The 118,006-nt window shown below is 48.2% G+C and overlaps 1 protein-coding gene and 3 long non-coding RNA genes across 6 annotated transcripts; 1 reads left to right on the top strand and 3 right to left on the bottom strand.

The window, feature by feature from the left end:
* Positions 1 to 16,020: 16,020 nt before the first annotated feature.
* Positions 16,021 to 20,997, bottom strand: Kcns2 (potassium voltage-gated channel modifier subfamily S member 2). The gene is made up of 2 exons (XM_040730558.1): positions 20,552 to 20,997; positions 16,021 to 19,932 (listed from the first exon to the last, which is right to left on the bottom strand). The coding sequence occupies exon 2, from the start codon at positions 19,887 to 19,889 to the stop codon at positions 18,453 to 18,455; it is 1,437 nt and encodes a 478-aa protein (XP_040586492.1). The 5' UTR covers positions 19,890 to 19,932; positions 20,552 to 20,997; the 3' UTR covers positions 16,021 to 18,452.
* Positions 20,998 to 38,862: 17,865 nt separating this feature from the next.
* Positions 38,863 to 40,485, bottom strand: LOC121133718. The gene is made up of 2 exons (XR_005870688.1): positions 39,887 to 40,485; positions 38,863 to 39,619 (listed from the first exon to the last, which is right to left on the bottom strand). It is a non-coding gene; the product is annotated as an uncharacterized LOC121133718 (long non-coding RNA).
* Positions 40,486 to 52,101: 11,616 nt separating this feature from the next.
* Positions 52,102 to 116,479, top strand: LOC110341368. Of its 2 annotated transcripts, XR_002383277.2 has the most exons (5): positions 52,102 to 52,335; positions 54,431 to 54,554; positions 68,332 to 68,499; positions 72,564 to 72,670; positions 116,275 to 116,479. It is a non-coding gene; the product is annotated as an uncharacterized LOC110341368 (long non-coding RNA). The 2 variants fall into 2 exon arrangements; XR_005870547.1 differs by lacking the exons at positions 52,102 to 52,335; positions 54,431 to 54,554; positions 68,332 to 68,499 and adding an exon at positions 68,907 to 68,995.
* LOC121133625 lies at positions 61,731 to 77,731 on the bottom strand. Of its 2 annotated transcripts, none has more exons than XR_005870549.1 (3): positions 77,438 to 77,731; positions 71,480 to 75,544; positions 61,731 to 61,766 (listed from the first exon to the last, which is right to left on the bottom strand). It is a non-coding gene; the product is annotated as an uncharacterized LOC121133625 (long non-coding RNA). The 2 variants fall into 2 exon arrangements; XR_005870548.1 differs by lacking the exon at positions 61,731 to 61,766 and adding an exon at positions 71,178 to 71,370.
* Positions 116,480 to 118,006: the final 1,527 nt, after the last annotated feature.

Genomic DNA, 118,006 nt, shown 5'->3' with positions numbered 1-118,006 from the left:
TGTGTAAAAGGGTGTCTTGGGTGTGTCTGTTGGGGACTGTGGTGTGTCTTTGTTGGGGACTCTGGTATGTGTAAGGGTGTCTTGGGTGTGTCTTTGTTGGGGACTCTGTTGTGTGTAAAAGGGTGTCTTGGGTGTGTCTTTGTTGGGGACTGTGGTGTGTCTAAATGTGTCTTGGATGTGTCTTGTTGGAGACTGGTGTGTGTAGGGGTGCCTTGGGTGTGTCTTTGTTGGGGACTGTGGTGTGTCTAAGTGTGTCTTGGATGTGTCTTTGTTGGAGATTGTGGTGTGTGTAAGGGTGCCTTGGGTGTGTCTTTGTTGGAGACTGTGGTGTGTCTAAGGGTGTCTTGGGTGTGTCTTTGTTGGGGACTGTGGTGTCTAAGTGTGTCTTGGGTGTGTCTTTGTTGGGGACTGTGGTGTGTGTAAGGATGCCTTGGGTGTGTCTTTGTTGGGGACTGTGGTGTGTGTAAGGGTGCCTTGGGTGTGTCTTTGTTGGAGAATGTGGTGTGTCTAAGGGTGTCTTGGGTGTGTCTTTGTCGGAGACTGTGGTGTGTGTAAGGGTGTTTGGGGTGTGTCTTAGTCGGGGACTCTGGTGTATCTAAGGGGTGTCTTGAGTATGTCTTTGTCGAGGAATCTGGTATGTGTAAGGGTGTCTTAGGTGTGTCTTTGTCCAGGACTCTGTTGTGTCTAAGGCGTATCTTGAGCACGTCTTTGTCGAGGAATCGGGTATGTGTAAGGGTGTCTTGGGTGTGTCTTTGTCAAGGACTTGGTGTGTCTAAGTGTGTCTTGGGTCCCAAGGAGTGAGTCCACTTCCCCGTTTCCACATCCGCAGGAACACTTGACTTCAGCCATCCCTTCCCTGATGCTTTCTTTATCACAAAGACTCTATAAAGAGAAACCACAAGGCCAACTCATTCTTTCCATCACAACGGACCCTGTCACACCCTTCTCCCCAACACTGCTCTCGCCACTTGGTTAAACTCCCCACGTCTCTGCCCAGGTTGAGTGAACTTGGTTTCCTGGCGTCCGGGCTCACAGCGTGGCTCAGCTGACATGGCCTCATCTTTCCTTATTGCTTTGTTTGTTACCATAATTATCTCCTTTACCTTCAGTTTGGGTTGTAAAGTTTTTGAAGCACAGGCGTGTTTATTGGCCCTGCTTCCCTGTGGTGCTTTTTCTGGTGGGCTGGTTAGGAAGCGCTGAGCATTGGATACAATGGGTTCCGTTGTATGCAGTGCTCAATCGTTTATAGGCTGACGTTTATAGGCAGACTCAGCCGTGTCTGAGCTCTGTGAAGGCCTGCCCTTTCAGTGTGTTAGTTCGGCACTTCACAACAAGATGTGTATTCTTCCTGTTTGAAAGGCAAGGGAAGACGTATGAGGAGATCAAGCGACATTACTGCTGATTAACACCAGTGTGGGCTCTAAGCTTCCATGGACCATCTCCAAGCTGTCTTCTCAGCGGACCACACCGTGTAATACATGCAGGCTGCCTGGCTCTACGGTGCTGATGGTGTCGCCGAGCCTTAAAACTTAGGATCTGTGTGAACTGGTTGCTACCTTGCTTGCCTTTCCTACATTTTCCTAAATGGCATCCCTTCTGTCTGGAGAGTGGGATTGTGGGTACCAAGCTGTGCTACAAAGATGTCTTCCAGTTTCTGGGATGCAGGTAGAGCCTGTTTGCCTTGGTTGCCATGCCGTTTTGTAAGTGGTGATGCGCCCCAGTCTCCTCTCCCGTACCAGCTTCCCTTTGACAGCACGTTGGAGAAGCCATTAAGATAGTAAAAGGAGCCTGATGTAAGATGTTAGATGCTCTGGGTTCAAATCCCAGTTCTTCCTTTGTTGTCCTAGGCAAAAATAACCACTCAGCAACACAGTGTTTTAATGCATTTGTAGCTGGTGAGACAGTGGTTAAGGGCATCTGCTGCTCCTCCAGAGGACCCAGGTTCAATTCCTAGCACCCACATGGTAGCTAACAATGGTCTAACTCCAATCATGAGGGATCCAAAACCTTCTGACCTCCATGAGCACTGAACACATGTGGTTCACAGACAGACACACGTGCAGGCCAAACACCTGAACACATAAAATAAAAATCTCAAAAAGAAATCAGTTTGTAATAATGCCGCAATTTCAATGAGCAAATGTTCCAATACCTATAAAATGTTTAGCAAAGTCCCTGGCATAATATAAATGGATATTAGCTTAGAACCGACTCCCAGCCCTTTCCAGTTTCATTTTCATGAGTTGTTTTGCAGAAATAAAAGAAGGGAGTCTGTTCATTGAAAATCAAATGTGTTGTTTTCCAAAATGAATTAGACTCTCCTAGAACCCAAGTAGGCTTTCCCTTAAGAGCTGGCTGTACTCTCGGGCAGGAATTTATGTGAAGAAAAACTATCATTCTTTTGTTAAAAACATTTTTCTTCTTTACACAAGAAGAAGTTGTCTTCAGCTAATCTTAAAGCTCGTACCCTCTAGGACTATCTTTCTATTGTAGGGATTATTGTTGAGACAGCTTCCGTAGCCTTATTTGTAAAGACCCATCTGGAAATTTCTCATTTATGCCCCTGAAAGTTTTTTCTTGGCATGTCTCAGCATCCTTGGGTTCTTGCAGATATGACACATGTAATTGATTTGCTCTCGATTACTCCAGTTCTAGGAAGCTGAAAATCAAGTTTGTTTCTTGAGGGCCTATGATCGGCATAGCTGCGTTTTCCTGATTGTGCTTATGGAAACGAAAAATACTTTTTAGGGGAAATATCTGGAAGTATGTGTCGCATTTTGTACTTAGAATGATTTGGCTCTACATTTTGCGTAATCTTCATATTTTTATAGGATTCCTGAGAGCATCCAAATTTGGTATTGGGTGGTTTGTTTAGGTCCTGGATCCAAAACACTGCCGGTCCTCCTCCTGGGGAAGGAGAATGCTAGGGTGTTAAGATACCAGAGACAGGTAAATCCCGGGCTTCCTCTCCTGGAAGGAGTGCCGTAGTGCCCTTGGCCTTCACACCTCTTGTCCTGGTGACCTACTCACATCACAGTCACACAAGAACTAACTCAGGCTGATGAGGCAGACACCTTGATCCCAGTCCAGCTAAGAGGTCAGACTCCCTAAAGCTTGTTTAGATAGATAGGTAGGTAGATAGGTAGATAGGTAGATAGGTAGGCAGGTAGATAGATAGATAGATAGATAGATAGATAGATAGATAGATAGGTGACAGGTGTGAGAGAGATGGATGACATATTAGTAAATAACTAGATAGTCAATAATAGGAGATAGATATTAGATGATAGATAGTAAATATATAATAGGTGATAGGCAGTCAGACAGACAGTATTTTTAGTACTAAGGGTTGAACCTAAGGCTTCCCATATCCTAGGCAAACACTCTTAACCCTTCTCTATATTTTAAGCCTCTGTTTCCCTGTTTATAATCTATTTCATATTATTAATGGAAATAGAAGGACTTAAGGAATAAGCAAGAGGACGGTGGAAGGAAATGCTCTCTCCAGGCTGGCAGGAATGACGGTGTGAGTCAAAAATTCTGAAGTGGCGCCATACCCCACGCCACCTTAACACTGGAAAACCCAACAACTTCTGAAATCCAATAGAAACCCTAGCATCTTCCCGTGTTCAAGTCTGCCAGTTGGTTTCTTACATTTTGATAGACTTTTCCAAATGTGGCGGTTTGAATGAGAACGGTCCCAGAAGCTCATATGCGTTTGCGTTTAGTCCCCGGCTGGTGAACTGTTTGGGAAGGATAAAGAGGTGAATATTGTCTTGTTGGAGTAGGCACGCCACTGGACGTGGGCTTTGAGGTTTCAGAAGCCATGCCAGACCTAGTCTCTGTCTGTCTGTCTGTCTCTCTCTGTTGATATCTGTTTGTCTGTCTGTCTGTCTCTGTCTCTCTCTGTCGATGTCTGTTTGTCTCTCTCTCTCTCTCTCTCTCTCTCTCTCTGTCTCTCTCTCTCTCTCTCTCTCTCTGCTGCCCACTGCCTGCAGATCAGAATGTAAAGCTCTCAGCTACTGCTCCACCACCACCAAGCCTGCCTGCATGCCGACGTACCCGCCATGATGACAATGGGTTAACCCTCAGAAGCTGTCACCCAGCACCCAATGAAACACTTTTCCTTATAAAAGTCGCCTGGGTCCCGGAGTCTCTTCACAGCAACAAAGCAATCACTGAGACGCCGGGCGAGACCTCAGGTTGGCACTCTCAGGTTTTCCATATCTCTGATATTTATCTGAGATGCTCCAACGTGCAGAGAACATTCCGGAGAGGAGAATCCCGCAGCCTCCCATTTCCAGCCTTTCCACTGATTCCGCAACAGCTCTCCTTCCTATTGAAAAAGAAGATATCCTTGGCAAGAGTATTCAGGTGAGAAGACATCTCGGAGCTTGTGATGGAGGAATTCTGTTACTCAAGAATCAAAGAGAGAGTTCATGGGCGCGTTCCCTGCTGACCTTTCAAGAAGTGTTTTTCAAAGTTTATTTTTAAAACGTTAGCTGATGACCGTAACCACTTTGCCTGCCTAGAACGTGATCTTCTGTAGTGGAGCTTGACATTAATGGGCTGTTGAGCCTGTGCCATTAAATGTTGTGAGGCTTTTCAATTTTGAGGGCAATTAATTGCTAAAGCAAGCACTGATTTGGACTGTTAAGGGGAAAAAAAGGTCATACTCTAAAACTATTTAAATTTCCCACAAATAGAAAAGGTTGCTATTTTTCTTTTTTAAAATATCTGTGTGTATATGTATGTGTGTGTATGTATGTATATGTGTTGTGTGTATGTGTCTTTGTCTGTGTATGTATGTGTATATGTCTATGTCTGTCTGTGCCTGTAATGTGTGTATATATATGTGTGTGTGTGTGTCTGTGTATGTCTGTCTGTGTATGTATGTGTGTATGTCTGTCTGTGTATGTATGTGTGTATGTATATATATATATGTGTTGTGTGTATGTGTCTGTGTGTGTCTGTGTCTGTGTGTATGTGTGTATGTGTATGTATGTGTATATATGTATATGTGTTGTGTGTGTGTGTGTGTGTGTGTGTGTGTGTGTGTGTGTGTGTGAGCCTGCTTGTCTGTATGTGCCCTGTATGTCAGAGCCCCCTGGAACTGAAGTTACAGGTGATTGTGAGCTGCAGGATGTAGATTCTGGGAACTGAACCCAGGTCCTCAGCAAAAGCAGCCAGCATTCTTCACCACTGAGCCCCTAGGTTTGTGTTTTTGTTTTACTCTTGCCTGGTAAATCTTTATGCTATGCCCTGTGCGTTGGTTTGGATGACAATGGCCCCCACAGGCTCATATGTCCGCTGCTTGGTCCTCAGCTGGGGAACCGTTTAAGGAGGGCTGGGGGAATGGCCTTGTTGGGGGAGATGTGTCACTTGGGGTGGGCTTTTAGGTTTCACAAGCCCATTCCAGGCCCACGTTTCTCTCTTTTTCACCCTGCTGCCTGGGGGTCAGGGCGTAAGTCCTCAACTACTGAGTCAGCCCCGAGCCCGCCTTTATGCTGCCCCACACCTTGCCCTGGTGGCCGTGGACTACCCCTCTGAAGCCGCAAACCAGCCCCCAGCCGGAAGCCGCAAACGAGCCCCCAGCCGGAAGCTTTCTTCCATGGTTGCCTAGGTCGTGATGTCTCTACAGCAAGTGAACCCTGACTGAGTCACAGGCCCTTGGCATGAAAACCAAAGCAGGGTATCGTATGCGCTCAGCGTATAGCCGTGTGCACCGCTTGTCCATAGCGCATGGTTCCACAATTGTTGAGCAGAAACAGTTTCCAGAGGCAGGAAAGGTTCACCCTAACCTGTCCATCTTGAAGAACATTCCTTTCTTCAACATCGGGGTTGTATTTAGCAGACGAGAAAGTGTCTCTGTCACAGACGGGGAGGTATCTTTGAAGCAAGCCATTAACGGGCAATGTCAATGGAGCTCTTAATTGGTCTAAATAATAAAAACCTGGAGTCAGACATAGAGGGAAATGCCGAGAGATCAGAGAGAAGAAGGAGCAAGCCAAAGCCACCTTTACCTCCTTAGCTTCCCAGAGGAAAAGAGCGAGGTCCTGTTTCTTCCCGTATATACCCTCTCTCTGCCCAGCCATCTCACTTCCTGTCTGTCTGTCCAGATCTCCATCCCTCTATGGTTAGCTAGTGGCAAGCTCCGTTCTCTGACCCCCAGACCGGCTTTATTTGTACAGGCAAGATATCAGCACAGGGCGGTTTACTCAATGACCCCCGTGTAAGACTTGCCGTCTTCATCAAGAGCAGAAAATGACCTCACTGGGTGATGAAAAGCTAATGAGACCACAGGGTATCACCTGGCATCCAATGTCCCCTTTCTGTTATCGGTCAACAGACATCATCAGTAGAGAATCAACTGGGTACCAGCTTTCACGGCTAACTGGCTCAGGGAGCAGGGCCGCCATGCTGCTCACAGCCTGGACTGTGGCCATGGTTGCAGCAAGAGAGACAGATGCTAAGGTATGTGGTATTAAGATGCGGCGCTGGCTTTTCGGAAGGGAGAGCGGCCCTGAGGGCGAGGGGGAGGTGGGAGGGAGATGGGGGGGAAGCGGAGGGAGGATAACCATTGGGCATGTATTATGTGAGAGAAGAAATCTACTTTCAATAAATAAAATACAAGGGAGGGAGGAAGGAAAGCGGGGCAGAGACAGCTTCAGTAATGACGTCATCACACTGGCCTCCGTGCCCGGGAGGGCAGGAAAAAGGGAAGGGGCTATTTGGGGAGGATGAAGTTCACAGAAATAAGAAAGACTAGCGGACCTCAGTCCGCTGAGTTCACGATACAATAAAAGCGCATAAAGAGAGTACGCTGTAGTTAATTCCGTCCGGCTGTCTCAGTTCTGTGATTGAGAGGAGGCCACAGGATCTGTTTTCGTTCGTCCATTAAATGTTTTCTAGATAAGATAAATCCAAATAACGTCTGGCTCGTCCTGTGGTGCCAAGATCCACCAGCCACATTCGGCTCTCTCAAGTCTGCCCTCTCTTACGTTTAGCATCTAGAAACAAAGGGTTGTCTCGAGGGACTTACCGCGGTTGGACACCAGGGGATGGGGGCCCAGAGTGGGGGGACACCCTGAGGAACAGGAAAGCGCCCCCGGCTTTCCCAGGGGTCTGCTCACTGTCCTGTGGGAACAACTCTCCCCCTCCTCGGCAACCGCCATTCAGGGCTATTCCACTCGGGGACGATCATCACCCCAAGCCGTCGAGCAAACCAGGCAAGCGCTCTGACACTGAGCACACGCGCTGCCGCCCTCCCTTTAACTCGGGCAATTGTCAAGGGATGAGTGATGTACAGCCAAGCAGCCGAGATGAGGGCAAATGAGAAACGGAGAAATGAAAACGAATGTAGAAATGCCACCTGGGTCGGAGTAAACGTAAAATGGTTGGCCGCAGGGAATTTGGCGTAGATAAAGCTTCCCAGACACCAACGTAAAGGACGCTGGGGGTGTGACTCCACCACCAACCAGTGTGGCAGCCCTTGGCATTTGAACTGCAGACGGTCCGAACTCAAATGTACTGCCCAGTGCAAAACACACATCGTACTCCAAACACTCTGGGCAGAAGCAGCCAATTTTTAAAGCGTTTCCTTTTGAGTATTTAGATGTGTTAGCTTAAAGTGTGTGTGGCTTTTTTTTAAATTATTTTGATCTTCTGTTACTACTTAAAATGTGGCTATTACCAAATTTGGAATCCATGCGGAGCGCACATTGGTGCTACATATTATATTTCCGTCGGACAGGGACAATCTAATCTGTCAGATAAAAACATCCATCAGCTGATGAATAGGTTGTCAACACCAGGGAATGTGTGACTCAACAATAAGAAGGAACTAACAGGTATAGGATTTTGGGGTGGTGATGAGCACCTCTAAAGTTGATTACGTTGAATGCTATACAACCACAAATGGATGAAAGGCCGTTAAATTATAAACTTGTAAAACATATTCAGATATTTCCCAACATAAAGATAAAACTTTCAAACTTCAGGAAATGAAAGAAAAGCATAAAGTCTAACCGAAAACACTGAGACACGGAGTGTGCCCCCGAGGGGCACCCCTTGGTTATAGCACGTGATTCAATGCAACGTCAGTATTTAATCAACATTCTCAGAGTAAACACAGGAGTTTTGTCTCTTGTGATGTGCCTGCTGTTTACCAACAGCGTCATACTTAACTCAGGAAACACCTGCACCCACTAATGACTCCCTAATTCCTCTGTCAACTGAGACTGCCCCTTAAAATTCCGTTAGCCAAGCTCTCCTCGTTCCCTAGATGTGCCCCAACTTCTGAATGTCCAATCCCTTTCCCGGACCACCGTCTCCCACCCACTGACCCGGAATTGAAACACAGGGTTCCTTCGTAAGCCTTCACTGCCTTTTTATTCCATAGCCTCTCACCAAACGCAGGCTTCCAAACGGGAGCTGAGTCGTCTTGATACACGGAAACAAGAAGGAAGGGAGGGAGGGAAGGAGAGAGGGAGGGAGGGAGGGAGGGAGGGAGGGAGGGAGGGAGGGAGGGAGGGGAGGGAGCTAATGGGGCAGAGGTGCATTTAAGGACCATCTACTAAGCTCCGAGCTGGATAAATTAAGCTTCAGATGAGCTTGGGATCCCAGTAGCTGAACTCCTCCTGGTACTCAGTAACAGGATAGCTGAAAAGGACCATGGGAACTATGCTATGGCTATGTGGGGAGAAAAACACCAAGGATAAAACCCAGGGACTTAACAGCAAGAGGTACATATGGCTGACACATGTGACAACAGGTCAGGAGGTCTGACGCAGACACAGGAGCCCAGAGTGGAGGAGACCACACACATGTGCACACACACACACACGCACACACACAGGCACACACACATGCACGCACACACACAGTCACACATACACACACGCACGCACTCCACCTATCCCTAAGAGACGCTCAGGAACCTGGCGAAGCAAAGCAAACCAACGTGGGGTGACCAGTGAGCCTCTACCTGTCTCGAAAGGCTGTCCCCCAGAGCTCAGCTAATCTGTACCACAATGACGACCCTGATCTGCCGTGTTCAGTGGGGTGGCCCTAGACAAGGCGCCCAGGCTCCAAATGAAGAAGCTGTTATCCGCCTTAATAACTGACCTTCACAGGAGGGTGGATGAGTGGGTTTGGGCTGTTTAAAATGAGGTTGGGCTGGAGGGATGCGGTGGCTTACAACCGTTTGCAAGTCCAGATCCAGGGGATCCACTACCCTCTTCCGGCCTCCGTGGGCACCAGGCACGCACATGCTGCACAGACAGACATACCATGCAGACAAACGCTCGCACACATTTATTTTTAGTGCTGATATTTATAAACAGTCACAGGAAAACACAAATGCCCAAGTGGCATTAAGGAGTTTGCAGCATGGAACCATCTACAAAACTTTTTCTCTCCCCAGGGATAAATTTTTAAACGTAAATTTGCAGAAATTGCACTTGGGGGAAGGGAAATGTGGGTTTTGGTTGTTTCGGGGTTTTTTTTGTTTTGTTTTGTTTTGTTTTTTGTTTTTGTGTTTTCTCTTAGGGTTAGGCTTTGTTTGTTTGCTTTAATTCAGTGCATTCATTTTGCGTGTGTTGTGTCACACCATGCATGCCACAGGACATGTGTGGAGCTCAGAGAACCCTATCGAGGAATTGGTTCTTGTCTTCCACCATGTGGACCCTGGGGATTGAACTCAGGTTTCAGGTTAGCAACAAGGGTCTTCACCCGTAGAACCATCTTGCCAGAGCATGGGTTTTGTTGTTGTTGTTGTTGTTGTTTTGTTTATCACAAATCTATTCAACTATTATTAGTGTGGTTACAATTCAACACACCTTAAAACTCTCTGGGGGGTGGTGGACCCATTAAAGCATTCACTCTGTCTACAGGCACGAGGACCAGAGTTCAAATGCCCAGTACCCACGTAAATGCTAAGTTGTCCTGGAGGCCTGCTTGCAATTCCGGCCTCGGAAGATGCAGTCAGGACTCCAAGAGCAAGCTGTGGCTGGGAGCCTAGGCAGAGCCGTGAGCTCTGAGTTTCGCTGAGAGACCATGCCGCAGAAAGAATAAGGTGGGAGATGAGGACTTCCCTCATCAGCCCTCACGAGCACGGGGCCCCGCGTGCACACCCGAAAAGGAAAATCGAATGTTCCTACTTTCTAGTGCTGCGACAAAGGCTTGAGTCACACAATTCCTATGCATTCCGTCACTCAGCAGGAGGAGTGGTCAGTGAACCCTAAACGCTGAACCTAGCAGAGGGCTCCCAACAAGGACACGCATAAGACGCACACCCAAAAGAAACAATGATAGAAAGAAAGAAGGAAAGACAGACAGACAGACAGACAGACAGACAGACAGCAAGCAAATAAGGACATCAAAACTGGTGTGCAGTGAATTTGCCTTAAGACCGCCAGCCCCGGAGCTAGAACTGAATGCACGTCCCACACCCGTGTCCCCACCTGCAGCTTCGGGCCCTGGCTGGGCGCTCCTCACCTTCACCGTCCTCGCTACTTCCCAGTCCCCACCATGGCGCCTCTAAGAGGCCTCCCGGTCTTCATCCCCAGCCGTCTAGGTCTGGTGGAGCGGATTCGAAGCTGGCAACAACTGTCCCTGCCACACACACCCCCCTGCACCCCAGGTACTTCTCCTTGAGTCCCAACTGGGCGTCGCCTCCTCTGGCATCCTACCTGGCCCAGCGCAGAGTGGCACTGGCCATGTTAATGGCCCCTGTCTGACAGCCGGGCAAGTGGGGGTGCTGCGTGCTCCGCCTTACCCTGAGGAGTTAGGGTTTTGTAACTCACCTGCCTGCTGGCTGGCTTGTCAGTCATTACCCGGTGGGGGCACCCATCAAGCCCCCCCCCCCCGGCCCCTGCCCTTGGTTCTGGAATCCCTTCCGAAGCACGCTGTCGCAGGGTTCCTCTCTTGCAATCTCCGTTTCATCAGCTTTGCCTGCGAAGCTCGTGCCAAGTGTCTGGCCTGGGGGGGGGGGGTAGCGAAGAGGTCAGCGCAGTCAGCGAGCCCGAGATTGAGGCCCCGAGTCCTCGATTCTGCCAAACCGACTTCCCGGAAACACATACGGTCGATGCCAGCAGCAGGGATTTCCAGGGGCCTCCTCTCCTGTCTGCTTATGACCTGTCAGCATCTAATTGTCCTCGTACTCTGTACTGGACGCTAGAGATAGACATGTCGGCCCTCAAAAGAGTTTCCTGATCATCCTGAGGAGATGTCACCCTGATGACGACATTACACCAGCTGGGAGGGATAACGGTCGGTGTTGTGAGACGTCACAAGGCAGAGACGTCAGGGGTGGGGGACGAAATTTCCACTGGAAGCCGTGCAGAGAAAGCCAGACTGTGAAACGCCATGTTTCCTACCTCCTTTCCCAAAGGGTTTGGATTCCCTGAGGCCCCCGGGGCCTGGGGACAAGGCTTTTCCTGGCCTCCAGAAATTGGCTAGGGCTCTGTAGCCCAACTAAAACCTGCCTGCTGTGCGTCTGCCTCTGTCACCCTCCTGGTATTATGTGAGGCAAGCACTCTCTAGTGTCACCAAACTGGTGACATCTGTACACTCTGGCCCCCAGTCAGCAAGTTTCCCTGACACATCAGGACAAACGCTTCCCTCCGACTCGGGAGGGTCACTGTGTGCTCTGTGCTTGGATGCACCGTTGCGTAACTCTTTTCAAGGTGAGGACCTCAGGTACAGCAGAATTCAGTAAACGTGAGGCTGGCCGGAATGTCTAATTTTAGTGTTGTCAGGAGATAGACACACACACACACACACACACACACACACACACACACACACAGAGGCTCTTTTAAAAAAAACAATACGGGGTGACTACTGAACAACCAGTTTTACTTCTGGGGCTCTCTGAGCTCCCACCGGCTCCTCTTCCCAAAAGTGGTTTTCAAACATGGAATCCAGGGAAAGCAGGAAAAAAGCTGCCTGGCTTCTCTCCAGCAGCCAGTGGGGAAGCCCAGGGACACCCTGGGCTCTGTGCATTGTGGTTTTCCCCCTCCTCTCCTCCCACACTTTCCAGAAAAAGAAAAGCAGAATACAACCCAGCGAGGGTGGCCTTTGTCATAAGCAAGTCTGAGCACAGCGCCGCGGGCCCGCGGGGCTGCCTTTCGGATGCTCCCTGACGGAGCCGAGCGGGGCATGGAGGGTTGAGAAGTTTGCCAGGAAAGTCGATAGGAGGCTGACGGATCAAGACACAGACAGCCAAGCCAGTGCTCCTCTTGGGAAGCGGTTAGCCTGGTGCCTGGCGGCAGACACCTCAGTTCTTTTTATAGTAGGTCTGAAAATGGCTCAGAGTTCTTTAAATGTCTGGGGATGTGGGCGATGAAGAGTTTAGTGCAAAAAAAAAATCCCACGCCTCCCAAGAACCCCAATTCTGTCCTTGTTATATCCCCTGCCACACTGGTTGCCTGAATGCCTGGCACGGTGAGGCACCCCACAGCTCTATGGAGGACAGTTTTTTTTAGAGTGCTAATCCTGGTCATCCAGCGTGCTGCTCACAGGGCCCTTTGGGTGTCCCTTGCTGCAAGGTCTCCCCAGTCCCTGCTGCCCGTCCTCGCCCCCACTGAAGGGCAACTCCTATCAAAAGGATGCTCTTCTCCTCGTAGAGCGTGAAGGACCCCGTGCTGCGGGTTTTCTCCCCCTCACGTGACCCCCTCACGTGTGTGGTTGGATTTAACACCAGCCGTGGCTAAGGAAGCCGCTAGTGGGTCTCAGACGCCGAGACAGGGAGAAGGGCTTGCAGAAAGGAAAGGTCTATCTGGCAAGCCTTGGTCTCCGGTCATTATCAACACAGGAGCCAGTGGGGTCTGAAGGGGGGGGGTGAGAGCCTTTAGTAAAAAGCTGTGATGTGCGGGCCCAGCGCGTGAACATGCCGTGGAGCAGGTGTTAGTGAAGCCTGGTGTACAGCTGAGTGCAGGAACGAGGTTGAGCATAAGGACGTCCCTGGATAGTGAAGATACATGAGCGGATTAAAAGCCACCAGCATCAAAGTCACCCGGAGGGCCGGGGCCAGAGCTCAGTAGCAGGTCCTGGACTAGATCTCTCTCTGTCTCTCTCTCTCTCTGTCTCTCTCTGTCTCTCTCTGTCTCTCTGTCTCTGTCTCTGTCTCTGTCTCTGTCTCTGTCTCTCTCTCTCTCTCTCTCTCTCTCTCTCTCTCTCTCTCTCCAGTTTTATCTGCAGGTGCCTGACCCTGGTGTTTTGCAGATGGATGGCTCACAGGGGTCTACTCTGCTCCCCGGCTAGTAGCCCCCCAGATGAACTTGGTTTGAAGTGGCTGTGCGGGGGTTTTCTCCCGCTTACTGGGAATGACACCCTCTCTGTGTGTTGCTCCTGAGTTGAACATGGTTCTCGACAATCACTCAGCTGCTGAAAGACGATCCGTTGTAGAGACTGAATAGACAAATAAGTCGGGCGGCGGGGAGTCGAGATGACTGGCAGTTCCCCCAATGGACCAGAAGCAGCACTGTGATTCCACCAGCGGAAATGAGGGAGACGGGAGGAAGTTGGAGCCAAGGTGGGAAATCCATATTAGACAGGATGGCTTCTGAATGTGGTGGCATAATGTGGCCTGGGCCGTGGATTTAAGCTGGAGGTGAGACTGTGGACCCGGGAGCCATGCGTGCTGGCTAAGGCTGCACGAGTGTCAACTTCTGAGGGACATGTACAATGGAGGGGGGGGGGGACTAAAGAACCTGCCCAGCCAACAACGTGTAGTATCCAATAACTGGATAAGAGTAGTACAAAGAAGTTGGAGGTTTCTCTATGAGGCCAAATAATCCCCCAGGGAGGAGAGGGGGGCTTGAGAACTTCAGAGAGGCCTCTGGGGTTAGGGGTTAGGAAAGGGTAGTTCCCCAAGAGCGACCAGAGCACAATAGGACCTTGAACACAGAGGAAGGAAATGGGGGAAGATGGCTGAGACACCCAGGTAGAGCCAGTTTCAAGGATCCTCCAACAGTATTCATACCCAACCACCCTGGGCATGCCGAGCTACTCCATACCTGGTTTGCTACCAGTAACCACACGAGTCGCCAAAAGATTGGCACTCTGGGACAGGTGGTCCTGTCAGAGCAGGCTGCGGAGGCTCCAAGCAGGCCACCAAGTGGGAAGGGAATCCTTCAGGAACTTCTGGCCCACTTGAGGTCCCAAGAAAATGTAACAAGCCCTCTACCAAGGACCCAGTAGCTCCGCTCCAGATCTTAGCAAAGATATCCTTCCCCTGCTGCCTCCTGCCAAGAAGAAATGTTAGCCTTGGGGCTAGGAAGACCATCATTTAGGTCTCCAAAAACCAATGGAAATGTGGGGAGGCAGGATGGTCTTCTTCATATAATCCTACCGTGTGAGAAGCAGAGACAAGTATTCCCAGAGCAAGCTGGCTAGCGAGACTAGCAAAACCGTTGTGCTCTAGGTTCAAGTGAGAGACCCTGCCTGAATATATGAGGTGCATAGTAATTGAGGAAAACAGCCAACTTTAACCTCTAGCCTCTACATGCATGTGAACATGAATACACACATGTGCACACACACACACACACACACACACGAGAAAAACAAAAGGCAGCTCATCCTTTTTCAGTCAATCCAGTCCCCTCCTTCCCAATGTCCTGGTCTCTGTCACTCCATGTGTAATTGAGGGGCCTTAAGGAGGTTTAATAATTGTTTTCTGTTTAATGTGCACATTTGCAAGGCTGCCATCCTGAACGTGTCAGTCACGTGCCTCGTTCCAGAGTGGAGGCGCAGGAGATTTGCAGACGGGACTCAGACGTCGTGGAGCAGTGGAGCCACCAGAATGCTTGCACGGTGGCATGCTAATGAGTGTTAAAAATGACTTTACAAATACAGCGTTCTCGGTGTTTAAAATTACAACCCTGGAACAAGCCATGCTGTTAAAACATACAAGAAACACCAGTTGAGTCTTCAAGTAGAGACCACACAACCCGTACAAGCCGCCGCTGTATCCCCAAGTGCAGAAAACAAACCGTTCTCCGTTGAAATGAGGCGATAATTAACAGGTAGCTCAGTGAGCTGAGTGCTATGATAAGTAGAAATAACAAATTCAAATATTAAACACCAATTACTACCTGATGAGCGAGGCATAAGCTCGGCATTCAAAACGCCCCTCCACTTGCAGCGAAGCCCGGGAAATGAGGACTGACGGGCAACGCAGCCTAAGCAAGACCTGTGCGTGCGTCTGTTCGGTGAACACGCGAGTCACTTCCAAAATGTCCATCTCACAAGCCGTGAGGAAAGCTCGGCCCGGGTGTTTTGTCCCAGTGACATCGAACAGATCAAATACCAGGCGTGACGCCGCTCTTCAGCCACCAGCAGGACACAAGTGAACCTGTGTCGTGTGTGTGTGTGTGTGTGTGTGTGTGTGTGTCTGTCTGTCTGTCTGTGTGTGTGTGTCTGTCTGTCTGTCTGTGTGTGTGTCTGTGTGTCTGTCTGTCTGTCTGTGTGTCTGTGTGTCTGTGTGTCTGTCTGTCTGTATGTGTGTGTGTCTGTGTGTGTGTCTGTCTGTCTGTGTGTGTCTGTCTGTCTGTGTATGTGTGTGTCTGTGTGTGTGTGTCTATGTGTGTGTGTGTCTATGTGTGTGTGTGTGTCTGTCTGTGTGTGTGTGTCTGTGTGTGTCTACTCATCCCCACCAAGAAAGGATTCATTATGGGTCACTTTGAAAGTTTGATGGGGGTCACTTAATCTTTGTAGCTTTTACTCCCAAGAGCAGGGCAGAAAGTTAATCTGCTCTTCCTGGGTTACCAAGAAAAACTGCTGCCGCGGGGGCATTATCTAAGGTGGCCAGCGCTTGTAAACTTCCTGCCTTGGCGGGTTTTGGTGGCAAGAGAAGGCTTCCCAGAGTCCCACGCCCCTCTTCACCTTCTCTGGGAATTCGCTGCAGCAGCATCCCAGCCATCCGCGATGTTCTCCCAGGAGGTCTGTGAAGCCACTACTTGGAGAACTCAATGCTGCGGGGACCCTTTCACGTCCAGAAGTGACTACACGGTCTTGGCGGGCAAAGAAATATTCTTTTACGAGTATACATGTATATGTACAAGAAATGTTTAAAAAGACAGTCTCTAAAGCACTTTGGGATTCCCCCAAAGAAAGGCACCGGGTAAAAGCAAGTCATTACCAAAAAAAAAAAGAGAAGTCAAGTTTCCCAGCTTCCGTACCCTTGTAGGTACCCACTAGAGGTACCGCTTTTTTTTTTTTTTTTTGGTGGTAAACCCGCGCATTTAGAAAAAGCCTTGTGAGAGTGGCTAAGTCATTCTGCCTCCTGTGTCCCTTCTCTTTTGCATCAGCTTCATGGTCACTGACCATGGCTATTATGCTGTTTGTCTTGCACCGCCAGCCCCGGCAGACCAAGCAGCCCTCACGGGGCTGATGCTCTCACCTGCCTTCAGTGCATCTTTCTCTGTCTTCTGGGGCTAAAGGTACTAGCCGACATCAAGAGTTCCCCGTGGAAACTCCCACTCCTCAGAAGGCAGGTTCCTGTACGTTACCCTACATCCCCTAGTGCTTTGGAATAATACACGTAAGGTGTGTCTGCATGGAGGCACTAGGCACCCTCCGCCCCTCTTGAGACTCCTGTCTGATGATAGATTCCAACTGGAGGCTCAAGGACATTAAGTGACCAGTGCTTTCATCCAACAAGTCGCCCACACTGTAGTAGCCATGACAACTACTATTGCACAAAGCCCTCTGAGAAGATCCACTCCACACACTCTGGCGAGGTGTGGATTATCCCTACCCGACTAAAACACAAAATGGACCGATTAAGACTAGGTCCAAACTTTGGATTAAAAAGCCTGCTTATCACCATATTTGCATCCCTAGATTCTATAGCCTTGCCAAAGACTTAACAGTAATGAAAGCCGCTGGAAAAACCATCAGATCATGTGGAGGATGACGGGAAAGGAGTATCTGAAAAGGGGGCCAGCTTCCCCTCCATACTGTATTATGCTAATTGCAGAAAAGGAGTTGGAAAAGGAAATAGTGGCGACCCTTCAACAAAGCTTAATGGTTGAAAGGATTTTTTTCCAGCTGTAATCTTCTAAAGAAACTCAGTTATTTATGTTTCATGAAGTAGTAGTTTTTGGCTTTATAACTCTTTCTTTTCTTCTGGCCTCTGCCCATGCCCCACCCCAAAAATATAGCCCTGCAATTGCAATGGAAATAAGGACAGTGTTTCCACCTTGGGTAAGTCACACTGCCTTCATGCATATCTATATTTTGAGTACACTTCTGGACTACTAGGTTTCCATGTCACCGCAGGAACCCCAGGCAATCAAAACATTGTACATACTATCCTGTATCCTAGAAGCAAGACTACTAAAGAGAATTCTGCTTGGAAGTAAAAAAGGGCTGTCATTTTATGGGCTTTCAGAGCAGGCAAGAGAGTGTTTAAGCTGTTGCCCTTGCTAGCAACCTAACAATGCTCACCTCACAACGACAATGTGACACTAACCTCTTCTAGTTGAGAAAGACACACAGCCTTATTCCTAAAACATCTTTAAAAAGAAATGCTTGAAAAAACATGCTAATACCAAGACACAGCAAACTTTGGTCAAAGGAAATCTCAGCCAGAAATAAATGTCTCTATGATTCCTCCAGGAAAAATAGAGGCCTGACTGTCAGTGAAAGGACTTAACCTACATGAGCTCTGCTTATAGCATCCTGGGGTTTGGTCCATGTTTAGCTAAAGCCCCTGTCCCTAATCTATCAGTTTAAGGAAAACATTCACTCTTTACTACATGTTGACTAAATAACATCTCTTACAATGACACTTGGGAGATATGAATCAATACACACCTTTCTAAAACGGGTGGGCTTACCCATGCACATCACAAGGACAGGACCAAGGAGAAATAAGACTTGCATTGGTCAGGTGTGCTTAGCTTTGCAATCTTCCTGTTTTGGTATTAAAAATTAAACTGAGATTCCGTTTTTCACAAGGTTGTGACCCGAATCTCATTATATCCTCGCTGACCTCACAGACGGCTGTGTTTCCAGGGAGCAGACTTATCGGGGCTTTTTGTATAGAGTTCACACAACCACCTCAGAAACAGGAGGACAGACAGCACTACTCACGGATAGTACTGGGGCATAAACACTAGGATAGCATACACAGTGGACAGAGAAGTTAGCATTCTAGACACTTATCTGACAGAAAGATGAACATTTTACGCCCGTGATGCAAAGACCAGCGAGTGCCATTTCCTTGGAAGCTGCAAAGGCACGGCGTCAGACACACCATTCCTCTTTTTTTAAAAATGGCTCTAAACATCGCATCAACAACCTAGGGCTCATATCCCATGCAGCTCTCCCTCTAGGGTAGGGATGACTTCTTATGCCATAACCCCTCCACTGCCTGGATTGTGCCATCGGCACAAGGGGCAGATCACCAATGTATGTCAGGGGACGGCAACCCCTCCCAGCTAACGTAGAGAATCGTCTAAACTCAGTTCGCTAGGCGAGCTCCTGCTCATGTTAGTCAGGCTTGCCATGAGGGATTTAACTTTATGGGCGTAGTAGTCCCTTAAATTGACCGAAGGGACCTCCTTCATCCCGTCTCCAAAGTCACAGCTGCGCATGGCACTCTCAAGTTGCTTTTGGCGCCGATAAAAGTGGGAGAACTTATTGAAGATCAAAGTGATGGGCAAGACCACCACCAGGATGCCTGCCAAGATGCAGGCAGAGGCTGTCAGTTTCCCCGCTGTGGTCCCTGGGACCACGTCTCCATACCCAACCGTGGTCATACTGACGGTAGCCCACCACCAGCATGCGGGGATGGTAGCCAGGCTCTCATTCTCCTCTTTTTCAATGGTGTAGGCCACCACTGAGAAGATGGAAATCCCCACCGAGAGGTAGAGCAAGAGCAACCCCACTTCCTTGTAGCTGTATTTCAGGGTGGCTCCCAAGGAGCGGAGGCCGGTGGAGTGCCTGGCCAGCTTGAGAATTCGGAAGATTCTCATCAGCCTGAGGACCTGAGCCACCCTGCCCAAGTTTGCCAAGGTGGGAGAGCTCTCCACCACCAGGTTCACCACTAGAGTTATGTAAAAGGGGACAATAGACATCAGATCGATAAGGTTGAGGGCATTCTTGAAGAACTTGAGGAAGTCAGGGGCCACCGCAAACCTGGCCACCAACTCAAACGTGAACCAGGCGATGCCAAAATGCTCCACGATTTCGAACCTGGGGTCTTCACCGGGGTTGCCCTGGCTGTCGGGGATTTGGAAATCGGGCAGGCTATTGAGGCACATGGTGATGATAGATCCCAACACCACCAAGATGGAAAGGACGCTGAAGACCCTGCTCAGGACCGAGTAGCCCGGGTTGTCCAGTGCCAGCCAGAGCTGCCTGCGGAAGTTTCCCAGGGGCTGCCCGTCGAATTTGGAAGCATCGTTATAGAAGGCCAAGATCTCGTCAAAGGAGGACGTGGTGCTCTCCTGGTCACTCTGTTCGTCCCACTTCTCCTGTTCAGGTTCCACTTTGCGGCCGTGATAACTGTAGCTGCAGCAGGAGTCAATGAAGAACTCGTTGATACCCCAGTACTCGATCTCCTGGCTGAAGGAGAAGACGCACAGCTCAGCCATGACGTGAAGCTTGCCCGTGTGGTAGAAATGCAAGACGTAGGGGAAGAGCTCGGGGTTGCGGTCGAAGTAGAACTCGTGCTGGACGTCGTCGTAGTCATCACAGAGTTCCAGGATCGCCTCTCGGGAGTGGCAGAGGAGCAGGCGGCCCAGGCGCGTCTCGGGGAAGCGCAGCAGCGTGTGGGAACGCAGCCTTCTCTTAAAGCCGCCCACATTGATGCGAATCTCTCCATCCTCCTCGACTTCAGCCTCGGACACGTCCCACAGGCTCTGGCGGGTCATGCTGGAGATGCCCAGGCGCCCGCGCCGCGCGGGGGCGCTACACCTGAAAGCAGAAGGAACCGCATCTGTGTGAGCTCCAGCAATCCACACCCCAGCCTCTTTTTCTTTCTCCCCACCCTCCTCTGGCTGGGCCCAGTTCTCTCCAGCAGGGTCTCTGTGTGTGTGAGTGCGCCTGTGATCAGGCACCGGGGTGCAGGAATGGCTCTATAGGGGTTACCCTTCCCAAGGCAAGGCAAGGGTGTATGTTTCTACGAGTACAGCCGGGCCTCCACCTCCTCCCGGGAGTAGCACCCAACGGCTCTGAGAGCCCATGGGGGCTGCGTGCTGACCTTGCCTGTGAGCAAACCAAGGAGACGCCCCTGCCCTCTCGCCGCAGACAGGCGGGACCCAAGCTGAGATGCGCACCGGCAGGGCTGGGCCAAGAAGGGGGCGCGGAGATTTGGGAGGGGGCGGGGAAATTCACCGCTCCGGTCCGCAAATCTGGGGCCCAGGGGGAAGGGGGTCAACTCGGCGTCCCAGGTCTCCAGCTACCAAGGACCGATCCCCTTCCCAGCCCCCTCCCAACCCTCCCACCCCCACCGGCGCCCTTCTGGCGCGGTGCCCCCCGGCCGCGTGCGCTGCGCCTTCCCCAGGCTCGCCTTGTGCCTTCTGGAAGCGCTTACCTGGGTGCACCGGCGCCCGCGGCCGAGGCCGGCGGGAAACTTCCCCGACCTGCTGGCGAGCATCGCCGCGGTGGCCGCCGCCGGCTGGCTGCGCGAGTGCGCGCGGTTGCGAGGATGTGGATGTATGCGCCTGTGTGTTTGCCCCGCCACCGGGCAGGCGGGGTCCTCCGTGCCGTGCGCCTCCTTCAGTCTCGGGCCCCACACGCCGCCGCCCGCAGTCGCGAGAGGCTCACAGGTGGCTGCGTGGCCCCGACGCTCGTGGAGCCCCCCTCTTCCGATCCGTGCGCCCCTCACCCGCCAAGAGAGACTCGAGCCCACGCCGCAGGCGCCCGCGGAGCGGGGGGTGGGAACCGAGCCCGTGCGCCTTGCGGAGGGCCCAGAGCTGGGAGTTCCGCGATGGTGCTGAACGGACAGCTCCGCGCGCTTCAGCCTGGGGCTCAGCCGAGGCTCCACACTCCAAAGATGTTCTGGGGCGTCATTCTGTCCCCCCCCGGGCGCCCCAGCTCTGCACGGAGCTGACACCTTTCCCCCCCTCCCTCCGCATCCTCCGGGGACAGCTGTTATTGCCAGCACCCCCAGGGCTCAGACAGACGGTTGCCTGCGGTGACTTTCTCCCTCTCTGGGTCTGTAAGAAACAGGGCAGGGAATGAGAGATGACTTGGGTGTGTAGGGCAGATAGGATCTATGGGCTTCCTCTTTTGGAGACCTGAGGGAAAGTTTCCCACACCTGGATGTTTCCGGGTGTTTGGAAAACAGGAGCTGTCGGGGAAGAGAGGTTGAGCTGTGACAGGCATGTGAGTAGAGCAAGAGTTTGGGGAGGTGTGCACAGGTCCTATTGGCTTGGGAAGGAGTCATGGAGTTCTGTGTGGGTACCATGTGTGTTCAGGCCAGTGTGGGCTACAAGGGGGTGGGGGGTGCTTGGAGTTCTGTGGCCTGAGGCTTTCCACTGTCTGTGAACAACACTGACAAGTAAGTCTTCTGATGGATAGAAAGATGCATGCAGTGTGTGTGTGTCTGTGTGTGTGTGTCGTGTGTGTGTCATGTGGGGGGGGACTAGACACGCATCAGTGTAGTACGTGCATGCGGCGCTGGGCTGTGTGCTATGCAATACAGTGTGGCCTCAGCACCCGTGTGCTCATTCACAAGACTTCAGGTCCTCCTTATTGATCCCCATCCTCTTCCACACCCCAGACTACATTGGAGCCCCTGGTCTGTATGTAACCTGCCTTTGATTAGCTTTCCCTGTGAGGCCAGGGTCAGGGACAAAAGCCACACCCACCTTTCCCTGAGTATCCGAATTTGGAGCCTGCAGGGAGAAGCTGGGATCAGGGCACATCAGCTATTTCCTGGAAAGGCCAAGCCGAAGCTCCTGGACCTGGCAGATGCCTCCGCAGAGGGTTAAGTGTGTGTGACAGGCAGTGGTACTCATTTATTTCCCAGTTGATGGAGCTATCCCCCCACCCCCTGCCGCTGCCGCTTCTGTAGCAGGGGAAGCTGGTTTTGTTTATGGTTTATTTAGAGGTCTGAGCCCTGATCTTAAAATATAGCTGCCTGCTTCGGTGGTGGTGGTGTATGTCTAGCTTGCCTGCAGGAGACAGTGAGGGAGTGGAGGAGCAGGGAAAGGCATTCTGGGAAGGGGGACGAGGGGATCCTGGGTGGTGACCCAGATCTTTGCACCTGGGTGACTGTCTCTCTGCCTCCCTTGCCGGTACAGATCTCAGCTGAACCCACACAGCAGGGCAGGCTCAGCTTTCCCCCTGACAGGCAAGGGGGATGCTTCAGCGGCCTGTTGAGCGAGCTGGGCTGCCTGACCTACATTCCCCACTCTGCAGAAGAGACAAGCTCCATATCCTTCCCTTGGGCTCTGGCCCCTGACCCTGGCGGAGGGAGCGGACCACTCTTCCCGACACCTATCCTGCCGCCCACCAGCTTGCCTCCTACTGCCCACCAAGGGTCCCATACAAACACAAGAGGGCCTTGCCTTACCCTCTGAAGACCTTCCAGAGGCTTCCCAATACCCAGGGAAGGAAAGTCACTTGGCTGTCACTGCTCCACGACTCTCCACGATATATCTCGGGCCACCGCTCAGACTTCATCTCTTTGCTGTCTGCTGTGCCCTGGCCATATGTCCCTTTTGTCCCTGTGGCCTTTATACCTATCATCATGACAGCTTCGCATGGCAGATTGTTTTTTTTCTTGTCATTTGGGGCCCGTTTAAATGTCAGCTCTTCCGAGGCATGACTCCCCTTACTCCCCCAGACTGCTCCTGCCTTCGCCACGCGTATATTAAACAGCTGTTGAATGCCAATTAAGGGAGAGTTGACCAGGGCTTCCGGCTGCGACATGAGATTGTTCCTTGACAAAAGGTCTTCAGCTCCTCTTGAAGGAAAAGGAGAGAGGCTGTGGCTGGAGACACTTCCAAGCTGTGGGGGTGTCGTCTCTTCAGCAACTGATTGGATCTAGCAGCTAGTCAAAGCTCCCATGATGCCTTGAGCCTTGGAACCACACCAGGTGACCCAGAATCCCCAGCTTTTCCCAAAAGCTCCCAATGTGACCCTAGAGTGGAGACAGCATTAGTGACGGTGTCCACAGAGCTGTGTGCCATGAGCCTGCACTCCGGGGTCAGCACCAAGAGCAGCAGTGCCTGTCTGTGATGGAAGCCTCGTTGTTCTTTGTTTTGTTTTCTTTTAATATTCTATTTATTTATTGTGTATACAATCTTCTGCCTGCATGCCAGCAGAGGGCACCAGATCTCACTCAAGGTGGTTGTGAACCACCATGTGGTTGCCGGGAATTGAACTCAGGACCTCTGGAAGAACAATCAGTGCTCTTAACCACTGACCCATCTCTCCAGCCCCCTGTTCTTTTTTGTTTTTGTTTTTCTGTCTTTGCTGAAGGGCTCCTGCCAATCTAGGTATCCTTTAACTAGGAAAGAATTCATTTGCAGTGAGAAGTAATTGTACTTTCTTTTTCTCCATAGACAAGGGCCAGCTCCTTAGGCCCTTATAATGCCGAGAATGATCAGGAGGACTGAGGGATCAGGTAGGAGATGGTTTGGTGGACAAGGTGCTTGCTGTAAAAACCATGAAGACCCGCATTGAGTCCCCAGAACCCTTGTGACAATCCAGGCATGGGTGTCCTGCACTTATAATCCCATCCCTGGGGAGGGCAGAAAGAAGCCGGGGTGTGTGTGTGTGTGTGTGTGTGTGTGTGTGTGTGTGTGCGTGTGTGTGTGTGTTGTGGGGGGTCCTCCGGGGCTTGCTGCCCAGCCAGTCTAGACTAATCAGCGAGTTCAAGCCAATAAAAGACCCGGGTCTCAAGAACCCGAGGAGCACCACCCAAGGTTGACTTCCGCTCTCTGCACACATGCCCGTGTATGTTCACATGCAGATGCACACGCCTCCCCCATGCACATGTGCAGACACATGCACACATATAAAAATAAAAATAAAATTAAGGACTGGGGGGGCGGGGAGCTGGAGACATGACTCAGCAGTTAAGAACACTGGCTGTCCTTGCAAAGGATTCAGATTCAGTTAGCCAGACATCTTCTTCTGGATTCTGTAGGCACCATATAAGCCCATGGTGCACATACATGCACACAGGCAAACCACTCAGACATATAAGATAATTCTTTTTTCAATTCCAGAAAGGACTAAGGAGAAGGCAGACAGGCAGCCTTTCGGGTGAATTCACCATGGAAGCTCCTGGGCTGGAGGCGGGTCTGGTCTGGGAGAGATGGAGGGGACAGGCAGTGGAGACCACGGGGAGCTGCTGCAAAACTCCCTGGCCTAGGGCCTTAAGAATACAAGTGCTGGGGAGGGAAGGGACCGCAAGTGTGTGGGAGATGGGTGTGAGTAGGAGAAAGTTGGGGAGAAATGGAGTCTGAAGTTTTGCTTCATATTATGAATGCAATTGCTCATTAAGTGTTTTCTCAGGAGACAGCAGCAAATCCTTATGCGGCTTTGGGGCTGCTTCTTCTCGACTCAGAACTGAGGGCTTCCTTGTGAGAGTCCTTGCCTAGCCATCTGGAATTATCCCCCAGGGAACCCCTTCTCCAATAACAGGCCCATCCAGACTAACCCATCTCTAGCAACAGCCCCTCCAGGCTGCCCCCTCCCCAATAACAGCCCCTCCAGGCAGCCCCCTTTCTAACAACAGCCCTTCCAGGTTACCCCCTCCCCAATAACAGCCCCTCCAGGCTGCCCCCTCTCCAACAACAGCCCCTCCAGGTTACCCCCTCTCTAGCAACATCCCCTCCAGGCTGCCCCCTCCCCAATAACAGCCCCTCCAGGCTGTCCCCTCCCCAGCAGCATTCCCTCCAGGCTGATAGGCAGAGGCTGTAGTCAAGGAACTCAACAAGAAGGTGCACTTAGCTCCACACTGAGCCTTGAGGGTCAGGGTCTTGTCCCTCCTGCTTCCTGTTCCAAGCCCCTTCTTCCTGGAACTCTCTCTATCAGCCACACTGCTTTGCTTCCCTGAGCACTTCACTGAATTTTCCAGAACACCCTCGGGCTAGAATAATTAAGAGAAGCTTGAGTTAAGCTCAGACTTAAGGTTACCACAAGGAAAACTTAACAACAAGGATGCTATTGCCCTCCCTTGCCTTGGGGTCTGACCCCTGGCCCACCCCAGAGGCCACAATAGTGCAGCTCCTCTCTGTCTGCTTCCTTCTCCTCCCCTGCCACCCTCCTTCAGGTAGTTAACAGATGACTGAAGCCACCAGCCCTTCCTCTGGCCCCATTCTATCAGGCCAGAGAGAAGCCTAAATCAGGACAACCTACCATTAGGCTCTCTTGTAAAGGCATGCGTAGGTGGCGGGTCCATACTGTCTTCTGTGGCTGGTGACTGGTGAATAAGAGAGTGGAGGAAATGAGCTGCTCATGGTGGTGGTGGTGATCATTGCCTTTGTCATGGTGGCTGTGGTGGTCGTGATTGATCATGGTCATGGTTGATCATGGTGATCATGGTCATGGTGGTCGTGGTAGTCATGGTTGATCATGGTCATGGTGGTTATAGTGGTTGTGGTGGTCTTGGTGGTCATGGTGGTCAGGTCATGATGGTTTCAGTGGTCATAGTTGATCATGGTGATCATGGTCATAGTGGTCATGGTGGTCATGGTGGTTGTGGTTGATCATGGCAATCATGGTCATGGTGGTCATGGTGATGGTAGTCATAGTGATCATGGTGGTCATGGTGATCATAGTGGTCGTGGTGGTCATGGTGAACATATAGCATCAGAGAGAATGTAGGCAGCTGGCTCAAATTCCTGCTCTAGTCCTTTCCAATCCAGCGCTTCCAGCCAGGGTGCCTGAACTCCCATTTTTCCCATGGCTATAGAGTCTCTCATCTTTACACCTATGCCGGCCCCCAATGCCTGGGTATCATGAAAACTAAAGGCACCAAGGCCTGGTGCGTTGCAGCACCGAGAGCTCCAGCCATAGCTAATGTTGACTGTGAGCCTTCCGGGTGTGCTCTGCCCCAGGAGGTCACTGCTTGCCTCCCGTCTTAGCCTGGGCTGTTTAGACCCAGACATGCCTTTGTGGGTCCAAAATCTGCCTCTTAACCATCCCAAGGATGGTGAACTGGCTGCTACAGCAAGGCCTCCTGGACCCAGAGGTTTAAGAGAAGAAGTGGGTTGTCTCTCGCTCCTATCACAGGTGCTGGGGCATAGCCTTCCACAGGCGATCCCGGGACCCAACTCCAAATGCCTGCAAATCCTTCCCAAGGACCATCTGAGAAACAGTAGAGGCGAGTGGTGAAAGATGTTTAGATGCTTCTGAGGCTGGGTCTAGAAGTGGCAGACTTTCTGTGCCTGTCACTTGGCCACGTATAACCATGGGTGGGCGGTGATGATATAAGAGACAAAGAAATTGGGGGCATCGGCATGCTAACAGACGGATAGACACCCTGTACCCTTTTCTTCCTGGATAGGGAGGGGGAAGTTACAGAGCCCCTGTTCACCAGCCTTACCTGGAAGGACATCATGGCCCAGGGTGCTCTCCCCCTGGGGTCCCTGAGCTATCTCCGAGGAATGGTCTCAGCCTTGGGCTAGAACCTTGTTTTCCTTCCTTTGTTGTATTTCCCGTCCTGACCATTTCCACGGTATACACGTGAAGGGACTGGCGTGGGTTCTGGATTAAACAAGCAGTAGGGAGTCAGGACAGAAGAACATGGAAGATATCATGGAGGCCACCGTCTGGCAGCCAGACTTTGAAGCTACAAAACCAGGACACAAACACACACAGTTGGTGCAAGATGCCCAGGTTCACCACAGCCCCATGCTGACTCCGAGGGTAGCATCAACAGTGTGTGTGTGTGTGTGGGTGCTTGACTGGACTAGTTCTTAACTGCACTGGCCGCATTTCTGTGTCTTTAAGTGACAGCTGAAGAGGGCCCTGAAAAGTCTGGGGAGACCCCAGCAATGTCCGTGCTTTCGTGAGGCTCACGTGCAGGAATCTGTGTCAGGGTAGAAACACAAGAGCTCAGTTTAAGATTTCTCCCCTCCTCTTGCCTTGACCCGGACCCCATCCCCGCTAGGAACTTGGGATAAATTTCAGGGAGGAGTCACTTTCTGCTCCAACCCATTTGTCCTTTACGGTGCCCAGCTGTCTTCTTAGGACACCCTCCCAGTTCCCCAAACCTCAGCTCCAAGGCGCTTGCAGCTGCTGCCCCCAAGCCCTTACCCTTCCGCTGTGAAAGCAACTTCCACCTCCCCTTCTACCCATCCATCGCCCATCGATCCATCCGCCCACCTACCCATCCCACACCCTGGATGCCTCTGTGGGCTCCTGTTTCCATGGTTACTTTCAGGGCCTGAGTCTGCTCTGGGTTTGCTAAACGATTCCCTAGCTCCAAGCTGTTCCTCGGTGTCAGCCTCCCTGCTGGACCCAAACCCCAGCTCGATTTCGAGGTCCCACCCCGCTTGGAGACCCCCACCCCCATCAACATTGCTCATGCATCTCTCAAGGTGAACAGTTTCTCGGATTGAAAAATAAAGCCCAAAGTTCTCCAGTGTTTGCCAGTGAGCCCCGTCTGGAAGCCAAGTGGGGTTCTCAGAGGCAGAGAGAAACTTGAAAGGGGGGGTACCCTGCAATAATTATGAAAGCTAGCATGCATTGGACACTTGTAAGCCAGACACTGTTTTGAGGGTCAACATCTAGGAATGAGGCTAATTCGTACGGCAGACCCATGGTGAACGTGCTGTGATGATCTGAAGGGGAAAGAGACGCAGGAAACTTGAGGGCCGTGGTTAAGGATACGTTGTGATCCTGTGCCAGCGCTGGAGTTGAGAGTCAAACATACTCACTCCTGGATGCCATGTCTTAAACACCAGGTTCACAGCCTCCCTGCCGCCATTCCTCCCGCCCAGGGATGCTGGAAGTTTCCCTGAGTCATTTTTTTTTCTTTACTTCCAAGACAGGAGGTTCCTGAACACCGACCTCCCCAGCACGCAGCTCAGCTCTGAGGGTGACAAGTCCTGTATGTTAAGAGAGCCCTCTCCTAAGCGAGGCCCCTTGGAAACAGCTGTCAGCGGCTCCACAGCTTGGGTGGGCCGCAGCTGTTCTGGGGAGGAGCTCTTGCCCCCTGGACCCTGAGTGGGTCTGTCTGGACTCTTGAGGTTTCCCCAGGGCAGAGAGACAAGCAGAAACTTGTCCTCAGAGGCCTTCATTGGGGGGTGGTAAGAAAGCAATCCCATCAGATACCCAGCTGAGGGGAAGACACAAGATGTTCCTACAAGTGACAGAAAACCAATTCCCACTCTCCCCTGCAGCCAAAAGATTAAGCTAATTTTTCATGTCTCTGCTTACGTGCGACTCGACCAAACATAGGCATCTAGGAATGCAAACAATGACTGGATTTTTCTTAATTTAGGGCAGTTTTAATTAAATCCTGCTAAAATGACAGAGGCTTGGATATTTTTATCGTAGTGGGAAGCTGTCCGATTTGGGATAGAGAGAGGTAGGGAACATGATACTAAAAACACCCACCCCGACTCGGATGGGTCTCCCAGGTCCACTCCTAAGAGAAGGGCAATTATATCACCTTTGCTCTGGTCAGTCTTGAAGGACTCCAGGACCCCTGCACTGTGCTCTCTCTAAGTAGTCAAGGCCGGGAAAAAGAAAGGTCAAAATGACTTGCTGGAAAGGAGGTTCGCATTTGAGGGAAAAAAAAAAGACTTACCGGAAGTTCATACCATAAGCATTAAGAAACCATCCTCAGAACTGTCAGAGGGGACCTCATGTCCCAGCCATGAGGACTTGGACACATCCAGGCTTCGTCTCTCTCCAGGGCCCTTGGAGGGGATTGAGCTCTCTTGTTTCCTCCAAATGTGTGGGGACTGACTTTGTGACTCGCTATGGAAAAGGACTTGTGACTGGAAGTGATGTGTCATGTCACGTGCGGGCTGGCACCTTTCGCTGTTAGAGAGAGTTCCTTGATCTGCGGTGGAATTCCCTCCAACAGAGCAGCCGGGTCCCAACAGCCCCAGAGGACATAAGAAGCAGGCTTGAAAGAAAAGCGAGGAGTGGATTCTGTCACTGAGAGCTGAGAGCTGGTAGGTGATCTCATTCACCAGGGTCTCTCTTCTCTTGAGGAATACAATCTATGTATTGTATTGAGGAATACAATATATAGTGCGGTTTGGCTGAATGTTGTACAATGAGACCGCCTCATTTATTTATTTTATTTTATTTTATTTTTTGGTTTTTCCAGACAGGGTTTCTCTGTATTGTTTTGGAGGCTGTCCTTGAACTCGCTCTGTAGACCAGGCTGGCCTCGAACTCACAGAGATCCGCCTGCCTCTGCCTCCCGAGTGCCGGGATTAAAGGCATGTGCTACCAACGCCCGGCTAGACTGCCTCATTTTAATCGTGTTGCATAAGATGATTTTTTAAAATGAATTTCAAAAATGCATCTGTCCAGTTTAGTCTAGATCAGGAAGCTTGCTTTCATTGGGGGCCAAGTAAAACTGGCGGGGAGGGCATACAACCTATTGAGTCATATATGTCAGCGGCAAGCCTTTGAAATTTACCAGAACATCAAGGCAGAGAGAACCGCATCCCCGGAAAGTAATGGGAATCAGGGCGGGCCTCTAAGGGATTCATACACAGATTCGAGGCTGGGAAGCACAGACTCCCTGGGAGGGATGCTGTGGATGGGAAGAAGGGAGTGAGTAGCGGTGTCCATGAGTAGGTTTCTCTGGGGCTGGCAAGCGGTTCCGGGTTGAGTGCTGCCTAACATGCAGGGCGGAGCCTCGGGTTTAGTCCCTGATCCCACACCGAACAAATTGGAGGCTCCCCTCCCCCCGCCGTGTGACGCATCACACCGAGAGTGCCCTTATTAGGATGCTAAGGTCACGGCGATTCTAACTGATATAATAAATGGACGCAACACGATAGGAGGTGTTGGAGTTCGCCAAGGGTGCCGAGGGGTTCTTCTGCACGGTGAGCAGTTGCTTCTCCACCATGGGCTGCTGCTGCTGTTTCATTCAGCACACCCTTCCACGTCTCAGAACCCGTTAAGTCAAGCCTTCAGAAAAGGAGGAAATAACGTGGGGGGGGGGGCGGGGAGGCGGGTGCTCTTACACCCCGTCTCTGCAAAACGATGCAAAACATGTCCGCTGGCGTTTCACTGGCCAGAACTCAGTCCCATGACCGCTTCTAATTGCCGAAGAGGGAGGATCGTGCTTGGTGAATCTTACCAGACTATATCGTAAGAGGTTTCTATTCTTCCGAAGTTTGATTTCGACTGTTATCCAATTTAAAAGGAGCCACAAGTAACCCCTGCTCTGTGCAGGATACATTTGGGGGATTGATGAGTCTGATTTTTTTTTTTTGCCTAAGGCACAATCTTCTACTTTTCGGGTTAAAGCAATAATCACAGACCTGAGCCCCAGAAGCACCCTCTGGGATAGCTAAATTATTGGTCTTATATACAAACAAGTGTCGGTGAACCAGACAAAAGCGCTGAAAAGCAGGGAGGGCTTGAGAGAGCAGCGGTAGAAAGTGCTCTGACATCAAAATTACCGTTTTACAGAAGAGTGTGGCTTTTGGGACAGCACATCAAAATTACTATTTTAGAGAAGAGAATATGGTTTTCAGCTCCCAGAAAAGGAGGACTTAAATGAAAGCAGGACCTCGTGGCTGGTTTAAATGAGCAATGACTACAAAAAAAAATCTCCTTTCCAAACCAGACGTCAGCATTAGACATCTTTGTCCATACATACAGACACACTTACGATGTGAATGTCCTACCCTGCCCATCCATGTCAAACACGTGTTCCCCAGCAGACAGTGCTGCCTTGGAGGATGTGAGAACCTTTAGAAGTTCCAGCCTTATTATCTTTTGCTTCACGACCCGCTGAGCACATAGCAAACCTTGCCGCAAGCTCCTACCACCACGGACAATGCGCCAGCCCTCATGATTTCCCCACCTTTGATGGACTGTGTCCCTTAAAACTGTGAGCTAACACACACACAAATCCCTCTTCCCACAGACCACTTCTGCCGGGCATTTGCTCTCAGAACCCTGAAGTACAGACATGAACGCTATTTTAAGAAACAGGGTATTTTTTTATCGAGGAGGGCCTCAACAACAAGTGCGCTAAGGCTTGTTCAAGTTATTCGCCTGAGCTGGGCATTGGTGGCGCACGCCTTTAATCCCAGCACTGGGGAGGCAGAGGCAGGCGGATCTCTGTGAGTTCGAGGCCAGCCTGGTCTACATGAGTGAGTTCCAGGACAGCCTCCAAAGCCACAGAGAAACCCTGTCTCAACCCCCCCAAGGAAAAAAAACCAAAAAACCAAAACAAGTTATCAGCCTGCTCTTACGGGGACCAGCTGCCATGGCATGGAGCACCACTGGCCTGGTATGGGGGCTGGGCGTTGTTATTGTGAAGCTTGCAATCATGTTGCCTTTGAATCCGTTTGTATACATTAAATGCTGCTTGAAATGCAAAAGCCGGGCACCCAAAAGAGGGACTTTTCAGCAGTGTTAGTTCCCTGGGAGGTTTCCAGGTATGACGGAGAAAACATCATGAGGTGTTGTCGCGTGTGCAGAGGACTTATAGCTCTAAAGCCACCAAATGTCTGACCTAGTGACCGTCCTGCTCCAGAGGGGAGCTGCCAGGATTTGTATAGAAGTGTGTCACCAGCTCAGGCATCGCCCCATGTTGCGGTGGGAGGAGATGCGGCAGTAAAAAGTTCCCCAAGGGGCTGACAGAAACTAGCTAGGGTAGTCAGAAGTACCTGTTACCAGTGGTTGTGGAGAAGAAAGACCAGCAGCCTCTGCCTTTGAGAGAATGAGCAACGCTGGAGCTGACATCAGACTGGATGTGGCCCCCTGAATTTCCTTCATCACTATGGCTAATCAAAGCCGTTCGGCTTTCGTGAGACCTCCCATGGGGGATCATCAACATCTGATGTATCTAGGCTGAGTACCCCTCCATGGGGAATGGGCTCCCAAAGTCCATTCATGCACTAGGGACAAATGCTGTGTCGTTTTTAATGTGACAACCACCAAGACATTCCATTATCTCTAGATCAGGAGTTTTTAATTACTCCCCTCTCTGACATCACGGATTAGAAATAATGTGGGAAGACATCAGAGGCACAAACAAAAGTGGAGAAAATAAACAAGACTGATTTTGAGGGCTTAAACAAGTACGTGAAATCTGACCCCTGGGCCTGGTGGGGGATGCACTTCTGTAGGCTGTGAATGTATGTTTCTCTCATTGGCTGATGAATAAAGCCGTTTCAGCCAATGGACGGGCAGGAAGTATAGGCAGGGTGACCAGACTAAGAGAATGCTGGCAAGAGGAACCCAGAGAGGGAGTTGTCAGAGAGACAACATACAGCTGCTGAGGGAGTATGGGGTCCGGGCATCATGGGTAAGCCAAGACCACATGGAGATATGCAGCTTAATAGAAATGGGTTCATAATTTGGAGGGCGCTACTGACAAGAAGCCTGAGCCATTGGCCAAACAGTTTATAATTAATGTAAGCCTCTGTGTGTTTATTTGGGACTAAACAGCGGGGCTGAGCAGGACAGAAACTTCAGTCTACATGGGCCTCTGGCTTGGAGATGGGTGTGTGTGGCACTTGAGTTGAGGAGGGGACTGCTGCGTTTGGGGGACGCAAGAGCTTTCTCTGTCTCTCAGGTTGGCCCAGAAAGCACTCGGCAGAACAGGTGTAGGAGATTTCCCTGAGCTCAAAGACGGCTGGGAACGAGAAAGAACTAAAGGGTCATGTTTTTTTAAGCCTGCAAGTTGAAATGCATGGTTTGGCACCTGGATAGCCATAGGATAGAAAATCTAGGGTTAGAAAATTCAATTTGCAGAATGCTGTAGCTGAGTCCCAAGTGGGATCTGAAAAGCTGGCCATTGGTCCAGCTGGCCTGTGGCGCTCTGAGCACCTGTTTGTATGACGTGTGGGTACGTGACTTTACCTGGCCGTGAGGCATGGAAGGAGTTGGTGGCAGAGTTGCCTTGGCAAAGGGGAGAAGAGCAGGCTGAAGGGTGAGGGAACACTAGAGAGTCAGTTTCTCTTGGGCTTCCCGTGCAGGCAGAGAACGTACACAGAAAGCCAAAAGGTTGATGACAGTCCGGACACATCAAGGCTGCCTTGGAGTTAGTGGGAAAATCGTGGGATACCCCAGCCTTCTCTCTGTGAATGGATGCCCTACACCGCTCTTGCATAGCATGAGTTGGTGCCCATGGACCCTTCCTCTTCACCGGAAATAATTGACTTTCTTCAAGGGACCTGAGCAGCAGTGAGTTTCCAGAACATTGTCTGAGTGTCCTCAGGCCATGGGGCTTGGTCAACAATCTAAGGATGACGGGCCCTGTGGGAGAAAGGACAAACAGAGGAATTCTAGGTCACTGGTGCTTTTGTAGTCCCAACTAGGGAAACCAAGTTGAAGAAGAAAAAAATAGGTGTCTGCGTAGCAACGGAGACATTTTCTTTTCGGACTTAAAATTGGGTCACATGGTAGGTGACATGGTTGGATAACAGGATAGCGTATCTAAATCCAGGACTGGCCTAGAAAGAATTGCCAAAACAGAGCCGGGTTAGCCTGATTGAATGTCTGGCTTGGTGAGATCCCTGGCTATGCACGTTTGTTTATCCAGATTATTGTCTAAGCAAAACAGGAACCCACAGACTGCTTTATAATAGCAGCGGGAGCCTTGCCAGCCAGCTGCAGGCCTTGCGTTGTATCGTGATCTAAGGTTTTGAGGAGGTTGGGTCACCGAGGTCTGTTTAGGATGCAAATGACTGCCTAAAGTGTCTCAAAGACTGTGAGAATATATTTTAATCACCAAGTTTTCCCCCAGGCTCAGCATCATACTCATGAATAAATTGTCGTGCCTTTGATTCGACAGAAATTGGGTGGACTCGCTGAATTAATGAACTTTTCTTTTCTTCTGGTCCTTCTCAAAACTGTGGCAACATACACTGCTGTTAGCTTTGCGAGATGCAGATGAAGTATGACTCCACCCGCCCAAAAAATGATCTGTTCTACATCTCTGAGTTTCAGCTATTTGCATTTTTATGCCAGAATCAAATTTAGCTTATTATTATTGTCGTGGAAAATAATTATAACACTTTAATTGTCACGGTACTTGACAATTAAAAAAAAACTCACCAGTCATCCTTAGTTCTTCCTTTACTCTAACCCTGAGGACTAAGCAGAGTCGGTTATCACCCCAGCCTCCAATCCCAAAGCCAGCCCTTGTTTCCAGATAGTCAATTAAGGCTCTCAGAGGTTAAGTGACTTTCTTTAGCCAAGTTTGTCATGGCAAGTGGCTCTGCCCATCCCAAGGTCTGGCCTCATCAAGCCCCCTTTCAGGATCTTCAAGGTGGGTGCAATCCTAGAGCTTCCTCCGAGAATGATGGATGTGGGCAGAAGCCAGACACAGGAGTGGTACCCATGTGGCCCTCTTCTCCTCCCATCTCTCGGCGATGTAGATTCTATTTGGGGGTCTTGAAGTCCAGTAGGGCTAGACTCTGACTGAACAAGCTTTTTCTTCAACCAGCTTGGAGCTCCGGGCCTCGGATCACACCACATGGGCAAACATATACAGGCAAACACACATACTCCCGTGTGCTGGCAGATGCTAGCTCCTCTAAATTCCGAATCAGTAGCAGGTTAAGAGGAAAATGCCTCTTTCCCATCAGTGGTTATTCTGGTCTCTAAAATCAGCCCCCGCCACCCGCTCAGGGCAAGCTGCTCTTCATATCTAAAAATCTCAATGCCCGGGTGGTTCTTACTTGCTGGTTGCCTTGTCCACAGCGTTTGGTGTCCTGCAGCCCCCCTGAGCTTCTGCTTGCTATGGCCTCATCCCTTTTCCGCTTTACTGATCTTTTTTGCCCGGAAGACATTAACAAAGCCCTAGGACTGTCTCTATTTGGTTCTCATGCTTCCTTAGCAAGCTCAGCCCGAGAGGGGTAGCACGGGACTGGCAGGTATCCGGGGCGTGGCCTCCTCTGTCAATCATGCTGTACTGCCACAGCGTGACTCACCTCTGCTGATGCCTGCTCTAACGTCCTGTTACAGAGGGGATGTTCCCATTTGTGCGTGGTAGGATCAAACATGCCTTGAGTATTGATGACGGACAGCTCTGAAGAGAACCAGAAGTGCCCCACCAGCTCTCTGGAAGAATGGTACCACAATAACCCGCCCCCACCCCAGCCCTACCCCCAGCAAGACTTACTTGGAGCCTTGTAACCGTTATCCTGGAGACAAATGTCTGCTTCAAGTTCAGGAAGAGTGCAGTTGGCCGGTGAATCTTAGTCCTTTGTTCACAACACTACTTCATGTTCTCATACCTCTAAGCTATGTCTGATGGAAAGACAAATTTCTCCTCCTAGCTCATTGGCTGACACTGCGTCATATGACCACTTCTAACCTCAAGCATTGTTGGGGGGCCAAGAGCATTCTCTAACCTTTTGGAGTCCCTACAGTTGACAATACAAGAGAGGGGTATGAGAACTGAGGGTTGTCTTCATCAGATTTAAAAGGGAAAAGGGAGTGTATTTCTTTCACCTAGAAGTAATATAGGTACTCTGTGTCCTTCATACACATAAGCTCTTGAGTCTTTCCCAAAAGCCAGGTACCTACCACGAGACACATTGAAATGCATGGACAGTTGTAGAAATAAATATTCCTTCAGCAGATACACGCCAGGCACTGTGGTTAGAGAATGACCCCCCCCATCCATGGCTGTGCAGAGGTTATCCTGGGACAGGAGCAGCAGGTAATAGGAAGATATCAATAAAGAAAAGTTTCCTTGAGGCAGTGACACTAAGCTGAGTCACCCTCTTACACATCACGAAGGTAGTGTAAGATGTCTGTATTTTCCAGCCATGGTTACTAGGATGTGGGGTACCTATCTTTTGGAGTCATGCCTGAGGGCATCTTTCAAATGAAGATAAATTCCACACAGTGGTAGAGTTGTCACTATGTCACCACCACTTAGCACAGACTTACCATACACCCCCCCCCCCCGAGTTCTAAGGACTCTAACTGGACACTCTTGAATGATGGGGGATGTCCTTCTGTAGGCTGTGAATATATGTTTCTCTTATTGGTTGATGAATAAAGCTGTTTCAGCCAATGGGCAGGCAGTACTTAGCCAGGTGGGAAATCCAAACAGAAATAGAGAAAAGCAGTAGGCAGAGTCAAAGAGATATCATGTAGCTGCCCAGGAAGCAAGAGGCCTGGGCATCACCCGTAAGCCAAGACTATGTGTAGATACACAGATAAATAGAAATGGGTTAATAATTAAGAAAGAACTAGCCAGTAAGAAGCCTAAGCCAGTGGGCAAACAATTATAAATAGACACTAAGTCTCAGAGTGGTTATTTCATACTGGCTGCCGGGACCCAATCGGGTGGAGAGAAACCGGCCCAGCGGGACCGAGACTAGATGGAGAAAATCTCAATACCCTAATGGCATCTTCCCGTGCAGGAATTTTACTGTTCTCCAAAGGAACATCAGTAGTGGATTCTTTGGAAGTCTTAGCCAAGTAGAAGGGGGAAGAAGATTATGAACATTCGCGGACTTTTCAAGGACAGAAGGCCCGTGTGAGAAAACAGAGCCAAGAACAGGGATGTCGGATGATTGTCATACCTGGGTTAAACTGAAAGACTGCACTACACACACCGTGAAAGGCCACGGCGGGGGTGGGGGGTCACTGAGGTGACTGAAGAGTGCCTGGACAATGGGACAGACTGCCTGAATTCAGAACTAGTCCTTGACTTGACCGTAGCTTTTATGTGGCCGGCTGGCTAAATTCTAGTTGTGCATGGCTCTTGTACCCAGCCTATTATCTGAGTGGATGAGAACCTACAGTCAGGACTCGAAGAGGCCGCAGGAGGACGGCCTGGGCGGCTTTGCTACACAGCAGAGTAGCAAGACCTCAGGGAGAAAGCCCAAGATCGTTCTGGCGAAAGGACAGGGCTTGCAACAGCTGTGATCACTGTAAACAGAGGGGAAGCATTTGGATGAATAATGAGGAGTCCACACCCCTGCCCCCAACTCAGTCTCTAACCCTTGCCTCTCCAAAGGCCGCCTTGAAGCTGCTTGCCTCTAATCTCAAGGGATGCTTCCCCTAAGATGCTGGGGCACCCCAGGCTCAGATGATAAAGAAAGCATGGCATCCAGGGTTGCCAGGTAACTGGACTGGATTCTGGATTGATGCATTCAAAGCTCAGCCTTCCCCCTCCTATCCTAGACTTTTCCTGAGCCCCTGGAGTCAAGGGCAGTCATGAAGGCAGGGGTGGGTGGATGTTAGCATGGTTGTATGGGAAGGGAGGATTTGGCTGCTCTTGGCCTCTCTCAAGAACGAGCAGCTGTGGGAGCAGCTGAGTGACAGAATGATAACTCAGTTGTGAATTCTTCCTTCACAATTAGCTCAAGGCCCAGGGGTATCATCAAAGGAAAGGTCAACGCCTCCCTGGTGTCATCCGCCCAGTGTGGGGTCTCCCACCTCAGCCTGGGAAGGGGCCAGAGCAGATGCTGGTCTCCAGGGGTTCTGCTTAGAAAATTGCTCATCAGTGCACTCTATGGAGGAGGAGAACTGTCTCCATGTTCCCTCCTAGGAAGACTGACTTTCTACCCAATGAAGTAAGTCCCCTCCAGGCTCTGAGGACAGACAGACAGCTCCCAAGTACATCCTTCTTCCCCAGATGGCCCCAGCAGATACAGCCCTCATGACTTGCGATAAACACTCCAGGGGAAGCAGATGACTCATGCTGAACTCACCAGAAGCCGTCTATCCCCAGGGTGGCTGGAAAGCAGAGCTCTCTTGATGTACAGACTGTCAGCCCCCCCCATCACAGAACCCATCCCCACCAGGCTAACAAACCAACCACCCAGAAAGCTCAAGTCTCTTCAGCTTGCTAAAGCGGATGAGTGAGCAGTCTACCCAGTCGCTGGGTCTGGCACAAGCACGCAGGTCCCAGAGAGCCTCTTTGCAGAGAGATGTCAGTATGGACAAATGGCTCAGAGAGTTGGGGGTGCCTAGGTTCACGTCCACGTTTTTTTTTCCTTCTCATCGGCATCCCTGTGTAAAAGAAGGTAATTATAGCAAACCACGGACATCTCATGGGTGCAGTAGGATTCGATGATGCTATGTTTATGCAACTGCTGTGCAAATACAGAGCTGAACAGCAAGGACAGTGTGGTTCCATTCTACGCAATAGGGCAATGATCAAATGTTCATAGCAGGTAAGCTTGGGGCAGTATTGATCCCCTTCTCTCAATCTCTGAATTTCTTTTACAACTTAACACGCACGTGAGCAACACTGCCTGCCTATGAACTCGAGGCATTCTGGCAAAGGCCGGACTCTTGATGTGGCTGGGTATGGAAGTTTCAGAATGGGCCTCTCCAGGGAGATAAGTTCTCTTCATCGTGGAAAGTGAAGAGTACTGGTGTCCCCCCCCCCCAGCAACCTGAGAAGAGCATGACAATCGGTGGCCGAGGTGGGGGAAGAGAAAGCAAAGTGACAAGATCCCTTGTGGTTAGCAGCATTGATGGGGGACGGCCTTCTCTACATATGTTTCTCTGATCGGTTGATGAATAAAACACTGCGACCAACAGTGGCAGGGAGATAGGCGGGACGAGGAGACGAGGGGGAATTCTGGGAGAGGTAGGCAGAGGGAGACTGCGAGCGAAACAGTAAGGACGCTCGCTCCAGGAGTTCTCCAGTAAGACAAGACCACGTGGAAATACACAGATTAACAGAAATGGGTTAGTAATTAAGACAGAGCCAGCCAGTAAGAAGCCCTAGTCACCGGCCAACACTTCTATAGCTAAGGTAGCATCTGCGTGTTTATTTGGGGGCAAGGCAGAGGGCAGGACCAGGCGGGACAAGAAAAAACACCGGCAACACAGCATGACCTTAAGTTTTGCACTACTCACCTAAATCGCTTGTTCCCAGATGTTTGTGGGGACCTAAAACCAGGATCCAGAGTCACCATGGGAGAATTGATGTGGGGGGGTGGCGGGCAAAGGCACCGTGTGAGAACACAACACGCGAGCTTAGCATCCATCCTCCTCTGGGAATAAGCAAAGATACTGGGGAGACTTTTGAGGCTACACAGACAGATGTCATCCATAGCTTGGGCCCCAGCCACAATCCTCCCCATCCACCTGTCTAAGCTGGTATAGCTGGGGATCCTCAGGGAAAAAAAAAACTTTTCTATCTCTACATGGCTTCTCCTTGGGAGACATCCAACAGGGCACCACCAGAGTGGCTGACCGCTTATGCGACTGTCGGTGGCTCCAAAGGTATGTGTCGTAAATGAATACTGTCCTGACTTCTTGACCCAGCTTTTTAGAAACCCTGTACAGTCCTTTCTAGGGCACCTTGTTAGTCAAAACAGTCCAAAAGGCCCAGCCAGACTCAGGAGGAGAAAGAGCCAGCCTTCATCTCCCGACGGAAGAGTCACAGAGCTTCAGAATGAGCATGTGGGGTTGAAAATAATGTTGTGGACATTTTTTGGAAAAATACAATCTGCCATCAGACGTTTCGCAGATGCTGAGGGGCAGGACGGTCCTCAGCTGATATCTGAGTTGCAATCAGGGAAAAAACAAAACAAAACAAAATAAGGCAAAACAGCACTACTATTTTTTAAAGACAAAATATTAACAGAACTAGACTTCAAATCAAACCGAGATCATCTGAAAGAACATGGATAATGAATAGAGACTTTTATGATAGCTGATTTCCCAGAATTGGCTGTGAAAATCATAATGAAAATGAACAAGCAGAATGAAAAACGTTTCTCTCTTGCTCAAAGCTCCCTGGGTGACGCCAACAGTGCTGGAGACTCACCAGGGAAGGTCAGACCTTGGCTGCTGGTGGGGACTGAACCGCTGAGGCATTGTCGAGAGGAGGTGGTCAGTGCACATCCGGGCTAGGGTGGAAAGGAGAAGCCGCTGCACATTCTTTTACACATCATCTGCTTCTCCTACATGTGTGTCCTCTCACGAGTGACAGCTGAGGGACATGGACTTGGGAGCTTGGGAATCTCCCATCCCATTTGGTGCTTCAGCGACTGAGTCGAGGTCTCACTGGAGACCATCCCCTGCAAAGGAAGGCTCCCCCACACCACTCACTCCTGTCCCTGTTGCCCAGGCTTTCCAATGAGTCTGCACTGTGAGTCCCTGCCGTCAGATCTGGAGTCCCTGATAAGGGACCTGGAGGGACCTTCAGGTCATACAGATTGGAATGTGGGGAACCCGCCCTACATCACTGAACCATCCACAGTCTCAGGGCTGAAGCAGGGGAGTGGCCTTCCTGTCGACAGAAATCATGAGATTACATCTGGGCTCAGAGAGAAAGAAAGCTTTGATTAATGGGAGTGGAGTTCCAGGGTGACGCCCATTTGAAAACCTATCCTGATTCTGCCCTAGCTGCCTGAGCAGCAGGATTGAGAGAACGCCTCCCTCAGTACCCAGATATCTCCCCGTTCCTCCCAGATCCCCATGGTTGACATTCTCTGGCCTCTGGGACTGTGTGTGCCTTTCCATAAGCCACGCCCCCCATCTCCCACACCCCAGTTGACTACTGATCTCATAGATGATACTTTGGCCTTTCCTTCCAGATACTTTAGTTTGGAGCGCAGCAGGTCAAAGCTCCCCTGTAGGTGTGGGAATCAAGATTCTCTAGACTCTGTGCAGGTTAAGTGAAGTTTATTCGGGGAGAATGCACTAACAACAACAACAACAAAAACCAGATGACTGCCGCAGGTTCCCCCTTCCAAGGATGCCGACCCTGCCACCCGGATGCTCTCCGGACCCGAGCAGGAAGCACGAGAGAGCTCCAAGCCCCAAACCTAATCCTTATCACGGCTCACTAGTCACCATGCCCAAAAGGGCGTGGTCAGTGCTACAGGTGTGGAGGTGGACCTCACTACACTCCCCGACTTCTCTTTAAATACGCTGTCCATGACGCTCTTTCACAGACTCCCAGAATGCAAGGCCTGCAGAGATCTTGGTCTCTGAGACGTACAGCGCCTCTCATTTTGCCCGATGTGTTTCACAGATTGGGAAACTAAGGCCCAGAGAAGGGGCCTGCCGGTCTATCAGCACCTCCGCTAGGACTTGAAGAGAGGCCCATTTGGGGTGTGGCACACGCCTGGTGTCTCCCCCCCACCCCCACCCCCACCCCCACCCTGGTAGCTCCCTGCTTTGCAGTGGGCGGGGCCACGCTAGAGATCACGCCAAACAGTTCCGGATCAGCAGACAGGCCCCCTCAAGACCCTAGCAATGCGGTTTGCCCAAAGCCTCGCACACAGTAACTCAGAAACATATGTGGTGAGCACTAACAGTCATAAATTCTATGAGATTATGTGTTCCAATTGTGAGATTCCGAGCTGATGTGTTTGTTGCTCTGTGCCAAGCTTCGGCGTGATTCGATCAAGTTGTACTTAATCTTCCCTTATTTACTCTGGGTGAGGGTGAGTCATGGGGTACGTCTCCGGGCCGGTCTGCTGAACTAATTTACCCCCAAGTATTCTGACGGAGTGGTGATTTGTTTTCTCTGAGTGCTCGGAGTTTGCTTGCTCATATCATTAAATGGGTCTGGACCACATGGAGTGAGAAGTCTTCAGCCCCGCTAAGGCCTAGGACTCCTCCCAAGAGCCGGCCAGGGACAGGGGATACCTCGGAGGTGTTACAGCTTCTTTGCCTCCCAAACTGAGTCATGTACAATGCTTTGTGCGTCTACTAACCGGAAGACTTAACTCTGTGTCATCTTTTTTTTTTTTTTTACAGAGAAAGCTTTTGACCACCCCCTGCATCTCTAAGCCCATAGCCAGTGAGTCTAGAATGAAGAGAGAATATTGTCATCTCACAGAAGATGAAAAAAGGCCTGGACATTTAGCCCAAGGCTGGGAATGAATCCAACCACCAAGCTTGTCCCCTAGGGAGATGATGGGACTCTGCAGATAAGCTCTAGGGACTTGACACAGGCCTCGCTGTTCTTGGGCTAAGAATAGTGAGGACCAGTCCACGCTTGCCGGGGAGGGTTTGGGGACCTCCTGCTGTTACAGGGATGGGAGAAATGTGGCCTATAGGCTTGGGGCAGGGGGGTGAGAGAGTTTTCTGTGACTTCTCCTTTGATCATGGTGGTGACTCTCCCAACTTTCCTGGGGTTCACAAGTTTCCCAGGGTGTGGGGGCCTTCAGAACCGAAAAGTGGAAAAGTTCTGGGCAAAGCAGGACAAATTGGTTACTCTGACCTTAATGTCCCTTGACTTTGGCAGCTTAGGCCTTCAGATTTAGCCAGAGCTTTGGGTTGGGAATGGGAAGGCCACCGTCTTCTCTAACAGCCACTGCCTGGCCTCTGTTTGTGGGGAGAATGGTCACTGTCTCAGTTTCCACCTCTGACTGCTCTTGAACTCACGGTTAAGATGTAATTGACATTGTTAACAGTTATTAAGGTATTGGGGCCTTTAAGAGGGGGTCATGAACGGATTGAGGTATTAATAGTCTACCAGTGGAGGCTAGTTACTGTGACAGCCCCTCATAGGAAGGAGAGTCCTGCCCCTCAGAATCCCTTCTCCAGGCACCTGCTCACCCTTCTGCGTCTCCATCAGGCAAAGGCGTAGTGCAGGAATCGTGCCGCGCTTGGCTTCCAAGTCTCATCAACTAGAGAAACAAGCCAAATTCCTAATTTTCCTGATCTGTGGCATTCTGTTATAACAGAAGAAAATGGACTAAGAGGCCCATGCCTTTACCGCTGCTAAGGGGGACAGCTGTCTTCCCTGCCAGTGTGAGCATTGGCAGACTATGCTCATATGCTCACAATCTATGGGGAGGGGAGTGCTCTCTCTCTCTCTCTCTCTCTCTCTCTCTCTCTCTCTCTCTGTCTCTGTCTCTCTCTTTCTCTTTGCATGTGTGCATATATTTTAGTAATAACATCTAGAACACACTATGGTAAGCCCTTAGGGACTAAGGTTAATACCCAGATTCTACTTTATTTTATTTAAGAGTTGGGGCTCTGGGGCCCCAAATCTGACACTTGGACCTCAGTTTCCTAATTATAAGGTGGGGGAACAACAGCAAGATTAGATGCAGGGTTAAGTTAGTTAATCACGAAGAACCCAGAACGAGACTGGATACACAGTGGCTTCAGAAAACGTGTCACCCGTTGCATCCGAAAAGAGACGGCAGGGTCAAGCCTGCTAAATTATTTTGTGTAGCGGTATTTTGTGTATCGTGTTTTGTGTGCAAGGCTGTCCTGGCACCTTCAGAACCAGAACCGCACATCAGTGGGTAGCCCCACTGTGGAAGTGGGCGGGCTAAAGCATGTCACAGTAACGGGCAGTGCCCGGACCTCAGCAGGCTGGTACAATAGGTCCGATTGCACTTTTGTGCAACACCTGCTACAGGTCTGGCTGGCTCCTGGACCTGCTTCCCTCCGTGGCGTGGTCACCGTCGCCGCTGCCAGCTTTGCCCACCGCACCTTGCTTTCGTTCTGTCCCGCCACGGAGCCACGGAGTCAGTCACTGGCTCCCAGAATTCTCTGGACAAGTCGCTTTGGATTTGGACGCTTACGCGTGGACCTCGGAGACTGATGCTTCTTTTGCTGAAGATGTGGGTGGACAAAAGGTCGGGAAAGATCAGTGGCCACAGGCTTCCAGACACAGAAATGGAAGGATATCAGAGGTAAAGCCCTGTTCCGGGAGCCTCTCCTGGTTGGTCCGTTCACTGTGCTAGCCTTTCCCAGCGCGCGGGGGAAGGGGGAAAGCAGGTTTCAAGATCACCATCTTAGATTCCAGCGGGAAGCAGCTCCCCGACTTTCACCCCACGCTCCAGTCACCACAAGGAGCATTTGCAGATGCTTGACGTCTTCCAGCGCACCTCAGGGCGTTGTGCTAAGGTTCGGCGCTTGCATTGTTTTGGATCTGGTTGGCATTAATCTTACTTAGAATAGCTTGCCAAATTAGTCCCAAGAAAATAAATTCAATAGTGGATGTTTTTTGAAAGCGTGACTTTGGCTTGGATTTTTATAATCTACGTCTCTATTAATATACCAAAATGTTCCTTGAAAATTGCACAGAATCTCTCATTTAGTTCTTATTGTTGTAATGGTATGAGGTCAACTTTCCCATCATGCCCTTGGCCATGTTTCAAACTCGTGTCTGGTGAATGGGCGTTTAGCACAGGGTGCAGCTGTCTAGACCTTGAATGGTGTAAAAGTGTACTGATGTATCCCAGCACTCGGGAGGCAGAGGCAGGCGGATCTCTGTGAGTTCAAGACCAGCCTGGTCTACCGAGCGAGTTCCAGGACAGCCTCCAAAACAATACAGAGAAACCCTGTCTCGAAAAACAAAAAAAGAGAAAAGTGTACTGATGTAAGAAGTGAATGTTACCACATATTCACTACTAAGGTGATGGGAAAAGTCCTTCTGTATTTATGTTTGTCTTATTGGCTGATGAATAAAGCACTGTTGGCCAATAGAGAAGCAAGATAGATGGGACTAGGAGTCGAGGAGGACTCTGGGAAATGGAGGCACAGTCAGTCACCATGTAGGATGTGAGAGGAGTAAGGGGTCCAGACCCTTTCTCTGGTAAGAGAAGACCATGTGGAAATACTCAGAATAGCAGTTATAGGTTAATAGCTAAGTCAGAGCTAACCAATGAGAAACCATAGCAAACAGCCAACAGTTTTAAAATTAATATATTGTCCTGTGTGTTCATTTGGGACTGACGCAGCTCAGGCACCAGGCTGGCAGGAAGAATGCACGTTACACCAAGGTGAAAAGATCCACAGTCAAGGAAGAGAAAATGTCCTGATATCATTCCAGAGGACTTTGTCTTTCCTTGCCTTGTTTTCCACTCATATTTGAAGTACAGTGATAGGCCTAGGACCTAAGTTGTTTTTAGTGTTGATCATTTAGATTGTCTACTAACACTGTTTATAATTCTTCTCCAGCAGTGTATTCCCTGATGGAAAGGGAACATGGGGTACTTTTTGCTGGATTTCTAGGTTCCTCAAATGCAATCCCCGATAACTTACACGGAGAAATATTTGCATTTGGGGAACCTAGAAATCCAACAAGAAGTTGCTCTGAGTTCCCTTTCCATGGGGGTGGGGGGTGTCTCATGAGGAAAGTCAAGGTTATAGCTAAAATAACAAGGAATGTGGAACCCTTCTGACTTTATTGAGACTGGCTTCCTTAATTGCATCTGCTACAATTTCAATTGTTTACTTTTGTATTTCATTCCTTAAATAGGTATAATGTTATTTGCTGTTGGTACACATTGTGCATTAATGTTCTGCCATGATATTATCAAATTTTGCTCTGGATTTTGCCAAATGGATACAATTTCCATTATCATATCCTGCTCAGAAAATTTTTGGGATGGTCCTCTGACCAGAAGATTCAACTTGCCAGAGATTAATCCATGTATAATCTGTGTTCCACAACAGTACAACAATTGCTTTCCTTGTGGTTATTGTGGCAATATCTTTCTTGCACAAATAAAGCCTGTCCAAGGGTCAGAGAATGGAGCTTGCCACTAGTTAACCATAGAGGTCTGGAGGTCTGTACAGACAGACAGGAAGTGATGTAGCTGGGCAGCAACAGGATATAAGCAGGGAGAAACAGGAAGTTGCTCTTTTGTCTGCTGAGACACTAAGGAGGTAAGGTGTGGCTGTGGTTTGCTCCTTCTCTCTGATCTCTCAGCATTTCCCTCTGTATCTGACTCTGACTTTTTATTATCTAGACCAATTAATAACCCCATTTACAGGCTATAATTTGTAATTTAGCAACTGACATTTTTCTTAAAACAAAAAACAGACTTAACTTGCTGGTGCTGTAGCAGTGAGGGTGGCTAGGGGATGCCATGCTAATGAGCAGTGACCAGACTTTAGCAGGCTGACCCAAGTCAGCTAAGCGCACGTCCGAGCAACCCTTAATACATGGCGTTCCATTAAGTGACTTCGGTGACCCAGACAGACAGCCTGCAGCTATACATCCAACCTGGTACTCAGGCACAGTGTAAGGAAGTCTCATACCACTAGAGAGATGCTTGGGCTCAGGAATGGGACAGTCACTGTTGCCACTACCGGTCAGCAAGGACTGAATCTAAGACTCCTCCCAACCATGAGGGGTGGAAAGACATGATTGTCATACTTACCTGGGAGGAGGAAAGAACAAATATTATTATTATTATTATTATTATTATTGGTTTTTACGAGACAGGGTTTCTCTGTATTGTTTTGGAGGCTGTCGGTCCAGCCTGGCCTTGAACTCGCAGAGATCCGCCTGCCTCTGCCTCCTGAGTGCTGGGATTAAAGGCGTGAGCCACCACCGCCTGGCTAGAACAAATTTTATTAAACACCAGATTGCTGGCTGGGATGACTTACTGTTTACTCTGCTCTTTGTGCTTGCAGAAAAATATGATAAATGCTGCAGGTCTTGTACCATCATTTCTTACTTTCATGTTTACCTCAGGAAGACAGGGACAAACATACAGGATTCTTTGATGGAGGATAAACTCACAGGCTAGCACTAGCTCCCTTGTCCCCATTGTTTGAAAAGAACGTGTGGGCACTAAGTATGTAAAAGCTTCCTATGTCTAATATCTTTTGAAAGTTAATTTGCCTATTTGAACTTAGAAATTTAGCCCTCTTACCCGCATCGGTACTACTCAAGCTCTCTCTGGCTCTAACCATCCCTGTCCAACATATCTCCAGCCTTTTCCTGCTTCCGGAGTCTTTCTGGGGGATGGGGATCCTGAGATAATTTTAAGCCTGTTCCTCCAACTGGCCCATCAGTTCTTGTTCCTGTTTCTTCCACCGTTTTCCATGCCCTGGCTTCTCCTCCTTCGTGTTTCCTCTAAATCCAACCGTAGCCTGCTGCTCACCACAAACTGTCTTTTCCTGCCCTCATCAGTGGCAGTCATGAAAAGCCTGTGTACCCAGGAGCCTAAGAAATAGTAGAGAAATAGTTCAGTGTATGTAGTGGATAGCAAACACCTTCAATATCTGTAGCTTAAACAAAAATTATGGTTCAGGAGGTCGATACTTAGACTAAACCCAGATGGGCCCCTCTTGTTTTTGGACAGCTGTAGGTCAACTTGGCTTATCTTGATGGGGTCTTTCACGTGTCTGAGGCCTCTGTTGTGATACCTTGGCTGACTGTGATCCTCAGTGTCTCTTGTCGTCTGGCATGGAAGAATCAAGACTCCCGAGAGAAAGGGCAGAAGCATGCAAGGCTTCTCAAAGGCTTAGAGTCAAAACAAGCAAATGTCCCTTTTTATAAATTCTGTGGGTCAAAGTACTGTGGACAGCAGTTTCTGTGCCACCTGGTCGTGTAGCCGTTTAGTCCCAAATAAACACACAGAGGCTTATAGTAATCATAAACTGTTCGGCCCATGGCTCAGGCTTATTATTGGCTAGCTCTCTCTTAGTTACTAACTCATTTCTATTAATCTGCATATCTCCACGCAGTCTTGGCTTACCAGTGACGCCCCAGTCTCTCTCTTCCTCAGCAGCTCTATGGCGTCTGGCTGACGACTCACTCTCTGTCTCTCCGTTCCAGAGTTCTCCTAGTCTGGCAGCCCCACTCATAGCTTCCTGCCTGGCTGCATCCTCCTGTCCATTGGTTGAAACAGCTCCATTAATCAACCAATCAGAGAAACAGATATTCCCAGCCTACAGAAGGACATCCCACATCAAAGTGCGGTACAGGAGGAAACAATGGGAGAGAAACACCAACCACCTCTTCACCGGAGTTGCTACAGTGAAGCATGAAAAGAGATAAGCACAAGGAGAAGCCAAGACACTTGCCTGTTGGTAAGTCTCTACAATAAATCCTTAGGATCGAGGTGGGGTGTAACGTGCACCCTTCCTGCCAGTCACCTGGGCCCTGAGGAGCTGTCTGAACCCCCCAAATAACACACAAGACCCTATATTAATTATGAGGCTGTTGGCCGTTTGCTGTGATTTCTTATCGGCTAGCTCTGATTTAATTGTTGACCCATAACTGCTAATCTAAGTTATTTCTCTTACCGGAGAAAAGGGTCCGGACCTCTCACTCCTTTGGTGGCCTATATTGTGACTGCCTGTGCCTCTCTTTCCCAGAATTCTTCTCTACTCCTAGTCCCACCTATCTTGCTTCCCTATTGGCCAACAGTGCTTTATTCAACAGCCAATAAGATAAGCACATATACACAGAAGACCATCCCCCTTCAGTGGGGAATGCATTTCTGTTGGGCTATAGTGTATTTGAGTTGCAGGCTTACTCAAAAATCACCTTTATCTCCACTACTGGCCTTCAGGCCTTGGCCACATTCAAAGAACACCACGGCAGTGAGCATAGGACAAGGTGAGCCCAAAGCATTCAAGAGGGACTGGGAAATGGAAGAGCCACTCTTCCAGAAGTGTCCCATACACTCTTCTCAGCCCCCGAGTTATCAGTGTTGCTGTCTTCGGACTGTCCAGAGCAAGTCAGCCCTTGTGGGATAGACTCCCCATGGAGTAAATGCCGTGACCAAATATCCGACAGGGACAACTTGACAAAGGAAGGGCTTATCTCAGTCCCGAGGCTTGGATGCCTCAAGCCATCCATGGTGAGCAGGGTGCAGTGAGGCGAGTGATTCACACTCCACTCCAGCATGCCGGGACCAGACCTCCAGACAGCCCCTGGTCCTGGTGCAGGGGCAGGGGGTTAGCACAAGCCAACTGTGGGGCGTTCTTGATGGTGGAGTCCTAGACGCTGCGTGCGTTCCTAGGTCATGTGGCCCCAGAGGGCCCCCAGGAACTCTCCAGTATGGCTTTGAGACAGCTTTTTAACATGGACACAAAACTCAACAGAAAGAGAGAAAGTAAGAAGCGCTTTGGCGCTGCGCCGGAGACGGATGCTGCCTTTCTGCCCCACTCCCGTGGGGTCTTGTTGAAGATGAAAAACGAAACCTGGTGGAAAACCAGCTTCAGCGATGTGACGCATTCCGTACGTACGCGCACACAGTCCAGCCTTCTCACTGACTTTGCGTTAGTTTGCTTTGTCCACTTCCAAGCGGGATTTAAGGCGGCTTGAGGGATTAATGTGGTGAAGATTGTTCCCCAAAAGAACCATCACGGGATTGCAAGAGAAATGCCCAGTGACAAAAGGCACAGGAATGGGCAAAATTGTGTAATCACACACACACATGCACGCACGCACACAAGCATGCACATACATGCATGCACACACACATGCGCACACACACTGCACATGCATGTACACACACGTACCACACGCATACACATATATGCACACACACATGCACCCATGCATGCACATACACACATGCGCACGCATGCATGCTCCCACACCACACATATACACACATACACATGCACACAAGCACACACACATGCATGCACACACACATGCGCACACGTACGCATGCACATACACATGCATGCACGCTCTCACACACACACACACACACACCAGGAAGTGCCCCCAAATACAGCACTTAGCTCTTTGAAGAGTGAGACGGGTGTGGATATAGGTAGGGGTGACTAATGTTTACTAAGCACCTCCTACGTGCCAGACATTGCAATTCCACGATACAGGCTTCGCCATTTTTTTTATGTTTTCAGTAGCCACGGTGAGGAGGGAGAAATTGACATTCTAATAAAAGAAATCTGCATGGGTTCATACAAGAAATGAAAAGAAAACCCACTCCCTCTTCCGACTCCGAGTTTTAAGAGGTCTTTATGTGAGACACACCGAGGGCCGTGTTGAGGAATGTCCTCTAACCGTTTTATTCCGCGGGGGCCAGGTAAGATGGATGAGCACACTCCAGCATCTCTCCCAGGGACGCACAGCCCTCGAAGCTGGAGACTGCACCAGATGCTGTCTGATGATTCTGAGAGGCTGACAGCAGTCAGAGTCTACGGAGGAAACCAGCACGGGATGAACCCGTTGCCTGACTGTGAGTAACCACCGGATGCAGGCATCTCCCAGTTCTGACAGTTAAAAAAGGAACTCCCCCTTAAAACCAACACCCTGATTTCTCACCAGGGAACTGCAAGGGGGACCCCAGAACCTGGGTAGTAACAAGCAAGGAGAGGAAAAAAGTTCCGTGGAAAGTGGTTGTATAAAGGCGTCTGTCAGTTACTCTTGAGCCTGAGAAGTCCTTGTGAACTTGATCCGGAAGACAAAATTCACAGGTAGACCACTACTCGGGTGCCAGAATTGTCACTAGGGAGTGCCTGTCCGAGACAGAACACTGTAGGCTGAAATTTCAACCGCAGTTCTAACCAGGGCCCACAGAAGGCAGATTGGAAACGAAGACCTACCCTTCACCAGATTCATTGCCTGCGAAGACAAAAATAGCAACACTCTTCATGGGGTTTAAGTAAGATCCAAGATTGCATAACATAAGAATCAGCGTGTCTAGGACGCAAGTCAAAAACTGCTTGGCATATAGCAAACTAGACAAGCCGCAACTTGCATGGGAAAGACGTAACGGGAAATGCCAGTGCTTAGGTGACATAGAGTTACCCGAGGGAGACCTCGGAGGAGCTACGGAAAGCCCAAAGCCAAGGGTTAATTCTCTTAACAGGAACGGAAAGAATGCCCCAGTAAAGAAATAGCAGATAGAAAGGGAACAACCAGCTTAGAACTCAAAATACAGTAAAGAGAGGAGCGAGAACCACACTGCATGGGCGGGATGTGATAGAACAGGGTTGGGGTGACACCGGAGGAGGAGAGAGGGTCCCGTGTGAGCCGTGGGGAGACAGAGCCGGAGCACCAATACAGACCCACGGGCTCTTCCACCTAACCCAGGCACCTGCTTCTCTCGTCACCAGGGCTCCGGAAGCAAAGACATCTGTGCTGGGGGAAAAAAAAAGAGAAAACACTTGAAAATACGAGGTCTAAAATATCTCCCAGATTCAGCGAAAGAGTCTAGAAGCCGAATGAACCCCAAATAGGATAATCCCAAAGAGATCTGTGCCCAGCTTTCTTCCTAACTTCTCTAACTTCTGAAAGCTCGAGGCAGGAAGAGATTTCTTGAAACTTCCCAGAGGCCTAAAAACATGTGACTCGCAGTGGGGGGAGCGGATGAGATGCTTGGGGTTTTACAGTAGAAAACCTCGGAGGCTAGAAGGAAATACTATTTGTAAAGGCTTAAAGGAGAGAACTGACTTCTGAGGAGCCTGTGGCTGATGAAAACACACTTCTTTACCAATGACCCAATCTCAAGGGCTGTCCTTAAACATATGTCTGTAGAGCAAGACTAGGTGGGCTCTACAGGGTGCAGATTATGTAACAACAACGAGGAACAAGAGGTCAGGAATTTGTGAGGGATTTGGGGACACACAGGAGGAGTTGAGAAGGGAGAGGGAGGGAGGTAAATACAGTAGTCACTCATGCAACTCACCAAAAAAAAAAAAAAATGAAAAATTAAGAGAGAATGAAAGCATACTAAAGCCGGGCGTTGGTGTCCCACACCGTTAGTCCCAGCACTCCAGAGGCAGAGGCAGGAAGATCTCTGTGAGTTTGAAGCCAGCCTGGTCTACAGAGCGAGTTCCAGGACAGCCTCCAAAACAATACAGAGAAACCCTGTCTCGAAGAAAAAGAAAAAAAAAAGCAGAGGAGTGCCGGTCTCAGAACAAAGAAAATAAATGCAGTTTGCTTGACTTCCGCCGGCACGGTTACCCAACGCATCCTTCTCTGTAAAATGCCTGGATCTGCGGTGGGGGAAGAGCAGATGATTGACACCGAGCCTCCTATTGTTCAGAGTCCTTCTGTGCTGTTGGGGCAACAGTTAGACCCAGCAGAGTCATTTCAAAGGCCCAAGTGACCATTACAGACACAGGGACGAGGAAAGGAGAGGAGGCGCGTCACCGTGGGCTGATGCAGCTACAGGTTTCATAGAGAAGTCCAAAACTGGGCTGGTAGGAGGAGTAGGGGTAGACCCCTGGCGTTATGCTGACCTGGTCCCCTGACAAGGGGCAGGGTACGCACGCCGGCATTCAGGCAGACACTTAGACAGCTCAAAGCGCCCTGTGTTGCGTGGCTACATCGTGCGCTACGTGCAAGGACTCTGTACGCACGTGCGAGCTTCCCCTTTTAAGCCTCTCCCACCCCTTCTCTCTCTTCCATCTCTGTTCCCGGCCAGGCCAACACCCACTCCTCTCTTTGTTCCCATTCCCGGTAACTCCATGTTGTGTCTTTTGTGATTCATCGCCAGAAGCAGCTACAAACAACAGCGTAGACGCCAGCTGATGAGCGAGGAGGGTTCTGGGAAGTTGTTGGGACCAAGGCTTCAGGTATGTTTGAAGGATGATGGGGGAAGTCCTTCTGTGTATATGTTTGTCTGATTGGTTGATACATAAAGCACTGTTGGCCAATAGGGAAGCAAGATAGGTGGGGCTAGGAGTCGAGGAGGATTCTGGGAAATGAGGTCAAGGGTGGAGGGTCACCCTGTGATCCCGGGAGGAGAGAACGCAAGTCTGGCCGTTCTCGGTAAGAGCTTATAAAAATGTATATTAGCAATTATGGGTTAATAATTAAGTCAGAGGTAGCCATTAAGAAACCATAACAAACTGCCAACAGCTTCATAATTAACATAGTGTCTTGTGTGTTGGTTGAGGGATCCCACAACAGAAGGACCCACACTGACCATTCGTGGAAGGTAGTTTGGTGACTTATAATGTGCTCTCCATTGGTAATCCCATGCTTCACACAAAAGGTGTGGGTGTATGACGGTGTGCCCACCTTACAGGCAGCGGTAAGACACCGGGTGACACCCTCAAGAATGTGCGGCCCCGAAAGCAGCAGCTACGAAACGGAAACCAAGTCTCTTGGCTCAAGGAGAAGGTGCTGAAGGCCAGCACTGCTAGTTTTTAGCACGACAGTGAATGATATCAGCCAATATTTAAGATTTTTCTATGTCAAATTAGAAAATGTCCTCTCTCTCTCTCTCTCTCTCTCTCTCTCTCTATTTCTCTCTCTTCCCTCCCCTCCCTTCCCCTCCCCTTCCCTCCCCTCCTCTCCCTCTTGAGACAGGGTTTCTCTGTGTAACCTTGGCTGTCCTGGAACTCACTCTTCAGGCCAGGCTGGCCTCAATCAAATTCTGCCTGCCTCTAGCTCCCAAGTGCTGGGATTAAAGGCGTGCACCACCAACGCCCAGCTGTTCTCATCTTCTTAAAAAAAATGGACGTGGGGGGCTGGAGAGAAGTTGAGAGCACCGACTGCTCTTCCAGAGGTCCTGAGTTCAATCCCCAGCAACCACATGGTAGCTCAAGACCATCCGTAATGAGATCTGGTGCCCTCTTCTGGCCTGCAGCGTACATGCAGACAGCACACTGTATACATAATAAATCAATCTTTAAAAATAAAAGAGAAGAACGAGCTAACTGCTCACTACTAGGATGGAGGCTGTGAAATGTAAAATGACGCAGTTAGCTTGTAAGGAGTAAAAGAAATCGGGAAACTTCAGGCTTTTAAATGGGACTTACTAAATTTACCCGCTGAATTAAACTTGTGAGCTTCAGATGCCATGTCAACCACATAAGTCATACCCTATGTCATCATCAGGCTCAAATATTGCTAGCCTGGTGTGTCACTGTGAAGTTCCCGCTACTGATTGTGGTAGCCATCAGTAGCCTTGCTTATCCAGAAGCAAATTGGTGGCGCCCTGATTCTGTCATTCCTTCTTCCTGTGTGAGCTAGGATTCTCCTACAAGGACCATTTATGCATCCACTAACCCAAAGATAGATGTTGTGGCTTGGCTTGGTCCCCAGCGCCACACTGCTCAGAGGTGTGGAAAAGGGATCTGACGGTGAGCTCTAATCTCAACGATGGGTTAACCTTCTGCTCAATTCACAGCTTAATATGAATTTGGAGGTATTAAAAATTAAGGAGAAGGGGCCTAGCCATTGAGAGTGTGCTTCCGAAGGATAGATTTTCCTCTCTGATGCTTCTCTCTGCCTGCCTTCTGCTTCCCAGATGTCACAAGGTGAGCATCCTTCTCCACGGTAGCTCTTTAACTCACTAGAGGCCACTGAACAATCAGGCCCTCCGAGGGATGAAACCATGAGCTAAGTGAGGGTTTGGGGCACTAAGTTGTTTATCTAGGTATTTCGCTACGACAATAGAAAGTTATGAACACCGTAGAATAAACGTCGGACTCTATTTATTTGCAAGGTTTCAGGATGAGTGGGGTTATTTGGCGTACTCTGAAGATGACCAACCAATATCTGCATTATTGTTGCTGTTGTTGTTATTATTATGAATGTATACACTTTAGTATCTTGAATATTTTTCAAGCCACTAAGATTGTTATTCATTGTGCTGCTCTATTTGTCCTGGGTATTTTTGATATGATCACCATGGCCTTGGTTCTCTCTCTTGCCTTTCAGGATCGTCTTGTACCTTTCTTGTGGATCTGAAAAGAGGTTTTCCTGTTTCTGTGAGGAGACACTACGTCCCAGGAAACTTATAAAAGAGAGCATTCACCTGAGGGCTGGCTTACAGCTTCAGACGGTGAGTCCATGATCGTCGTGATAGGAAGCATGGCAGCAGTCAAGAAGGCAAGGTGCTGGAGAAGTGACTAAGATCTGTCTCCCGATCAGCAGGCAGGAGGCCTGGCCCATCCCTTGTGACACACCTCTTCCAATGAGACCACACACCCAGCCAGGCCACGCCTCCTCCAACAAGGCCACGCCCCTCCAAGGCCACACCTCCTAACCTTTTCTAAACAGTCCACCAACAGGGAATCAAAGAATATATGAGGCCTTTGGGGGCCGTTCTCGTTCAAAGCAGCACAGAGGCCATTCCAAAAAGAGCTCAGGCTCCTCTTAGTGGAAAATGGTTTCAAAAGGCAACTACCTGGGCCCTGGGGGAGCTTGTCAATACCTAAGAGGTCATCCTACTTAGAGCGTCTCAACAGACAAGAGAAAATGCATCCTGAACTCATGCTGTACCCCCATTCAAATTTAAAACCATACGCTTTCCCACAACCCCTGTGACCTCGTGTCTACGTTGCTTTTCCCTCATTCTGGAACATCCTGGGTCCCAAAGCAAGTTAGTTGTTTTAACAGCCCGCTGCTATGGGTCAGGATATGGCCAGGGTATCAGGATTAACAACACAGCTGCTGAAACAACAGCTTAAGATTGCATGTGTTTTTCTTGTTACGATAAGTCTCACTTTGATTATATAATGAAATCACTGTGCTTTAAAAAAAAATCACTTGAGATTATTCCCTCCGTGTGAATAGCAATCTAAATTGGTGCACGGTTAGGCTGAGCGGTTTTATTTACTTTCTCTTTTAAAGGATTGAATTTTTCTATTTGGTTATTGTTATAATTCCGTAAAGCATTTCCACTGTTTGAAGCTAAAAATCTACACAGGCTGTCTTCATGGGAGCCGCGCATTGCCTCTCTACCTTCTCTGTTTGGTGACGTCTTCACTTGATTTTTTTTTTTTTGTGGCCCTGCATTTGAGATGTGTACAGCCAATACAGCCAGGTCACACACACACACACACACACACACACACACACACACACACACACACACACACACCGCTCTCAAATGAAATCCTGCCCTTTGCATCTGTTTTCCCAGAGTTTCCTGCGCTGTTTTCCAGTTTTCCAGTGTTGCTATTGCTTCACTCGTGTGTAGAAACATCCCTCGTTTGTTACAGCTGTGTGCTATTGTCCACTTTAGTAGCAGCAAACTGCACAACTGATCCCAGCTCCCTGTTAGCAGGCATTTCCAGTCTTTACTATTAGCAATAGCTGCATTAATAGTCTTGTGCTCACGTCCCTTCGTGCCCTTGGGGTAGGTCTCTGAAAAGGCAAACCCATATGGAATGCTGACGGATATTGCTAAATGTGTTTCCGTGGATGTTGCCCCGTGTTGCATTTCCATTTGCAAGGTATGGGATGCCTGCCTCACCACCGCCTCCCTAAGCAGAGCATGCTGTCAAACTTTTAGATTTTGCTTATAAAACGGCATCCTATGCAGTGCTGTTTTTCATCGCTCTTATAGTCGATTTAAGGTTAACTCCCTAACACACTTTCTGAGTCACCGTAGCAGCTCGATTAACTGTTCTTTGAATCCACGCAAGCATGGAGTGGCATTTCAGGGCAGTTAATCTAGCTGCAGAACACAGAATAGTTTAGGATATGGAAGGGGCGGAGGCAAGAAGCACGAACTAAAACCATAAGAAATATAGTTGTAGCAATTCCTATTCGTTTCTCCTCAGGGCAGGGAAAATAATACATTTAATTCCTGCCAGTTTAGTTTGCTCCCTCCCGTGGTTATGTGTAAACTGTGAGGACTTGGGGCAGTGGTAGTGTGTGTGTGTGTGTGTGTGTGTGTGTGTGTGTGTGTGTGTGTGTGTGTGTGTGGTGCTGGGAAGGAGTTCACGGTCATGTGCTCTGCCTTCCTGGTGGTCTTTGGCCATGGAAGCAAGGACACAGAAGCCATGTGTGGCCTGCTTTGATTTCAGCCCTTGTGCGGTTGGCCCTTGGCTCCTGCGTGCCTCCCAGGAACCCAAGGAAACCCGGCTGTCCTCTGATCACCGAGAGAATCCAGGAGACTCTGGGAGGACAGTAAGAGTTTTATCTCCCGAAACTGTGTACTTCCGTGTTCCTGGGCAGGTCCTCCTTCCTGGAAAGTGATACTTCCTCTGTCTTTAAAATGTCATCAAAATCTGTCTAAGGCTCATGCCAGTTGTGATAGAAGGTGTGGGCTTTCTTCTCAGCACCCCCTAAACTTTCCAGACTGTCTCCATTTCCTGGTCTAGGGGATATTTCTCTTCTAGGGAGGAAAAGTGAAGAAGAAACTCCCAAGTAAGGCTCCAGTCCTCACTCAGCCTGATCACTGGCCTTGAACTAGACCTTCGTTAATCTCTAACACTCTTCTTTAAGAAGTGGTGTTCTGGTTTGTTTTTTTATTGCTGAAAAAGCATTGATCAAAAAGCAGGGTGGGGAGAGAAAGTTCCATTTTACTTCCAGGTTCTAAAGCTATAATGCAAATGTCTTGGGCTGATCTCATGTGGCAAAAACAAAATACACGCCGTAAATCCCAACACTTAGGGGAGACGGAGGGAGGTGGATCTCTGAGTTCAAGGCCAACCTGGTCTACATAGTGAGTTCCAGGGCAGCCAGGGCTACATAGGGATTGAGACCCTGTCTCAAAGCATCAACAAACAAACAAAAAATGTGAAAGATCAGGTTGCTTATGAAGAAAAGAGACTTCTTAACAATCCACACTTTGAAGCCCTCGCCTACACACACACACACACACACACACACACATGTACACACACGCACACGCACACACACGCACACACACGCACACACACGCAGCAGGCACACTCCTTGGCTGCATCACAACACAGCTGAAAAACAAGAATTTCTGCACACAGAAAGGGACAAACATGGGGTGGGCTCACTTTGTAACAGCTTGCCCTCCTGAGAGCTGACTGCTTGAGCCAGCCTTAACCCATTACAAAGCTGGTACTCCGAGGGCTTACTTCCCAGGATGCCCTAAAGCACGCAGATTCATCCCTTCTTACCTCCCCATTGAAGAACAAGCTAACACATAAAGTTTGGGGGTGTTATCCAATCTATAACAGCCAAAGCTCAGGCTACTACCAAACAAGAAGTAGGTGTGTGTGTGTGTGTGTGTGTGTGTGTGTGTGTGTGTGTGTGTAAACCAGGAGTCTCCAGGCAGGAATTGTTTCTCAGGTTATGGAACAAGAGGACTCCTAGGATTAGGCCAGGACCTCGGGACCGGCTTTCTTTCTCTTTTTTTTCTTCTCTCTTCTGGGCAGGGAGGAGGTGGGGATGGGGTGGGGTGGGGTAGTTAACCCAGATGGGTTTCCTGGACACTGGACCTCTCCCTGAAGGACAGAGCCCAAGCTCAAGTCCCCAAGGCTGCTCTGCTGCTGCAGTTCCAAGAATTGGGTCCTGTCATTTGGTCCTGGTTACAGGGGCTGGGCTGTTACTTGGCTCCTGGAGAGGACAGCTTAGGTAGCCGGAGAGGTGATTAACTAACTGTCAGGCTGCTTTCCAGACTGAGATTGGGGAGTGTGGGGGTCTTAGTGGAGAGATAGTTAGATGGTGAGCGGGACTGTGAGAGCCGGGGGGGCCTGGGGAGCTAGCTGGACTGAATGAGGCATGGAGCACCCTAGTCAGGCCCCTCAGGTTAGAGCTGAGAAGTCTCTTCCTCGGGGCCCCTACCCCTCTAGCCTTGGAAACACCGCCAAGCCCAATAGCCCTCACCTCAACTGGAAGATAAGACTGAGAGAAAAAACCTGCTTCCTCTCAGTACTCAAGGCTGGGAAGTCTGTGTTACCTTCTGTGCTTTCCCGGAACCCAGGCTGCAAGGGAAAATATATGCTTTATCACAGAAGAATGCATCCTGGGGAATGCCAGCATCCAAAACAGCAGCATTTATGTGGAAAACTTTCACCCCCGGGACCCCGAGATGGGTGTCGAGTCCGTCCCCAGGAGGTACAGCAGGATGTGGTAACAAAAGGAGCTCTTATGTTGTCATGAAATTCAACACTAAGCAATGCATTAACATAACACATTTTCCCCCATTTTCCTGTGTGTGGATGCATGCTTGTGGATGTGAACGTGGCCGTGATAGGGCGCACATACATGTATGTAGTACGTCATGGTCTCTCAATCAAACCCAGAACTCACCAGTATGTGTGGTCCTCCTAGACAGCTTGCTCAGAGGAAGCCACCGTGCCATTTCTAGTGTAATATATTCTTTGAAAAATTGTGCGGGGATGTTTTGCCTGCATGTATGTCTGAGAACCACATGGGTGCCCATGGAGGCCAGAAGAAGGCATTGGATCCCTTAGGACTGGAGTCACAGACAGTTGTGAGCTGCCATGTGGGTGCTGGGGATCAAACCTAGGTCTTCTGGAAGAAAAGGCAGTGTTCTTAACCACCGGGCCTTTTCCCAGCCCCCCCCTTAATTAATGCATTTTTATTTAAATCACAATGAATGCAAAAAATAAACAATTTGTAAAATAATCAAGTGTTTAAATAAAGGCAGGCTCCAACCCATACATAACCTATTCACTTTTGCTGGGCCCAGCCCTGCTGACTTATTCTAAAGAGAGTCTGGGCACTGGTTTCCGGTCGGTTACCTACTAAGCGGGTGATATTAGATTAAGTGACTGAATGGCCTTGAGCCTCTGTGACCGCCTCTGTGTGCAATGGGAGCAAAGATCGACCTTAAACGCTGTCATGAGGGTTAAACGGGGACTGTTATGGGATGTGAGGGGGACCTTGGCAGAGCCCGTGGCAGGACAAACAGGCCAGGCAGACAGAGGCTATTTGGGAAAATTTTACTAGGGGAAGGTGTAAAGGGGAGCCTTTTCCTTGAGAGAAGCCTTCCCGCTAACCTGGTTCTAGAGCCACATCAGTCCCAAATAAACACACAGGAGGCTATATCATAATGAAGCTGTTGGCCTTGCTTGTTTCTTACTGGCTAGTTCTGACTTAAGTAATTACCCAATAATTGTTAATCTAAGTATTTCTCTTACCGGAGAATAGTTCCGGGCTTCCTACCCCATGGTGGTTACATCTCGACTCTCTTGTGTTTCTCCTTCCCAGAGTCCTCCTGGACTCCTAGTCCCTCCTATCTAGATTCCCTATTGGCCAGACAGTGCTTTATTGACAAATGCACAGGACTTCCCCAGCATCTCCTCTTTTCTGTTTAAACAAAAAGAAAGGTCTTAACTTTAGCATAGTCAAATTATATATAACAGGACAGTTATCAAGTAAGAACACAGTTACAACATTTTGTCTATTAACATTTAGCAAGATTTAAAGAAAATATCATGCATCCCATCCTTGTGAGTCCAAAGTTCTATATGTAGCTTATCTTTTATCATAACTAAGGAAAACTATAATTATAACTATCTGTCTTCAACTCCATCAAAGACCACAGAAAGATAATATATAAACACTAGGATTGACAGAGACATCTTGCTACCTGGACAGTCACCCAAAGTTCCTCTGTAATGTCAGGGCATCCATCTTCAGCCCATAGGCCACAATGTGTCCAGAAGATTTCTCAGGAAAGCAGGAAATTTCAAACTGTCCATCTGCATTGGCAGTTTGTCAGTCATTTCTCTGTGACCTGTAGAAAGTCTTGTAGACTCTTCCATGAAGCAGGAACCCTGTAAGACTGAGTTCAGCAGTCACTTTCCTGTGGGTCCTGCATGTCCAAATTATACAACAGTCAAGCAGTACAGGCAAGAGCGGTTTCTTGCCCAAATGGCTAATCTTGCCATGTTGAAAGCAAACTCCATAACAAGTTTCTTCGATGCCCATCTTCCTCTCAGATGTAATTGGTGCTGCCAGGAGCAGACATTTCTCATTGTCAAGAAAAACCCTAAACTATTTTAAATGCCATTTTCTGAAGGTCTTTGAGAGGTTTGAAGACTGTATATCTATCTCAAATAGATTTCTGTATATCTAGAAAACCTAACTTACCTAACTATAAGTTCTGACTATTATAAGTAACTATCTATAATCTGTATTTAATTATGCATTATGTTTTAAAATATCAGTATAAGCACAATATTTAATCAAGAGAAGAAATATACACATCACAAAATTGACCTTGATTTTGTAACAATACATGAAAAACCATACCCATACCATAATTCCCCTTTTTTCCATTAAAAGAGATTGGCTGTGCTCATTAGCCAATTATAAACAACCCATTTAAATGAAAACAAAGATTTATAAACAAGATGGGAATTAGGATGTCGCTCATTCCAAACTGCTTCGTGCTGGAAGGGGGCGCTGTTCATACCATGGGGATCATGACAAAACTCAGAAACCTGTATAAGTCCTTATTTTCGTGGTCTGTAAAGCTCCATCATCTTAGCTGTCTCAATTGTTGGAACACCTGGTCCACTGCTTCCGGGGGTCTTGGTTCGTCAAACCACAGAAGCCTGGAAGGAATCCTCAGCATTTCATTTTCTGTGGAAACATAAACTAAAACTCCTTTTCCAAGTAACATATCCTTATACTTAAATTTTGAAGTCAAGGCATTTTCAAAAGATAGAAGTTGGATTAATTCAGCAGCATTTATAATCAAGTGTACTTTAGCAGCTGTTCCTTCCTTAGCAATCAAAAAACTGAAAAACATAATAGCATACAGTATCCAGACTCTCTGTGTATTTTCCATCTTTACATGGCTTATTTATTTATTATTACTTTATTTCTTTCACTTTTATTTATTTTTCTCTGAGACAGGGTTTCTCTTTGGAAATCTGCCTGCCTCTGCCTCTGCAGCAAATCCTACCGGCGTGCGCCACAACAGCCGGCTTCTCTACTTATTTAACACTTTGCCGTTTCATTTTGTCTCTCAATCTTACGTATATTTTTAAACACACTGTAAACCTTTAGAGGTTTTGTTCATCCAAGTCTGACTTTACTGTAAATCTTTACGTTTTTTTGGCCACGTGTCTTACCTGTTAAAACCGCGGCTGTTTAAACTGCCGTTTCCAAGATGGCGGGCGTAAGCGTGATTCCAGCTTACTGTCTCAGTCTGACATCCGGCAAAAGCTGCCACTTCCAGCTGTACGTACACACCTTTTAATCGTTAGCAGAGTCTCTTAAAGAAACCTTGTTGGTTTTTTTTTTCTTTTCTTTTTATGCCGAATCAGGAAGACTCCCGTAAGTGAGCCGCGTGAATCTCGGCTTGTCCCTAGCAAAACAGAGCACACCTGAGAAAAATGCTGCTACCAAAATTCTGTGCTTCTCTCTGTTCTTCTGTTTCTAAAATTCCTTTAAAGCTTTTGTTGTTTTGCGTGGAAATTCAATCCCACTTCTGACACAATTATGTAAAGGGAAGCTTTTTCCTTGAGAGAAGCCTTCCCGCCAACCTGATTCTAGAGCCGTATCAGTCCCAAATAAACACACAGGAGGCTATATCATAATGAAGCTGTTGGCCTTGCTTGTTTCTTACTGGCTAGTTCTGACTTAAGTAATTACCCAATAATTGTTAATCTAAGTATTTCTCTTACCGGAGAATAGTTCCGGGCTTCCTACCCCATGGTGGTTACATCTCGACTCTCTTGTGTTTCTCCTTCCTAGAGTCCTCCTGGACTCCTAGTCCCACCTACCTAGATTCCCTATTGGCCAGACAGTGCTTTATTGACATAATCACAGGACTTCCCCAACAGGAAGGGAAAGGAGTGAGAAATGGAAGGGGGAGAGAAATACAGAGACAGGCAGAGCCACACAGAGACAGAGACACAGAGAGAGACAGAGACAGAGAAACCTGCCTCCTCAGAGAAACTGTGGAAAGAGAGCAGGGGTGGGCAGAGCTTGTCTCCTAGAGGGACCTTGCGCCTGAATAAGAGTCAGGGAACTGCCTGCCATGCATGCAGGTGTGACCACTCTGCCAGGTCCCTAAGAGGTGGCTTGAGTTTGCCTGAATGATAACAGGTACTGCCCCAATATTGGCTCTTGCCTCCGACTTGACACCAGCCCTTTGTCCTAAGCTTGACAGAAGCCATTGTGAACTAAAAATACTCTCTTTAGCACTGACCCCAACTGTGGTGATATCTTTCTTGCACAAATAAAGCCTGTCTGGGGGTCAGAGAACGGAGCCAGCCACTAGCTAACCATAGAGGTCTGGAGGTCTGCACAAACAGGCAGGAAGTGACGTAGCTGGGCAGAGACAGGATATTAGCAGGGAGAAGCAGGAAGTTGCTCTCTTCTCTGCGGAGACGCTTAGGAGGTAAGGTGTGCTGTGGCTTGCTCCTTCTCTCTGATCTCTCAGCGTTTCCCTCTGTATCTGACTCCGGCCTTTTATCATCTAGACCAGTTAAGAATGCCTTTTACAGCCGGGCGGTGGTGGCGCACGCCTTTAATCCCAGCACTCGGGAGGCAGAGGCAGGTGGATCTTTGTGCATTCGAGGCCAGGCTGGACCGATAGTCTCAGAAACAATACAGAGAAACCCTGTCTCGTAAAAACCAAAAAAAAAAAAAAAAAAAAAAAAAAAGAATGCCTTTTACACCCAGCTGCCTGTGCGTAGTGGACACATACACTCCCGTTGAATACCTAGGGGTGCATTCAGGGCTCTCAGCTGGTCAGTGAAGTCGATGTACACGCCTCCTGAAGAAACGTCAGTCCCGTTAGAGGCCAGAAATGCAGATCTCCGGGGCCCTGAGCCAGAACTGTGAGTCAAGCCAGGACCATAAAACTAAAATACCCACAACAACCTAAGGGGTTTGTACAAAGTATACAGTGGATAGATACTCCGTGTCCTCTGTGTTACGCTTTTACAGAAGCAGGTGAAGAATACCCAAGGGAAATGGGGAAGTGAGCACCATATTTAAACAGGGGATTTCACCCATGAAAAAATACACAGGACCAGGGAACTGTGCTCAACCCCAGGAAGGGTCAAAGGAATAAAAAAAAATATGTAAAAATAATATTCCCAGTCCTGGCAGAGGTCAGTGGGCACAACCTCAAACACACTTGCCGGAAGGGGAGTAGATGGAGTTTTCTGGAGGGTGGCTTGAAGGAAAGGTTTTAAAACCTGCCACCTCTTTGACTCCGTGATGACCCTTTGAAATAACATCTACGATAAACTAACAGCAGGTACCTTGAGCCAATATGTTAGGTACAACTAAGAATTATGTGACAGGACATGACCTCACCTGAGTGTCCTGCAGTAGGGGACTCTAAGCACTGCCTAGTTGTGAGACACTTGTTGTGGGTACTGGGAACAAATGCAGGTCTTTTGGAAGAGTAGCAAGTGCTCTTAAACACTGAGCCGTGTCCCCTGCCCTTCTGCTTTCCTCTTTTAAAAAAGTATATTGAGGTAGGAGCACTTGAGCTCTTTTGTAACAAAATTTCAAGTAGACATTACTCTTGCTGGAGATACAGTGTTGCATACTTTATTCGTCTCCCATTGAAGAAACTCCGTATTCCCCCAGTTGCTGGTAACCACTACTGCATATTTTTTCATTTCATATACTTGCCTCTTTGAGATTCTGAATATAAGTGGGATTGTGCAGTATTATCTTTCAGATATTGGCCTAGTCCATTTAGCAAGATATCCTCAAGCATATTAACAGTTTCCTTCATGGGTATGTGTGCGCGTGCACCTGTGTTCATCCTCACCTGAAAGCCAGGGATCACCAGTACCAGGCACCTTTCCCTACTGCTCTCCACCCTAGTTTCTGAGACAGCTTCTCTCCCTGATTCTAGAACTTGCTAGAATAGCTGACCTCTAAGAACCACCTGTCTGTGGCCTTCCCTCATCACCCACCCCCCACCCCCCACCCCCCACCCCCCAACCCCCCTACCCCGCCACCAGTAAAGTTACCTCCCAGCGCTTTTGAGAACACTGGGCACTGGGACTCTGAACTCAGCTGGTCACGCTGACACTTTATCTACAGAACCATCTCATACTGAGTTGCACCAATAGCATGCCGTGTGCGCACACACTTTGTTTCCTTTATCTGTTCATCCCCAGGCTAGTGAACTGGGAACCGCTCTGTTGTGTTTGTGGGTTCTCTGTTTCTATTCAGATCCTGGCTAGTACTCTTGGATAAATACCTGGGTTCTTATCCAGATTGCAGGGTCATGTGCTACTTCTATATTTTGCCTTTTGTCTCTCTCTCTCTGTATACTCCCAGAACACATGTTACCTTTTACAATAATTTTGTTTTAGAAGTGAAAGAAGTCGAGGGTTTCATTAGGGGGGTTGGGGGAGCAGAGGAGTGTGCGTGACCTTGCACCTGTGACTTTTGGAGCTGTGGTGTCCTGCTCTCTAGTCCTGGGGCCCTGGAGGAAGGAATGGGGCTGGCGGCTGATCCCCAGCAGTGCATTGTTGCAAAACAAAGTGGCCAGGGCAGCGTGGGCGGAATCTGGGAGGCCTGGCACACATTCTTGCAGCATACGGCTGGCTTACAATAACAATGAAGAACAAAGTCTGCAAACTGAGCGATTGCATCATCAGCTACCGAAAGAGCCCGAGAGGAAATCTAGTGGTGGCCTGAAGCTGGTCCTTCCGTGAAGGTCACAGAGAGCTGTGACCTTAGCAGGACACTCAGGAAAGCCGTACAGACAGCTCACCACATTGCCTGGAGGAACCAAATTGTTATTTGAGTTTATTGTGTTTCCACAAAAGTTATTTTTCCCTATAAGAGATCCCCCCCCCCCCATGGAGAATCCTGCAGACCTCTAGGATGTCAGTCCTTGAGCTGCCTGGCTTACTCAAACTGCACACCTCCCAACCTCCTAAGTAAGCGAGGTGAAAAATCAACAACCAACAGCAGCTTAGATGGTGTTGGAATTCAAACCCTCGGACGTTAATGCCTTCAGCAATCAGGGCTTGGAACCTCTAGGACAGTAATTGTAACCCACCTGTTCAGCATATATTGCATTGCCCAAAGCAGGTGGGGACGGGGGAGGCCAAGACCCTTCTAGTAGGGCAGTGCCTGGTTTCCCCATCCCCGTGGCCTGCAGAACCGAGGGTTGAACTCGGGAGCCAAGTGCACTCCATCACTGAGCCACTCCTCAAGGAGATGTGGAGAGCTGCTCTGCATAGACCGGGCAGTTATCCGTATACGCTGTCCACCTAATGGGCTTTCCCTGCTGGCCCCTGCCAACGCTGAATAGGGCCAGAGAAGGAAGTGGAGCCTGAAATCCATAATTCACGATAACCAGGACAAGGAGGCTGGGGAGGAAATGTCGACAAAGACAAGTCCCATTTGTCCAACTGCTGCTCATTGACGCGTGTTCACATGGACGTCTCAGGCAGTAAATGATTTAGACCATCCCCACAACCTGAATGCAACTCCCATGCTCTTGATCCCCTAAAGAAATGCACCAGAGAAACTGACAAGGGACAGAGGGGACAAGCAGAGTGCAGCTCTGACAGACAGAAGGTTTGCAAAAGGGATGCACCAGAGAGCTATAGCACTTGTGCCTGGCCGCGGAGGGAGGCAGACTCCTACAAGCCTGAAAGACTGTCCAGGGTATGTGCACGCTTTGGCTGGATGCAGTTGGGGGCCCTGGGCCCTGCTCCTAAGCCCTACCGAATCTTGTCCTCTAAGCACGTACCTCTCCTGGGCTGCCTCTCTTGAGCCAGCAATGCTGCAAGAACCCGGCCCCTACTCCCACTCCCCACCTCTCCTCCAGATCCAAAGGAGCTGTGGCCTGATGCTGCCCAGCCAGGGAAGATCTGAAGAAGTCACCAGGCACCTGGCACCAGGTGTGGCCTCTGGTCTCACCTTTATGCTACTCCCCAAGAGGCAGGGGTGGGTAATGTCAACTCATCCGATGCTCGCCCTCACCCCTGTCAAGGTCTATAAAATCTGCTCTGCAAGCTTCCAATGTGGGGAGGCCAAATCTGAGGGTGTCTGGAGGTGCCTGCTGCTATTCCGTGTCTCCGATGACTGGGGTCAGAGGGCGGAGCTGATGCCATGCCCGGGAACAGAAGACACTCTCAAAACAGTGGCGTTGGGTGCAGGCCTTTAAGAGCTCATGAAGAGAGGCGTATGGTGAATCACATTTCAGCCCTCACAATGGCGGTCGGTTTAACGGCACATGGGACACTTTTCTCTTAAGCTGATCTTAACGTTTTTAATTTTTGCTCCATTTTCAAAGAATTAGTTTTAGCATGATTGTGAGAATCCGCAATATACCCGTTAATATTTTCATTAGACATTATTCAATGACTCAGTTCAAAAGCTTTTATCATCTGGGGCCTCATGGTGTATGATGGGCGATCATCACTGTCTGTTTGACTGAGTTTAGAATCACCTAGAAGACACACTTCTGGGCGGTTCTGTGAGGATGTTTCCAGTGGATCCAGCTAAGGAAGGAATCTCTACCTGAACACAGTTACACCATTCCACAGACTGGGGTCCCATGCTGAATAAATGGGGGGATGGAAGAAGCCAGCTGAATACCAATGTTCCTCTCTCTCCTTTCTCTGCTTATGACTGTGGATATGATGTGACTTCTAACCTCATGTTCCTGTCACCTGGCCTCCCCTGCTATGATGGGCTGTACCCTCAAACCATGAACCAAGATCAACTCTCCCTAAATTTTTGTTGTTGTTGTTTTGGTTTTTTGAGACAGGGTTTCTATGTATTGCTTTGGAGGCTGTCCTGGAACTCACTCTTGTAGACCAGGCTGGCCTCGAACTCACAGAGATCCGCCTGCCTCTGCCTCCCGAGTGCTGGGATTAAAGGCGTACGCCACCAACGCCCGACCCTAAAGAGTTTTTAAAGAAGGTATTTGGTCACAGAAATTATGAACAGTAACTAATGCATGATACACAGAAATAATATTTGCAGAAAAGAAATATTACAGTTAGTGTAAACACATCCAAGTGAGAGTTATATTACATGGGAACTTTGCTGAAGAAATAAACGGAAATGAGAACTAAAAGCAAAGAAAGAATTTGCACAGATTTGTGACCCCATGCAAACATCATGCCAATGCACTTTCAAAGCAGATAATGTATTATTGCACATATTGGATAATGGCAGATGCTGGATTGAAGACGGATGAAATCATGGAGGGCTGATCAGGCCAGACTCCATTTGTGGAGCACCAGAAATGGTGGGAGGGTCTGCTTGCAGGAAACAGAAGAAGAGGTTTAGTCGAAAAACTCCATGAAGTCTCCCCTCTGCCCCCCCCCCAATAGTATGCTATGATTCATGCTGTGAGCTGTCCCATTTCAGGGACAGTTAACGATAAAGATGAAATGAGGCCAGAATTATTATATTCAATGTGCCAGGCACTCCAAGCATGTCATCTCATTTAATGTTGTAGTAACCCCCAGGGGACAGCTGTTCTCTTTTGCATACTGTAGATGAAGTCACCAAGGCTTATAAGTGACTATCCCACAGTCACAGGACCGGAAGGGTGCAGAGCCATTTGCACCATCCGGTGCTAAAACCCATGCTCCCCTCATGGCCCCACACTGCCTCTTCCGTGAGCACAGCACAGTCTCGGCGTCTCTGTCCCCACGCTACAGAGGAACGGGTGTTCTAGAACCTTCCACCCACACTGGTGGAGAACATAAATAGCAACCGAGGATGATGGTGCGTGTGTTCACAGGGAGCTGTGTCACTTATTGAATCCAGGAAGAATGTTCAGAACCACGCAAGAAATAATGAGCCTACCAGGGAGATGTGTGTGGAGAACTCAACTCTGGACTCAGGAGATGGGGCATTGGGGATGCTAGGTTCTGGACTTTGGTGGCTTCCCTAAAGAGGCTTCTGTGTTTATTTCCTAGGTTGTGGTGATACCTTTTTTGTACAAATAAAAGCTGTCTGGGGGTCAGAGGATGGAGCCTGCCACTAGCTAACCATAGAGGTCTGGAGGTCTGCACAGACAGACAGAAACAGGATATAAGCAGGGACAAACAGGAAATCGCTCTCTTCTCTGCTGAGACACTAAGGAGGTAAGGTGTGCTGTGGCTTGCTCCTTCTCTCTGATCTGTCAGCATTTCCTTCTGTATCTGACTCTGGCCTTTTATTATTTAGACTAAGAACTTTTACACTAAGGGCTGCCTCAGCTTAGTACTATAAACAGAAATTTTGATCTTCTCACAGTTCTAGAGACTGAAAGTTCTGAGTCCGGTTGTAGGAAGCTACAGTCTCTCTGTGGTTCTGGGTCAAATCCTTCCTCACTGTCTCTCAGGTTTCTGATGGTGGCTGGCATCTTTGGTACCCTGTGGCCGTGCCTTTGTATCCTGTATGGTGTTCTCTTTATGTTGGATGTCTGTGTCCATATTTCCATTGTGACTGGGACCCATACTCACTGTGACCTCATCATAACTCAGTGACATCTGCAAAAACTTCATTTCTTGGCAAGATTGCTTTGCACAGGTACTATCAATGAAGGCTTCAGTCACACGTTTCAGGAAGACACAGCGTCCTCCACGACCTAAGACTTAGGTAAAAACATTACCTCATGCGGCCTCAGGGTTCTCAGTATAGCTGACACAAGGTTTTTTGGCAGTGGTCCCTGAACAAGTTCTGAAGTTCTGGTCCTGAGAGTGTCGGGGGGGGGCTCTCCTCCATTGGTGACTCCCAGTTCTGGAAACATCTGAGCAGTGCTTTTGCTGAGAGGAGTTGAGTGTTTGAGAAAAGTGTCGAGTAACGTTCCTGCCTTCTGGCTTTCCCCTGCCGTCTGTCATCCTCGTCCTGACTCTCTTATCACCGCTGTGAGCTGGACTCTAACTGCCATCGTGATCTGGCAGCCTAGAGGGGTGTGAACTTACATGTGAAGCCCAGCTCCGTCGCTCACAAGCTACCTGACCTGGGAAGTGTTCACTCAGACCTTTTGAAGCTTCCCTCTGCCTTGTCTGCAAGACAGAACCATCTCTCCTTACTCAGATTTGTGTGTGTGTGTATGTGTGTAACTGACATGCAGTAATCCATGGAGAGAGAGCACACGCCAGCAACGTTTAGCCCGTGACTACTTCCACCTTCCCTGTCCTTACTACAAAGCGCACACCAGGGAGTAGGGGCCCGCGAATAGGAGCCCTCCCAGAAGGGCCTCCAGTAGCGTGCCTGAGTGTGAGAAAATAGATTGCAACCTCTTTTTTCCATCTTGAGGATAAACGGGATAGGAATGGAGACACAGGGAGAACAGCATAGTAAGGGTAAGTGCAGTAAGACAGAGTCTCCATCCAAGGGCGTCCCTGGGGGACCAAGACTTATCAGAGAGATGCCCAGAACAGTGGGCGTCCCTGTCCATTTAATGGGGCGTCCAACGGCATACCAGTATGGTTTCTGTTGAGAGAGAGAGAGAGAGAGAGAGAGAGAGAGAGAGAGAGAGAGAGAGAGAGAGAGAGAGAGAGAGAGAGAGAGAGAGAGAGAGAGAGAGAGAGAGAGAGAGAGAGGAGAGAGAGAGACTGGGCAGACCCCTGTAAGAGAAAGACGCTGACCCAAGTAGGCAAGGAGAGATGAGTTGATGTAGAAGGTAGAGAAATGAAGATGAGCTCTAAATTTGGAGCTCAATACATCAGGCAGAAGAAACCAGCAGAGGCAATGATCCATGCCCAGGAGGGCACACACAACAGAGCTTCCCAACGGGCTCATAAACTCCATCACACGGGCATAAAGGACCTAAGTAAATCAAAGTCCTTGGTCTTAAGACACACCCGGTCTTCTATGAAGAACTTCATGGACATTATTAATCTTCTACCACAATGTAAAAGGACAGTAAAGGAGATAGCCGTCACCTTATTTCTTTCGTTGGCTTATAAAAATACAAATTCTGCTTAGGCCTCTAAGTATTTCAAGTGTAAATGTCGGGCCTTGATTTTTGCCTAGTGCAAACAGACTCCCTACTGGGAGAGGTAGACTCATAAAAAGGTTTCAGCAAAAAAAAAAAAGGAAAAGCAAAGCCAAAACACCCACATTGTTATCAAAAGTTGCTCTTTATTCTTCCTAAGAGCTTGCTTTGGCAGTGACTACTGTCAGTAGCCTAGCACTATGTCTCATGATGTTTGGAAACAAACAAGAAGGTCACATGGATGTTTAAAAAGAAAGGAATTGTATATATATATATATATATATATATATATATATATATATATAAAGATTTATATGTGAAAGCTAAATGGTTGGATATGATTGCATGCGGGTAAAAGAAATGAAATGTTTAAGTAAGTTGTGATGAAGGTTAAGATGATGGGTCATTCCCAGATGGAAAGGGGAGGAAAAGGTTTATGCAAGTTGTGGTGGTTTGAAAGAAAATGGACCCCAAAAAGAATTGGCACCAATGGGAGGCGTGGCGGCCTTGTTGGAGGAAGTGTGTCACTGTGGAGGCGGGCTTTGAGGTCCCCTATGCTCAAGCCACACCCAGTGAGACAGACCACTTCCTGTTGCCTGTGTGACAAGACATAGGACACGTCTCCAGCACCATGCCTCCCTGCAGGCCACCACAATGATAGTAGACTAAGCCTCTGAACTGTAAGCTGCCCACTCCAATTAAATGTTTTCCTTTATAAGAGTTGCCATGGCTAGGATAGTGGGTGGCGCACGCCTTTAATCCCAGCACTTGGGAGGCAGAGGCAGGCGGATCTCTGTGAGTTTGATGCCAGCCTGGTCTACAGAGCCAGTTCCAGGACAGCCTCCAAAGCCACAGAGAAACACTGTCTCGAAAAACCAAAGGGGGGAAAAACAGAGTGTAGGGAAGGGATGGAGAGGAAGGGATAAGGAGTAAACGGAAATTCCAACAGAAACAGTCAGAGCTCCTGGAATGTCTCTCCCGGGGATCTCAGACTTCCCAGTGGCACAAGATGTAGCAGACATATCCGGACCTGGAGGGTGTTAGAACCACCGATGAGGACAGCAGTCCAACCTTACCCTTCTACAAAAGCAGTCGCCTACCCAAGGCTAATCTCCACTGATCCTAAGTGACATACATACCTCTGAGTACATCTGTGACCGTGCTTCCAAGGAGATTTAACCGTGGAGGGAAAGAACCATCCTGAATGTGGACGCCAAGGTTCCCTGGACTGGGGACCTGACTGAACAAAAAGAGGAAGGACAGTTACACAGCAACATCCATCCCTCCCTGCTTTCTGACTGGATACAATGTGACCAGCTCCTGCATGCTCCTGCCCACAGCTGAGAGCCAGCCTTCATCTCTCTCTGCTTTCTGACTATGGATACACTGTGACCAGCTACCCCATGCTCCTGCCCCACAGCTAAAGAAGCTCTGACCACCATGCCTCCCCTCCACGATGGAGTACAGCCTCAAAATGGGATCCCAAATAAATTCTTCCTTGCTTGAGTGATTTGTGTCAGACATTTTGCCACAGCAATAAGGAAAGTAACCAACACACTCACCAAGCAAAGGTCAGGATGAGGGCTAGAAGTCTTACAGCACCACTAGACACCAGGCAGGTCACAATTATCCGTGCTCATCATGAGTTAGTTACTCCTCCAATCATGTGCTGTGACTTACCGCATCCTGGAAGGTCTCCGCGATAAAGGAGAAGGGCACAGTTGTCAGTGTCACTCTCTAGAATTGGTCTAGTCCTGGGTGTGTCCAGGGCTTGTGTGTTTGGTGTGGAAAGAGGAAACTGGTATCATGTTAGTATGTCAGGGGATGGGGGACCTTTTGGACCCCTCCAAAGAGCACATTCTCTTTAAACCCTCTTTAATCTCAAACAGAAGTTGAATATTATTCTTTTCCTCTCAACCATATGGGAAGTTTACGAGGTTCAGGGTCCCCACTTGGTTTGGGGAAACTGTACAGTGTAAAAAAAAAATCAGGTACCTTCAAAAGAATATTACCATGACAGCGGCTGTCTTAAATGCTTCCAGTCAGACTCCAGCGGAGGCTTTGCCCTTTTGGCTTTTGGGGTTCTCTCTCCTAACCTGATGTCATTTTCACTGCCTCTAGGACTCAGCATATTGCTTCTTACATGACTCAGAAAGAATTTCCAAGTCAAACAAGGGAGAGGGTGTACTGTCCTTCCAACTGATGTTTTTCTGACCCCTGCAGAGTGCCCTGGGGGGCCCTGGTGGAGCTGTCAATGACACAGAGCAGATGTGCATGGAGGAGTCGGAGAAAGCCAGTAACACTGATCATCGCCGGTGGCTTCTGAAACAGTAAGCAAGGGTGACGTGTGTGTGTGTGTGTGTGTGTGTGTATGTGTATACATGTGTAGTCATGCACGTGTGTGCATTCGCATTTGCTTTTCCTATAACTTGAGTTAGCAAGAAAATTGTGAGCTGTCACAGTCGTCCAGCATAGAAGGCGGCCTACATGCCGGTGCTGCGTTCTGCAAGCCCATGAGCCTCCTTCATCAGTGAGCTGCCTGGAAAGGCTGTGATGTTTCACCTTCCTCTTCAGAGTGAGGTCTCCCAGTTGCCTAGGTGCCGTGGCAGTCACTAAAGGGTAGGGAGGATGATGATACCCCTCTAGCTCTGGGTGCCTGGAGAGGTGAGATCTGCATTGCAGTGGCCATTTCTTCTCCAGGTGTTTCTAGGCAAGCGCAGAGCTTGGCTCCCAGCCTTCCAGGTTTGGCATGAAATACAGGAGGCTGCAAAGGATCCTGGACCTTAGGCGTGTCCTCTTACAGTCTTCCTTGTTCCTGGGATGCAGGGCGAAGAGGAGGCTGACTAAAGATCTCTCTCACCCTCTCTCAATCGAAAAGACAGTAGTGTAAGCAAACTCGGTAAAATTTGATGATCCGTGCCTCTTTTTTAGCCAGCACCTCCTGCTGCTGCTTCATGTCAGCTGATGTTTATGGGGCACCTGTTACAGGTTAGGCGTGCGTCAAGTGCTTTCATATGTATCATCTCACATGGTCCCTGTGACAGCACCGGAGGGAAAGATTGATACCCATTTTACCAGGGTGTGGAGATCTTGAAGGCTAGAAATGAAAATGGAACACTACCAGCCCTTGAGGATGGACAGAACTGGGCTCAAGCCCCTGCCTCATCTTCTCCTGGCTGTGGAACACAGGCAAATCACTCAACTCCAGAGCCTCAGGGGCCTGATTGGAAAAACAGGGATTATCTTATTAGGATGGATAACACACATGCAGTTAGCATGCCGCCCGGCACACGGCAGACAGCCAGCAAACAACGAGGACTCTTGGAAAGCTTCTTCTGGTGATGTGTGCATAAAACTGAGGGAGCAGGTGGGTGTGGTCAAGACAGGAAGGCTATGGGTCTTATCTTACCTTATCAGGAGAGGGGATGTATGATGAGGACAGAAACACAAATCAATAAAATGGTACAGGAATCCGTAAATACAGCCCCTAGAAATCGGAGCTTAGTTTTTGATAGAGGAGGCATTATCAATTACAGGGGAACTTGTGAACCATCAAGTAAGAATGCCCATTTCCTACGTGGAAAAGCTTAGGAGTCTCTACTTCACACTAAAAATAAACTCAGCTGGCTTAAGGACCTAAATGTGCAGCAGTGTTTTTAATGACATGGAGATAAGAAAGGATTTATCAGAGGGCATTAAAATCAGAAATCATAAACAAAATGTTAAAATATAAAACCAGAAAATAAAGTAACCAGTATATCATAAAAATTTATGTTCAAGATATTTAAAGTTCCCTAAGTCAACTTTTTAAAAGGATAAAGAGCCTAATAGGAAAAAACCTATAAAGCCAGTGATTCACACAAGAATATTAAATGTCCAAGAATCACACCAAGAGAGCCTGGGCCTTACCAACAAGCCAGGGTTAAACAAGTGAATTGGTTTGCACATTTTTTAACTTGGTAAAAATAGAAAATGATGTAGGGAAACAGGAATTTGACCACGAGGTAAAGGCATTCTGAAGAACAACTTTTGGAAGAATCTAATAAAACTGTAAATTACATACTCAGTGACTGAACTCTCCATTTCTGGGATATTCTAGAGAAATTCTCAAATGAGTCTTATAGGTATTGCTTGTAGAAAACAATAATAAATGAATGGATGGATAGATAGATAGATAGATAGATAGATAGATAGATAGATAGATAGATAGATAGATAGATCCACCAAATCCCCGTGATAGAACTAACAGACCAGGGTGGTCCATATGACGGGATGCTGTGTCGTCACTGGAATGCACGGATCCACTCTGCATGTGTCAACACAGCCAGACCTTAACCAGCCAATGCTGAATGAGAGCAGCAAGTGACAGAATAATGTGTACAGGGTGGCACTATTCTTCACACAATTAGACAAAAAAAAAAAAGCAGGGTTACACATTACCAACATATATGTGTTATGAAAATACATAACCCAGGACACATAGAGTCCATTGTACTTACTCTAAAGATGGGGAGGAATGGGGTGGGTGCAGAGACACAGCGAAAAGTTTCTGCACCCCCGTAAGCCTCTCCGCTGACGCGGCAACCCATATCAGACCAAATCAAAGTGAACTAGAAAAAGCCCAGGTTTGATGGATAAAAACACTCCTGGATGATTTCCCAGCACCCCAGAGAGGAGACAGAAAAGTGTCTGATTTCTAGGGTGGGGGCAATTTAAATACCCTGTGGGAGTGGCCTTGAGCATCCCTGGGGGAGCAGCCCTGTTTGGTGGGCTTTCTGAGATGGGGCAGGGTTTGAGGCGGGATGGGGAAGGGGTACTGAGGTGGAACTCCCACCAGAGCATTCCAGACTCGTTGGGTACATGGGCGCCAGGAGCCTCGGTGAAGCTTCCATCAGAACACAGGGGCGTCTTGGCTCTGTGATGTTTTGGTTCTTCTTTAACAAGTTTGAAGTAAGCCTTCGCTAACTTGAAATGGCAGGCGTAGGAATTCTCCGTGTGTTTCGTTGTCTTGTTTTCTCCTTTGAAAAGCGGTGTGTGTGGAGAGAGGACTCAGCCCTCTTGCTGAGGGCTTGGGGCTCAGCTAGGAGCACTCACACGATGGCTCACAACCGTCTGTAACTCAGGTTCCAGGTTTTGGGGTTTTGGTTTGGGTAGGACGTCCTCTTCCGACTTCCCGTGGTCAGGGCACACACCTGGTGCACACACTACAAAATGCAGGCAGAATTCTCATACAAGCAAAAATACATTTTAAAAAGTTCTAAAGAAAAGCTGGGGCTACTCTTATCCCGCGTTACGCCGTTCTTCCGGAACCTGCTTCTTGCCAGCTTTTCAGGGAAGTCTCCCCTAATCACAGAAGTAGCGTTTTGGGGGGGTGCTTCGGGGCCCATCCTGTCTCTGTCTCTTCCTGCGGCTCAGTGGCTTTATCAAGGCATCTAGACACTATCTACAGTCCTTCTAGAACGTCCAGCGAACACAGTGTGCAGAGCGAAGCAACCACTCAGACGCTGGAGGACCATCCCCTGGGTGTGGCCATAACGGGGAAACAGGATTCACCCAGGAAGGCTCAAAAGACTGCTTTCCTAAGGATGGCGGGAGACGGAGGGCCTGGCGCAAGGAAGCATAAAGTTACGCTGTAAGCCGTAAGGCCGGACAGGAGGAGGGAAAGGCCGGCTACGGATCAGCAAGAACGAAAAGTTTAGAGAAAGAGGCGCGCGGCGCGCACGGTGGCAAACGGGAGTCCCACCAGGCCTCAGCTCAAGATCGGGGATCTCACCAGAGAGGTGAAGGAAAATGACCTTCCCAGCCTCAAGCCTCTTCCTGCGTGCTTCCCGTTGGCTGAACTAGCGGGAAAGCCAGAAACTTGGCATCATGGGATGTGTAGGCCACAGACTCAAGCCACCAGGCCAAGGGCAGGGAATGTCTCTGGCATGGGGACCGGGACAGGGGATAAGCAGACAGATAATTGAAGGGATTAGAGGGATCTAAGACATGATGTTAGGAAGCAAGAGCTGCACTGGTTTGTTAGGAGGAAGAAGAAGAAGAGGAGGAGGAGGAGGAGGAGGAGGAGGAGGAGGAGGAGGAAGAGGAGAGGAGGAGGAGGAGGAGGAAGGGGAAGAGGAAGGATGGAGTCACAAAGAGGTTCACTGCTGAAGGAAATGAAAACCAAAGGGGGTAAATTTGGAATCTGGGTTCTTGCTGAGACTCTTGAGTAAGAGACCGCCCCACCCACAGTAAATGGCTGAAAACTCCCATGTGTTTTGGAACTCCGCTTCCAAATGGGAGTCGTGGGTAGCCATGATTTCGGAGAGTACAGATGTGGGAATGGAACGAGCCCCGGGAAGGCAAGCCCTGTGGGTGAGACTTCGCATCTGCAGGATCCTACCGCCAAGACCACCCTTCAGCCTGAGGCTGCCTGGGACCCCACAGGGAGCAGCCGTCTGTGCCCCTAACCAGGCTCCAGGCTGTCTGGAGATGCCTCTGGGCTGGCAAGAGATACCTCAGGGACCCCCAGGCTGCCTGCCTCCCTTGTCCCGTGGCTCTCAGGCAGACAAAAGCAATCATTAAGATTTCTTTCAGCTCCATACACACACACTCTGCAAGAGAGAGGGAGACAGAGAGAGAGAGAGAGAGAGAGAGAGAGAGAGAGAGAGAGAGAGAGAGAGAGAGAGAGAGAGAGAGAGAGAGGAGAGAGAGGAGAGGGATGTAGGGAGGAGAGAGAGATGAATGGCAGATCAGCCCAGGAGTCCTGGCCCCTTACTCCTTTCTGACAGTCTACACTTTTCTAGTATCTAATGGGGTATGTAAATTTAGAGTTTCCCTAGGTTAGCCCAGGGCTGAGGCTAGGAAGGGAGGAATTCAGACTCTCTTTTGGCCAGGACACTTAAGTCGTGACCCTTAACCTAAGATGCTCAGATGTCGGCAGTGGGGTCCTCAGGTGAACTTCAGAACGTTGCCCCCCTGAGACTTGTTCAGCTCTGCTCTTTCAAGTCTAGGCTCTTCCTCCCAGAGGTGAGGACGAGCCCCTTGAAGGCAGACGTGCTCCTGGGGTAAACCCAGTAGGGGGGAGGGAGAGGTCGTGCTAGAACCAGGGTCCCTACCTCCTTAGCCAATGTTCTCTCCACTCCAGGGGCACGACAGTCCGTCATTCCGCCGAGTGGCTTCTGTTATGTGTGTTTCCACCAGGTGAAAGGCGTGGCCTCCCGGCTCTCCCGACGGCCAGCTCCTCCACCACACACAGATGGGCTCATCCTGGCACTGAGCTGGATGCCATGAAAAATCTCTCAACTTGATTTTTTAATAGGAAAATGTAGGCTGCCAAGTTGGGCTCCCCAGGGGACATTTTAGCTGTGTGACTCATGGGTATTTAGAAATTCTGCTCCATTTAAGGGTGTTCTATTTACGAGCATGTGTAGGTTTTTAAGAGTCTTGGAGTTGTTTGTGATGAGGGTGGGTTATATATTATGAATGCATGTGTCTCTCTTGGACTGTAAACAAAATTGTGTGTGTGTGTGAGAGAGAGAGAGAGAGAGAGAGAGAGAAGGGCACACACAGAGAATATTACTACTAAAGAGTGGCCATGTAGGATCTTTCTAGAAAATGATAGCTAACTTTGGTCAGATCATTTTCTGCAAGTAGAATTTGATGCATGGAGCATCCATCATCCTCCCTGTTTGCTGAGGCACCTAGCTGAGGGAGCAGACTCGGGGGGTGACGTCAGCTAGAAATAAGGAAGCCGCATCTTTGTGATGGAGCAATGATGACTCAGGTCTTAGCGGTGCACTTCCGTCCCCGCTGAATTTCCAGGTGGAGAGTAATTCGTTCCCCGGATCTAGGCAAAGGACATTGGCGGCCACTTCTTCCCCCATGCAGACCTCCTGCAGGACAGCTGGGGTGTGGGTGAATGCAGACTCGACCGCAGAGAGGAAAAAGCGCCCCAATGTGCCCTCCACCATTTTGGATCTCTGAAAGAACGTCATCCGTCCTGGCCTCTGTGGGAGGGAGCGTGTAGCTACGAAGGGAAGACCAGCAGGGTGGCCACAGCCCACCTAGCTCAGCTTTGAGACACACGGGACACCATCAACCACCCAGGTGCTCCCGGGGGAAAAGGGCCCATTCTCTGCTTGCAAGCTTCCAACAAGTCCTGTCCGTGCTACACGAACCCTGACGCTGGAGCTACACTGAAGCCATGAAGCCCATGAAGTCTTCCGTTACCTCCCTCTCCCCGCTAAGCTGTCTGCACCCAAATTTGTCTTTGTTCTTGCAGGGTCTGGATCCCTTTGCACCAGCCTCTCTACGCTCTTCTGAGAATGCTGTTCCCCGAGCCAATCTGCCTTCCTCCCATGGGGAAGGTATCCTTTGGCACAGTCCTCCCCAGAGGGACATTTGCCACCTGGAATTCCAACTGAAGCGATCCCACCGGGAGCTTATTGCAGCGTCTGAAAAGCAGGTCCCGGCTTGGCTTCCGGAATACAAAGGCTGGCAAGCAAGGACTGAGCTGAGATCGCCACACCCTTGGGACCGGCTTGGGTTCGAAACGCTCAGCGACCTGAGCCAGGAAGGAAGAGAACTCGCCTGTGGTCCCTGAGTCCTAGAACCACAACGCCACGTTCTGAAGGCTGAACCCCACAGCTCCCGGCAAGCCACATCCGGCCAGCGGAACAGCTCCAGGTCAAGGCCTCTTCTACAAGCCAGCGTGACCTTCCAACGCTTCCCATGTCCCCACACGACGTGTGCCTTGTGCACAGGTGGGCTGCTCTGTCCCCATCCCCACAGCGAGCTGGAGGTGGTAACCCAAGTCGATCCTCAAGTCCGTTCACCGCCGCCGTCTCCACAACCATCTTTGCTGTACCGTTTACCTCACGGCAGACACAGATCCGCCTTTTCCATTAGCTGGTTCCATACTCTCAACAATACTGTGAGGAAGCCCAGAGGTGATGCAGCTGTCCACGCCCACGAGCTAGGGAAAGGAAGACAGCCTCCCACCAGAGCCCATTCCCTCGGCCACGCATCGCAGGGACGCGAGGGCCATGCGTAGTTTTTAAAGGACAGCTGTGTCCACGGGTCTGCAGTCACGTCTTCACACTATGAGAGAGGAGCAGGGGCCTAGATCAGAGGATGAGCGGGCCTCACACCGCTGGGAAGTGGCCCTCCCGCCACCCAGAGCGTTGGCTGTCTCTGAACACTCAGAGTTAGACCTCTGAGTCAATCCGCTGTGACCGGGAAAGGGTATCCAGCTAGTGCCACCAGTTAAGCACACCGGTTGTCTGCCCCCTTGGCCGTTTTCCCGTGTCCACGTGGGTGTGACCTACTAGGCCACGCCGTCAGAATGACAAGGCCCATCTGTGGTCCCGCTCTGGCTCACTGTCTGCAGAGCCTGGGTGCTCTGGCTATGAAGCATTATGAGAGTGAGCGGAGTGTGGCGAGCCTCTCCGGGAAATGCTTTAGAAATCACTGGTCTCTATTTAGTTAAGTATTTTTACATAAACATCCAGAACACGCATTCGCGTATCCTGTTATGGTTTGGATTTGAAGGGCTCCCCTCCCCGGCTTGTGTTTTGAGGTGCCCTCCCCCCCAGATGGCAGGACTATTTTGAAGGGGCTGTAGAATAACTATGAGGCTGCCTGAAGTAGGCCGCTAACGGCAGGCCTTTCTTGGTTGTTTTTAGCCCCTGGTTCTGGGCCATTGTCTCTCTCTGCTGCTGTCTGGTTCGCCGTGTTAAAGAGCTTCCGCCAGGGTTTCCACTCCCGAGGACTCTTACGGCGCCTCCCCCCCCCCCCACCAAGGTTGGCTGAAATCCCTTTGATATTGTGGGCCAAAATACAACTTTTCCTCCTTTAAGTGATTTATTTCAGATCTTTTGGTCACATCAACACAAAAGTGTGACTGTTAACAGTACATACATAGCTTTGGCCAGCTGGCCCCGTGTACCAAAACCATCTGGTCGCTAGAAGGCTCGTGAACCGTGAACCTTGACTACTCTACCCTGGTGTTCAGCGAAAGAGAGACCATGCCTTCATGACCCGGAAAAATGGCTGCACCACATAACATGAAGGCAACGGAACTCTCTGTGAGCAGGGGCTTTCGGGGAAGGAAGACCCTCCCTTACAATGCAATAGGCCCTCTGGGTAACATTTGACAACAGACACACCGTTCACAGGCCAAACTGCGAGTAATAAGTCATTGATCCCCAAGTGCCGTTTGAGCTGTGTGACAGGAGCAGGACCAGGCTTGGGGACACAACTAGGAAGGTTCCCACCTTTGTGTCTGCTATTTAGAGGGGTCGGTGGCCAGCTGTGCAAATGAATGTGCGTGCGCGCGCTGCGGTCCAGCTGAGGGGTGGTGGTTCTGCCTTTCCTGTTTTTCTGGAGGCGGTACACTTCCCTCCCGATGATGCTTATCTTCAACCCCTTTCTCAGAATGCCTTGCCCGTTAACTCTCTAACAGTATCCCATTCAGTGCCAAGTAGCTTGTCTCGGTGGATTCCTGAAACAGGCCAGACCCTGAGCCAAGAAAGACAGGATGCCTCAAATACAAAGCCAAAGGATTTCTGAGAATCCTTTAGTGGCTCTCCCCTGCCCTCGGGGTAAAGAACAAATCCCCTCTGCATCTGTTGTTTTGGACAGCCGGCTTCTGTCCTTACTCCCCTCTTTAAAGGCCAAGCCAAAAAAAAAATTTTTTTTTAGCAGTGGAGTGGACCCCTGGAGAACTGGGATGTCGGCCTGAACCAGGGGAAGAGCTCCCCCTGCTGGTGGGCAGGTGCATAGCTCTTTAGTCATTATGGCTCTTGCACCTTGTAGGTGTGTTTATGAAGATTTTCGGGGTTAAATCAAATTACGCGTGGGAGTGGTCTTGGAGTTTGTACTTCTAGAAGGAAATCCGTGACATTTTTCCCATGACACAAGAAAGCCTTTTGCAACAGGGAAATGGTCACCTGCCCCTTATCTCCTTCTGTCTCCAAGATTATGAATCAGGGCGCTGTGCTGAAGGGGTTCTCCAGGGGACGCTGCTCATGTCAAGGGCCCTGTGTAAGTTTCCCAGGGAAAGCACACAGTAGCTGAGTCCGATCCCCCAAATTCTTGCGCATCTGACATCTCCATGCTTTTCAGAGAGGGCTCCTTCCAACCCGATGTTTGTCTGTATGAAAATGGTTAGTGTTTTCTCAAAGCCTGACGTGGGGGTGGGGGGTAGTGTCAGCAGCATCAGGGGCCCTTGGCTGGCAGAATCAACAAGACCAACGCATGCATTTGAAAATAAACCAAATCCTCCCGTGGGTCTTGGCTCTGACCAAGGGGAAGAAAGGAGGCGCCCCTTCATCAGAAGGGTATCAAGAGTATTATCACCCAAAGGGATTGTGTCGGTCACAATTAGGCTTGTTTTCCCTCTGTTCAGATGTTCTCCGTTACCGAATCCATCGTTGGTAAGCACATGCCTAATGGCTTCCGAAGTAGAGGCTACAACCGGGCGTGAAGCATGATGCGCTGAACACGGAGGCTTTGCTGCTGGGACTAGTACGCGATGTCTTACAAAGCAAGACCCCGTCTCGTTTTGTAAATGCTTTCCCACTTGATAGGGTGAGGCCCACATTGAAGCCTGTAGATTTGGCCCCCAGCAAAGGGATTAGGGGTACAGGCTTAATCTCTCTCTCTCTCTCTCTCTCTCTCTCTCTCTCTCTCTCTCTCTCTCTCTCTCATTGTGATCTGAACCCTTGCCATGAGCCCTTAAGTGCAAGCAAGGCCGGCATATTATTCTACCTAGAAGCCCAGGAAGATGGGTCCTGGGCAGCTTGCAGGCTAGATTTCATGGGGCTCAAAGTCTGGAGGAATCAGCTTGCCTTTACGTTGTTGTGTGTTGTGCTACAAATAAAGGAGACACCCGTGGGATTCTCACTCACTCACCTACCATCTACCGGGGCCAGAAACCACTGGACCTGAAAATTATGTTCATAGCACCTTCAGCTATGGGCACGAAGGGGGAAAAAAAGGCCTTTTCCTTCTTCAATCGAGAGGGCAGACAGGCTACATGCATTTGAAATTGGTTATAAACACCAGACCCACCAGCTACAATTTAGGAGGTCTTATGTGCAATCTGCCCGGGCCCAGGTATTTTAATGCTATGTTTCAGGGAAGTAAGGGCCAGCTGGCAGCTGACCGACCATGCTCAGGGGTCAGTTCTAAACAGCACTGTTTGGGAAAAGCTCAATCTAAAACAGACAGCTCTGGATGTGTTTAGGTTTTGCTTTCTTTCCACTTTTAAATATTAAAAATTGACTCCAGCTGTGGGGCAGAAAGTAACGCCTAACCTATAAAAACATTGACAAATAAATCACAATGCAATTTGCCGCGCATTTTTGTGAGGTCTAAACACCAGTTCTTGAAAGGAATTTTCCATTATTGCATCTCTGGGAAGATAACTTCTTCATGAAAAATTCATCTGACTTTTATATTTCATAAAATCATCACATAGCATTCCCACATTTGGGATCTGCATGTGCTGGAGCAGCCGGGGCGTTCAGCTGGGTTCTCCGTCCTCCTCAGCCTCTCCACCACAGCTCTCTCAGCGAAGGGAACGGCAATGTGGAGAGTTTTATCTAGTAGCTTAGGGCTGCACTGTTTCCCTGCCACAGGCCCTGGCCTTTCTGAAAAGCAGAATGAGGTTTAGCAAAGGCACGGCTCTCTCTCAGTCTGGACTGTCACATTCCTGTCACCAAACTCTATCCACACACACCTTGGACATCACCCCCCGCCCAAGCAAGCAAGATGGCCCTCTCCTACTGTTGGGTGGCAGAATCACTGTTAGGGAATAGTGATCTCTTTTCCTAGATGGTGCCAGGAATTCATGGGGGGGGGGGGGAAACACCTGGGATCAAGGGAGTCAGTGTGAACTTGGTGCTACAAGTAAGAGTTTTTCAAGTGTCTTTTTCCCAGACATGGTGGGCCCTCCTGCCCAGTATGTAGGGCACCCATCATGGCACACAGACTTAAGCGTACTGTCGGAACATGCCCCAAATCTCGGCAACTTCCTTCTGCTTACAATGCTTGTCCATCCCAGGTCTTTCTCTTTCTAGAATGTGTGACAAGTCTGGTGGATGGAGAAACCGCCACTTGAGACATTAGTGGCCTCACCCGCTAATCAAGCTCTCAGATCTCATTGGCCAGAGTTAGTCACATAGTGCTATCCTACCTCCAGGGGTCAGGAAACCTACCTGCGCTGAAGACGGAGATTGAGAAAGACTTGGAGAGGACGACAAGTGAACGGTTTGTCCATCACACCTCTTAACCATGGAGGTCTTTTGAAGTGTCTGCATCAGCCAGTAGAACTTCTGGGCCTTAGACTCAACATCACAGCCTTGGGGTGGGTATGGCCATAGAGACCAAGGCAGTAGGTATCCTCATGGCTCTCTACCCAGTCCCTGGTTTTTTGTTTTTGTTTTTTTTTTTCTTTTTTGTTTTTCGAGACAGGGTTTCTCTGTATTGTTTTTTTTGGAGGCTGTCCTGGAACTCGCTCTGTAGACCAGCCCGGCCTTGAACTCACAGAGATCCGCCTGCCTCTGCCTCCCGAGTGCTGGGATTAAAGGCATGCGCCACCAACACCCGTCCGGTCCCTGTTTTCTGAGTGTTATGCTCACATTATTTATTGGAGTAGCCCCAGCTCTTGCTATCAGATAGCCCTCTCTTGGGCCAATGGATTAGATCGAAGAAGTAAATTTACCTAAAACCGTCTTCCAGAAATGTATTGTTTCTCTATGCCACAGGGTAATTTGGTGGCTGGCTTAGGTAAAGCCGTTTTCTGCTGTATGCACAGAGAAGCTAAGAAAAATTGAACGGCGGGTCGAGAAGAATAAGCCAGGCACTCCCAACATCACGTTAGCACACAGACACCGAATACCGAAACAAAATCAGCACATTGTTGGCCCCCTGGGGAGCATAACTGAAGTATGGGCAAGTGAGAGCATTTACCATAGTCAGTACTCAGGTCGAGGGCACTGAGCTTCTAGAAGTTTCCTGCCAACATTCTGATACAGAAAAAAATTAATGCCTGGCACTCTGTGAACAGTCACTTTGGGCAAATGTTTAGGCAGCTCTTTGGCCGTGCCCTTGGGGGAAAGCACCCAGGATCCGTGTGTTTTGATTGGTTGGAATGTACAGGGATCATGATGACAAAAAAAAAATGTTCAATTGCTTATAAAGGAAAAATCTCCAAATAACAGTAGCTTAATTTTCTCACGGAAAACACGTCTGGAGGCAGGTAAGCTGATGTCAGCACAGTGGCTCAGCTGCTCACCCCCTTGGGCAGCTCCCTGATCTGCCTTCCTTAGAACAGCTATCCTACCCTCCAAGATGGCTTCCCAGTGTCACCACACTGCTGCTCCTGGCCAAGGAAGGGGAGGAGGGGACACCGTGTTCCGAACCCCCCCCCAAAGACTCTCGGTGGCCATAGTTGACTTGCTAGATGAATAAGGTGAGGAAAACCAGACACGGCAAGGAGGAAACTCGGTCTTGAAAAGTGAGTTGGCTTAGCGTTCCGCGTAGGCCAGGCGTTCCGTGGTAGGCCATCGCACATAGGAAATGGAAGTTCACCGGCTACCGGTGATGCCATACGTGGTTCCAGGCGAGTGTCCCTCATCTCTGTGGATCCTGATGTACATCCCCCCAGCTGGAGTTCTGGAAGCTTGAGGGAATGGTGGAGGTCATGCCCTTCCGCAGTAAGCATCTTTACTCCAAAAAAAACAAAAAAACAAAAAAAAAACAACTTTCTCATCAACTCTGAAACAGAGTCTGACTAAGACACAGATTATTGTTGGAGTTACTATGATTATAATTAATGCCAGAAACCTTCAGGGACAGCAGAACACCAGGAGGGAGTTGTGAGAGCAGACAGTATCAAGGTTGTGCTTTTTATTTTTTGCTTTTTATTTTTGTACGTTTTCTGAGACTGGGTTTCATGTGGCCCAGGCCGGCCTTGAACTCGCCACTTAGGCAGGGATAATTCCGAACTACGGATCCTCCTGCTCATCCCTCCCAGGTTCTGAGATTAAAGGCGTGAGTGGCGCCTGGTGCAGCCTACGGGTCACATGCGACGGCTTCTGTGCTTTGCCTGCGGCTAGCCCGAACTTGGCAAGATGCAGTCACCATTGTGTCTTCTTGTCAGCAAAGGACAAGGGTATTCTTTCCACAACTCCCCCCCCCCAGTTCTGTGAGCCTCCATATTTTTATCTACCCATAACTGGCCTTCCGTTAAGAGTTACAGATTGGCTATATGGCCATTTTCACTTGTCATCTGTTAGGAGACTTTCACAAAGGGACATTGGCTCTTTTTCTTCACTGGCTGGTTACCAAAGGTGTCGTCTCGAAGTACAAAGAGAGCAGGTGAAGTAAAGGGTTCATGTCCTCTTCAGATGACTAGCTTTAAACGTGGGTGATGGTTGCCAGCCCCCTAAAATGCTCAGCAATACCAAGGCTAAACGTTCTCCTGCCTTTCATTAACGGAATTCTCTATAGGTGGGCTCATGAGTCCAGTTGTCACAGCCCTGGGGTTTTGATAGCTTCCTTGCTAATTAATGAGTGTGACAAATTGGCCCTATTGCACATTTCCTGCCTTGGTTAGGACCAACTATTTCTCTAAAGATATTTGTTGGAAAAATGGCATTTTGACAGAAGTCTGGGTCTGGGGGAAAAGCTACTAGGTTGATCATTGTTTCTAGACCTTTCCAGTGGACAGACCTGGGATTCAGAGAGGAAATATCTCTGTTGATATATAGATCTTATCGATACCTATGAAGACTATACATGCATGTGACACATAATGAAAGGCATATTGTTTATGGAGCTCTTATCAACTTCTTAAATCTGTATTTTCTTTCCTCCACACTAACAGTTCTGATTCGCCAGGACACAGGGAGTAGTAGAAACTCAGTATCTCACAATCACTTGCTTGTGTGGTCCCATATTGTATGTAGTATGCAGGACACACACAGAATGGCATTACCAATGCTAACACTGAAGACATCTAAAAACATGCCCGTGCCTGACCACCCCATCTCTCCCACTTAAAAATATGCTTGCCTTCATCTAAGCCACCCATGAAGGCACCCATTTATGTATTTTACACCCTCTTCAACTCTTACAGTTTTTTAAATGCCCCTGGTCATCTTGACCGTCATAGCTGTGTTCTCTAGGAGACTCCTCAGAGAGAGCTAAATCGCTGGTAACATTTTGTCTGTCTTCTTTTATATGTGAGGTTCACTTCTGCCTCACACACAATGCCTGGCTCATTCTTTCTTTTCTTGAATGTCTTGAACATACCCCATGTCCTTCTGGCATACAATGTCTCTGTCAGAAAGTATGATAATAATCTAACATTCTTTCTCTTTTACGCCACATCTCTCTCTTTTTTTTTTCTTCTAGATGCCCAACGTGTTTTCTTTTCTTTTTCCTTTTTCTTAGAGCTCCGCAATTTTATTAAAATCTTTCTTGGAGTTGATCATTCCGATCAATCTCCCCAGATTCACAATGTCCTTCTTCCTCCCAAGGAACTGGCCGTGCTATCATCATTAAAAAAAAAAAAGTCTTTGTTCCCTGTAATTCATTCGGTCTACTTCTGATAGTGATAGGCCCATTTCAACTTTATTCTGATTCGTGTTAATATGCTAATCTCTCCCCCACCCCCACACACAACCTTTTACTTTTTGTAAAGATAGGGATCTTTTTTTTCTTAAAGAATATGTAGGTTTGTAACAAAACGGAGCAGGTTGTCATAACCCCTTTGCTTCCCCACTCTGAACACCGCCTGCCAGGGTCAGGGTGATGAATGATAGGTAGTTATCAAAGTCCACGTTTGTCGTGAAGGCTCACTCTTGGCATGCCGAATATCCTGTAGCTTTCCGAAGCGTCCACCAGCCACTGTCGCGGTGTCACGCAGAGTAGACACACCGCCCTAGAAGTCTACTGTGCTCCTCGTGGACACCCTTCTCCACCCCTGGCAACTGCTAGTTCTAATTGACACCACCCACAGTCAGCTGAGAAAGGAGTACCAGTGAGAGATTTTCCACCTTGTCTTGGTGGCGTTTCCATGGAAACTCTATCTTAATTGCTTTCATTGATGCGGAGAGACCTGGCCTGAAAGTGAAAGATGCTGTTCCCCTAGTTTGGGGCCCTGGATCGTAGGAAAGCTAGCTGAGCACTACTAAGCCAGCGAGTCTCTCTCTCTCTGTCTCTCTCTGTCTCTGTCTCTGTCTCTGTCTCTCTTCTCTCTGTCTCTCTCTCTCTCTCTCTCTCTCTCTCTCTCTCTCTCTCTCTCCTTTATTCTGGGTGTCCCTGACCAGCTGCCTCAAACCCCTGCAGCTCTGATGTGCCCCACAACGATGGACTGAACGTCGAGCTGGGAACTAAAATAAACCCTGTCTCCCCTAAGTTACCTTTTATCACAGCAACAGAAGGAAAACCTTGGACGACCCCTTGGTCTGTTTACCATCTTCACAGCTTGTCCTTGTCAGAACCCCACGGAGCTGGCATCATACAGCCTGATGGCTTCTTTCACTTAGCGATAAAGCGATAAGACCCCTCCATGTCTTCTCGTGGCTCCACGGCTCACTTCTGTTTAACACCAAACACTATCACATTGCCATGATGTACTGTGATTTGTTTATCCGTCCATCTATTGAAAGATATCTAGGCGGCTACCAGATTGGGGCAATTATGTACACAGCTGCTATAAGGACTTGAGTTCAGAGTTTTGTGCAGACCTACATTCTCAACTCTTGGACAGATACCAAGAGGCAGATTTGTTGGATCAGATGATAGGAGGGGGGGCATTTAGTTTTTTCAGGCACCACCAAACATCTCTCAAGTGGCTATCCCATGTGTACCCCAGCAATGCGTGTATGTGCACAACCTCACCTACCTTCGGCGCGGCTAGTGATTTTTAATTTTAACTGTTGTTTTAACGTGCAGCTCCTATTGACACATGACGTTGGGCATCTTTTTGATAAGTTTATTTGCCATGCGTGTTACCTTTTCTCTCGAGGTGTCTGTTCACATCCCTTTACCCATTTTTTAATCAAGCTCTTTATTTTCTTAAGGTCAACTCTCTAAGCTCTTGGTATGTTTTGGATGACTGTTCTTGATCAGATAACTCTTTTTTTTTTTTTTGCAAATATTTTCCTTACAGCTTGTGCTTCCCTGTCTCTGTGCACAACTGGTCGTAACAGGCATTATTCCCACCCCTTTGTGAGCAGTTGGTGCAGTTCACTCTAAGCCTTTGGGGAGTCTTCTATGCAGCCTCTCCAGGTGGCGATATTTGGGGGGGCAGCATTTCTCCAGCTGACACTTACCCATCTCCAGAGGTCCTCTCGTTGCACCCTGGGTTCTGGCAGTCAAACCCTGGTAAATCAGGCATGCACAGCAAGTCCATGGGCCGTAAAGCCAACCCCGGGTTTGTTTCTAAAACGAGCAGGATAAACTCAGTCGGGAAAGGCAGCATGGCTGAGGCACAGGCGGCTGAGGAGGGAGCAAGGCACTCTGGGATCTTCTTGTGCTGTTCCTGCCTATGTAGTGAGCGATCTAACTATGCACCTGTGGCGCTGACCACGCCCCCTAACCCTAACCCTTGGGCGTGGTCACAGGTGCGTACACGATCCTGTGGGATTTGGTCTGGAGTCGGGCACAGGCTTGCTCTTCCTCTCTCTTGCTTGGTTCCAGTTGGGTCACGGAGAGCAGCACGGAGAGCGTTGATCCTGGGTTATCGGTTTCTCATGCAAGCGAATCCTCCCTGAATAAAATTAACCTATATCATCCTAATCCCATGTTTCTTAATTTATACAACCACACACCTACGTCTGGTGTTAAGCGTTTTGAAAACTCTTTCCTTGTTAGCTTAACCCGAGACCGACCAAACCTAGGAAAAGAGACTGGAGCGTTGAGGTCAATTCAAAGGAAAGGTGTAGCTGCCAAGCTTGGGGGCAGGGTCAGGAAGGGGGATGCAAGGAAGGATGCTTCACCAACTTGTACTGAGTAGGTGTGGGGTTTCCTTGTCCGTTATGAGAGCCGTGAGAACCTGCAGAAGAACTGGCCATACATTGTCAGATCCAGTAAGCGCCGGCTCTCAAATCTCTGCAGGTTCAGGAACTTTCAGTCTTTCCTTGCTGGTCTTGGTGAGCTGCACCCTCACTTACATCTAGAACCTTTGGTGCTAACATTCTTAGCACCTCAGAGCATCCAGCAGACATTTTTATGCACTAAATTTTATCTATAAGCTAAAATTCCATGTTTATTGGGTAATGGAACTTAGATCCCACCGCCCTGAACACCCTGAAAACAACATCAAAAAGATCCTCAGGTGCTTGACTCCCTTCTTAGACTTCTGTGTTTCAGCCATCCTGCCTTTACCCAACTGAGTTTATCTTGCCCACTTTTAAAACAAAACCCAAGGCTGGCTTGATGGCTCAGTGGGTAGAAGCATTTGCCCTATAAGACTGATGCCCTGAGTTTGGCTCCCAGAACCCGTGGGAGAGAACTCATGCACACTTTGGCACATGTATATCCATGCTTTCACCTATTATATATATATGTATATATATACATATGTTTGTATATATGCGCTAACAATGATAAGGATGATAAATCAGTAATACAGTTATATACATGGGCCACTTGCTGGGAGCCTTACATGGCACTGGGTTGTTGACCTGGGCAGTGGAGCTTTCCTGGCAATCTGTGAGGATTCCCTGAATGTTTATTGTAGGTAGAAGTCCCTTTCCTCCATTCCTCTTGACCCAGAGACTTAGGGAGCCAAGGAAGGAAGTGGGATTTCCAGATGAGAACTGTGTTGTTGGAAACCCTGTTGGAATTTGGGTAAACTTTATTTCCAGATGGAAACAGTGCCCCCCCTAAGGACTTGTCACATGATGGTTTGCAAAACAATTCTCTTCTTCAGGGGCATGGGCCAATGTCCAAATGGGGTTTTTATAGTTCTAGAGTTCCACATGACCGGTCTCTTTTCAAAATCACGTTCAAAGAAAATACATTTATCAACCAAAAGTAGTTTTTGAAGCACGCAAGTCCTTATTTGTATCTCTCTTAAAGAAAGGATCCGATTTATAGTCCTAGGCAACCCAGGGGACAATCAGATCTCGACCCCACTCCAGTCCCTCTGTTCCCCAAAGCTATCCCCACACAGATGTCTCTCACCCAGACATATCCACAGCTTCCCCCGACATCCCCCCTGAGAGACTGGAGGGCAGTCCTGGCTACAGCAGGAGCACAGATGCATGGCCCAGAAACTTTGGCACCCATGTAGGGAAATGTGGCCTTGTCAAGTAGACGTGTTCCAAATCCCTTGGTGTGAAGAGTGGTTTAAACATAGGAGACAGGTGGGGCAGGTTGATGAGGCGGTATCCAGTGGCAAGAGATGGGCGGGCCCAGGAGAGCGGAAGGGTAAGCAACACCATGTCAGCAGTCTAGAAACGAGGACGGTGACCCAAGTAGAAAGCTGGGATGCATGGGCAGTCCTGGCAAATCCAGGCAAACGTCCTGTCCTGATAAACTGAGCTCCTGGGTGCCGGTTCCCAGTGCAGGGGATTAGACAAGAGCACGGTATTGCGAGCACTAGCCTGCACCGGGCCCCCAAACAAGGAGTGGCCACGGGGGGGGGTGTAGGGGGGAGAGCTTAATGTTAGAAAAAGAAGAGAAACTGAAAGCAGCAGAACCCCAAAGTGTAACGTGTTAAGTACCCAGCGTGCCTGGGAGGTGACGGTACTTGACAGTGGTTAGGGAATGGGCCCTACCTAGACTCCTCAAAAATGGATTAGAAACCACTAATGATTTTAGGCCAGTCACACAACTCTCCTGGGGTTGGTGTACTCCCTAAGGGGAGGAGGGGGGCATGGCTAATAATTTCTACTTGTAGGCATTTAATGACAGGATACTTTTTGTTTGTTTTGGTTTTGTTTGTTTTTAGAGACAGGGTTTCTCCGTGTAGCGTCGTAGACCAGGCCGGCCTCGAACTCACAGAGATCCACCTGCCTCTGCCTCCTGAGTGCTGGGATTAGAGGTGCCTGCCACCAACGCCCGGCTGGACACTTTAAAGCCACTAGATACCATATAGTGAGATTATTAAAAAAATAAAACTTTAGATGCCCTGCCAACAATGGATTGGTTGCCGGTCTGGTCTACCATGCCTTGGGACAAAGAGGCTAAACATAGCGTTAGCTTCGGGTCGGTGATGGGGACTGGCATCCTTACTCCTGTTCCCTACCCCTCCCCCAGCTGAGTGGGACCGCAGGTGCCAAGGTCACACGAAGACCGCACGAAGGCTCTGTTAGACCCACCTCTCTTCATGCTCCCTCACCATCTAGTTCCTGATAAGTAATGAGTACCCCAGCGTGGAAGCCTCCTCTCCCGCTGCGATCTGGGGAGGGGGTAGGCATTATCTTCCATCCTCCCTACCGCTACCCGCAGAAGCTGCTCGCTGCTCGTCAGCTGAGTGGGAGCTTGCTCTCCGCAACCCCCAATCCACCAGCTGCCGTAGACGCATTTAAAAAAAAAACCAAACAAAAAAGCATCAAAAGCTCCACTTGAGACTGCGAGCATTTAACGAGGAGGCTATGAATTGGGGCCCAATCTTAGACTACTGGAACCGAGTCCGTCTTTCTTGTCTAGCCAAGCAATGGGCCGTCGCTGCAGCTCTGGGACTAGGGCTCATGGAATTCTCCAGAAGGAGAGGGTTAGGAAGCGTAAGACTTGGTCGGGGGCCTGGAGCCAGCCGAGGAGGAGAGGCGGCAGAAGGTCTGACGGTGCCAATTAAATGGGGACTGCAGCAGTGACTGATGGTTGGTCGGTCCGTCGGTCGTCTGTCACCGTCGTCGCCCAGAACAAGCTCTAAATAAAGCGCCCTCAGACAACTGGAAGCAAACGCTTTTCCCCAAAAATGGAAACTTCTAAAAAGCGCACTCAGTGTTTGTTCCCTGCTGTAATGGAGCCGTGCCCCGGAGAAGGCATGTGGGGTTATTTGCCCCGGTGCTAACTGACCCCTAACTAATGCGTTTTCTATTTGGGGACTGCCCCCGCCCCCTCCAGATACCACTCTTCAGTGGGCCACCCCCCCCAGGACTCTGCTCGCCTGTTTGAACTCGGCAGGAACTGGAGCTAACTGGGGGAAACCAGAAAAAAAAAAAAAAAACGAGACCCGTGAGAACAGTAAACCCCATGTTTCTGTGGATTCCAGGCAAGGAGGCTTGGACTAAGGGGGGGTCATTTATTTATTTATTTATTTATTTATTATTTATTTATTTATATTTAACTCCTGTGTATTCACCTGTCCTCATTGCCACCCTTCTCTCCAAAATACGTATAGAAATATACACCACTCACACACATACACACAAGCATATACACACACATACACACCATACCACACCACACCTCTATCTTCCCCCCACACACGCATACACACCCCACATCACACTGCACATACATACACACACCACACCACACATAAACAACCCCCCACACATACCTCTCTCTCTCTCTCTCTCTCTCTCTCTCTCTCAACACACGCACACACTTTCTCTTTCACACACACAACCACACTAAGGTCTTAATTCATAGCTTCTCTATCTCTATCCCTGCCATTACTGCAAAGGACCTCATACTTTAGAACTCCCCTCCCCTTTCCCAAGGGCAAAGAGTCCAAGGGACCAGGGTGAAAGTCCCGCAGAGAACCTATGCCCATGCCCTCTCTTTCAGCGCCACGTTTTGTGTGCTCAGGTTGTTGAGAACACCTGCCCCAAAGGTCCTGTGCCCACTTGCCAGGCCTCTGGGGGGTGGACGGCATGCGTGGCGTGCGTTTTCTCAGACACAGCCTTGTTGCCATCTACGAGGACTGTCTATGCCTGTATTCCTATCTATATCTCTCTGATAGATAATGCTAATCTGGTGCAGACCCGGAATCAAGAAGAAATGATCTGTCCGTCTCGACAGATCAAACACGCCTTTTTCCAAAGACCACGCAGCCAGCGGCGTGTAGCTTCTGTTTGCCGGAAGGATGGTCACTTGTGGCTCAGCCACTCTGGGACGACTCTGCGGGGGCCCCTTTTAGACTCCACCGCGTAGAGTAAGCCCCGACCTGGTGTCTTGTGAATGTTATGATGCTGACTGCTGTTCTTGGAACCCATGCTTCACGCTGCACAGTCAGATGGCATCAGCTACTCGCTGCTGAACGAGACACCGTCAGTGCCCGCCCCCCGGACTTCCAACCCTGTGCCACTCTGAGCCTCTGCTCTACAGCTCCATCTGACATCGTTTCCAGGTCACTGGCAGGGTCCCCCAGCACCTGGGCCCACTCCGGCATTCGCTGCTTGTGGACTCTTTCCGCCGCCGCAGCCGCTATCCTGCCCCTTTATTCCCATTTCCCTCCACATGCTCCCTGCTTGCTGTCCCTCAGTGCAGCTCAGGAACGACCCCTTAAAAAGCCCCCGATGCTACATCTAGCAAAGACTGACTTGGTGACCTTCCCGCTGGGTTCCTGTAGAACTGGCTAAGTCTTGCTTCCTCCGGGAGGGCCACAGTACATTCAAATTACCCCATGATGCTTCTTCATGTGACTTCAAGAGAGTAGAGACTTTTGCTTTGGGTTTTTTTCTTCCTCTTCTTTTCCCCACTTATGTCCCTGTCTCCCTGCACTAAGCAATCAGTGTTTGCCGGACAGATCTGAACCAAGGAGACCATGTGGATTTGAGGATGGCTATTCCCTCATGAATAATTTGCTTAAATTATTAACAAGAACCTCTCTAGAGGTTCTTCTTGCTTGTTTCTGGGCCTTTCCGGGCTTCTGCCAGCTGATGGCATTTCAAACAGTTGACTGTTAACAAATTTATTGAGCATCTATTATGCATCATCCATTGTGAACCCCTGTCCTTCAAGGGCGTTATAACCTTCATATTCTTCTGGAGATTAAAAATAGCATCATTCACAACAGACCACGCTTAATAGGAAGCACTTGAAAACATTATTTCTTTTCCTTTTTACCGTCTGAAAATGTTCCATTATCAGCCTGCCTCAGGTTCCCCAGTCACAGGGGTCCTGGGCTTTGTTTAGCTAATTCCAGTCTGTCTGAGGGGACTGAGGAAATTCTAACAGTGCTAGAATGTTACAGAGGAAGCCTGTTTGGGGGCAATAGGAAGATCTTGGAAGTCCAAAAGGGAACTGTAGACAAAAGAGCGGAAAGGTGACATTTTCCATTTCTTCTCTTCTCTCTTTTGGGAGTGGGGGGGGGAATTATAATAACATATTTGAGAGGTTTCTAAAAGTTTTCTAACTGGATGTGATAATGCACCTGTAATCCCAGGAGGGTGAGGCAGGAGGATGGCAAATTGGAGACCAGCCTAGGTAGCACAGTGCGTAGTGAGACCCGGTCTCAAAAACAACAAGAAATAAGACAAATTTCCGTCTACAGCAGTGACTGTGTGTGGCTCTGTGTCAGTGGTTCACAAATAGGATGACTCTGCCCTTTAAGGGACACTTGGCAGTATGAGGAGACGCCCTGAGCTTTGACAACTTGGCGGGAAGGGCAGCGTTTACCTACCATATTCACGAGGACAAAGGCTATCGAAATACTCAACTTTCTACAGCAGACAACAGTTATACCCATAGACTAAAAACAGCCTGTGGTTGTGGTGGCACACGCTTTAACCCCAGCACTCAGAAGGCAGAAGCAGGAGGATCTCTGTGAGTTCAAGGCCAGCTTGGTCTACTGAGGGAGTTCCAGGATAGACTCCAAAGCTACAGAAAAACCCTGTCTCAAAAACAAAACAAAACAAAACAAAAAAAAAACCAACAACAACAGCAAAACCATAGGTGACAGGAACCCACCCAGCCCCATTGTCATCAGTGCTATGCTGAGAAGCTCTATCCCATGTTCCAGGTTAGGATGGACTCTAGCTGCACCCTCCCCCAAATGCCATGGTGGTTCCCGTTAGCCCCAGCTTGACCCTGGGTGCCTCTGACTCATGCCGTAGGACAAAGCTGATCCTGTGACAAGAGCAGCAGGGACAGTGCTCTTAGAGGAGTTTAGTGCTATAATTAGTTTTGAAACACTCTTTGCCCTCCTCATCTGTCCCTGTTCCCAGCTTCCTCTATTTAAAAAAAATGAAATGATATAAACAAGAACAGTTTCCAAAATACCCGTTATTTTTATCGTTGGGTTTTTCCCCCCTGTGCCCTTTACTCTTGGTGAAATAAAACACACTACAGGAGAGAAAGGGCATCTTCAAAGCATACTGCTAAAGACAGGGGCGCTCGGGTGTTCAGCAAAACCTGCTCCCTGCAAACTGTGCACAGCAGACTCTCAGACACACCTGGAGTCCGGAGGCTCTGCTCACGGTCTGCAGTCCTGGGCTATCTGTGCCCAGCAGTATATGTTTGAAGTGAGTCTTTCCCAATCTCTGTTGTTCTTTTTTTTTTTTTTTTTTTGCCCCCTGGGTGGAGGCTCTGCTCACGGTCTGCAGTCCTGGGCTATCTGCTTTATTTATGCCCAGCAGTGTATGTTTGAAGTGAGTCTTTCCCAATCTCTGTTGCTCTTTTTTTTTCCCCCCCTGGGTGAAGGTTGTTTCTTCTTCTATATAACACAGTCTCTGTTTCCCCAGGGCCCCTAAATTATATTTGCACATAAGAGATGAGGAAAAAAAGTCCCGTTTCCCTTAAAATCTTTATTCAACATAACCCTGCCAAAGAACAGAGTGGAAATTGAGAAGTTCAGAAAAAGAAAAATCCTCCTTCCAAGGCAAATGGATATGCAGACTGAAGGAGAGAAGAGTGTCTGAAGCTTGACTCACTCTGCAGAAGGTTTAACTGTGTTCTGTAAAGCTAGGGAATAACTGTAGTTGTATAATATCCACAGTTTGACCTCCTTTCCTGTCCACCCAGGCTCCCCTATAGTCTGCAGCCAAGCGCCTGTTTATATTGATGCAGAAGGGCATGTGTGTGTGTGTGTGTGTGTGTGTGTGTGTGTGTGTGTGCATACGTGTGTGTGTGTGTGTATTGGAGGGGAGTATTGTAGATCTGGGGAAATGATGTTAGCTGTTGTGAGCACCGGCTACGATGCCCATTGGGCAACGATGACAAAATCAAGACAAGCGCTGTCTCACTTTGTTGCGTATATGTGTTATTTGTATTCTGGAAAGCAGAATGCAAATGCTACCAGCCCTCTCTAGTCTCCCCTCCTGTCACCTTTGATTACAATGTCTTCTGGGTCTGAAACCCCTTCCCCTACTTGCTTACCTGGGAGAACCCCTCTTCACTTTCAAGGCCTTGCTGACACAGCATTGGGCTGTTCAACCAACACCCCGCCTCCTACACACCGAACTTCTCTGTCAGTGTTAACAGGTGCTATTATTTGCTCTCTCTCGTCCTCTGAGAAGTGAGGGAGCAGCCGCCTGCACACGCCTAGGGCTTTGTTTTACAACTGTCTGCAGCCCTAGGGCTTTCTCTGACCACAGGAGGCAGTGAAAGGGCTAAGAGACCAAAGCTTTAGAAGTAACCCTTAACCCACAGCAGGCAGGAGCCTGCTGACATCCCAAAGGGTGCTCTACACCATACCCCGGAGGAGTCACACCAAGACTGAGCCCCAAGTGGCCCATAGCACTCATCCACTTCTTCCCACACCAAGACTGGCTTTTCTCTCCCTGGTTCACTCTCTCCGCATGCAAATCCTAATTGCAGGGTCTACTTAGGTGGGGAGAGTGTCCTAAACAATCTCCATCATCACCCACTCGCCCTCTCCAGGACAAGTCCAGGACAGCTCTCTGGAAGCGGGCCACTGCTTGCTATTTTTATTTATCCCCCGTGTCTGAAACTCAAAAGACCCTTCTGGAAATGCTTACACGGAAGTGAACCAACCGAGGGGGAAAGGACAAAGCTTAAGGGGTCACCCACAGAAGACCTACGGGACCGAACTAGTGGTTGTAGGGAATGAGGGGAAGGGGACTATTTGGAGAAACCCAGCTGCAAAGAAAGCTCAGGTTAATTAAAGACAATATAAGAAGTCCCAGCATGGCTGGGCGGTGGTGGCGCCCGCCTTTAATCCCAGCACTCGGGAGGCAGAGGCAGGCGGATCTCTGTGAGTTTGAGGCCAGGCTGGACCGACAGCCTCCAAAACAATACAGAGAAACCAAACCAAACCAAACCAAACCAAAACAACAACAAAAAAAAACAACAACAAAAAGAAGTCCCAGCATGAGCAAAACCATGAGGTCCTGCAGAAGACTGGACATTACGCAAGAAGCCAAAATGGTGTGCCTGATGAGTAAAAGGAGAGATTGCATCTGTGCTGGTGTTGGAGTGGCCAGGAGGGGGACCAGCAGGGACAAACGGATTCCGTGTGGAAGAGGACTTGGCTGTTCGTTGGGGGAGGCTGAGTCCCACACTGGTGTGTTGAGTGGCGTTAAACCTTCTGAGAGCTTGTCAGGTGCCTGAATGCAGTTTTTAATTCATCAGTCAGTGCTGACATGGTAGGCAAGGAAGGTACCAGCCTGACTAGGGTAGGAACCATCGAGGACCACGCCTCTTGAGGGAATTTCCAGACACATTTAATTGGAAACGGAAAACTCACTCTAGAAATAGAAGACTCACTCTAAGTGTGGGTGGCACCATCCCATGGAGCAGGGGCCTAGATTGAAGCAAAAAGTGGACTGAGAGCACCATTAATTTCTCTCTGCTTCATAATTGTGGATGCAACGTGACCAGCCAATTACTTCAAGTACCTTGTGCGTTGCCTCCGCCTCAAACTGTGAAGCCCAATGAACCTTTCCTCCCCCCTGCCCCCCAGCCTTACTTTTCTCGGGTTGTTTTGCTACAGTGAGAAAAAGAACTGATACAAATGGCCACTTGCTCTCTGGTGAGCATGTGCGAGGCTGGGGAGGCAGAGGGAGACATGAGGCAGGTCGTTTCACTGTCCAGGCGGAGAGAGGAGACAGCAGAACCTGCACTGCCTTGTGGGTACTGCGTGGTTCCGCCATGCGCTACACCATCTCCATGTCTTCTTTATACCCTTTATTTTCTTTCGTTCACAGTAATTTAATCCAAATAAGTGTCTTGACCTATGGGAATGGACAGGCAAGACAGCGTATTTCAACTTTGCAGAACGGGCTTTCAGGCCTGCTAAATATAGTCTCTACATTTTAGCACATTTCTGGGAGAGCATAGAGAAGGACTCTCTACTAATTCCAGAGGGATGACAGGAGACGGGCAGCTTTGGAGAAGAGCTAAGGTGTGGTCACCATCTGTAGCAAAATAGACATTTCACGAGGCAGGTATCCAGATGTCCACCCATTTCATTCATCTGCTGGGCACTTACCGAATTCCTATTGCGTGACAGGCTTTGAGACGGCGACAGTGGATGAGATGACAGCCCCACCTGTTAGGGAATGCAGAAGTAACGCCAAAGGATGTGAGGGATAGACAAGTGAGTGGATAACTGCTTCATATCATTTCTTTTAGCTGGAGTTTCTTTTCCAGCCTGATTCCGCAGTCGCTTTAGCCCCAAATAAACTCACAGATGGCTATATTAATTATAAAACTGTTGGCCGATGGCTAGAGCTTCTTACTGGCTAGCTCTCTCTTAATTATTAACCCATAACTAATAATCTATATATCTCTACATAATATCTTACCAGAAAACACCTGGCAAGTCCTGTCTTCCACGTCTCTCCATGGCATCTCTCAGATGGCCTCCCTCTGCCTCTCCCAGCCTTCTCCTGGTCTCGGAGCCCCGCCTATCTCCCTCCCTGTCTATTGGACAAATGGTGTTTTATTCATCAACCAGTAAGAGAAACATGCATACAGAAGGACATCCCCCCATCGCAGTTCCTCTTTGCTTCAACTCTGAAGAAAGCAGAATCAGTTAGCTCACCTCATTGTGGAGGTTACACAGCCTCATAATCTACCATCTGCAAATTTTATGCCTTGGTATATAGAGTCTAGTACAAGGCTAATTAATGGCTTGAGAGCCAAGCACTGAGGAGAGCAAATGATTTTTCTACAACTCAAGCTGCCAGGAGGAACGTCTACTTCCTGTTTATTCTATTCATATTCACAGGGATGTGCTCTGTCCCCAAGACTGAGGGGTCGTGCCATTTTCTTTATTCGGTCTGCTAATACAAGCCTTAATATCTATCATAGATTCACCCTGAGTCGTGTTTGACTGTGGCCTGCTCTGAGCACCCCAGAGTCAGGGGAAGTACTGTGCTTGGTGTTAATCTTACTTTTTGTTGTGAAGATTAGGCTAAATAACATATATAAGGTTCTCAGTACAATGATGGGTCCATGCATTTTAATCAATAGATAACTTTTGCTGTTCGTTCTATTATTTGGTTATCGATATTGAGATCATAACCTTGGGCTATATCAACCAAGAGCCAGAGAAGGGGATTACACCAACCCCTTTATGGTGAATAGAAACCTTGGTGAAAAAAAAAACTTCTGGTGAGAGAGAGGAGAATCTCTCTTCATTGCATCAGGATAATGGAAGGTAAGGAAGCCAGCCAACTTGCTTTGAAATACGAGCAGATTCAGAAAAATGAGTATATGGTGAGACCTATCTCATAGGTTCCAAACTCCTGAGTATGAGTATAGTAACTACTTTAAAATTATTGTTTAATTTCACACATGAATATTTTGCGTTTTGCCCCCCCCCCCCAGCACCACCACTTTCTCCTCCGAATTGCTTTTTTTCTTTTGGTTGGTTTTGGTCTGGTTTTTCAAGACAGGGTTTCCCTGTGTGGCTTTGGAGCCTGCCCTGGAACTCTTATAGACCAGGCTGACCTCAAACTCACAGGGATCCGCCTGCCTCTGCCTCCCGAGTGCTGGGATTAAGGGTGTGCGCTGCCAGCTACAGGCACCGTGTGCTCTTTTCTAAACTGCGTGCACGGGAGCAGGGCCGTCCGCTGGAACATGGGCGATATACGTTTGTGAAGTAAATGGATTCTCTTCCTCTAGCTGCCTCCAGTTGTTTATAGCTCTTCAGCCAGGGTGGGATTCCCCCCTGCCTCCACGCTGGGATTCCGGCTTGACTGTGTACAGGTTTCACGCATACTATAATATGAGCACCATCCATGTTGTGACTGGAAACCATTTCACAATAGTCCTCCACTACCCGCGGCTCTCCACAGTCTCTCGGCCCCGCCCTCCATGCTGACCTCTGAGCCTTTGGGGGAGAGGAGGGAGCATTAGGGGGGAGGGGAGGGCCTAGATAGGGTTCAGCATGTCACAGTCTTGCTCTCTCTCTGCGCGTGGACCAGCTGTGAGTCTCTGTATCGATGGCCACCTACTCCACAAAGAGGCTTTTCTACTGAGGCTTGGGGATCACATTGATCTATAGATAGAAGGACAGGTATTGAAAGTGCAGCTTAATACCATGTCTATTTAACTGAAGACTGGTATTAAGGTCTCCCAGGGTGTATGACCTACCCCAACAGGGGTTCTTGGCCCAGTTAACAGCACCAGGCATGAGTTCCATCCTGTAGAGACAGATTGCGTTGTCTGTAGAAAGATTTGAAAAGGTTGTTTATTTCTGACCAGCCAAGGTGCTTTGTTACATAGACATTTCAGAGTCCCCTTTTTTGGGTCAAAGAAACATCAGTTGCTCTATTTTCTACTTTTACCTGAGCGTGGATGTGTGTTCACCCGAAAAACCCAACTAAGCATAAAACGTGCAGTACTTCAACTCCCTGGCTCAGCTCCGGAGGCCTTCTGACAGAAGATCCGCATCTGGCCTGGGGAATAGACACCCCGCAGGGAAAGCCCAGACCCTCCTGAGCGAGGAAAGGCCTTCGAGCCAGGGTCCGGGTCATTCCTAACCAGAGGCCTCATAAAGGGATGAGCCTTGAGAAGCTCTCCTCTCCCTGTCTTGGCACAGAATATGTAAGCACAAGGACATAAGCTGCTCTTCCCCTGAGTCAGAACAGTTGGCGTTCTGCAAGCCAATTTTTTTAGGGTTTATAATGGGGTGAAGTGATGGATACTCCGCACAGGGCCGACGGGCCGGCCGGTGAGTTCACCATCAAGATGGAGTCTTCAGCTCCATGAACTTCCCCAGTGGGTGACAGAGCAGAAAGCAGTGTGTACGCAGCTCCGAGTTCCTTTCTACTCTCTCTGGTTACTCATGATTTTGAACCCCCCTCCCCCCAAAAAAATGCATTCAGGAACAAAATGGTGGCCATTGGGCTATGTCTACTCAAGCAAAGACTGGTGTCCTTAACAGGCTTGCTTGCCAATATTCTGATACTTTGAGAGATAACTCCAAACTGGGCCCAGGAATATACCTGTTTTACTTTTCCAAAAATACTGGGGCTCATCATGTAGACACAAGAGCAGAAACTGACTCTGCCGCCATCAAGTAGCCAGAGTGGCCTGGTGATGCGGAAGGTTTGCTCCCACGTATTAAGACTCAGGATTGCCTACATCTGTTGAGATAGACACTGAATAAATGAGGTATCATATTAAACTGCAACAGGTGTCTGACCCTCCATTTGTCACGCAGTCTCAGTGTTCTTAATACCGATCGATGACTTGGCAGTGGAGTCGTGTGTGTGTGTGTGTGTGTGTGTGTGTGTGTGTGGTGTTTGTGTAAAAACACTCATGTTTCCCTTGCCTTTTACTTACATCTCAAGGAAATGCAAGCCTGTGATTCAGTTAAGATATTGAGCATGTCAAGTAAATTAGAGCTAGCAATAAAAGATAGAAGGAAAAGAATGTATGAGGCTGTTGGTTAGTGGGTAGAAATTGAGTGTTAGGCTTCACTGTGGGGGGTCTGTTCAGACATAATCCAGTTAATGGTACCGTGTTCTGTGTCCAGGTCTCTTATCCTTCATCATGTAATTTTGGAGAAGTCACTTAAACAAAAGCATCTTGGACTGGACTTGGGTTTTGGAGTCATCTATGGTTTCTTTTTTGGAGTCAGATTTGAGTTGAAATCCTGGCTCTGTTACTTACAAAGAAAGCAACCTTGAGCATATTAATTAATCTGTCTGGGTGAGTTTCCTCATCGGTCCAATGGAGAGAGTACCCTTACCTCATAAGGTTTAATGGAGTACAAAATGAGGTGACATGTGTGAAATCTCTTCTACTTCCCCCTGGTTTCTTTCCCCAGCTTTAAAAGATTAATTATACCTGCCATCTACTTGTCTACGAGCCTGTGGGGAAGATTAGCTATTGCCTAGAAACCAGTTTCAGTGAGTAAAATAAATTAGTTCATAACAGAACTGTTAGTATTGTAGTGTGCAATGCAAATGCCCAGAGGCCTGAGAAGAGGGTGGGACTCTGTCTTCTGCTAAGTGCATTTGTGGGGGGGGAGGTAGCAGTGGGGGGGGGGGCAAAGACAAGAAGGATTTGTGTCCAAGTGATATTTGCAGCATCTGCTTTCTGTTACTAGGGGAAAATATGATTTCTAAGGATCTGCAGTGTTACATGAGTGCAAATATTCAGATACAGTGACTTCGACCGTCTGTGTCAGAAAATACGTTATCAAGGGATTTATGAGCAAAGAAATTGTGTGTGTGTGTGTGTGTGTGTGTGTATGTAAGAAGAGGAAATTTATAGAATATTTCATAAACATTTAAAATCAGCCGAGCTTTTTAAAAGCTCAAAGCTACCTGTTCATAAACACAGTTGCAGGTATAGAAGCAGAGTCCAAGAAAGTTTGCAGAACTTTCCTCTCTCATCATGAAGAAGCAAGACCGTCACGATTTTTTTAATCTCTAAAGAATAATATTTAAAAGCATACAATAATAGCAACTTTTAGGATAAAAGCGGGCCCTTTTATTCCTAAGATTAAATGTGCATTCTTCGTTATGCAATAGGAAGCCTGGAGCTACTGTATAATGCTATCCCCGGGGACCATGCCCAGGACAGACTCCACACAGTGTCTTTACAATGCGAAGTTTCAGCCCAGTCTTGTGCAGCATTCATCTTTCCTGAAAACTAACAGGGTGTTAGGTTTGAAGTTAGACTTTGAGGATCCAGAGCATTTTTGGCTATCAGAACTCATACAGGCATCACAGCTGAAGGCAGGATACTTTTAATAAGCTCCCTGTCCTATCTTTTTAAAGAACGGGCAAGTTAGTGCTTGAGAGAATCTAAAAATCTCAAAACCTCACAAGTTACTGAGATTCTAACTTTTATTTTTTATGTTTTTACTTGTGTATTATTTTAATGAGCTGAAATGGGTGCCCTGGAAGGCTTGGAGACTCTGCTAATAAGTTTAAATTCTTTCTGTTGTGGAAGAGAGGCACCCTAAGCGTACAGCACATCACATGACGTTTCCTTTCTCCACTTAACTGTTTCAAGGTCAACAATAGCGTCCTTCTTTATATCCAGGATAACCTAGTGTCTCTCTGGCAGTTGATAGCTTAGCCCACACGTCAAGTGCGAGTAAGTCATTCCCTAATGGGAAATTCAAAGTCTGTCGGCTCTGCCCTGGTCGGGAAGTGAGAAATCCGAACAAAGCATTGAAGCTGGACCCAACCTTATGTCTGTCACTCAGCATGCGGAAGGAAGGGTTCCACATCTGTTGCAGAACTCGCTCTTCCTGCTTTCACAGACTTCGGTGCTAATGGGACATCGGATCGCGTGCTGCAATCCCAGGATCCGGAAGCGGAAGCCGGAAACTCCAGAGCCACTTTTGGCTGCTCCTTGGGTTTGAGGTCTGCTATGAGAAATCCTGTGTCAACACAACGAAAACTGAGGGAGGGGCCTGGGGAGATGGCGCCTCGGCAGTCGAACATGTATGATGCTCTTGTAGAGGACCCAAGCTCCGTGCCCAGCACCCATGTTGGGTGGCTCACAACTATCGGTAACTCCGGCTCCTAGGTGAGCTGATGCCTCTGACCTCCACGGGCACCTATAATGTGTTCAGACAGACAGACAGGGAGACAGACACACACCCACACACCCACACAATTAAAATAACAAAAGCAAGTCTTGAAAACGAAAAGAGAAGGAACATGGGAGCTGCGATTTATTGAGAAATGAATGGCCATGTCACCCGAGAAACCTCCGTGGTAATACACTCCACAGAAGAATAGGATTTATAACCCTCAGGAGAGCTTGGTTATTAGGCACTATATCACGTTCATTAGCTGGAAAGAGGTTCTCAGAGCTCGGTTGTAATTGATAGAATATACTGACATCTGGTGGCATTGATTAAGCAAATACAAATTAATAGGTAACATTGTGATTAAAATTATTGACTTTTAAATATTCATAACCCTCTCAGAGCTTCTCTAGACTCTTTTTTTATTATAAAGGTTTTGATTTTCCTGCTGTAATACTTGTCATATGACCTAATCTATTCATTTAAGTACTTGGTAAATAGTTACATTTTAAATTAAGATTAATTAATCCCAAATTGATAATGATAAGTGTGGCTTTTAACAAATCTATGGGTCCAATTTTAATAACACCATTTAAATAACATTTTTCTTTTATGTTTCGTCTTGTTTTAAAAAGATACCACCTTAGACAGGCATGGCAGCATATGACTTTAGTACCAGCGCTCAGGAGACAGAGGCAGGTGAATCTCTGTGAATTCAAGGCCAGCCTGGTCTACATAGTGAGCTCCAGAACAGTCAGGGCTATGTAGGAAGACTGTCCAAAAGAGAAAAAAAAGTTAACAAAAAAATAAATATGATTTTCCAAGTTTCCTGCTTAGAAGCCAACTATGGAGAGCTGCCTGCAGTAACAATGGGGTGTGGTATGTGCAATTTCATGGTACTAAATCACTTGCATTTTTGAAAAAAAAATACACCTAATCAAATCTGAGAGAGTCACCACTTTCTTCTTATTAGCACGACTCTCTCCATAGTTGTCATCCATCTAGAGAAGTAAAACAATAGTTTCCACCTGGCATTTCAATGCGAAAAACAAAGACAGATTTCTACTTGTCTGAAGCCAGAGTCAGCCCTGTGAATAGAATCTGGGAGCTGCTAACCCTTGTTTCTTGCCACCTTTTGATGTGTGTTTCCATTTAAGATGAGTGACATGTAGCCAGTTGTCATGGTTTTAAAAAGATCTCCCTGCAAGGTCTGGCTTTTGCATCAAATTCCGAACTAAAACTGTGTTTAAATTTTGTTTCCTCTCATCTTTTCCTGGTTTTGATTATTTCTTTAAGAGTAGTTGATGGTCTCGTGACACGACCCTTTTATTTTGCATTTTGCATCTTGTGTTTTGGATTTTATGTGAAATTGGGTGGGTTTGATCTTTGACCCCTGTTTACTATAATGCTGATTTGCCATTAATTTGATAGCAAGCCGTAGGGATCTACTGTAAACACGCTGCTCACTTTACACAGTTCTGTTTTACTCTTAAGTGAAGAAATGTGTGCGTGCGCGCAGGATATAATCGAGGGAACCCTTGCGGACGTTAACGAAAGCCACACACGTTCCCAACTTCCCAGGTAGCATTCAGATTAATGTAATCCCTTTCTGTGATGTAAGACCTTAGCAAATTGGGAAGGAAGTCGGCAAAGTAAATAGGCGCAACCCAGCATTTAGTTTCAGTGTGGTTCAATATATCCACCCGGAAGAAAAGAAAATAATAATGGAAATGTGGATCACACAACTCTGCCTAAGCTGGCTAGGCCCTGAACTCAGAGAACGGTGGCTACAGGTGTGCTCAGTCTGGGAGGCAAAGTCAGCGCTGAGTCTAGTCGCTGGTTCTCTGGGGAGAAGATGCATGGCTCGGTGACACCGGAACAGGAGTGCTGGCTGGAGCGTGGCTAACTGCAGGCTGTGAGATGATACGCCCATGACTTGGCTTTCCCACTTCTCCGACTTCACCTGGCTGGAGTTGTGCTCCGTTCCCAACCCCGTAGTAATCAAAGGATGAGGAGAGGCACCCCTGCAAGCTTTCCCCCCATTGTGACGCACCTACGGGGCACAGGTCAGGAAGGTATGGTGTAGCGGTGGCCTCAAGAAGATGGAACAGGGTCAGGGAAACATCGGGGGAATAAAACAAACAGTGTTTTATTCCTCCCTGATGGACCAACCGCCTGTGAGTTGCCAGCATGGCAGTGAAATGTACGAAAGGTCGGCTCATCAATCGGCACCGATTCCAGCCTTCATTTCTCACCGGCTGGTTTGTGGCATGCCCAGTTTTGCTGGTCATCCTGGGAATCTGAGCATCAGATTAAAAGGGAGCATGGATTGTTGATTGTCCTCAGAATACTATGAGTCAACTGAAGTAGGCATGCTATCCAAAAGACGTTTCATCTCATTTCTCTTCATCATAGACAAAGATAGCATGGGGATGGAATTTTTTGTGTATCCCCCAAACAGTTACTGAGTCTCTTCCTCCTTTGTGTACAATCAAGACATCACAGAAGAGGAAAGGAAAAGGCAGGGTGCATAGGCACCCTGTCCAAGAGAGGCGTTCTGCTGGAGCTGCAGAATATGTAAGCATTGCTAGTTTCTTGTCCCACCGCCCTTGAGTCCCAAATAAGCACAAAGACGCTATATTAATTATTAAACTGTTGACCAATGGCTAGCTCTGTCTTAACTATTAACCCATTTCTATTAATCCAAGTATTTCCACGTGGTCTTGGCTTACCAGAGAATCCCCGGACTGGTAACCAGAAACTCCTTTCTGGTTTACATGGCGACTCTCTTGCTTCCTCTCTGCCTACCTTTCCCAGATTTCTCGTCTCCTCTTCCCGCCTCTATTGGCCAAACAGTGTTTTATTCATCAACCAATAAGAGAAACATATATACAGAAGGGCATGTCCCATCGTGTGTGTGTGTGTGTGTGTGTGTGTGTGTGTGTGTGTGTGTGTGGTGTGTGCGGTAAAGGAGCTCACTGTTCAGTCATGACAAATACCCACCAGGCGAGTGACGTCACAAAGCCAGGCTGAATTCTAAGAGAAAAGAGTGATGTCAACGACAACATCTACTTCCTGGAAAAGAAGCACCGAGAATGGGAAGTCAGGACTGGTTTGCTAACAGAGACCAAACTAGAACTTGAAAGCTGCCACTGAGACCGGACAAGCAGAAGATGTGTTTGCAGAATAAAGCTCACTTGACAGAAAACGCTCATCAACACTTTGGGTGCTTCAAGAGGCGTAAAGGTCAGCCCCGAGTCAGCTGATCACGCTTTTAGCAAACCCATCCAATCAGGATATGCAACTGTAAACTGGAAATCCTAACAGCTCCCCCAACTGGTCAGATGAGATGACTCCCGCTGGCATGCTAAGGGACGCCAGCATGAGGGACAGATTAGAGCACACCAGAGACCCCACCCTGGGTTCGACTTTACTTCCTTAAGTAATAAGCCGTCATCGGAGATCTTTGAAGGAGGGGGATGGATGACATGATGGACAAGGTGGAAGGAATTTAATTCTCTCCCGCAGCCCCCTGCCATGGCCTGGCCGTCAGTCTCTTCCCTCTGCTGACAATTCCCTGTGATGTCAATTCAGCATCTCCCGTGGGCTCCAGGAGGCAAATCCATCCCAGCCTGGGAAGGGGCTGTGCGCCCTGATGTCCTATGTAAATCAGAGGCCCCTACAGCTCAGTCTTTCCACATCCTTGAGCATATCTATTGTTGGGAACTCCCTCCAATTCATTCACATTTCAAGACGCCTTCGTACCGGGTACAGCACATTCTTGTGCCGCATCACCAGAAAGGACCCGTGTTTTATGATGTGCTATGTTTGGCTAGACGGACTTAGAGATCACCAGACCCCTTCCTCCTCCGTGCCCCGCCTTGCCGAACTCAAAACACTTCTGACCCCCTAAATTCCCGGTTCTATTCCTCTTTCCAGACGAGTACGTTTCTAAACATGTTTGCTTCTCTTACATTTGAGTTTCACCGACTCACCGAGCTACTAAATTTCTATGACACCTACTGTGCAGCGGAGTCTGGTGATGAGTCATTCTCCTGCACCAAGCTGAAACACCAGTAAATCTCCACGACTTTTGTCTCACAGTCAAACGTATTTTTTTTTTGTAGGGTTGGGTATTTGTCTCACTGATAAAGGCCATGCCTGACAAGTGCAAGGGAAAGCCCTGGGTTCTGTCCTCAGCTTGGAACACAAACAAACAAACAAACAACAACCACACCAAAAACAAAAAACCAAGAAACAAAAACTCTATTTTCTAGTTTAGTTGCTGGAAACAACTGCAAGATTTAAATAAACTTAAGTTAATACCTGAAGTCCTTTAAAATTAGTTTCTGAGTATTTTGTTTGTTTGTTTCTGTGACAAGGTGTCCGTCTCTAGCTGGATCAGGCTGGCCTTGAACCACGTTTGTTCTGCCTCAGTCTCCTAAGTACAGAGGTTATAGGCATGTACTGCAACATCCCACCCCCTAAGAACTTGTGACTTTTAGTTCTTCGGTGTCTAAGTGAGTGAGTGGGTGAATGAATGAATTTAATGGGTCTGGGAAAGGATTCTCTCCTCTGATGATGTGTGTAATTCAGTAGTCAGGGAAATGTTTCTGTAATGTGAGGTAGTAAATATTTTCAAGTCCCTGGCCATACAGTCTTCTCCTCAGCTGCCTGACCCGGACGTTATAGTGTGCCCCCGTATATAGAATAAAAACGACAGGCATGACTAAACCCCCCAATAAAATGTTTTACAAAATAGACAGTGCTTAAGAAGTGGGCTGGACCAGTTTCGTTGTTCTCAAACACTGATGTACTCCAGGACTGCCTAAGTTACTTGTGGATTCCTAAACCTTAGCTCCTGTTTCCATGGGCTGGGGGTAAAAGTTGGGGTTCCCCAGATATTTCTTATGCAAATGAAACTTGAAAATCTCTCTTCTCTTCCCCCAATAAAATGCAGTCCCAATGCCCTAAAATTTTTTATAAGAAATTAGTTAAAAGACATATTTATATAGGAGGATCAAAGTTGGATCGATGGAGATTAGCCCATAATAAATAGAAGAAAATACTTTCTTTCTCTAGAAGATTGGGGGCCCAATAATTTTTCTCTGTGATTGTAGCTAACATCAGTTTCTGAAAATCATCTAAATGTTCATGTTGAAATAAATCATAGCTATAGCTGGGGCCGAATATTTTGGATTCAGTCTCTAAGATGTAAATTGAGTTTAAATAGTCCCAACTAACTTGAAGAGTTTGTTAGCTCTCCAATCTCTAGAGTAGTTTACTGCCCTTATCATTAAAACTATTATCACCCAAAAATTACTTAACCACGAGAGCTCTACAGCCCATAAAATACCCACATTGTCTCAGCATAGCACTGGCTGATATTTTGTAGATCTGGGTCCAGACGTTTTCCAAAATCTTGTTGAAAGCTACTCAGCAGAGCGATGAAAAGATAGAAAATACTTTTTCCCCCCATATAGAAATCGAGAGGAGGGCTGGGTCCCGCCCTGCACAAAAGCACTTCTCATGCCGAGAAAAGACAGTCAAATTATAAGCAGATGTGCAATCACATGACAATCAATTAAAATATATCAGGTGAGGTCCGGTTCCAAATTTGAATTCCATCTTGCTGGCTCACGCCACCGTTTCCCCAAGAGTGGGTGTGCTGCTACGTGGGAACATCAGCTCTGGTCCACTCCCGCCTTCCCACCCCAGATGGCAGAGGCGGGAGACTCTGCCAGAGCAGAGAACTTGGCGTCCAAGGAGCCAAGCTTTATTCCTTGGTGCTTCTGCCCGCTGCTGGTGATGGACAGGGGAGTGAAATGCAGCCTTTCTTGGCTGGTGGATGAATTTGCTGCTATCCAGTTCAAAGCTAATGATTTAACATCTGTCTTCTTTCTCTTAACAGCATGTTGCCTGCCTGGCATACTGTACAAATAGCGCTAGGTTTTAATTTTTTCCCGTTTCTTTGTATTTATATTTTGAGAAAGGAAAGGAAAAGAAACCGTTAGGTTCCAAAAATCAGAATTTAATTTTTGACTCTCAGCGGTGAATTGGTGACTGTAGCTGGATGGATTACCTCATTTTCCTGGAATTAACATTTTCTTTTGAAAAATGGAAAAATAACACTTTCTGATGTGTTTAATTGAGACAATAAACAGGTTAATCTTGGCTGCAAGGCAGCTGGGCGCTGGGACACAGGAAATTCGATAATCTGATATTTTAAATTGTTTTTGTAAGTGATACAAAGCTGTTTTAAATGTGTGGTTAATGATGCAAGACTTCAGTGCCTGTGTAATTAAGAAATGATTTTTTAAAATATTTTTCATTTGGCAAGAATAAACCAACTTATAAATGAGTACTTAATAACATAATGGCCCTTGCTATGTGTCTAAATCCTCTTACAACCCAGAGCACTTCCTCTAATGACGACACATTTAGCACTCCTTGGTTTTTACTCGAACAGGCTGCCAGTCCTCACATGGCCCCGCTAACGTGAAATGCTAGTGACTTCACCGGACATCACAGCAAAGCCACAGACGATTGCCTGACAAACACTTCTCGGCCGCACCACCAAAGCTTTTGATCCTACATAGCCCATCCTACTCTAGGTCTGACTTTGAGAAGTCAAACTTGTAACTATTTTTTCCCAAAGACAGGATGAAATGCTTTTTTCTGTTTGCTTGATGGGAGATTCTCCGCGCACACTGAAGGAACAGCGTCGTGATCCAATATTAGTTGTAGCAGCCTCTGTTCTCGTCAGTGTATTTGTGCGCATGGCCACACCCCGTTGGGCGTGGCCTCGGGTGGGGCCAGAAAGAGGAAAGCAGGAGGTGTGGTCTCTCTTTCTCTCTCCGCCCATTTATAACTTATCTTGGGTCTAGTGAACCTCTCTACACCTTCAATTAGTGTTCTACCAAACTGTTTGACCTTTGAAGTATGGCGACTTAAACAATTGCATCCCCTTAGAATATTGCCTCTGAATGTCTCTTTATCCCCAGAACAACTTCTAGGCTAGGCTTCTCTCGAGATGTGATCAAAGAGCCCGTGCGTTCACCTCATGTCGTCTCTGCTCCGTGGTCCTCCTCCAGGGTGTCACTTTGGCTTCCTAAGTTGAACAGTGAATGGCTTATTTGTCTCTGTTACTCATGAAGTGAAGGCTCTGGCGGTAGCTGCTTAACTTTCTAAGGAAGGTGTTACTAAGCTCGAGAGACCATTCAGAGCCCATGTCTAAAAAGGAAAACCAACAAAGTGTGAAAGCGGGTTTATCTCAAAGGAAGGTTTTTCACATAAACACATCCCTTTTTTCCCCCTCCTTTTGTTTCATTTCCATCGAGCACAGAATAATAACGCAGAAAATAAACCGGATTCCCCTCAGTTCTGAAAGAAGGAAAAGGGAATCGCCAAGGTTCTATCTCAGGGAAATGCCGTCTTCCAATGAGGAATCACCATTGCGGTATACCGCCTCCCTCTGTGGTCATAGCCGCCTACATCCTGGTCATCCCCTGATACCCACCTCACCCTCTACCAGCTAAATGCTGTTCTTAAATCTCCTCAATCTAATCGTACTTTTTCTGACCACACATTTCTAACAGAGGGGTGCAATTAGCCTCCTCGGTTCAGATCTGCTTTGCAGCTTGTCCATATTTACACAACTAGTAATAAGGAGTTAGGAAGAAATGAAGTTTGTCTGACAGCCACAAAGTCTTGTCTCAGGTGTCTCCTGGGCGGCTGTTACAGTATTTTGCCAGCTGTTAAGAGTCCTTTGACTCCATGTTGATTTCCTCCCAGGTTCTGCAGCCCCAGGGACTGAAAGGGGTAAACTAAACTCAAGGGCGTCACTCCTAATAATTTAGAAATAAAGGGACCAGACCCCCACTTAGCCACCTGCTTTACCAGCCATGACAGGCTACAGAAAAGACACATAGACCTCTGACACAAGGAAACTCCAGATCCTGTGGCCTCCCGGAGCCTAGGGTCAAAATTGAAAGTAAAGAAACTCCAGACCACCCCTCTCCAAGGTTCCTAGATACTTGATTCCTGGGAACTGTTTGGCCACAAAAGTAACTCCAGGGGGGGACCAAAACCTCCCCTGTAGTCTCCAGGACACAGTTCTGAAAGCCAACAGGCCACCTGCAAGTAACAAGACAAAGCCATAGAAACCACAGAATGTTCCCTCTCAGCACTGACCAATGAGAATAATTGGTACACAGATATTTCATGCCAAAATATGACTTTGAGAAATTCTCCCTAATTGTTCCCAAATGTCAACCAATCAGAAACCAACCCGTACCTACTGATCTATTCCTGTAACTTTTGTCTATAAAACCTAGCAGTAGACAGGGAACTTCACTCCCTCTGGAGGCTGCTGCATCAGCTAGCCAGACGGGGTCCCTGTCACGGTCGGATGAACAATCGATACAATTAAAACCTTGCTTTTACAGTTGGTGGGTCTGTCTTCCTGGTGGTCTCAGGGGATCTTTGCAACTTGGGCACAACAGGGACTTCTCTATTTTTGTCAACTCCTCTTCTTCTTGAAGTTTTTTTTTCCAGCTTCCAAGTTCCCCACAGTAACTCATCTTATCATTTTATGTTTACCCCACCCATGATTCCATTTATACCTGTGAGCTCAACGACAATTTCAATACAGAGCCTCATCCAAGGCTCTAATCCAGGTTCCACCCATCCGCACCTGTCAATCATCGCTTTTCCTGCTTCTCTGCCTCTTCCCTCCTTACCCAAGCCCGCGGCAGCCGGATTCTCAACACCATCTTTGTTTCCCCCTCACATAGACCCGTCCCAGTGACTAGCCAAGACTCTCGGATTCGTCCCCATTTCTCCATTTCCAATGCATCACCCTAATTCAGACCTGGTCTGAGCAACTGCTATGGATAACTGAGTCTTTCCCCAAGCCACCTCCTCCACCAATCCTTCCTAGGTATCCTCCCCCCCCCTCACATCCAGAGCCAGGGAATCAAAAGATAATAAAGCAAAGGATGCTAGACAAAGACTGAGCTGTAAGCAGATGGTACCGGTGCTCAAGGAAATAGAGGCATAGCAAGGTGGTGAGAGAGAGAGAGAGAGAGAGAGAGAGAGAGAGAGAGAGAGAGAGAGAGAGAGAGAGAGAGAGAGAGAGAGAGAGAGAGAGAGAGAGAGAGAGAGAGAGAGAGAGAGAGAGAGAGAGAGAGAGAGAGAGAGAGAGAGAGAGAGAGAGAGAGAGAGAGAGAGAGAGAGAGAGAGAGAGAGAGAGGAGAGAGAGAGGCTGGAGCCTGAAAAGCTAAGGAAGGGAAGCAGATAGAGGCCAGATATTGAAAAGAGGAAAGAAAATATTTAGCTCTAATTTATTCTGCTTTCTCACTATCTGTCTTGTCCTCAGCAATAAAATTCCTTAAGCGCTAAAATTCCAAGTGGTGGCCATTTTATTTTAATGTTTACTGTCAGGGTAATGGTTCTCAGATTGGCAGAGCAGGAAGTTGAAGCAGTGCTGATTAGAAGTCTAGATCCAGTTAAAGCTTTTTTTAAAAAATGGGAACAATGATTATTATCAGTCTCAAAATAGCCTCCTGATGAGATTTAACTGTTCGTATTTATCAGAAAAGACATCAGATTTTATGAATGCTAGGTAAACAGTTTTACTTTCCCAGAGGAAGTAAAGCCAAAGGGATATTTCACATAAGAACACACATATTGCATCCTGGTTTAAGAAAAATCAACAGCAACTTTATTATTCTGCAATGCTTCGAAGTGACTGGTAGACTAAGGACAGCTTGGGTGGCGCTTACTGCTCAAGTATGAGGACCCCAGTGTGATTTCCCAGCACCCGTGTAAAAGTTGAGCTTGGTGGTGTGTGTCAGTTTATACTCCCGGTTCTGGGAAAACAGAGGCAGGAGGATCCCTGGAGCATCTAACGCCATCAGCAACCTACAGGTTCTGTGAGAGACCCTGTCTGCAAACAAACACAGAGAGCCATCAAGGAAGATACATGATGTCAAACTCTGCCCTCCAACTCACGTCCACACACTGCACACACACAAACGTGTACAAGAACACACACATCTATAACACAAGTTCTAGTTGGTCTTAATAGTAAAAACCCAGAGTCAGACATTAGGGAGCGAAAACTGAAAGATCAGAGAAGGAGAGCAGCCAGTCTGCTAGAGGTCTTACCTCTACGAAATCCTCAGATTGAAAAGAGACCGAGTTCCTGTCTCCTCCTGCCAATATTTCTCTCTCCACTCAGCCACACCACTTCCTGTCTGTCTATACAGACCTCCAGACCTCTATGGTTAGCTAGTGGTTAGCTCCACCCTCAGATCTTCAGGCAAACTTTATTTGTACAAACATGAAAATAAAATTAAGCTAAAAATTATTGGCATCAAGAAAAACAAAATTAAGCTAAATTAAAATTATTGGCATCTGCGTCGACATGGAAAAGCAAGCCATTAAAAGATTGTGAGTATCTTTACTTTCAGGTCAGAAAGTAAATCAGAAAGAAAATGACAGATGAAAGTACCTTGATTTTGAGCAGAGGTTTTTATTTTATTTTATTTTTTCCAACTGTGGTTTCCAAGCTATTGGTGAGATGGGAAGTCAACCCAGCGGGTCACAACCAACATTTTTTTTTTAATGTAACAGAAAAAGAGTTTTCACGCAAGGTGAGTGTTGCACCTAGTAGCATGCAACGCAGATGAGAAAGGTACCATGTCTGAAAATTCAACTGGGGGCAACGCAGCTGCATGCACATGCGCATTCAAGTACAGTGCCCGTTGCGTCTGTGCGCACATGCGCATTCAAGCACAGTGCCCATTTTAGTTACTGCGTGTTGAAGCAAGAGAAAAACCTATCTAAGGCAATACAATATTTCCTCATTATGTTCAAAAAGAAAAATAAGAACGTTCCATGGCCCTGTATCCTGCTGCCCTGTGCATGGCTAAAGGAATGTCATAACAACAGCCAATGACTATCTTCTGTTCCACATTTGGGATGTTACTGAGGCTAACTATTCTCCAAGTGTTATTCCTGGACCCTAAGCATCCCAAGACCCTCTTAAAGGACCCTACAAGCTCAACACTCTTCCCTTGCTCAGACTGGGAAATCACATGCCTTTGGACCGTTCTGCCATTCGCATTGGTGGAGAAAATGGGGAAAAAATGAACAAAACTCTTGGGTAATGTGAAAAAACTAGAGCACCAGTTGAAATGAGGGGGTTTCAGTGTGTCTACACTTGCTAGGGTCCATGTATATGTCACTGACAGCCACTATTTACCTCATTGTGGTCAGTGTATGTCACTAGCACCAACTGTGTGCTCATTATGGTCAATGTGTATGTCACTGGAAGTCACTGTGTACATACTATAGTCAAAGTACATGTCACTGGCAGTCACTGTGTGTTCACCATTATTGCACCCACTAATTTTACTGTGTGTCAATTCAGTCAGTAATGACAATGATTAAGCAATAAACATGTATTGATTTTATTAACTGTTCATCTGGGTGAGAAAATGAGAAATTCTCATGATGGCCTTGATCTACACTAATTAACAATTTTGACTCCAGGAAAAGCATGCTGTGAGCATAACCACTTGCTTCTGATGGAGCCCCCTTTTTTCACGTGAAAACAAACAATGGTTAACCAGACATGGGCATTTGGCAGCAACTCTCCCTAAAGTGAACAAAATGAAACTATCACTTCATGGAAAACAATCCAAAGTATTTATTGCCAATAATAAAATCCCAGCTTCTCAAATGAAAATGAGAATCTGGGAAACTTGACAGCACACCAATACCTAAAAAATTTTATGATGAAATCAGTGATGATATTAATGAAAGTGATTACTTGATCCTGAAATGTGTCAGCCCTTGGAAGTTATGCATAACTTAAGGAATCAATAGTTTCCAAATGCTCCATGCTAGGCATCAGTACAAGATAGACCAATGGCTTTAAGTGTACAGGATGACAAAAAGTTCGGAAACTTCAAGAAATTGCTACTTTTGGAGGTTTTTGTGTTAAATCTAAAATGAATAACCAAAATCATCTTTAAAATGCTGTTAAAATACTCCCCTCTGTTCCAGTTACAGATCTGTGTGAGGCCAAATTTTCTTCAACTACTTCAACCGAAACAATGTCTCATATGAGATTGGATGCAGAACCCAGCCTGGGACCACAGCTGCTTTCCATTAATGCGACATTAAAGAAACTTATAAAAATGTAAAACAATGTCACACTTCTCCCTGATATTTTCATTAAAAGTATCTTATTCATTTTGCTATGCAAAAATCTTATGACTTTTAATGAGGAAATTAAATTCACATTTTTTTCCTTAACTTCAGTTGTAATGCAAAAAGCGTCAGCCTACACAACCGACAGGCATGCAGACACTCTCAGTTCTTCAATCATTTTTGAGAGTATGGAGAAGTCCTGTGACTCAAATGTTTGGAAACCACTTTCCTAGAGCTAATCCAATTCCTCTCTCAAATGTCCCCAAAAGTTTGAACCTCTAGATCAACAATCAATTGTCTATTTAAGAAAAGCTTGCTAACAAGTATTTCTTGAGGATATATGAAGCCATTCTGAGTTTTAGAAGTGAATCTTGTAACTGAAGAAAATGAATAACTTATTTGGTGGACAAGGGTGAATTCGTGTTCAGAAGAAAGACTTGGTTCACTCTCCAGTCGGTCATGAGTTCACTCTACTGTCAGCTGGATGTTAGGTGAAAAAATGCAACCTTTAGTCATCCATGGAAGCCATAATTCAAACCTGACACTTTAGCTGACTCCTGTGTTCTTAGGCGAATGTCAGAGACAATGCAGAACACCTACCCACAAAAGTTTTTCTCAATGAAACGCCAGTTCAAGAACCTCGATGCCCATTCCCAGAACCCTCCAGAGCAGATATCACCCTGCAGTGAAAAGTTCGTATGACTTAATTACATTCATCACGCCGATAATCAAATTCGTGCCAATGACACATGGCACTTGAAGCTTATTTTACAAACATTAACTGGTTAATCTGCAAAACATCCCTAAGAGGCAAAGCATATGATACATGAGCTGACAACATAATTATGTCTAATTATTCAGAGTATTTCCCCCCTTCCAAGTGCTTTTTCTATTGCCGGTTCAGAGCAGGGGCCTGCTAAGCTTTTAGAGAATACATGGAAGTCAACTCTGTTACTCACTCTAGAACCCTCGCTGCAAAACTGCCCACATCCTGTCTCCTGGTGGACGCAACCCACCTGTACCGTTTTCCAACAGACAGTTCGTAGGAACTGAAAGCTCCCAAATTTAACGCAGTACTGCGTTAGCCTGTCTCTGCCTTTTGTTTTCTTTTGACCTCCAAGTCATTTCAGTCCCCATTGCTTTGACTCCTCTTTTCTCCCTAAAGTGTCTCTCCAGTGTACTGATACTTACAGGCGGAGTCCATTGTCTGGTTTCTTCCTCCCAAACTTGGTAACGGGCGGGCGGGTCCAAGCTGCTCTCTCCCCCCTGCCTTCCTTCCCTGATATCCTCTTCTCCCGAGTCCTCAGGTTCCCCCAACCACTTGCTGTATTTCTCATTCCACATGAAGTTCACTTCCTTTTCATCTGAGGAGTACACTCGATCCTTCTTCTGTGGCAGGGGACTTAAAAAAATGCATACCCTATCTTGAAACGCTGCTAGAGGGTATACTGTTAAGTGGGCTGTTAGCCTTTATGGGGAGGGAGGGAAACATTGTACTATTATGCTTTTAAATGCGTAGATTATTTCTGAAACGGAAAACAACAGTTTTTAAAGAACTGTGTTTGGGGGGCGTTCCTTTGAAGCC

This window comes from Mesocricetus auratus, unplaced genomic scaffold (assembly GCF_017639785.1).
Source record: "Mesocricetus auratus isolate SY011 unplaced genomic scaffold, BCM_Maur_2.0 Super-Scaffold_100023, whole genome shotgun sequence".
NCBI lineage: Eukaryota > Metazoa > Chordata > Mammalia > Rodentia > Cricetidae > Mesocricetus > Mesocricetus auratus.
The sequence above is the reverse complement of the archived record's forward strand: the minus strand, read 5'-3'. Positions and strand labels throughout refer to the sequence as shown.

What these genes read in the sequence shown, in the direction of transcription:
- Kcns2 (XM_040730558.1), bottom strand. Translation starts at nt 19,889, where the DNA reads ATGACCCGCCAGAGCCTGTGGGACGTGTCCGAGGCTGAAGTCGAGGAG.